Here is a 144179-nt window from a genome sequence, read left to right as displayed (position 1 = left end):
TCTAAAGAACGTATCAACCTCAAGGATCATTAAAGGCCAAAACATATTAAATGTTCTTAACGTGAGCTCGGAGAATTACTTATGGGATTGTTGCAAAGCAAAAGCACCACTGTATAGCAAACATGCAAACTCCACGCAGATGGTGGAGTCGAACTCAGGACCTCTTTGCTGTGAGGCAACAGTGCTAACCGCCAAAGCTGACAGACTTGCACTTATTGATCTGTGGGCATCTGAGTGCCATTTAACAGCCTCACAGGGATCAGCTGCACTTTGATCAAGGATTTTTGGAGAAACACAAAATCTATCTCTCTCCTCCTCCTTTAACCACATTTTTAAAAGTAGAAACAAACACAAATAACGACCGCAGCTCTGGAGAGCGCCCTGTTAGGGCACTCAAGGTTTTTAAACCAGGTGGATATGAGTTATGGTTTGGATTTTATAAACCAATGTCTACGAGTCATTTTGCTAGTTGGTAACTTGCTGCCACATCACAGGTGAAAGCAACTGACAATCTGATTGGCTGATTTGAGTGGTTCGCTCTCTGTCAGGAGATATTTGATGCTATAGCTGCTTGTTTTTTTACCCTAAACTTTTTAGCAGCAGGCTGCAGACCAAGAAATAACAACAATCCCACCACAATTGCCCCAGAAACTGCATAGTTTAGTTTTAAATTATTTTACAATTATTTTAGTTGTCAGTTGTCATTTTAATAATTTAATAATAAGAATTTTTTCCGTTACTTACAGATAAGGCATTATATCTTGCATGGTACTAACTTTAGAAAGAGTCATGAAGTTTCTCCTGTTGAAAAATTATTATTTCTAACAGATAAAGAGGTACCTGTGAAGATATTTTATAAGGCTTTATATTCTGTACCTTCAGTGATGTCACAGAGGCTTAAAGGCACATGGGAAAAGGAGTTAGGTATAGCAATTGATGATGAAGAGTGGAAAGATCTCTGGAGTTATGCCAAATCAATCTCAGTTTGTAATCTTACCAAAGCAATGCAGTTAAAAATCATACACAGAATGCATATATCTATATTTCGCAGACATCAGTATAATCCTACCCTTTCACCCATGTGCCTCAAATGTAAGATAGAAATTGGTACCCTAACTCACAGCTTCATGTTTGAAATTGCAAGAATATTGGTCCAATGTGTTATCTGAAATGGAGAAGATTTTCGGTTGTGAATTGGAGATGGACCCTCTGTCTCTCATACTGGGCCTCCCCAGCCGAAAAAGCACCAACTATTAAAGGTTGGCACAGAGTAGCGTTGGATCTAGTGCCATTGGAATATCTTACATGTGTACTGCACTCAAAAACAGACCAATTCTTTAAGGTGTGGGAACCATACTTGAATTATGTGGAACCTGACGTCTCTAATATTATGTTACAAGGATTCTCTTGAGTGTTCAAACTGCAACGTAGTACTGGGACCACAGGTATTGTACTGTATTGTATTCTCTCTTTATTTATTTATTTTTTTAGATGGACCTGAGCTGGTGTTTTGTGCTTAGTTATCAGTCTGTTTGTTTGTTTGTTTGTTTGTTTTTTGTTTGTTTTTGTTTTTTATTTATTTATTTTTGTTTCTGAATTGTACACTTTATTATGTTATGTAATTATGTACTATTTGTGAAAACAGAAAAACTAATAAAAAAACATTTAAAAAAATCTTGATATCAAAGGAAAACAAAGGAAAACGATGAAGTTGGTGGTATTTGTGAGAGTGCTGCAAAAAAAGAACCAACAGCCTTGTTTCTTATTTTTATTTCACATTTTATCTTCATCTTGTTTCAAATATGACAAATAAAGTTGAGCATGTTTTCTCCTTACACGCAGCTCTAAGTTACCTTTGTGCTTATCTTTACTTTTCCAGGGCTGAAGAAGGAAATGAGGCACCTCAGCCTGGCCATATGTAGTTTAGTTACACAGGTGATAAGGATGAATTTCCAGATATTGCAGTCTAGGACAGCAAATATTTACTTCTCCCTGCTAACCTGCTTTACTTCTCCCTGCTAACCTGCTTGCCAAAGTGCAATTACTCCCCATAACATGCTCCTAACACCATCTAATGACGCTCCCAAGAAGATGAGATTGAAATCAAAACCAAATTCCTCAATTCATATGCAAACAAACCATAACATTTTCTTTTGCTTAGAGTTATTAATAGGTTAATATTTTCTTATCAGGCCGTTATATATTTATTTAGAACTGCTAATATTTTTGCATTTAAAAGGAAAATTGAAAAAACTCCAACATGACATCACAGGTTAAATTGTCCTCATAGAAATAGGGGCTGAAATCTTTTTCAGCTGAACAATAAAGTCATTTTAACTGTGCACAGTAAGGTGTAGTATCATCCGTCCCTTTAGTGAGTGAGCAGACTTAGAAATGCCTCAGGTCGCACTCTCTGGGCCAAGTTGTTTCCCCTCCACTTAACTGTTAAAACAGAGTAGGCCTACATAAATACACAACATATTACATAAAGTGTCTTCATTGTAGGCTGAGATGTTTTTAATTAGCACATCAGGATTCACGATCAGTGAAGCATTCCTGTCAGATTTGTTGGGGCCTGCAACATTTAGAGTTTTTATCCCAGCTCATTGAACCTGTAAGACAGAATATGCCCATCAGGGCCTCCAAACACACCACTGACTGTGTATGTTTTTATAAAGAGACGGTATGAAAAACCTGCTACTATTCAATGTAAAAAATTAGGATACTTGTCTTGAATTTTTATTATAAAGTAAATAAATAATCAGACATCACAAATTTGTCATAACTGCTTTCATAGCACCTGTATTATCTCCAAAAGGGAGATACTTTTGGTTAATACAAACAAAGAAAAACATGCATTTTTTTCCCTTTAGGCCTCGGAAAGTAAAGAAAAGTGTGTAATTTATTTGCTGCAAATTCAAAATATCCTTTTGGATTAATTGTGGGGCCTGGTAGTGTTATGATCAGCCCTCAGCTATTTGCTTCTCTGATAAAAAGACAGTACTGCTCATATCAGTTTGTGAATGTTACTTTAGACCAGTCAGTGCAGGTGAGGTTATGCTTTAGTTGACACCTGTCCACTTGTTTTCACAGAAGTGGAAAGTGACTTAATTGGAAAAATAAAAGCTCCCTATTTAGCATGTGACTACAACAAAATCTAACCCTAACCATGCAGATGTTAAGAGGTCAAAGTTTCTGGATAACATCATTTTTAATACACCGTATCAACTTTAGCCATTTCATCATGGCTCTTAGAAGGTGCTTCTATTGCCTGTGCTTAACCAGCTCCTCAGCATCTTATTCCACATAATCTTTTGAGGTGTGGGTACAGCGAAGGGCTGCAGAATAAAAGCAAAGTTGCTCGAGAAAGGCTTCATTGTGTTGAAGTATGAGAACAGTGTAACCTGTGCGGCACGTCTGCAACTCCTAAGTGTGTCCAGACATAGCCTTCTGCACATCACCGTTCCCCTAAGCTGCTATTGTCTTCAGACTCATCATCAGTGAGTGTAATCCAGGGATGTGCCACTAACTGGATGTTTATTGAGCCAAAATTGGCCAAGTGGAATCTCTGTACTTAAAAATCTTACGGCTGCTGAAGCTGACGCATCTCATATCAGCAATCATATCATGTTCAAAGTTGCCTAAATCACATGTTTTGCCCATTCTAACATTTAGTAGAAAAGAAACTAAATGCTGACTCACTGTCTGCAGGATCAAGCTGTGTGTGCAAACAGGAAGATGTCCCCAATGAAGTGTCCACAATGTATATAGACAGGGAGTATCTTTCATCCACCCAGTATTTTCCCATGGAGCAAATTTCATAACTGTATTGCTGTGACGCATATACTTCCTTATATAACATAGGCATAACATAGGCGTAAATGTATTACAGCTTTTGTAAGCAGTGAGAGTCCTTGTTGTCTCTCACAATTACGTGTGAGTGTCATCACTACTTAGCTGAATACCCTGTAATACTATTTCTTCTCACTGTGAATTAGGGACTACGAAAATTACAGGCTGGAGGGCTGCCTCACAGTTTTATGAACTTTAAGTGCTGATATTGATGGAAGGGTAATGGTAGTCCTCGGCCCTGAGTGTAAATAGTATCTAAGGTGATTACTCTTTTATCACGTGTGGAAAAAAAAAAGGTGGAGGGGGAAAGATGTGAGACATGGCACATAACAGAGAGAGCCACAGTCTGAGAAACTGAGCACTGGTGTAGTTACATTGTAATGTTTACATGTTTTAGTTGACGGAGATGGTCTACAATTGAAAATCACTGCTTTAATACTGACAATAGTTAATATTGCTCATTTCTTTAGAAAAATTAGGTAAAATAAAAATCATTATTAGTGTAAGGATGCTTACCATACCTACCATTAAGCATAAATACACCTAATCAAGGTAGACTAGAGCCTAAGTTGGGAAAATGTATCCCTGTGTAAGTACGCCTAAATATAAATTTAGTTGTAAAAGTTGGGATGCTGTCTAAAATGTAAGTAATGCATCCATTTGTGCATCATTGAACATATTTATTTAAAATAGCACAAAGACAAAAAAAGAAAACAGGAAAAGTTCTGTGATGTTTCAATAAAAACTAGTCACATGTTAATTAGTAACACGACTAGTTTAAAAAAAGGCACCTGTGAAAAACCTCGTGAGCAAACAGCTCAACAATGTCGATTAACCAAATAACTAAGAATTTAAGGATTTCTTCATGTATGGTGCGTGATGTCATTAAAAGAGTAACAGACTCTGGATAAATCACAGTACACAAGGGAGACACTAAGCTTTTGTTTAAATTAAAATATTGTCTGTGATCTTCGGGCCATCAGCACGGCATCAAAGTTCAAACTGACTGGGGTTAGGAACATGTCTTCAAAGCCCAGTCTATGAAAACAACTGTAAACTATTATGCAAAAAAGAAAATGTACACTGTGGATAAAATTACTAGGCCACATTAGTTGTTTGGCCATGGAGAGCCATGCAGCGAAGCTCCCGGTGCACAGTTTTTGTGCCGATGTTAATGCCAGAGGAGATGTATACCTCCATAGTTACTCAGTCAGCAGACTGTGGGCGAATTTTGTACTATGTGCAGCGTTCTACAACCCTGCAATGCTAGCAGTACAATCATGGAATATAAAGGAGAGACAAAATTATGGAGACTTGATGCATTATATTCACTGAGCTCCTTAGATCAACCCATTCTTTCACAATACATACACCTGATGACCCTGAAAACGCAGAGATTCAGATGTGTGGCCCAATAGTTTTGTTAATATACTGTATACAAACAACATCCAGAGACGCAGTTACCTTCTCTTGATCTTTGCTCATTTAACATGGACAGAAGCAAACTGCAAATCCGGGAAGGTTAGGAAGCTACCCTTAATGCTGGACGATGTACTGTAAATGCAGGTTTTGGAGCAACATATGCTGCCACGCAGATGTCAAAGCACATTCTCAGTGCATTACAACGAAGTGGGCTGCCTGCAATCCAGACCTTACACATATTAATAAATGATGTTAAAAGAAGAGCTAATGCAACACAGTGGGAAACATGACCTGGTGACCAGATTTTATGATACTTGCAAATTCCCCCGTGTGTTTGCTTTGTTGTTAGGTAAGTAAACAATTACTGTTGGGAAAATCATAATCTACATAGCAATATAGCAATATATATATAGCAAATTTAATACTCAATGGATTGCTTCACAATGCAATATCATGATGATGCGCACCAAAACTTCATCATTTATCACCATTTTGCTCTGTTGCTCTGTTTTCTAAAATGTAAGCATTTTTATGGAGATTTATGTCGATAACTTGATCAGTAATCTTCACACCTGCACCGGAAAGATTAAAAAATTTGTGCTAACCGTTAAAATACGTGTTGTGACAAACGTAAAAAAAACAAACACTAAATGTCAACAACTGTGCGTACGTAAATGCTGTCGCAGTTTGGTGCTCAACTGAACTATGAAATTTAAAATATTACTGATTATTAAATTCATATTCCACCAACTGATATAGCACCAAATCACAACAGCAGTTGCCTCAAATTATTTTGTACTGTGAGGTAATGATCTTACAATAATAGAGAGAAAGCCCCAACAACCAAACAACACCCTGTGGAAGCACCTAGTGACAGTGGGAAGGAAAAACTCCATTTTAACAGGAAGAAACCTGAGGCTCAGGAAAGGGCAGCCGTTTGGGGGTATATTGTGGGATTTATATAAATATTTCTATAAACCATGTAGATGCTGACACTCACAGTATGTAAAGGTCAAGATTGGTTGACTTGTGTGTGAATAAAGAACATATAAGTACCATAACAACAGCAATGGCTGCAGTGACTCACAGATGCTCCCCAAAGTATGGGAAATGTGACTATGGTATGACTGTAAGCTTCCAGAGAACATTGTAAGTTTTATATGTAAAACTTTGTATTTAGCGATGTATTTTAAAACTTATATGGCAATTACTTAAAAAAAATAGCCATGTCAAATCGGCAGATTTTTAAAAATAATTCTTGTAGTATGATGAGTTTACGTTTAATCCGAAATAAGCTTAGATTATTTTTAGGTGCTTCACTTGTATTGTGTATTGTATTTACACCACATGTCTCCACTGTCTATGTGTCAGGCCATGTAAAGTAACTGAATTTTTGTCAGTATTTGTGTTGTTGAAATTGACATATTAGTTGTGTGTCTTATATATGATGTTTTTGTTAAATATTTTATGATTGTTTCCATTATTATTATACATGCAGTTTAAAGATAATACCTTGGAAAACACTATAAATGTAGACCAAAGTGCTTTACGTGCACAAAAGACACATATTACGTTGATTCATATGAATTCCACAGATACACCTAGTACTGAGAGAGCCAAGTCCAGGTCTGAAGAAGTCTGTGACAACTAAAAACATTCAAATATATAACATTTATAAAGAATAATATAAACACAAAATACAACAAGTAGTTTCTAAGACTCCAGGGAAACTAAATCATTACAAATTAAGTGTGCAGCATTTCTGCTGAATACGCTTCAGCTGATCTAAAGATCTGGCAGTGGTCCACAATCTGTTCAGCATCGCTCCACAGCTGAGGACTTACCGTTACAGAAAAGCAAAAGGCATTCTGAAAGATGCTCTCCTTTGCTACATTTCCAATCAATCTGCCTGGCAGCTCCTCTGTTCACAGTTAAGCAGCTGTTAAATTGTTTTGGTTAATTTATATCTGAAGGCTCTCGTTACGCAGCTCTCCCTAAAAAGCTCTCTTGACACCCATGTCGAAGGGTTAAGATTTTTGATTTTCATCAGCCAGTCGCGTTCCCTCCGTCCTGCCCCTCCACCCAGCTATTGCATTTGGCCCCCTTCTCTCTGCTGAACCTATAGCTGATATCTTTCAATCAAGCGCTCTCCTGTCTTTGCAATCACAGTGTCATTGTTCATGTCATGTTGTGGAAAGCTCTTTTGACAGAGCGCTGTGATGAATCACCTGGCTAAGGCTTTTGGAAAAGAGGCCTTCAGATCCCATCGCCCTCCTTTTTCATAGGTAAAAAAACATTCAATTCATTTCTCCTGCTCTTTCATGTCTCCTGCTGCTTTTTTCATTTCGTACACAGTGTTTTAAAAGTTATTCACTGCAAACCCACCTCTTTTCTTCTCACCGGGCTTCGCAAAGCAAATATCTGGCAGGTTTAGTTCATAAAAGAAGCGCTTTTACTTGCTTAAGGTGCTGACGGCAAGGCACACTCTGTTATGTTGAAGGCTTAAAAAAACAAAACTTTGCAGGGTAAGTCTCAGCCGCCAAATTAAGCGGCAGAGGCTTCTAATTCTTCTCTGCTCACCCCGCGGAAAAATGAATCCCCTTGCTCTTTTGTCCAGTAAGCCGTAGCAATGTAGAGGAACTCGTGCTCTTTTTTTTAAAAAGTTTGTCATGAAATTCTTGCTGGGTTTTTTTCCTCTTATATCAACTGCTAAAAGTGAAAAGAGGGACAAATATAAACTTGCAGGAGGAGCGTGTGAGCACACGATCACGTCCAGGGTGAGTGTTTTCAAAAGGTTGAACACATCACACAAGAAACCTGACTGCAGGAAAAGTGCAAATGACACTCCCTCCAAACGGGCAAGAAAAGTGAGCACGCTGTGCTTCGAAAGCCTGTAACAGGTTGAAAATGAAAACAGCTACACATGTGCAACATATATCAGTATTTTAATGGTGTCAAGCAGCGGATTAGCAAAAGGCATTTTCCTGTGATTACAAAATATGTATTTAGGATTGTTACCTGTTGAAGATCTAACAGGATGGGTTGGGTAAAGGTGAGGGATGTCATGCATGGCTGCCAAGGAAAATTTATAGATCCAGACACTGTACCTCCCAGCTGTGCAGTGCTTACTCCGCCCAGCCCACTAAATCCAGACATCTCTGAATGACAGGAGGCAAAGTTTGAACTGGCATCCAAAACTTTACCCTTAACCAAACACTTCAAACTCCATTGACACAGAGATCAAATCTTATTAATACTTGCCCATATTTTTATATACACACATATATATATATATGTGTGTATGTATTTATACATCAAGCAATTCATGCATTTGGTGATCTGCCAAATGCTTCCGGGCATGACTATTTATACACAGCTGAGCAATTAAAACATATTATTGCAGTATTATACAATGCACAGTAATTATAATACAGTCTTGATTAATGTTGTTTGGAAAGAGTGTAAGTACAGTTCTTAAAAGCACTGCATACACAACACAAAGCTGGATATTAAACAAATGTTAGTTCGTGAGACTTTAAAGGTTGGAAGTTTTTGTGTAAACACTTTTTAAAACACTACTTTGAAAAGTGTTTTGAAAAAGTCTTTTCCTGTTTTTTCGCAGCCTGAAACGTCTTGAATGCAGGGCATGTTTCAACCTTTCAACGAGTCACACTGGTATTTTGTCACAATTATTTTAGGAGTTTCTTTCATGACTATGCTGAATGAGGCGATTTGTACAATTAAGGCACAGAAGCTTCAGCAATGCAAAGTTCGGAGACCTGGACAAACCCTCTGCTGTCTGCAGCGGGAGGCCTGACACCTGGGCAAACACTGCAGCCCAGTGATCTGTCATCAGCTATGGAAACCAGCACCAACTTGGTCGCTTTTGTCAGTGCACAAAAGAAAATGCCTCAAATTAATTTAGCACTCTGCATTCATCTTCTGTTGAGGCTTAAGACCTCATCTAAGCTTGTGAAACAGCGAGGAGCTCATGGGGCTTCATGTAAGAATTTTGGCTCATAGGTGAAGCCAAACGCTGTTAAGACGTGACATGTTGACTGTCTAGTGAAGTATGTGTATCCTGTTAATTCAGACAGTTGGTAATACCTGGGATCTACAAAGCCCTCAGATGTACTTCTGTGTGTACTTCTCTGATCTCTTTTACTCAGCCTTTCTCTACAATACCAGACCTCTTGAGGACATACAAGATAATTGTCCTTCTCCCACAGACAACCTCAAATAAACCGCTGCCAATTCCAGCCTGTCTTGAGCACAGCAGTGATGACTTCTCAGAAGATTGGCGAGGCTTTGCTGAGTCCTGATGATGCACTGAAATAAATATTCACATGGTCTGGAATGCAAATATTCAATGATGCCGTAACCTTAACTCGTCATTTGACAGATTGAAGTCAATAAGTTATTAAAGTTGGTTCCCTCTGGATAAAAAGTCAAGCAAATGATTATACTCATGCCTTAAATGTGCCGTAACAAGGTGAGTATGCATGCACAGTGTTTTTCTTTGAGCTGGGACACCAAAGCAAATACATAAAGAATTATACATACTCCAATATGTCAGTGGCTTACTAGGGAATTGTGTTTTAGGCCGTCCAAACAATAAGATTAAATGGGATGTAGAACAAGATTTTTGAACATGTATAAAATGAACCAGGCTCTCATCAGGTAACACCTATTTTAATAACATCATAAGGTAATATTTTAAAAGCACATCTGCTAAATATGATAAATTAATCCAGAATGTGTCTGCAGAGCATTCGTCTTTAAAGTGCATCTCATTTGTATTCCACGCAATATCTGCACATAGCATATCATAGCATCATAGTGTAGTATATCAGAGGGACAGCGCAGGTTCAGCAGTTTGAAGTTAGAGAGGCTTGCTGAGAGGTTGAGGTGATTTGCAATGTGCAGAGGATGTGTTGGACAAAGGATGTTGAAGAAGAGAGCTGCCAGAGGACACTTGCAGAGGGTTGGTGTGACAGAGGAGGATGCAAGGGATAGGGTGAGATGGAGGAAGAAGATCTGCTGTGGCGACCCCTAAAGGGAAAATCTGCACAGTTACACTTATTTTAGTTCATTGGCCTCATACAGCGCAGTATGATTGCAACTGATTCACACCAACAAAATGCTGCATATGAGCCTACTGAAAAACACCTTCTTTTTTTTTCTACCTGGCTTTTATTGCAAAGAAGTACAATCTGTAGAGGTTCCTGTCCTTTTAGAAAACAGACGACGAATAGCCTGAGATGTCCTCTTGGATCTGCATGATGTCACTGAGTATGGAGATTGATAGGTCATGTTAGGCATACAGCCCACAGTAACAACTGTAGCAGTAGTTTGTTACAGATAGTGGATGAACCAAGGGACTACACCAGGCCCACTTTAGGATAAATAAAGACCATTTTGGAACTGAATCAGCTGGATATTGGAAAGTAAAGGAAAAGGTCTCCTTAAAAACATGTATTGGAGTTTTTTCAGCCCAGTGACAGACTGGTGAGACCTGTCAGCAGGTATACTCTGGGCTCCAACCTCACCGCATCCCTGAACTGGATAAACAAAAGAAAATGGATGAATAGATGGATGTTTTTAAACTGTGAAAAATAACTAGTTGCCCCATGAAGAAGGTGTATTTTGTGGTTTAACCCAGACAACATGGCTACAAGGTAGAAAAAAAATGTTAATTTGAACACTTTAACTGTAATAATCACAGTATCACCACTGCTTTTCTCAAATCCTGAATAAATTAAGCCCAAACCGTCCACATCATTAGAACTAGCTAAGAGTAAGTAAAAAAATGTGCATTTTTGTAATCTGAGTGCACTGACCTTTTCCTTTGAATAGCATGGCCATTTTCTATTAAACCTGCAGCTATGAATGCATGCATTTATTGCAGGTATAAGTGTAGCACAAATGGTGTAACCTGATTGCCATTTCCATGGTAACATCATGTGACTTGGCTGCAATCAGCGCTGCGTAGCTGTCACACAAAGCCATTTAGACAGCCAATTGAGGAGAGGCCTTAAGAGTAAGACGGCCAGAGAGCCAGTGCAACAGGACCTTTTTTTTGTCTCGGTGGAGCATTATAGGGCACACTGCTCAGACGTGATCACACACCAGAGGAACTCATCTTAAGCTCTTTAAACTAGCCAGTAATCCGCCAATATCTGCAATGTGACATGAATCTTTTGGCTGGAAAGGAGGGCATGCTACTGCATCACATTCAGGTCACCTAATTCCTTGTCAGTGTTATCCATCCCACATCCATGTTATTATTCTTAACAATACTTGCCTTCAGATCAAGCACTTAAAAGGGCATTAGTGTATCATCTGGATTTACTTGAATGGCAGGAGAATTTGGCAAACGCGCCAGATACAACTGAAGAAATCATTTTATCTTAAAGTCTTTCTCTTAATTTTGGCGTCCGTTACATCATATATGCTCCGATAAAAAGCAAGTTGATCCATAATCACTTAGGCTCTGTGTGACTCACTTATACCTAAATGCACTTATGCAGGGAACAGACTTTATCCACAGCTAAGCATGGCATCTTAGAGGATTGTGAACAGGAAATATGCGGATACTATATAACCAAGTCCTTGGTGACAAAAAGACTTATGCAAGAACAGCACCTCTTTATGACTGTTTATTCTTTCAAGGTATAGTCCACCTTAGGATGAACTTTATAGTGGCGTTGAAGGGTCAAATGGACTGAAACTTAAAAAGAAAAACATGAACAAACAGAAAAATGCCACAAAATCAGACAAAACACATCAGAAATAGAAAAAAAAATGCCACAAAAAGTTAAAGAAACAAATCAAAGAAAATGAAAGTGTTTTTTGGTTGTTTGTCTTTTTTAGCTTTTGCAGCATTTTTCTATTTGTTGGTGTCCTCTTAAGTTGCAGACCATTTCACCTTTCAGGGCCACCATAGACTTTCACCCAAGAGACTGGAGTTTAAATCCCACATAGGACCATAGTTTAGATCCCCCCCCCTGTAAAGCAAAAAAGAAAAGAAAATTTGGGGCTTAAAAATTAAATCACTGCAGGATTGAAAATATCTGCAGTTTCTTGTGAGGTCACTTGAGGTGAGGCCCAAACACGAGCCAATCCCCACAGACTCACGTGGACATGGGATGATATTTTTTTTAACACACCCTTTTAGGGCTTAAAGTGAAGGGTGTGTACACTTTGACCAACAGCCACATGCCAACACGAGCAGCTTCGAGTCATCAAACTGGATTTCTTGACCTTGGAGGGTTTTCTTTTGTTTTCTTTTGTTGAAAGAAGTCATTTGACAAGAATTTTGTCTCACCGTGCAGTTACCTGTAAGAACAGACCAAGAAGAATGGGCTTTGTTTGCAGTTTTTTGTTGTTGTTGTTGTTGTTGTTGTTTTGGGAGGTTTTTTGCACAAAAACTGCTAATGTTGAAGCACCATACAAACCAGTGAATGCCATCACAATGGCCGTGTCCATCTTTTATATAGTTTGTGATCCATGTAAATGAACAACCAGAAGAATGTAGACAAAGCCTTGAAAGAAAAGTGGGTTGTTGGTGATTCAACACCCAACTTTTAACAAAAAGTAATTTGAATAATGCAATCAACGTTAACTTCAGCCCCCATGTTTATCATTTATAACTAATATATGAATATTTAATGATGAATATTTACTGTAATCTAATTTTACGTTTTCTTAAATAGTGACATTTTCAAAAGTTGTCTTTGGACAACAAGGTCCTATCTGGAATGATCCAACAGTATGCAAGATTATGTATCTGTCAGGTATCCAAAATGTTTACGGAGAGAACACAGGAAGATCTGATCGGTCACCAATACTTATATGAATATTATCCAGATATCCATTCTCCTCCACTTATCCTTGTCAGGGATGCAGGGGGGCTGGAGGCTATCCCAGCTGTCTTAAGGCAAGAGGCACGGTACACCTTGGTCCCTGACAGGTTGCCAGGGCTAACACATAGAGACAGACAACCATTCACATTCACACCTATGGGCAATTTAGAGTTACAGTTAATCTATCCCCACTAACTGCATGTCTTCGGGAGGTGGGAGGAAGACATGCAAGATATGAATATGAATAAATTGTAGAATTCAAGAGCCGTGTATCACAAAGATTGAAGATGTGGCAAAATGTCATCAAAGACCTTTCGGGAAACTGAGTATATCGTTAAAGGTATTGTGATTACATTATTTTTACTTATATTCTTTCTTTGGTTGCAAACTACTGGTTGCTATCCTACTGCCACATAAGCATGAAATTGCTTTATTTGGAAAGTTAAGGAAAACTGTGTATTGTCACAGATGATTCGGCTAATTTTACATTAATATAATTATTACATTTTTCAATACTTCTTACATGCTAGAGAAGGTTAAAATAATGTATTATGTAATGCTAATAGCTTTAAGTAACATGTGAGAAAAGATCTGCTAAAGCATGCAGTGTTTGCCCAAGACAAATAAATACAGTCATACTGGCTGTGTCCTTTAGCATGTAAAATGAAAAGAATGCAAAGTATGTTAATTGTTTACTGGGATTTAAAGCTGGGAATCACCATGACTGCCTTCTTGCAGGTGCATCATTTTTTGTGAGAAGCTTAACATATGAATAAAAACATTTCAAAAGCAATTGGGGTGATTGATAAGATATCAACTTTAACATCTCTATCCTTCAGTCCCCGGCTTACAAATCCTTCCTAGATTTCCTTCAATTCAGCCAGAAGATGAACAATATTCTTTGTCTGCAAATCCAGTCTCATGGCTGCCTTCCCCGCAGGTTTCTTTTCAGCAACAGGTTAGCCACAAGGGCAGATTAAGCCTTTTCCCCTCCCCAACCATCCAGTAACGCCAGCAGGCTGTATAGAGCCCATGTTGGGTTTTGCCTGTTGAATAGTGGCTTATGGCAGCTAAAGACCTCTAGAGGGGGAATCCTGAGGGGATTACTCTCACGTCCTCCATGAAGTGGGAAATCAAAAAACGTCTTGAGCGTCTGGGGGTGATCTAAAGCATTCAGCATTCCCCCGCATGCACGCACACACACACACACAAACGCAAGCGAACACGTCTACGCTCATTTGTCAACATGCACAGTTGCACAGCCTCACAGACACATGCATACACAAGTAAACTTTGGGGATATTGGATGCTCCTGTCCCTTTTACCCATTGACACCCAGAGTTTTTTTGATACCCACGTATAGACATCTAACAAGGGACAACTCCACTCTGAGAGGATTAGTGTAAGTCGGACTGATAATGAAATCATGGACTGAGTAGCTCTTGGGAGGATTTTATACAAAAGAGACCTGAATTACTTTGTCTTTTCTTTTTTCACATCCTTTATTTTCTATGGTGAGAACATTAAGAACAGTATGAATTCTGCAGCACATGTCATCCTGTGACCCCTCCCCATCCCTCCAAGCAGGGAACCCCAACATTTCCACCATCCATACAGAAACTGCTTAGCCTTCTCTCATCAGCAGCGGAACACATCATCATGGCATTAAGCTGCTGTAAGGCCCGCATCTTCTTTCACCGCAAGAGTTCAGCTGGGATTACACAGACTATCAGCATTCTCCTGCATAAATAGATTAAAAACTAGGCTGTGCCATGGTGAATTGTCAAGCGTCATCATGAATTTCTAAATTATCGTAGAAATGCAGCGAGTTATGTCTTCATTTTCTCCTCCATTCGTCTAGTGGCTCTGCGAGCGGTGCAAGGTTATATGTAAATTTGCATACATAAACTGTACGTGGAGAAACTGCAAAATCATTTCTTAGACAAGAAGAAATATTATTACTATATAAACAATATAATTACCTTGTTGGAATATTCAAAATCTGAAAGGTAGATGTGATTTATGAGCGTTGTTTTAATAAATATTATGTAATTTAAATTGAATTAACTTGATATATTATTAGTTTTCCTGAATTCCTGCTCTATTTTAAAACGTTACTACAGTTTTCCTGATCTGGCGGCGGCTCCTACATCAAAGTTAATTATAATAATATCATTTGTTTGTTTAAATGAATGAAACCCATCAGTGAACTAAGTAGAACAACACATATTGTTAAAGCTGAGCCCCTGATGAGCTTTCAATACAGGCGAGTAAAAAAGGAGATACGCCCTTTTACACTTTTAAGGTTCACATATCAGGATATAATAAAAATCATATTATCCTTATCAGGACTTAATGTTAGGTAAATATAACCTCAGATAAACCTTAGCACATGATTTATTATATCATGCCCTCATTTATTTAACAGAAAATTACCCAAAATGCAGAAGAATTTTCCACTGGCATTAAAAGTAGCCAGGTGCTGCTAATCAAATGCACCTGATTAATTAATTGATCGTCACAAAGTGTGAGCACCTGTATGAAAGCAGATGGTTTGTCAGTTTGCTGTTCTGAGGTGTGTGTTAACACAATGCCAAGAAGGAAAGGCATAAGCAAAGATCTTAGAGAAGCAACTGTTGCTGCTCTGAGATCTGGAAAAATGTTACGACACCATTTTCGATTGCAAAATTACATGTGAAAAAAGTTGAGATGTTCGGCCATGAAACAGCAAGCACGGTGGTGGAGGGGTGAAGATTTATGCTTGTTTTGGCAGCCACACGTGGACACCTTGCAGTCACTGATCAATCATAAACTTCTCTGTATACTAAAGTATTCTAGAGTTAAATATGAGGCCGTCTGTCTGACAGATAAAGCTTGGCCCAAACTGGGTCAACAACAAATCTACAACAGAGTTGCCTGAAAAGAGAAGAATCGAGGAGTTAGGGTTATGGCGCAGTCACGGTCCAGACCTCAACCTGATTGAAATGTTGTGCCTACAACCTCAATAAACTGAAGCAACGCCATAAAGAAGAGTGGGCCAGAATCTCTCCACAATGAAGTGAGAGACTGATAAAGCTACACAAAAAATGATCACTTCAAGTGATAAAAGTAATAAAAGTGGTTCGACAAGCTACTAAATGATTGGATGCGCTTAGTTTTTCTTTTAGTGCTTCTGCTTCTTCGACTCAATGTCACCACGATGTATTATGCCATGTGTTGTTCATTTAAGGTTGTATTCACCTAATTCTAAGACCTAATAATGATGAGATCATTTTTCATTGTAAAACCTTAGAACTGACAGAGGGTGTTCTTTCTTCTTCCATGGCTGCACATACTGTTTTGAGGCTCCAGTATTTATGTGATTTCTGTCATGTAATTACGCCATTAAATGTCATTTTACATTATGCCATGCCATGTCACGTTAGACGGTTTTATGTTACCGCTATGCCTTGTCTGTGTTCTGCACAGCATCAGAAGGAACATATTAATGCAGACACTTTATTAGAAACTACATACAGTAGAACGCCATTCAAGGACCTGTCCACCCACATCATCACATCATCAAAAGGAGGATTTTCAATCTTAGGAACTTATCTTTTAGCATTTACAATTGCAGTGAGTCATGCACAAACGCCCTTTTAACTTGCTGTGAGGGAACACGAGCATAAACAGCTGTTACTTGTGAAAAGAAGGCTACACTTCTGTTTGGCAAACATTTAGAAATAGCTTGCCCTCCATTCAAGTTGGTCAGACTCGAACGATTTGCTTGAAGTGTCGAGTCACAGCTCCAGTGAAACTGACCTGTAGCTTATGCACAAAGAGCTTGGGGAGAAATGTAGGTCAAAAGCTAATTATGTGGTCTGGCAAGTGGGGCTTATATCAAGAAATTTCTCAAGGGCTACAACAGATCTGCCTGCACATGCTTGCTCAAGACACGTACCATGTGATCCATTAGGCTATTATTTGTTTAGGTACAAGACACAGTCACACCTTCACCTCATGAACTTAATGGTCTTCGAGAGCCAAAGTCCAAATGTCAGTGGCGGCTGTCACCATGCATTGTTGACTTAAATTAAAGGTAGAATTCAGCGAGTGCAATCATATTTGTCAAAACCATCCCTCGTGGAGGGTCTCACGTTAGAGCAGTAATTTAGGGATCAGGAAGGGAGAGCCACCTGTTGAGAGACAGAGGGTAAAAAGAATCCGCAGGCCTTCCCAGAATACCTGCGCTCGCAGCCAGGAAATACAGTTTCGGGGCTTAATGTTGCATTCCACACGTTGCCTCTCGCAAGAATGCTGCTTCCAAAGTGTGTGAGATTAATATTTAACACAACATTGGCTGGAAATGCTGCTGCTGCTCAGAGTCTGTGGTTTACCTGGCTGTGTTTTCCTAAAAGCTCTGCTGCCACCGTTATCAAGCTTTCTTCATAACAAAGTCTCAAGTGACTGATGCACTGGGAACTGTATAGTCTTGCTCTACAGGATTTTTATTAAGGGACAGACAATATTTTCCACTGGACATCATAAAGTATGATAAATATTATTTAAATTAGTAGATTACCAAATTAAAATGGATATATGCATTCACAAATAGCAATGCTGTTCATGTCTAAATATATAATTTTTTTCACATTTTGAGATACCTCACCAAAGAAAGAAATACACATTTCTGTATTAGTCAATGCCATGTAATTTGTCCCCCCTTGTCTTCCTATTATAACACATTGCTAAGACTGTTTAAAACATCTACTATAAGGTGCCATATACTTGAATTAGGAGCAACCTGGGCCCTTTGACAGATCCACATATTGCTATAGCAACAACAGCCTAGCCATTGAGATATGAACAATGTGGTGGGGCAAATAGAGCAGGCTGAGATTGGAAACACAGGAGAGATTGGAAACTTCAGCTATAATGATGATGTATTGGATGCCGCCTCGGTTTCAGCTGCAGATCATTCAAACTGGCATTCCTCTGGCCTTGTCAACGTGGTATGTTCCTCAAATTTAGAAGGAACTGAATTGTCGTAGAGCTTTAGTTATAGCAATTTAGATGCAAATGATAAAAATGGAGCAACACAATAAGGCTTCTGATCCATTATTTTTATGTATCACAATGACGTTGTCACTATAAAATCAACCGCGTGCATAAAAAGGCTCTGGCAGACTCTTATTTTTATTTTCGTGCAATTCTGAATCTGTATTTTGATGCGTTCATTGTCGGCGTTACGTACTCTGCTTGATTGCTCCTCAATATTTATGAGTTACAAAGCACATCAAGCGGTGCAGGAGGCAGTTCTAGCTGCACAATGAAAAACATCCTCCTGTTATTAGTTTGATTCATTACTGTGCCATTTTAGTTCTACGTGCAAAGGGGACCGCTCACCTGCAAATCAAATATCCCCGTTTTTCATCAGGTCTGCTGTACTGTTTATCCAGCTAGATTGTTTTACTGTGAGCTGCCCGGTTTTGGAGATACTGGGATGTTCCCTTTGTGGATTTGATAGAGTAACCAGGGCCTGATTTCTCAAAGGATAACTCTTTGGGTTTTCCTTTTTAGCTATTATTTTGTTGCATTACATACAAGAGAGGGCAGACATCAACCAAAATGACCAACTCACACCGAATCAGTCTTTTAATCTGAACTGTTTCTGTAAGCGACATAAAACTATAATCAAAAAGAGCTCAAATATTACCTTTCAATGGGGAAATAGTTTGTAGGTAAAGAATGTGAAGAGTGTTAAGGGGGGAAAAAACGTGCTGGTCAAACATAACTCCCTTGGAGCGATCATTGCACTGATTGGGTGACAAAGATGAAAAAGGCCTTTCAATATCTCAGACTAATGTTGTGCCTTTGCTCAGACCGGCTGTTGCCCTGGGTGCGTGTGAAATGCTTGGCGTGGACAAAGTAAACCATGGCCGGTGCCCATGCTCCATTGTCCTCAAAGCCTCCTAAAGAGGTCTCTTCACAGGTCCAGCAAACACACTCTCCAGACTCTTGGCATATCTCTGAAGATCCTCCTTTTGTGTGAGGAAACACATTACTCTCTCAAGGAGAGTAACAGGGGAAACAAGGCAGCACTAGTGAAAAGGCTTAAGTATGTCACCCCCCACCCCTGTCAGACCGCCTCTCTTCCTTGCCAGATGATAATTGGGACTGAAACACTTTTTTGGTCGAAGCCTAATTCAGTGAGTAAATTGCAACATGGGAAAAACATGAATGGGGCCCAAGCTGTGTGGTGACTCAGCCACAGAGACGCTAGAGTCGCTCTTTGTGGCGGTCTACAAAAGGGAAATGTTCTGTTAATCAGCATTGTTATATAAGTAAGTGTGCTTTCCTTTAAAACTTCGAGTGAATGCTCATGCCAGACGAAAAATATCGATACCGAAGGACACTGAGTTTGAGCACCGCGCACAATCTGTGAACATCTTTGCAACGTGTTTCTACCTGCTTCATCTGTTTGCTTCTCAGCAGAAGCCTTTCTGGTTTTAGCCCTTTGTTTTCTGTTTTAACAAGTACAACTGGATCACTTCTCATTCATTTCTCACAGCGGTTTAAGTCCTGGAAGTGGGCATGGAAAACAAACCACAATGCTGACCTGACCAGCTTATACTGATTTGTTTCCCTGTGCTTGTATGAAAGAAGAAGAAAAAAACGCAAAGCAGATTAAAATTTAACAAGGAATGCCAAAAATTCCTCTCTGCACAGATCAGTAAAGGTTTAAACTATGCTACACAAAGACACTATGTTTCTCCATAACAGCAAAAATGAAGGTGTATTAACGAACTAATGCACCTTAGAATAAGGGACTGTTACTTTACAAAGCAGCTACATGCTGTAGTTAGGGTGGATGCCAAGCAGCAGTTTCAGCAGTAGAGATCGTTTTAGCAGCGCTTTGCAACTTTATATGTGTGTTTTCATATCAGGAAAAAGGTAACATGGGATTTCCAAAGAAGCCATGTTGCAGTTCTATAAGTCACAGAAAAAAAACACCAAAATTTGTCTCCATTACAGTACTGTTGTCATAGAGACAGCACACGCAGCAGAGTAGCATCACCGCTAAGTAGACGATAGTTTCATGGTAACTTGATAACTACTCTGTAAAAAAAAGGTCCTTCAAAGTTAAGAAAATGACTTAATCATTTTCTCCTTTCAATTTTATTAAAATATACATATTTCTATATTATATAAAAACAAAACATAAACTGTTTTCATCACCAACTCCCAAAACACGCGATGTGGCTTTGGATTGTATCTAAAGCCATAAAACAAAAGATCATATTTGTATATATCCACCGAGTATTTTCAGTTATTGTCCTAAAATGTTGTGAGGAAAAATTATCATCACTAATATAAGTGAAGATATGATTTTGTCATAAAATTATGAACATCAGCGAACCTTTAGGGAAGGTTTACTGTATCTACTCGTCCCCCTTCCATCAGATCAGGGAAAGAACTGAAGATTTTCCTCTTTGACAAATAAAATTCATCATTAACCTCAGCTCAAGGGGTAGAAAACATAAAAAGAAAAGAAATTTAAACTTTAGTTAAGATCAGAAAAATACTACTAAGCTAAAAGCAATATGTAGTATGGGCTATGCAGCCTACAGGACTGCATAGCAGATGCTGTGCACAACTACAAACAGCAGCTCTGCAAAAGTAGAATCATCTGCTAACACAAACACTAAGAAAGACAGTTACCTGTAAGTGAAAAATATAGTGTGCATGTGTGTGTGTGTGTGTTTGTGCACACAGGGTGCCACTTTAAAATAAAGCCCAAATAATACTATGCAGAGGAAATTATGAATGAAACTGCCTCTTTACATCCTGCAGCAGCTACTAACTCCTTAAACCCTGGGCAGGCTCTGCTTATACCAGGAAATAGGTTGAAAATAAGAACAAGAATATACAAAAGTATAGCTTCAGGCAATCTGAAGTGATAATTTTCCAAATTGCTAGTCTCTTCTTTCTTGTGTCTCACCGTGCAAGTTCAAATCCTTCACTCAGACAGACGACTCTCTCATTATCTCTCTCTATAGATATGATGCGAACAGGTAAACAGTAGCTGAACTTGCACCCAAAATACGTTTTACTATATAAGGAAAGCACGGTATTTGTTTAAACTACAAAGCCTCATTTTAAATTAGCAGCTCAGCAAACCCCCACTTGTCATGTCTCACCTTAGAGTCATACCTATAGCTCATAAAAACACATTAGATATTATACATTATTTCCTCTTTATGTTTGTCACTTTCACGAGTTTTAGCAAGATGTAGCCTTATCGCTACTCCAGGATCCTGGGAATGTGCTTTCCTTGTGTATTCTGTATACGCACCACCCGCAATCGGCAGCAAACCCGAGGACATAAAGGATGATAATCTCCTTGGAATTCCTCTGCGTTTTCTTGTAGAGATGAGGGGAGTGCTGGACAGTGGGGTTAAAGGGTCAACGGGACCAGTTTGCTGAGGCCCATCTGTCGGCCCCTGCTCTGTTTACGCACCATCTCAGGAGTGAAAGGCAAGCGTCTTGAGAGCTATCCTGTTCTCATAACATCTCAGCAGTTCATATCTGTGGAGGAGACTCAGAGGGGAGCTCGTGGTGGTCCGCGCCCAGTGACCAATGTTCTCCCTCCTATTCATCATCTGCTCGTCCGATGAGACCTGCAGACAAAACTTAATAAGCAGCAGAAAAGGGTTTGACTCAAGAGGGCTTTCAGCTTTCAGCTTTAAAGCTTAAAATTTTAAGGCTTTTTTTTAAGCAGATGAAGGCTTGAAATACATGAAAGCATGAAAGCTTCTCTTTATAAAAGGTTATTTTGAGAAACTTCCTGTCAAAACATTCACATTTATAGACTTTAAGAAACACACCGGGCTAGAAACACAACAGAGAGTTAAAACAAAAATGATGATGATAAAACAACTGACACCGACTGTATAGAACAAATTACAGGAAATTGTCCTCATCTGCATTAGTTTTAATTTAAATTTAATTTCTCCAGAAAAGGAGTTTTCATCATCTTCTTGTTTATCAGTGTGTTTCTGTTTTCTTATAAAACTACACTTGTGTTTGTGTTCAACCTTCCTTCTACAATGACACATTTCAATTTGGGGGCTTGCCAAGTATGAAATAAAATAAAAAAACTCTAACAACTCTAAGTAAATGTTCCATACCTGCCATTTTGAGCCGTTTCATTCACAAAATCTATGATTATACATTTTAATAACACCAGAGATAAGAGAAAGCGTGGCTGACTGAATATCAAATGGTGATATATATACAAAATGAGATGGTTATCCCAACCATTTGAAACTATGATACTGTATTTAGAGTGCATTTTGCCTTAACTTGTAAAAATTACAGCCCTGGCTATATATTTAAGAAGAGCTGACTACAGTCGGAAGGCAAAATGTGAAGTCTATGACCACATTAAAAAGCACTTTAATATCTGACTTCAAAGTGGCAAAGTAAGAGCACCAGGAGAAAGCACTAAAAACAAAAACAATAATTTTACAGGTCATTATAAATATTAGTTAAAATTAAAATCTGCTTTTGGGTGGATTTTTTTTTCATGTTTACTTCACCTATATAAGATTGCTGGATGATGAATGAATCAGGTAAGGATGACATGATCAATTAAAATAGTAGAAAAAAAGGTTTCTTGTTGGCTTAAACACAGTAAAAAATAATTAAAAACATCCCCTTACCATTGTTACTAAAGACCACTGTCAGAGGTCTTTAGTTAAAATGTGTTTAAATATGTTAAATTTGTATTTTTTTAACATTTGTCATGTGGTCCTGTAGAAGCCTGCTGGCAATAAATGAATAAATGAATAAATAAACTTATTTTTGTTTCCACACTTTATGTTTTAAGAACAGGTTTAAAGAAACCACATACAGCATGTTAAGCCATCCATCCATCCATCCATCCATCCATCCATTCGCTTCCGCTTATCGTTTTCAGGGTCGCGGGGGGCGCTGAAAACGCTGGAGCCTATCCCAGCTGTCATAGGGCGAGAGGCGGGGTACACCCTGGACAGGTCGCCAGTCTGTTGCAGGGCTAACACATGGGTCAGACAACCATTTGCACTCACATTCACTCCCACATTCACACCTATGGGCAACTTAGATTAATCAATTAACCCATACCCACTAACTGGAGAGAGAGAGAGCCCACGCAAACACTGGGAGAAGATGCAAACTCCACACAGAAAGATCCCGGCCTGATGATGGAATTGAACTCAGGACCTTCTTGCTGTGCGGCAACAGTGCACAAACATGTTAAGCGTTGATTATATTCTGCTTGTTGACACAGCTTGAAACACCATGGCTAAATAGCCATTGTAGTTATATTTCTTGTAAGTGTGCTTAGCCCACCACCGGAGGCACACTTCCACGCATGCATGCAATCACAAAAAAAAGTGGTCAGACATTACAATGGGTGGACATAGCTACACTGGCGTCATCCATTGGTTGGGTCCCGCATTGAAACCTCCAGATAAGTGTTTCCGATGCTTCCGTTGATTAAAAAAAACTGGAAAGGATGGTCTCATTGGCTAGGGACTTGTGATTGACTGGTCCTTAGCCAATGAGGAGACCCTAGATAACCCTCATTTTTGAAATGTATGACCAAGATTTGCTAAAAAGACTTAATTTATTATGTGACTGAGCTCCTACACTCAGTGTTAAAGTATTTACAGACAAAACGTCAGAAGTCTGTTATTTTATGCAGTTAGATTTGATTGGAAGTCTTTTTGCAACCACAGCTGTCGCCCTCTGGTGGCATTCAGATAGAATGCAGGTTTAAGGTATGTCTGCGTTAGCTTAGTTTTTCCAGCCCGTAAGCTAGGTCCATGTTTTTTTGTCTCTGTGATCCACATGTACTCTTAAGCTTACTGTCTGGTATTTTTTAATAATTTACATCTCTGTAACTCAAGCGGATAATCAAGGCTTTAGCAAGCACATTTGGTTGCATTTGGGCACATTTCCTGCCTTTATGCTAAGCTAACCTACTCTATAGGTGCAACCTCTATTGTTTAATTGAATGCCATATTTCTCACAAAGAGTCACGAATTTGAAAATTTATGAACTTGTGTGTTTGTGAGGTAGAAAGCATGACTCTGGAGCTTGATGATCTTCTCTTGCAATATTATATAGATTTATTTTCAGTTTATCACTAAATTTTACTATTCTGCCTCTTGACTCTAACTCTGTGTGTGAGGCATGTTGAACAAATCAAAGTGCCTCGCTTTGTTTGCAATAACTGCATTGAAAGAGGTGATTTTTTTTCCTAGGAAAACTGCAAGGTTCACAAACTCCAGCATTTTCAAAGGCTTATATCAGCCATACCACCAGTTTACAGTAATATATTTTAACGGGAAAAAGGGATGCAATTATAAAACAGCTCTGTGAGCAATGCTCCTTACAATAATTGCATTAAGATTAAGTCGGCTCAGTTAAAAGATGCTGAGGTAACAACCCTCAAAATCTTTACTGGCAGGAATCCTCAAAAAAGGAAACAATGAGGCTAAATCTTTACAGATAACTGATTTGGAGTTGTGTAAACTGGGGAAATCCCTATTGTTGGCAGATGTACCAACAGGTCTTGAAAGTCCTAAAGGCATCTACAGTGCAAGTCTTGGCTTTATGAGCAACAGCCTGAGGAGCTCAGACGAAATATTCAAACTCCAGGCAAAAGAAAAATCACACAGGTGAGTAAAGAAACAAATTATGTCATTATGTCCACATGTGGAAAATAAGCCTAATTATGTCACCTTAATTTTAAACCATTCAGTAAGTAGCTTGTATGAAATAATAATGGAGATCGTGACAAATAGGAACATCAAAGTACTTGTGAAACATTTAGACTTGCTTTGTGTAGCCAGACTGTGAGCATGCCTGAACACGCCTGCATGAACTTTTAATAAATCTTACATTGCAGGAGGAAAACCCTTAACAGATTGATTAACTGCTGACAGCTTTATGACAAAATTACTATTGTTGCACTCGGAGCACTCATCATTAGTTAAATCAATGGTAAGACATCACCATTTATACTATACCACACTTTATAGCGTCTCTGTCAGCCCTCTCATTTGGTCCAAGTCTATCACCAGTCCACAGCAATACAACACACCAGCTCTCCTAATAGACAGTAGTTATGACAGTAGCTGTCATGTGACACCAAATAGCATTTGATATGCACATTATATCTCAGAACAATTTAAGCTACGCTTGTATAGAGCTTACACGTGTAATTTTTAAACAGGAATAGTTTACTTTAGACAGTTAAACTGGCATTAGCCAAACCGTAAAGGCAACCCTTGTAGAAACTGAGTCAATTTACCAAAGAGTACTTTTTGCAGAATCGTGTTCTGTCTCACTAGCAATATTAATGCAATTGGCAATTAATCTGCAACACAAAGTACAGTATTTTCCATAATTTGCACATGTAGATGTCATATTGGTACAGGAGCACAGGTATTTTGTTGTTTGGTGGTGGATGTGTAGTGTACACGGGTTTATCTGGTTTTTTGTATTTTTAAAATAAATAAAGCTGCCTACTGTGGCTAAACAATGGGTCATTGGGAGCTTTGATACTAATCCAAGACATAATTATGCCAACTATAAACTCAAAATAATGAGCTGAAAGATGATTAAATACTTTTCAGTCTTTTAGGGACCTGCGGAGTGTGGTAATACTTCATATTTCTCAAGCCTCGCTCTTCAAATCATTTCATCCATTGTTTATACAAAACAAAAAGGTTACTGTAGCTTTAAAATGTTGCTTTTAAGTGAAGTCAGGACATTGTAGGATTCTTCATGGGCGCAGTTTTTTTTTTTTTCTTTAAACCCGAAACTTAAAAACAAGTCGGCCTTAAGAAGGTGAATATCAACAGTCTTTGAGGCAGATAAAACAAAATGGTCAGTGGAAAAACCCGCCGAACAATCCCAACTTGTCTGAGTGAAATGATTAGGCTAAATCACATTTGTTTGGCTAAAGCAGCTTAAAAGACGCATGCATCGCCAAGAGTGTAATAACACAGTGACTGGAGGGGGGCTTTAGAAATACCAGAAGTCTGACAACATAACAAACAGTTGGGTCCAATGTCCTCATTCAGTCTGTGTTCATGGTTACTGTTCATTCATATCAATTTAAAGTTTACATTAAAAAGTTAAACCGAAACCATCGCGTTCCGTCGGTGTTGCCACTGTTATTGTAATCTGCACTTGTTGTTTCTAGATCACACCTGTACAGATGTGATCAGAGGAGATCTTAGAAATATCACAAACCGTGATTTATGTTGTTCTGTACTGAAAAGAAGCTGCGTGACTCAAGATAAATGAGCATGATAAATATTTTTGCACACTTCTTATTGTCTCATTGGTGGTGTTTTCTGATTTTTGGCTGTGCACTCACTGCGCTCACAGCGACTTTGGATCCCAGTGGATGGGTATCCCTTTCCTTTCAAACCGGTGCAATCTAATATGCCCTCAGCCCCTTCCTTCAGCAGCAGCCGCAGAGTTCCAGCAGTTAGTAACTTCATCTCATTCACATCATCTTCCACAAAAGGTGTGTCTGTTTACAAAACCCCAGCAAATGTGACACTTACAATGTCGGCAGGTACAAAGCCTCCGGCCGAGTGATCTGGGACTAGCAATGAAAGATGAAAGCGTGGACTGACACCGCTGCTGTGGAGCGCGTGTCTGGATGATGCTCTCGTCAGCCGTCAGACAGACAGGTGAACTGGGAAAGATGACCAGGAGAGCAGAACAGGGAGTATAAGGGTTGATTCTTGGCCAAGGCTGGGCTAACCGTTTGATATACTTTGATATGTGCACTCCACCTGAGCCCAGACTGTGAGTGCGAGGGGTGATAAGCAGGGACTTGTCAGGCACTTTATGGGATGCGGCGTTTGTTTATTAATCACTAGGTTCTGTGATGTGTCTCTCATCACCCCAACAGGTATAATTAAGCTTTAAAGGGCATGGGAGGCTTGATGTGTCTGCAATTCATTTTGTTTTATCTCCACGTTCCTTTTGAAGTCTCTGCTGCACGAGTAAGATGTGAGTGTACAGTGGAGGGTGTGTGCACGGAGGTGAGTAAATCTCTGCATGGTCACACAGGTTCTTGATAAAGATGTAGTCTGTGGTTCCCATGTTGCATGACCTGAACTGTCTGCTTACACGCCAGCTTGTTTAGCCTGACACGTCTTGTTTAGCCTCAGCGGATTCAGTCATTTCAAGGCTGACAGTTCAAAGGTTGTCAGTCTGTGATGGCCAGGTATTGCGGCGCTTGTATGACATCTTGGGTTCCCAGCGGGGCAGCTGCGGCAGCCTGTTTTTCAGCACAAGTATGTGACAAATGTTGAGGGGAAAATAAACAAAAAGCCATCTAGCTGTGAGCGACGTAGCCCTATTGACCGTATCAAAAGGTTAAGCAAATTGCAATATACATCAGAGGAATGTTTGAATTTCACGGGCCCTTCTCCACTTCATCTCTCCTAAAATTGATTTGTGGTGTCAAATGAGATACTTGGAGTGGGACATCATACAGGAATGTAAACACGTTCGCACTACGCCTTTCTAGCCTTAATCTTCTGGCACTTCTAAAGCATTTTGAAATCTAGCCGTTCTTTTATTCCATACAAAAATGGCTTATTTTAAATAGCCAGCTTGAGTCAGGGGAGTCTATCAAAACACCTTTGCGACTTGTAAGTAGGCCAAAGCATCGTCCGTATTGTCTGGTGTGCTTCTTCTTGATTCTCTTCCATGTGATTCCCTGTCAGGAGCAGGCAGAGGTGCGAAAAGATGAGAAGCTCACCTGTTTACTTTGGCAGTGAAGACCGAGCAGGCAAACAGCCAGTAGCTTGTCACTCTTCCCACTGGATCCTCCCGTTCTGTCCCCACGCATGTGAGTGAATCGATGCAAGCCATGCAGAAACGTTACCCGGCGTCGCACTTAACATGACGAGCACGGGTCAGGGGAACATTTCAGTACGAGCCCCTCCTGCAGGAGCTTATGTAAATTAACAGCAGTATATAAATTACATTCCAGCGGAATAAATGTGGCACTGAGAGAATGCATATCTTGGTAGATAGAGTAGATGAATATCACTGCATTTTGTTTTCCTTTCTATATCACTCGGATCCTTAACTTTACTCAAGTTCTAACTTTCTGATCACGCAACAGTTTACAAGGTGTCTATCAAAGGCTCCTGTGCACACAGTGTGCAATGGGAAATGGATTTAAGTGGTGACAATCAAAGATTTACAAGTTACTAATTCATTGTGCGCTGCAGGCAAAAAACAAAAAGACACACTCATTGTAACTTCTCATTAGTGGAAGGAAATCATGATTATAAATGTGCAGACTATTTATTATTGTAGGAATCGGGTTTATGTTGTAACCAGCGGCTTACTTTCAAATAGTAACCATCAAAGCTGAGGCTCACTTCATGAGACAGTTAATGGAAAGGAAAAACACCTGTGGCTGCACCTACCTTTGCCACAGCAGATGCAAATAAGTTTTGCTACTTTACTTTCATCCCACATGAAAATTACAACAAGAAACCAAGAGATGATGCATGTTTGGCAGTCTTTCTACATGCTTTGAAGTACATGAGTTATGGTAAGTGAGTTGCTTTCAGGAGATGTTATTTTCAGTAACTGAAATCAAATTGTTTGGTGTTGTTTGACTGGAGCTAATCACTGAACATTGTTGTGGAAAGGCAGTGTGAGCTTTGTCACGTGTGACCTGTTTTGGGGTTGCTTTTTTTTTTTTTTTTAATATGAGTGTATGTGTGGAGAGTAGAGGGTTAACATTTAATGAAGGGACAGAAAGATGGGGAATTACGTTAGACAAAGGTACATAGGTATACATAGTTGATGTGATGTCATGTGAACAGCCTAATCCTCTAACCCAACAGGACACTTTTGTAACCATTAATTTTCTGTCAGTAACACAACGCTAAGGTAAACATGCTCTGTAATGTTTATATTTAGCAGTTTCTGTGATTTCCTGGCTTTGGTTTTGAACATTCATGCAGGTGAGGATTTTTTTTACTTTATTGCCAGACCAGTGCACGTCAGTATTGGTCCCATTACGCTACTTTAGAAGTAGGTGAAGTTGTACCTAACACATACAATCTGCTTTTTGGGGGTTTGATCAGCTCACATCTATAATCAGCATGCATCCGTATACCTGCTTTGCATTGCTGATCTCTGTATGACTGATATGTGTATAAGTGTATTTATTTGTATGGAAATGCAATAAAATAAATATATGTGGCTGTCATTACGATAGCATTACGTCTCATGCCAATTAATGCCTCTTTTGTTTGCTACTAGAGGTGTTTCCATACAATTTAAGTGTGCTAACTCATTATTTGCAAATCTATAAATCAATCAAAGCCACACTGCTTTGTGTGAAAATTTTTATATGGTTTGTGTCAATGTAATGTTGGATCCCAGGTACCTGGTCCCAAGTCCGAATTCCAGACAAGCCCCCAAATTGTTAGACTCATCAAAAGGTCCTAGGGGATGGGGAGTAACAATTTAAAAAGTGTTTACAAATAAAACTGTATTTTTTAAAGGTTTCAATTAAAGAGAAAAGTAGACTGATGTGTCCATCAAAAACCTAAAACAAAAAGTTTGCAACAAATCCTCAAAGCTGAAAAAAGTCAAATGGTTAAAAAAGAAAAGACTGTTAGTTATTAAGTAAGTAATAATTAAAATGTATTCATGTAGTGCTTTTTAAGATGAGAGCCAGTCACATAGTGCTTTACAGAGGTAATACCCTTTCTACTACAATTCTTGTTCACCCAGCGCTTTTATGTATCATTGTCACTGCACTGGGGCAATTCAGGGCACAGTTGCCCCAGTGCCCAAGGGGCAACTATTTCCTGCACAAGGATACTTTGACACATGGACTAGAGGAGCTATGATTATAGCAAATAACCCACTGTTTCTCCTGAGCTATAGCCGCCCTCAAATAAGGAAGCACTTATAACAGTGCCAGAGCTGGCTGGTGGGGCTGGCCAGCTAGTCTTCAAAGCTTTTATACTCCAATGTTGATTGCTGAGTGGAGCCTTCTGTGCACTGTCGCGTCAGGAAGTTGCATACACAGCACTACTGCATGTACCAGAGCCAGACATCTTCTTTCTCATAAAAATAAATAAATAAAAATTGCATTTGTGACTATAATACACATAGCTAGACCACGCAATCTATGATATAGCTTGTTTATTGACACAAGAGCTGTGCAGATATTTAAAAACAACCAAATCAACGTGTCTGCCACTTAAAAACTGTTGTCACTGTCCACAGACTATATTTCCCTATCTTATATCACATGTATGCTATATTCTTTTCGTGGTGTGGCTATATTCAATTGTCCTTTTATTATATCAATATAAATGCAATAAAGATAGTCCTCTCTTTGTAGCTTACAAGAAAAAATAAATACCATAAAAATTTGCAGGCCTATGTGACCTTATAAAGTTGGAAACATCACAAAAGACAACTTGTATAACCACAAACCTTAGCAATAAACTGCTCTAAATCCCTACTATATGCCTTCTGTAAAGTCGGGGAAATGAGAAGAATTAAAAAAGATGTGAAAAAGATTAATCCACTTTATAACTTGGCCTGCAGCTTGAAACGTTCAGCATACTTCTGTTGCAAGATGGGGGAAAATTAATTGTTTTTCAACAAAATTACGACGATAGTACAGACTACTTAAAATTATTGTACACTGTACTGAATTTGAATTTACTTATATTGCAATTTCATTAAATTTTTACAAAAAATGTACAAATCTGACGATGAGCAAGCACTTGGTGACAGCGGGAAGAAAGAACTCCCTTTTAACTCACAATGAGACGTCCAGCAGAACTAAGTCAGGGAAGCATAGAAAAACAAGGGCAAGGGAAAAATGTAATGCACATTTAACATATATGGCCAATCTAGAATCACATGCAAGGACGTGCATGTGATTCTAGATTGGATACCCAGAGAAACCCCACAAAGGCACAGGAGAAGGCCTCCAGCAAGAGCTCTACTTCACCACCACATTTTCTACTGCATACTGATGTCTTTCAACTTTCAATTGTGACTGCAGCGTCTAATTGTACTAGAATACAAACTCTAGTTTGGGATGCAAGAGGATTCCTGAAATATTACATTCATCATGCATCTTGATCAATAGTTTATTTTACTTGTTATTGTCAATATTTTAAAGGAGTTTTTAATGATATGCATTGGCAGGTTTTATATGTGGCTCATCCTCTTATATTTCTACACCTCATCACCTTAAAGATGGATTCATTTGTAGTGGTACATGCAAGGTGGGAGGAGGATACAACGAGATCTTGTGCAGACGGGGAAAGTCCCCAATTATGTGGTAAATTTAGAGAGTGGTTGCGATATTTATTCTTAGTGCCCAAAGAACTTGGCATTTATGAGACTTGCCGCAAATGCATTCCCCGCAGCACAGGCAAACTTCAGACTCATTGCAGCAGCTCAATCAGATGAAATAGCTGCTGCTGATGATTTATGGTGGAGTTTGGAAGAAAGTCTCCAGTAGCTCGGCTTGTTTAATGCAGGTGCCCTTTCAAAAAATGAAACAAGTTAATTAGGTTTACAGTAGCTCCTCTTTTAGAAGGTCGATGAATATGTTTTAAAATTTCCAGAGCCATGAAAAAAATACTAGAAGTTCTAAGAGTCCAAGCAGTTTATAGTTTATGTAAAATTGATGTATCTTCTACAGATGGATAGGGATCAGGAACCATTGTATGTCATGCTTTCAATCAATAATGCTTTTCTTAGCAGAAATCCTGGATTACATTGTGCCACTAAAACTCTGCAAAGGTCATTTGAGTGTGCTCTGTGCTTAAAAGGTATGATTTGACGCCACTGGATGTTCATTGTACGTAATCAGCATGGAGTCAAAATGTAAGGACAAAAAGGGAATGTACAGAAGTTGCAATGCCTCTCTCACACAGCAGGGGTGATGGGATTTTTAAGTGCCTTTGCAGGGAACAATTTATGGCCATTACGGTGGACTATTTCTAGCCATAGAGATGGATTAGGGTCAATTATTGTCCATTATGGAGAAAGATGGCCGCGCAATTCTACGAGAAATTACTGGTTCTGGCTGCAGTACATTACAGAGAAATTATCTCTTGGGCCTAAACTAAAATCTGTTGTTTTGTGACTGATTCCTTTAGTTTTGCCTGATGTTTTTTCCTCATAATGTTTTCATACTTGTGGCCTATTAAATAATATTACATATTGTGGGGATGTGTGCACTTTAAATTAAACGTTGCCTTTTTTTTTTCCTTTTTCCTTTTCTCTTTATTTATTTATTTAATTTTTGCAGGTCAAAGGAGCCTACTCAGGTAGGCTATGATGATTATAAGATTATATGATATAAGATTATATGATGCTATGATGATATAAGATGCTCAGTTGGTACTAAGGGCCCCAAAGTGTGCCAAAAAATATCCCCCACTGTTACACCACCAGCAACAGCCTGAACTGTGGATACAAGGCAGGATGGATTGATGAATTTGGACCCTACCAAAGCTGAAATCAAATCAAACCAGGCACCATGTTTCCTATGTTCTGTTGTCCCTATTTTGGTGAGTGAATTGTTGTCTCAGTTTCCTGTTCTTAGTTGAACAGAGGGCCGTCAGATATGGTCTTCAGCTGCTTTAGCCCATCTGACCTGTCATTTAATCAGAGATGCTCGTCTGATCACCTGTAACTGAGTGTATGCAACACAAAAACACTTTCAATTTACCTTTTGTTGGATTAAATTGTAAAAAAAATCAGCTTTCAATTTACCTCTGAGTCCATAAAATCAGAGGTTGCTATCTAAATATAATGTTTTTATTGGTCTCTCACTGTCTGTTTGGTTGTTTTTTAAGAGGGTATTTTTAAATATAACACTTCCAATATTATTATTACAGTTATTTAATGCTTTTCCTATACTCCGTGGTCCTGACCCATACAGTAAACTTTTTCCAATAAGCAAACCCTTTACAGCCACCCCCCCCCTCCTGCTTTCAATATGTTTATGTCTAAATAATGGAGAAGAATCGGGAAATAGAGGGTGAGCTCCTATTATTCCTGGCATTAGAGCTCTGCAGTGGCTGTCATCTTGCCAGAGCTCAGGCTGGCAGTCAGCACAAACTGGAGGTTACTGAGAGAAGTCCCTGCCAGCTGCCAGGGTTGGGGGTGGGGGGGTTGAATGCCACCATACCCTCCAGCAAATATTAATCAAAATCCCCGATCAATAACTTCTCAAGTGCTAATAAGCACTGGCAAGTTTCATGATATGTGAGCCCCTTCATCATTTCAACTACCGGGAGATTTATTGGAAATCCATTGTTAGGTCCAAAGTATGAGGTAATGTAGCACTTAGTAAATGAAGTAAAACCCAAAGCCCGGGGTGATTTGTATTTCATTTACAAAGAACATGTCTAATCATTAGTAGCTCCATCTCTCTGAAAAGCAACCAAACTGCCGTAATGATGGCTGTGTTCTTTTATGGCTTACTTACTCAGCAATGTCACAGGAGATAACAGCAACCGGTAAAGCCTCGCTGTCCTCCACTCCAGGCTGGTTCACTCCAAAAGAGCCATGGGGGACTCCTACGCACCATGGAGTGATTAAAGTCATGTTAGGGAAGCATTATGGGTCAAGTCATAAAGTAATTTGATTTCTGTCCCCCTACACTGTCTCCTATCAAAGTGATTGGTCTCCTGGTCATCTCACTGGCTGACATAATTGTTAATTAACCATTATGGGCTGCCCTCTCTCATCTATATCTCACAGCAATTACTCATTTGACAACAATGCAGTATATCACAGTGCATGATGTTTGGACACAGACCAGTTTTATGAGTACGAATCAACCTGATATTTTGAAAATGCTGTGCATTTACTCACACGTATGGATTCTTATTTACCCAAATATTAACTAGCATCAAGCTCACGATTGTCTTGCTGCTTCACTTAACGCCAAGACATATGCACAAGCACTGCAGAGCTGACAGATTTAGTAGTGTTTTCAACCAGCTATTGGTGTAAATTTGCAAACTAGTCCTTGACACTGGTTTTCCCTTTTTTCAAACTAACCCCTGAAGTCATCAGCTCACTGCACGTCAAGGCGAGCTGTCTATTTAAAAATACCACAGATCAGGTAAAGAGGTCTAGGGGGAAGAAAGTTAAATAAAAAGCTCTTTAAAATGGTATTCATAGAGAAAAAGACAAACAATGCCGCGTTGAAAATAAAAGCATGCTCTAAAGTCCATTCTGATGACAGTTGGAAGAATGCGGGCTTTATGGGGGACTTGAGCCCCATCTATGCTGTATCTTTTAAGCGTGATTATTTACTTAAAACAACAAACCAAATCTCCAAGTCTGGCACTGTGGACGATGGCCCTTTGATTGAGCTCTGAGCTTGAATTCTTAACTAATAAATTGTTCCGTGCCTTTGTCTGGGGCATTAGCAGCAGTAGTCTACGTTTTTCTTGTCCTAATCTCAAGAATGTGGCAGCCTCTTGAGAAGCTCAGGGGTTTCCTCCTCTCCCAGAGCCAGTGTCTTCACTTTGTTTTCTTAGAGGACTCCCTGGATTGACAGGCCTCACCGTTAGCCCTCTCCTCGGCCATCTGTTTTCAACGATTCTGACTGAGCACATCAAAGTCAATCAGTGCTGCAAAGCATTTTAAAAGTCGTACCGCCCCCCCTCCTTGTATGTGAGAAATAAAGCAAACTTTTCATCAGTTTCACAAAAAGACAGACGGTTTGTACTGTGCGTGTTTGTGTGTATGGTTTCAGTGTAAGGGTGACCTGGGAGGGATCCGTGAGCTCACAGGACAGGTATGAGCAGCTTAGCTTTGTTCAGTGCCTACTCTGACGACAGCTCGGTGAGTCACCTAGACACACTCACCTAGGCTAACCTCCTTTGGTCAGGTTCCAACTAATGACAACTCTCTGACAATAAAATAATCATTAGTGAGACTGAGATGCACAGTCTTCAAAGAGAGAGACTTGTCTTTGTGTGGTGATGGAAGGACAATGACTTAGAAGACTTTGTGAGCAGTGGTGGAGGAAGTATCAAAAGCTTTTGTTTTGATTAAAAAAATATCCGGCATAAAATCTTGAAAAATTGTGTTCATCCTAAACATACAGACACCTTCACATGTGCGCTAAGGCCACAATAATACAGGTTTTCCTCATTAAAACTAATTCTTACACTTTGTTTGCACATGCTAATGCAGTGTTGTTGAAATGTCACTATTGTATGTAATCTATCATAGTTTGTGTCTTGCCCTGTTTATGGTCTTTCTATGCTTTTTTTTTTTTTTGCTAGACCCCCAAGCAGTCACAGCTGATGGCTACCCCTCCATAGAGGTCTCTTCCTTTTAAAAGGAAGTTTTTCCTCCCCACTCTCGCTAGGTGGTTCTTTTGCCTATTGCTGTGAATTGGTTGTATATAAATAAAAAATATATAATAATACAAATAATAAATGATATAAATATATTTTTTAATCAATCTATATTTGTTTTCTGATAATGGCAATAAAAATGTTCAAAAGACACCAACATCACAATCACAGATGAGAAGTCAGTAATAACTGATATAGATATAGTACATGATATTCACTGCAATATAAAAAAATTACCCATTTACAGTTGTTGTTGCGCAGTTGTTGTACTTGGATGTAAATGTGTTCATTTCATAGGCGGTGGGGGATTATGAGGATTGGTTTTAGAGCCAGCTGTATTTGAATCTGCAGTTTCCAGCACTTCCACAGCCCCAGAGGGACTTGAGAAGATATCAACTAAAAACCAAAAGGGTAAAAATGATCACTTACTATAGCTGTCGTACTTTATTCTTTAAGGAAATAAGGTAGGAAGGTTAAAGCGAAGGTGGAGTGAATTGTTGGATTCGATTCTGGTTTCTGGTTGCTCAGTAGATTATATAACTTGCTCATTAGTTTTCTCAGTGGCTCAAGTGAGAACATGTAAATTCAATAAGCTTAGATTAAATCACCGGAGGAAAAAAAAATCACAGAAGTCTGGACTGCAAATAATACAGTACTTACAGTAATACCGTAAATGTAAGCTGCTCAGATTCCACTGCTATTTATGTGATAAAATATTCATCACAAATCCTAAAACACGAATAGCGTTAGAGGTACTTGCGATATTGAACATATTCCTGTATTGTGCAGTTATTAATTAACCACACAAAGTTGAATCCGTGCCGTTTTAGTTTAGAAACTATCGACAGCCAATCAGAGGCACTGATGGGGCTGAGTCTTTGGTTTGATCTGGCGATGCGGAGGGCGGGGACTGGTAACCCGGTAACCACCGAAACACTGCTGATAGGATGGCATTGCGGAAGGTTTGGGTTTTAATTTCAGCTCCTTTTCACCCAGATTTGTGATATTATTTAAACAAAACATTGTAGTTTGCTAATCTGAAAATGTAGTTTTCTTCTACTTCTTTGGTCCTTAGACTTTGACAGACTTCATTAGCTGAAGACTTGAAACTGGGCACAGTGGTTGACAAAATTTCTCCTTTCTGTGGCTTTCTGTAGCTCCATACGGGATAAATAAATAAATAAATATATATATATATATATATATATATATATATATATATATATATATATATATATATGATGTCTATGTAATTTCTGGATTACCTAATAATCATTTCCTCATGCATTTTGCTGTTATTGTAGACAGTATAGCTCACAGTGTATTCATTTTTGTTTATAGCTTTGTGCTCATCCTCACTGAGATAAATAATTCTGCATTCGCTGCTTTTGCCCAGCTATGCATTTACTGAATGTAACTGCAGCAGTTCACATATTTTACAGAACTTAAAATCCAATGCAAGCAGCAAATTGGTAATCACCTCAGCTGCTTTCCAAGACCACATAATGCGAAGCCTGCTGCATCCAGATTTCTCACTTTCTGACCCTTTGCGGAGACACAGTAGAGGCAAACATCCCCAGGTGAGAGAAGGAGTGGAAGAAAGGGATCTGCAAAGGCGACATGAGCAAGAAGAGAGAGAATACGTGCTTGACCCTGCTCCACCGCCGTTAACTTTAGGTAGAACAAACAGTTGGGGATTTTAGGAAGACTAGGATATGAATTATAACTATTACTTCAAGTAATTTTTATTTTATTTTTTTATAGCTCAAAAGTTAGGTTTGGTGGCCTCCCCTAGAGAAAGACTGACAGAGGATGAGTGGACCCGGGTCAAAGAAAGGTCCGTTCAGCAGGAGGAATCAGCTCAGCCCTGTGCAATATGCAGGGAGGAGTTTCAACTCCAGCCTCAGGTACTCCCCAACACAGTGGCTCCTCTTAATTCCCTGTGTGGGAGCTCTTTTTCCCCCCTTTTCTTCTTACTTTTTTTTTTTTTTTACTGTATTCTGTGTCTGGCCTCAGGGAAGCCTGTGTTTCCCTACACACACACACAGACAAACACACGCACAACCACACACACACACACATGGAAACACAAAGCATCCCCCTCGCCCCCTCCTTCTCCCCTGCAGTTCCTGTATGTTCTAATCTGTGTAGACAACTGTACAAATTTACCCATACTGCCTTGGAACTCAACTGTGACGTGATGATGTAGCAATCAGTGTGTTACTGTGAGGGTCATTCGGTCTTTTACACCTTTCCGATCCCCTTTTAAGATGCCAATCTCCTCAAGAATGCGGGACCAGAATAGACGCCTTCACAAAGAACAGTTGCCATAGATGCGCGTGTAAATATTAGTTTGACTCAGGGGGAGGAAAAAAAAAGTTAATTAGAGCCTGCTAACAAGGGAAAGTGACAAGAGGGAATCTTTGTTGATCTGGCATTTTCTTGAAAGCCTTCATATTGTAACGATTGCAATTGTGCTGCAAATCTTATGTTGCATTCCAGCGTTAATGTGACACTTGAAAATGCTTACGACAGCAGTTGTTGTGAATCGTTCGTGTGGATTGAAGCATTTGCTCCTCTCTGCAGCTGATAATGTTTTGATACTTACCGCGAATTGTTTGCAACACTGCAGGAATAAAATAGCAAGAGCTCTTCTGCTTCCCAAATGTTTTATTTCACTTCTATATTGTGTGTCTGATGGCAAAGTGCAGCCTGAAGCTTTAGAGCGTAGAGAGAGAGAGATGTGAAATCTCTCTCTCTCTCTGGTCTAATGGCTTGTCGAGCTCCTGGAAATTGTACACTGCAGGGGGCCCTTTCACTGGTGATGGAGTGTGTTGGTCAGGCCAAAAACAATGGGAAATCAATACGCCTCCCCCCTTGCCCTCTAGAGACCTGAGTAAACTGGTTTGTGTGCCCAGCCCCATAGCTTCAGTGCTCTACTTTCAGGCAATAAAGGAGTCCCTCTTACAGGTAGAAGAAGGCTATAGTCCAGGTCCCAGTTGGCCCACTGGGGGTCATGCTGACTCCTTCTATCCTCTTGGTAAATAACAGTGAAAGGCAGATACAGGTGATCACATATGTGCTTGAATACACACAGATTTAGCATGGCTTAAACCTCACAGCCACACACTGTATGTGTTCATAATGCAATCAAGCTTTCCTTAAAACCAATGTGCATTCAGCATCCTTCAGGCTGGAGACAAGTCAGCACCATATATTCAGTCCAACCGGGGAATCTGAGCTGAACATTTTAGGTCAAGATTTTTGATCTTTTTTTCTTTTTCTTTGCATGTTTTCCTTACTGTTCTTTTCAGGTTTTGCTATCCTGCTCTCACGTTTTCCACCGAGCGTGTCTGCAGGCCTTTGAGAGGTTTTCTGGGCGGAAGCGCTGCCCGCTGTGCAGAAGGGAGCCATATGAAACACGTGTCATCAGCGATGCAGCTCGCCTTTTCCAACATCGGTGTGCCACCAGGTAGGGGCGATAAGCTAGTAATATATCTTTAGAGAAATATATATATATCGGCAACACTCGCTGGAATTTGGATGTGTTGTTACATGGGTGTCTTGTCATGTGATGTGTATGTTCAGGATACAAGCTTACTGGCGAGGTTACATGGCTCGTAAATGGTACAGAACTATCAAGAAAACCATCTGCCCAAAAGACAAAAGGCTGAGACGTCAGTTTTTCGAATCAAGGGTGAGATAAACACGGCAGGGATGACATCACAATGATCCCAGCAAACAAACATAAGATCACATCGCAGGGCGTCAAGCCTCCATTTTTTATTTATTTCTTTCCACATTTAACTCGGACATTCTTTGACTGTGTAGCTGGTCAAATAATGGCCGTGATGACTATCACATATTGAGGGTTCAGACGTGGGTTTCAGGGACTCGCTGACCCCAGTGCTAGCACACACACACACGCACACTTCTTCACCTGCTCTCACCCTCTTGAGCTCCTTTGATCTTTTGTGAATCATACACTGTTTGTCCACGAATGTGAAGAGAGTTTTGTGTTTTAGTCAAACAGTCTGGACATTCCTGGGTCAACACAACTGCACCAGGTCTCGTGTGTATGCTTGGGTTGCTTTTTCTTTATGTCTGGTGTGTGTATGTGTGTGTTCAGTCCTGTCACTGGGTAATATGGAAGAAGGGGAAGAGGAGAGGGAGGTGAAAATGTCTTTGGATGCTTGATGCAGTTTGTGATATGTTGAAAGCTAAGGCGGACTCGATAAGAGGTCATTTTTACAAACCCCTGACCACTGATCTCGTAATCTGTCAGGGAATGGGGTCGTTTGACTCTGAAGCTGTGTCGCTTTCATGACGGCTCTCAGGAAAAGGGAACATTGCCACCTAGTGAACCTCCCCCAGCTAAGGCCTTGAATGACCAAAGGCTAAACGGGTCACCATTTTTCTTTACCAAACATCTGTTTGCAGAGTAACCCCTCGTGAAAATTCATCCAGCGGCCATTGTTTGTAATAGATAAAGCTCCAATGCACGTATGTTTTTATGTCTCTATGGAGTGTTGCAATCATGCAAAGTGCTCCTTTCCTTCCAAGAGGCTGATTAAGCACAAGTGACAAATGCGTGAGGGCCACACTTACAATGTGTCGTAAGGGTCACAGTGTCCCACCCATCCCCCTGTCCGTCTCCATCTTCTCGCCTATAAAGCGTCCCTACAGCTGTCACATAAACAAAGACACAGCCTTTACTGAGGCAATTAACTCTGTTCTAACACATTAGACCACATCCATGTGCACATTCTCAGGATGGAGTCAGCTGTATCAGCTACTCTACATTCAAGTTGTGTGATTCAGTGGTTGTGGGTGGTCATGAGATTGTCTCATATCTTTTGTCACACCGAGGATGATCTTCAAGAGCCGCGCACCGCAGCGCTGACAGGTCTGATTGACTTGATTTTCAAGAGGGAGACTTATTTGCTTAGCTGACTGTAATGCAAACAGGCGTGTTAGCGCTGAGCCGGGACCTGTATGAGTGGGAGAAACCTATTCTTTCGGTTTTTCCTTATGATAACACACGGCAATAAAGCATCTTTGTATCATGAAGCTACAGGTGTTCCCGAAGGTGTTCCTCAGAAAAAAACACTGACAACAACAGGCCAGTTTCAGAACTCTTATCAGCTTATCCAGATGTCCAGCTTTCAATTTTCGTCCTGTTTCGGAGGTCCGACCCTGAGTCAACACATTACCTCGAGACAGTTCCGACAACTACGTGGATTGCTGTGAGATAACGTAGCGTGCCCCCCTCCCCACTCTCTTGTCTGCATCGACTGTGGAGCAAGGCAAAGTTCATCAGAGGCTGAGCTGTTTGCATTGACTGTCGAAAAAAAGTCCGCCAGCCACATAAAACCCTCCATCCGAATGCTTAACAGTTGTTTAATTAGTGATAAAAGCCTAGCTGTAAAGCAATTCTGATGTCACTGTGGCAGGCTAAGGGATAAGGTTTGTATTTGTGCATGTATGAAAGCAGGTGCTGGGCCAAACGCTCCTCTGCTGTTAACGCACTTACAAATTATTCTTACTTTTGCGAGGTGCACAGACCAATAGTGTGACTGTCTTATGTGATTAAGTGAATCGCTGGAGGTTTAAGACTATTGATCAAACAAGACGAGATTTTAAACACATCACCCCGAGCTTGAGGAAGGTCTGATAAAAATTTCTGCAGAACATCAAATCGCTTGTAGCCTGCACGAAGACACGATAGTTGTTGAACTAGTTAAAATATTCAAATCAGAAGGCTTTAAATGAATGTACAGCCTCTTCATATTTTCATTGAGTATGTTTTAATTGTTGCCTAGCAACAGCTGCTGTAAATGGGAGAAGACAGATGAATTCTGTGTAGATAGACATCAAAATAATAATTTAAAAAAGACTTTAAAATGGTCAAACTGACAATTGAATAGCTGACTAAATGCTTCAGAGAGAGGAGTGAAGACGCTGTATTTAAAGTCCACATCCCTCTTTGGAAAATGTTGCCCACACACCAAATAATATCCAAAATAGAAGAATTTGTGGGGCATGCGGGTAGGCTATGTTTTACTTGGTTTAAATGCTGCTTCTTCACAGTAGTATTCTTGTGAAGTGATACTGAATTTTTAAGTAGTTAAATTTAAAGTAGTTAAATCACACCGGACTCAGTCTGTGTTGTCTATGTATCGAAAAGGAAAGCTCAATTTCACCTGAATAGACAGAAAACCGACCATGACATGTGATATATTCCATCTAGCTGAGAAAGATAAAGTCATGCTGGTTAAGCTGATCCAGAAATATGGCTTTGGAACAAATATCAAGAAATCAGAAGTTGCTTTAGAAAAGAGGAGTTCGTATTCAGTCGTTTAGATTGAACAATTACTATGCAATTGGTTTGACTGAGTGTCTGCCCAGACGGTGTGTAGCAGTTTGCGTGTGCGTCTGGTGTATGAAGCAGAAAAAAGTGTAAGTGATATGTGTGTTTCCATGTTTCCCAGCACCCTCTTCCTTTTTTTTTACTGGTTTCCATTAATTCTCCATGCTAGTGGGAGATGTGACTGTATCGATCTGGCTGTTTAACAACTGCACCCTGTCAGCGTGCCTCAGCCATTACAATACACGCACACATACACACACAAACACAATTAGCCTTCGCCGAAAACACGACTCTATTGTGCGGCTGAATGAAAACGTTCGCATCCTTTGTGCCGCTAAAATGGTTTTTCTAATTAGTTGCAGGAGTTGAATGACAGCTTTGTCCGATACTGTCACACCGACACGGAGGCTTTTCTGAGTGATATCGACCGCTCGCTGTCATCAAGCAGACGAGTGTTCCAGCAGCTGGAGAGAAAGAGCGTCTCCGAACCTCAGGAGAACGATTGGGACCGAATAAAGAGCCAGGTCAGGGGGCGAGATACACTAGAAGCCGCTTGTATCATTAAACAAGGCTCCATAAAAATATCTAATCCGGGTCTGATTCTTCTTCCAGCCTTGCCTTTCCCTTGACAAGTCAATGCTTGCAAGGGGACCACAGCATCACAGCTGCAATACAGAAAGTACATATCTCTCAGAGGTGATCATTCATTTTTACCAAATGAATGTGAGTGAGTAGGCTAATAATCCTCTGTGTTTATCAAAAAACACGAGCAAGTCTGATGATGCACGGCAGGCTTTTCATCACCTGGCCTACTGCGGAGGAACTGAAAAGACATTAAGATTTGCTGTTCCTTAAGGCCCCATTGTTGGCTTTCATTGCAGTCAGTGCCATTTTTCCATAGAGGGAGTGGGGTGTGTGCAAAGAAGATGTCTGTTTTTTTTCTTTATCTGGTGTGAAAAGGTTGAGCACAAGGCAGGAGTGGCTCAGCCTTGACATGAAGCATCAAACGCTGAATGCGCTTTCAACACATGCCTTGCACCTTTTTCACGGATACAAACTCTATAAACTGGCGTGCAGCTCGTTATGAAACATTAAACAGCGGGCGCATGCTGGCCCTTAAATACAGGAAGCTTGCCTTTGGTTAATCATTGGTGAATCCATGCATGTGATGCTTTGTTTTGTATAAGGATCGCTGATAAACGCGTTATTGCTTCGTGTCCGATCAAACCTGTCAGGTTCTGCCAACAGAACCTCAGTGTCCTCTTATTGTGCAGGTACATATTAAGGCAAGTTCAAGAGAATTCATGTGATTTACTTCAAACTCTTACAGGTTATCCAGAGAGGTGTGTGGGACTGCCCCATTTGCCTGACTGCACTAAGCAACCTCAGCCTCCCGACAGTATCGGCGAGATCCAACCATCAACAGCGGAGACCAACCGTGCTCCTGTCCTGTTCCCACCTTTTCCACCAGCTCTGTCTTGAGGCCTTTGAGGCCTTCTCTGCAGATAGTAGACCTTTGTGTCCACTGTGCAGATCTGCGTATCACAAAAAACCTATCTAATAGGGTGGAGAAGGCAATCTGGATGACTCCATGTGGGTCGCTTAATATAAAATCAGAATTAGCTGTATAAAATACTAAAATAAAATAAGCATTTTTGCTGAAGCTGTGCAGAATTATGCTATCGTACAATGAATATTCTCTGGGTTACAGCCTCTACATAGAGGTGGGTCACAAACTGTTTAAAAAACACATTTTCAGTTTTGTTAGAAACCTCAACCAAATCAGTTTTTCTCTGGGAAACTTCTTGAATTTGTTCCAATTTTTGTTTTCCTTCAACCAACTTTGAACCAGTATCACAATTTTGATAGTTGCACAACTGCACCAATTTAATGTCTGTGACACAGGGTAGCAGAGTGGTAGCCTGGATATTTTATCTGTTTTCTGATCACTCGAGAAGACTTCAAATGTCAATATCCCTTTCCACCACATCACAAAGCTATTCGATTGAGATCTGGTAACTCTGAAGGACTACAGTGAATTTTTTTTATCATGTTCAAGAAACCAGTTTGAGATGTTTTGAGCTTTGTGACATGGTGTGTTATCCTGCTGGAAGCTCCCATCAGTAGATGGCCACACTGTGGTCACAAATGGATGGACATGGTCAGCAACAATACTCAGGTAGGCTGTGGTATTTTATCAAAGCTCAGTCGGTAACAAGGGGCTCAAAGTGTAGCAAGAAAATAGCTCCTGAACCACTACACAACTAGCAGCCTGTACTGTTGATGCAAGACAGCAGGGATCCTGACTCTATTATCTCCTAATTACGGCCTAAGTTTGGTGAACCCTTGTGAATTGTAGCCTCAGTTCTTAGCTGACAGGAGTGGCATCCAGTATGGTCTTCTGCTGCTGTAAATATCTGCTTCGAGGTTCAAAATGTTGCGCATACAGAGATGCTCTTTTGCATACCTTATTTGTAATGAGTGCTTATTTCTTATCAGCTCGAAGTAGTCTGGCCATTCTCATCTGACCTCTGACATCAAAGCATTTTCATCCAAAGACCTGCTGCTTACAGGATGATTTCTTTTTAAGACCGTTCTCTGTAAACCCTAGAGATGGTTGTATGGGGAAAGTCAAAGCAATCAGCGTTTTCTAAAATACTCAGGCCAGCCCATTAACAACCAACAACCAGTCAGTCACTTAGATCACCTTCTTTCCACATTCTCATCCTTAGTTTGAACTAAGACCACCTTAACTAAGTCTACAAGCCTTAAAGCAATACATTTCTGCAGTTTGATTGGCTGATATTTGTATTACTAAGCACCTGTACCAAATGAAGTGACCAGCAAGTGTACATATTACACTGACTTTGACTTCATATTGTGACACTTTGAGTGGGTGTAAAATTGCTTTGGCTGCAGTTTTAACAGAGCATAGAGATGATTTTGAGCCCCGGAAATCTCATGAGGTTTTCACCTATAATTAAGATGTTATGAGGGATAAAAAAAAAAAAAAAAAAAAAAAAAAAAAGACGGAATACATAAGGCAAATTGAAAAGTGTCCATATTAGACCCACCCTATTATAGTATGCAAGAAAAATGTCGCAAAGCTTCATTAAAATGCTACGGTTTATGTACAATAAATAAATAAAACCAGCTGATCCTGAGGGTTTCAGGTAGGGATAACCTAATCATCTATCACAGTTAAACATTAAATATGAAGCTGGAACCGACAGGCCGTGATCTCGGCATAATCATGCAGGGTGAAGAAGTGAAGCAGACTAAAACCACAACTAAAGCGTACATAAAACTCTGCATCGCTCGCGTTTACTTTGTGCATTAAAAAGAAACACGAGAGACGTTATTGACCAAACAGCAGCTAGCCCTTGTGTAGTTGTGCCACCGTGAGAGTTAACAGGCAACCAGCAGCTGTTGTTTGACAAGACATAATTATAGCGCATAGCTCCCCATTAAACCACAAGCTATCTTTTCATTGCTTATTTATGGATTAAACAAGTGAGATATTATGTTGGTGAGCTTTATAGGTGCCATTTTTCTTTATATCTGAGGACGGAGCTAGGATGGCTTCCCAGTCTTACCCTGAGCAAAGCTAATAACATCCTGCCATCATACCCACAACACAAATATTACAATGGTGTCATTCTTCTGATCCAACACATCCACATTTTCACCTTTTATTATGGGAAGGAAAGAAACTGATTACTGGACAAGTAATAGGTAAACATTGAAGTCACAATTAGCCAACGACCGCTGATGACCTGATTGCCACAGTGACAAATGAAAATAAGTTGAAGCATTTTCTTTTATTTGCAAACACACAAACATCGAAAAGAACAAAACATTACATTTAGCAGACTGAAGAATTGTTTAAAAAAAAAAAATACATTCACACAAAACATGTACCAAAATTACATGCAGGGGTCGAGTGTCAGATGGAAAGAAATGAAAGCCTGCTCACTGACATTTCAGAGCAATTTTCAAGTTTTTTGAACCCCCCCCCTTACAAAAACCCCATTAAACAGATTTATTGTAAATGCAGTATGCAGAGTTTGATTGTGATGCTTTATTAGGGGTGTGACACTTTCCTGCAGTGTGTAGCTGAGTGGATGGACGCACGGGTTTAACCTTTTCACCCAGATGAAGAATTATTAATTTTAATCTCTAATCCATCAGTGTCACCCTTTGACCTACCACATTAATTTGTGCCACAATGGTATTTTTCACAGTATGCAGACATCAGCGTGCTTTTACTGGAAACAAATAAAATGACAAGAAACATACCAGGACATGTACCTCAAGTTTCTGCCACTACACAACTTGCTCTCTTGATATGGCCTTGATCACAAATCAGACACATGGCTGTACTTTGGATTTGGGATGAAAAGCCGACATAATCACCATTTACAAAACATTCTCAGGTCTGATTGGAGAAGTTGGTGTCAGTGAGTTTTTTCCTTAATTCCAGTCTTTGTAACAACATCAAATTGCAGTCAGTTTTTGGTGCAAAAAAATTCTCCTTCCCATTTCGATTGCATATACAAATTCAGCTTTTTTTCCTCCTTCTTTTCATCACTCTATCACTTAAACGACCATGAAAATACAAAGCGCGCACGCACACACACACACACACACACACACACACACACACAATCATCATGAGATCACTCTAATCTAGTCTCAATGGAGCTGATGTGACATAAACATTCATGGCAAAAAGAAATGGCTTCAGACTAGAAACTCTGGCATACAGGAGATCACAGTGGAACTGTCTACACGCTCACAATGCCCACGCACACACGCACGGACAAAAACTCCACAGAACCTTAACATTAAGCCTGCTTTTTCGTATAAGGCATTTAAGGTGGTTCTGGAGACAAAGAACATCACAGTTCAGAAGATTATGCAGCAATACAACATGTAAAAGGGGCCTGAGTCACCTAGTCTTTCTCACAGCAACAAAGCTGGATGTTTTCTTACTCATGCATTCTGTGTGAAGACCTACAGATTTGCATTAGATGAAGCTGTTTATAAAAAAAATATATATATAGGTATATGTACAAGAAAATACAGAATGCTTAGTGATTCAGACCCTGGGTGCGAGCCCAATGTTTACATCCAAAATAGGTATGAAACAATGAAATATGTACATGTGTATACAACATTTACAAAGAAACGTGACCATTTCTGTGCCCTGTATAAAAAAAAAAAGTTTCTTTCCTTCTTTATTTACTTATTTTTGAGGATTTTGGGGTGTGGAATAAGCAATATTGCGGTGACATTTTCCTCCGATGTGCATAAAAGAATACAACCTCGTCCTCACTTTCAAACCTGCTCATTGGAAGCGAAGTGAAATAAAACTCCCACATAGTTTCCCATTTGTGGAGCCGCTCAAGTCAAATCTGGAGCACCCAAAAAAAAGTTCTCATCCTACTTCATACAAACTAATGACATCATCAATAAAGTTAAAGCGCACTTGGAGTAAAGCCAGATAAAATGACTGATGACAGTCCCGAGTGCTAAAAATTTGAGGCCCTTTTATTAAGAATGACAGTGCCTAATTCACAATATGTGAGCCGTATTGATGCTGTGCAGTTTTACAGACCAGCCGTGATGAGTGGGAATAAATGACTCGTCCTCACGCTTCACAAAGCTCTTGGTTGTTTTTCCCATTTTTTGACAAACTGACACCTCATTACGCCTGTATCAGTTAACATTAGAACAACAACAGCAAAAACCCTCTCTCTAAGACCCTTAACTGTGAGTGCACCCTGCCTCACTGTCACAGACACATTAACAATAAAAACAAAAAACAAAAAACTGTCTAATTGAATTGTGTAGGTGAAATTTATGTTAGTGAACACAGAGGTAAATGTAAGACTCTGGTTGCTTCTGTGTAGTGCGGTGGTGTAAAGGTTGTAAGAGAATGGGCAGAGGGAGGGAGAGAATGCCCCTGAAGCAAAAGATGGGTGGTTTGAAGTCACAGTCGTGGTTGAGGTCAACTTCAAGGTCACTGCAGTGATGCCAGTCTATTTCAATCCTCAGTCTCAGCCCTGCCCCTGTCCCAGCTTCCATCCGAGACGCAGAGGATGGAATGTCACGAAGCTAAATTGCTCTCAGCCTCCATTTGCAGCATCCGTCAGACACTGCCTGGGTTTATTAAGTTCCTTCCAATCCTTTTCACCTTTCAGCAGTCAGGCAGTACTGTCGAAATATCCCTTTGGCTGCATTTACGTGTGTAGGTGTCTGTGCATGTGTGTATGCGTGTGTTGATCTATCGTCCCTTTCACAGAGTTTTCTGATGCCCATTGGCCGAGAGCTTCCCAGATTCAGGGTCTGTGGGGCTGTTTGACAGTTGCAATTTATCCAGACCTGGGCAGTGGGAGATAAGGCAGAAAAATCTAATTAAAAAGCCTCAGACTTTCACTTAGACAGAAGTATTGATGTCCTTTTTCCTCCCTCGGTTCTTCTGTCTGGCATTTTCTAGCCCTATCCCACCCTGTGTATCAAACATGCAGGGCCCGTCACCACAAGCCTTGGGGACTAGTCTCATCTTCTGTCACATGTCAGTTCAGCGACACGCTGGACGTGTCGCTCTATCAGAGAGAAATAAACACCATTTCTCTCCAAAGCTACCAACTAGGTTGGATTTGTCAGCGTCTCAAAATTAGGATTAAATTGAGCAGTCACATACTATCAGACAGACGTAGAACCAACATAGCTGTACTGAGGCACGTGAAAGACTACGCACTGTCCTGTACTATATACTGAAAGCTGCTGGTTAGAAACTTTTAGGATATGTACAGACCCTGTTGATGAATTTACCTAACGCCTTCAGGAGCTCTTCCCGGACCGCTGAGGTGAATTTCCTCACGAGACAAAGTGTTGTCACAACTGCAAACAGCAGGTTGTACGAAAGGACGATGTAAAAGTTTCCCAGCCAATTAAATCTGCCAAAGTCTCCCAAAAGATCAAACCTGGTGATGCCTGTGAAGGACAGAGACACACACACACACACACACACGCACACACAACTGGGTTACAAATGAGGTTGACATTCATTCAAAAATGTGCAATTTCTTACTCAGAACCGTGACCTTTAATAACTCTTCACACAAAGCTGTGATAACCAAGAGTCGAAATGTTTTCTCCTCAGCTGAATTCCACAAAATAAACAAAACCCTGAGAAAAATGAAGTTCATCTTTCCAAGGCTCCTTCTGACAAGACAAGTATTGTTCATAAGAATTCTTCCTAACAAAAGCAGAAGGCTGCAGCAAACTTATGAGCCTCTTTGAAAATGTCATTCTCCTCAGGCCCATCTTTTTCAAAAAGTAAAAAAAGAAAGAAAAAAAGAAAATAAAAATCTGAAAAGGGGGCTTATATACAAAAACAATTTAATATGGATTACAGGAATTAATACATTTCTGACTTGTAATAAAAAAAACTACTTGTAATAGCGTTGGTGCACTTTGGGTCTGAGACCAGCCATGTGTTGTAAGGTGGTACAAAAACAACTACTTCAAGAACTCCACAGATTCACACCACTAGTCTTCACGCATGCAATTCTAATTTCTGTTGACAAATCTGCACATTTCCAAGCAGATTTACGCCCAAATCTGAAAAAAATCAATCAATCAAACAAAAACTAACCTACATTAGGTATTTCCACCCTCTTCAATAACCTATTGCGAAGACAGAGTGTGCCCACTGAAATCTCAAACACTATGGACAATTCATATTTGTCCAATCTCCCCTGTAAGGTCAACTCGTGAACCTCTAGACCACTTTTAGCACTGCTGCCACACTGCTGTGAATATGTCATCATGACCTTTGTGCATCGTTCGTCTTCAATTTGTCTCCATCGACGGCCACATTAACACAGTTTACGTTAATGAACTGATATTTCAGCTGTGTTTTACCAGTTTGCCACACTGACGGGAATCCAGTGTCCAGTGCAGAGGTATAGTGGTCACATCACGACTTCAGGGAGTGATCTTAAAATCGACCACGCTAAAAGCGATCCGGAGACGGCCTTGAAGGGAGGTCATCCAAATGTACAGCGTGTAAGAATTCTGATTTGGTTTGGACCAAAGCAATTTCACTCAGGCTTGGGTAAACATCCACTGACCCACTGCATGGCAGAGTTGCTGCTTATTTTTATCACTTGGCTGCATCTTGGTTAATGTGAGCACAATTCTCTGAGGAACATAAAAGGATGGCGAGCTAATTATAGCAGCTAAGGTGGCTTGCAGGTGGACTTCATCTCTCCTTCAGACAAAGATAAAGGAGCTCCCTCTTAGCTCTACACTGCCAGACCAATTTCAAACCATCTGTCACAGCTGATCACATGCAGCTTGGAAAGCCATCAACACCCTTTTGTTTTCCTGCTTATCCATCCATGCGTTCATGCACTCTAGCTGCGCCATCCCACAGAGTACTGTGGGGAGATAATTAAGCTTTCAATAACCTGTGTGCACAGATCTGTTTAATGTTATTAAATCATCTTCTCCTATGTTAATTTTGCATGCAACATTGATGAAGGAAATTACTGCATCAATATTTAAAGTCCAAGTACCATAACGGTATCCTGTCCTGCTATCTGTAAGCAGAAATCACATTCTCATGCATCAGACTGAGGAAGCCCTAGTCCCTGGACATTCAACTTCTCCTGTAACATCTTCACAACCTCTGTCATCAATTAGATTGGGCAATCGATTCAGCGTCTGGAGAGATGTATTTACAGCCGCAGTAAGCGGTTTGGCAAGCATCAAGGACCTTTAACAAAATTGCTTGAGAAAAGATGGGGAGAGCGATGATGGAGACCCCAGTCAATACAGCTAGCCACTGTGGTCGGGCTAAATTCATTTCTAATGCCAAAGGTTTTAAACTTGGGTTAGTAATGTGAGAAAATCTAATTGAGGGTTTCAAAAAAAAAAAACATTTCAGTCTCTGAAATGTCGGTAGGGAGACGGAGACATTATCATGCTGCTGTTCAGAGCCGTCAGGACGTTACACTGTGTTTCCATCTTCACTCTGACCCTGCCTCAACTCAGCAGAGACCAACATGTCATGCAGAATTTGTCAAAGTTTTAAATATGAATTGGTGCAAAGTAAAACCAAGCCATAACGTCTGGTGATATTACCATTAATCAAGCTGGATTTGATGGTGATGCAGCTTAAAGTGCACAGAGAGAGACATTAAAGTTCACCCAAACATGTGTAACCTGCAGAGGTGGAAGGGAAGGGTGGAGCTGATTGTGATGTGCATTTGGTGTAACTAAACATTTGTTACTACACTATTAAACATGCTGCGTGCTCTAGCACAATTCCCTTATCTCTTACACAGTGCATATTTACCACCCACCGACATAAAAACGCCTCACGTCAACACACGAAACCCTTTCTTGTCTCTTAACATCTCACTTCGTCACACTCAACTCTTTGCACGTCTTTTTTTATCTTGTGCTGAGCAGCCTTTTCTCTTCAACTCTGTCTCATGCATTTATTCCTTTTCATCCATTCAGTGTCACAAAGCAGAACCTGTTGATATTTTGTAAAGCTCCCAGTGAGTCACTGTATGCTCACTCCATCCTATTTTCCCACTCTGTTGCTCTCACACATACTTGCGCACACACACACACACACACACACGCACACACACACACACACACACACACACACACACACAAAAGTAGTGCTATTTAAACAGCTGTGCTCTGCACTCTGCATGTTTATTAGTGCCATTGTGATGGTGCTACTCCTGTCATTTTTATTCTGCCTGCACTCTTTTCTAACATCACCATGAGAGACTGTAGGAGAATTCAACTCCTGTGACCTGGTGTTGGTGGTAACAATGAAAATTGTTGTGGGAGAGGAAGATTTAATCTTTCTTCTTGTTTGTGCCAAGGACACAATGACAGCTCTGATAAGTCTGTAACCTACATTTCAATCATTCAGTCGTAACACAGCAAAAATACCAGCTTCTGTAAAGCTCACTAATGAGCATGCTGTATCTTGTTTCTTTCATTAACAAAGTCTGTTTTTGGGCAGGAATATTTCTTGTCTGTTCTGCATGTTCAGATTATAAAAGGAGATACAGTATGCTGGTCTCAGCCAGGATAACCCTGAAAGAGAGGTTTTGATCTTTTTCAGGTTTTCCTTGATAAACCAGCAGTTGGAACTTTTGCATCGTTCATTTGGTAGTGAGAGTGGACATGCTTATAGCGAGGACAAGCCATAGACCAAAGTTAGTCTGGGAACCCATCAGCTTGCCAATAACTTTGTTCTTTACACACCAGAAACACCAACTGGAATAGAGGATAACTGATACCATGACCAAACGCTGTTCTGTCCACCAGAATGGATCTGGATAATTTAAAAAAAATTTAAAAAAAAGAAGCTAACAGAAAACAAACTGATCTGTAAATGATAGCGGTTTATAGAGATTACACCAATGGGCCTTACTGTCGACCGCTTTCTTTTTTAGACCATTATCCTTTCTCTGAATGCAGAGTTTCTTTTTCCCCCCCTTCCAATCTGTATTTCTATCAGTGCAGTTTACGCTGTCCCTGGTGCTACCTTTTCTGCCCTCTTCAAATCTGGAAAACCAATTGCTGCTGGTTGCACATTGCAAAAGGGTTGGCCTGTTCACAATATTTAAAACTCTGGTATAAATCAAGTTGGATTTTCCCAGCCTTGCATGTCCTCCCAAATTCCAGCTTTGAATCACATAAACTGTAGTGTTGGTTGGTGGATTCTCACTTCTTTCAGACAGAGCAAGGCTAGCCGTTTTGTCCCTTTAACCCTCGATTATACTTTCCACATCCAGGAGTCCGCTTTGGTTCGCTCAGGTCAGAGTGGCAAATTTCATCAGACAGTGAGCGCAAGGGTCCATGCAGATATCCATGTGTCACCACAAACATTGGTCAAGGGAAAATTTATATTACAATGCATCAACTACACATGCACCCTAGGTAGTGGACTTCAAGTACAACAGGAAGAACTACCCAGCTGTCAGTGTCCACAATGGACAATAATCAGGGACTTACATTTTCAAGCTATCAAACTAACAAGCTACAGCTTCATATTTAGTGGGTGGACTTGATCACCCACTATTAATGTTTTCATCTAACTCTAAAAAATGTCCTTTCTTTTTGAAAGTTGTCAAACTGCTGCTATTTAATCATTTAATGTGTCTACAAAAAATTGTCTCTGAATGAAAAAAGAAAAAGCAAGCTGCACTCACTCTCCTTACCGCAGGCAAAAGAAAATACAAAAACACTCACATGAAAAAGCATACTCACCTAGTGTTCTGGACATCACTGGCAAGGCTGAGCTCAGCACCAGGATGGAGACACAGCAACCAATGATCTGCAAATAAGACCAAATAATCAAACCTCCGAGTTTAGCCCTCAACAAATTACATGCAATTTATAGCGAGTGTGAAGCAGAAAAAGCACCCATTGCACCAGCAGTTTTAGCCGTGATGTGCCCACACACATACACGCCACTTGATGATAAATTGGTTCCACATATTATACAATTAGTACCTCTGAAGATGCTCATTATGAGGTTCCTTCTATTGTCCTTTCAAGTCCTTTCACTGAAGCATCATGCTAGTTAACAAGCCTCACCACTCCCAAACTCATTACCAAGTGAATAGTTGCCACCCAGCCCCCTTCTCCCCCTAAGAAAAAAAAAAAAAAAAAAAACCTCACTCTCCCTCTGATGTACAAGAAAAGAGCTTGCACTTTGCTGGTGTTTACGCAACTTACAAACAAATATTGAACAGATCAACTAAGGCCATTGAGGGGCCCGGAGGAAAACATTAGTGAGCAGCAGGGACAGAGAAGACAGGAAGGCGAGAGCAATGAAGACAGAAAAAAAAGACAGGGGAAATAGATGAAACACAGGAGGGGGCAAACACATCAGCACCTTAGGAGCAATTTCAGCACCCTTGCCCCCACTTCACCCCACTCCCTGCCTTTCTATCCCATCTTTACCGTTGTCATGGTTGTGTCATCCTTCCTGGGAGTGAGTCCCTCAAAGACACGCAGACTGTAGAAGCCAACGACAGAAGACACCATCAAGTAGCTGTTCAGCAAATCAATCAAGGAGCAAAAACACCTTGCTGCAAGTAGAAAGCAGCTTTTCTTTGAGTCAACTTTTTATGTGTCAAGGCTCAACCTTTTCAGGTATCATAAAGGGTGATGAAACAACGCAACATGTTTTCCGGAAGGTGTTCAGCTCAACTATGTCCTGGGTAAACAAAGCTGCCTTGGCAATGTTGCTGTTGGCCATGGAGCATGTTACTCAGGCCACAGACAAAGGGGAGGTCACTGAAAGGATACAATATGAGGACAATCTCCAGCACTGCCTGAGCCACACCAAATGTGGACAAAGAGGTGTTCCCAATGGCTCGATCCTAGAAGAGAGAGACAAATAGGAAAACAGGGATATTAAACATCCTACACTACCCTTCAGACTAAAACAGATCACAAAAATGACAACACTTGGTGTTGTGTACGACTGCAGACATGAGCAATTACAGAAGACCTGCAAAAGTAAGTACGTGGTGCACGAAGAATTTCCCTACTTGAGAAAGACAGAATCAAATTGGCTAAGTAATGAATGGAACAAGATGAAAGAGGCTCTTTGCAAATCACTGTCGACCATACAATATGTGAACAGGTGTTCAAACAAAAACGGCACATTGCTTACGGTAAGAAGAGTGTACAGGCTGAAAGCATGCCAAAAACATAAAAACAACTAAACAAATCCTTTAGCAAATACACTACGCAAACCCCCTCACCCATCCTCACCCCTCCAACCCCTAAGGCCTTTTGAAAGTGGAGCAGGAAAAAGACATACATCCACATATACAGCACATACCAAGCATCTGAGTTGTCAAATGCCAAATATTTGCTTTTTTCAGACTTGGCACCCAAGACGATCCTCCAGAGGATTTGTACATTTAATGGGGGTATATACACAGTACTTCACACAAAGTTACCTAAAACTCCCCTAAAAGTGTTTGCTGCAAATTCAGATTCTTGCTGATACAATAAACCTATCTTAACAGAGCTGTGCAGCACTAATCCAGTCATTTTATTTATTTATTTTTACTCTAAATCATAGAGTACTGCATGTACAGTTAGAGTACAGAAGTGCAAGGCAAATGTGCTGTTACTCGTCATGCAATATGCACCTACAGCATATTAAACTGCACAGCATATATTTGGTGTGCTGCCGTGGTTTCTGTTTGAGATTTGCATTTGTATTCTTTTTCCCTTTCCCACTTTAAGTGTCTTTATCTTGATTTGTTTTGTAAAACGGGCTGCAGGGGAAAAAAGGAAAGCCTGACAGGTTGTTTCATGCCTTTTTATGCAACTGTCATCCCTGGGAGCTTACTGCAGAGCCATGGTGCAGTGCCCTCTCTCTCTTACACAGAGAATTAGCAGCATTAGCAGACAGAATCTGATGTCATTTATTAATGGAGGGAGGGCATGCATTAAGATGGCGTGTGCACTCGCAATAAGCATGCACGTGCGTACACAGGACACCTAGCTTGTGCTGTGCACCTCCTTTCCATTCGTCTTTACATTCCGGTAGCAGAAAGAGTGACGGATCGTGTGTTACTGTGTGTGAAAGAGCGGGATAGGGGTCCATAGAGGGAAGGGTCTATGTTCCAGTCAACTCACACTGCACATTAAGACTGCTGGTGTCCTTCTACAGAGCCACCATTGAGAGTGTTCTAACTTACTGCATATGCATCTGGTACACTAGCTGCACAGGGGCTCAGAGGAAAGCACTCCAAGGGATCATTAACACCGCCCAAAAGATCACTGGCTGCCCTCTCCCCACACTGGAAGTTCTACACAACGCCCACTGTTTTAAAAAGGCCCAAAACATCATAAAAGACACCTCACATCCTGGCCACTCCCTGTTCGAACTGTTGCCCTCAGGCAGACGGTACAGGGCAATCAGAGCAAGGACTAATAGACTCAAACACAGCTGTTATCCAACTGCAATAACACATCTGAATACTACAAAAAAAAATGTCCATCACGCCACTCTTGTGTTAATCTATGCACGGTCTGAAGCATGTGTGTGGGAATGTATGTGAATGTTTTACTGTTATATCTTATTAGTATTTTAAGTATTCTATCTATTTTATTTATTGAATTTTATTGTTTTATTTATATTTTGATATTGCTAGGGATGATGCAATGATCGGGGACCATTCTTAATTTCGTTGTTCTCATGACAATGACAATAAAGTTTCTGATGATTCTGATGATTCTGATGATATTGAGGCTGATGAGGCCGTCAATGCCATACATACATCTATACTTCACATTCTTACTTTGTACTAAGTTGTTGTTGTTTTTTAAATTGTATTTAATTTGATTTTATTAACACAGCTACACATGCACCCTATGATTAACATATTTCAAGGCAGTCCCGTAAAATATTCTCATATTTTTCATCTTTCGTATAGTCAAAGCCATGTCCTACTCATGTATCCAGTTGCCAACAACCTAATTCCAACCTATAAAAAATCTAAACAAGTGGGAGAAGAAACTGTTCAGATCTCTGAAGTTGCTTGTGCCCATGTAACAACCTTGAAACAGCAACTGCGTTTCAAAGTTTACTTTTACAGTCATACTCATTTAATTTTATTTTATTTACATGGTGCCAAATTTAATAACAGTTGCCTTATAGCACTTTAAATTGTAAGGTAAAGACACTACAGTAATTCAAAGAAATCCTGCCTCCACCCACCCACCCCACTAAGTAGGCACTTTGCAAAAGTGGGAAGGAAAATCTCCCTTTTAACAGGAAGAAGCAGGCTCAGGGAGGGGTGACCATCTGCCGCAACCAGTTGGAGTCTGAGGGGGTTTAAGTGACAGACATTTGCAATCCATACATTTCACCGAACTATGAGAGGCTGCTGTCATTTAATCTTACAGAATTTCTGAAATGTAAATATTAAATATACATATAATAAGCAACAAGCAAAGACTTAATATTCACATACATTTCCAGATTTTTAGATAATCTTAAAGCCAGTTATAAAGTGAAAAGGGTGTCTGGAGATGGGAGGTCAAGTTGTTAAATACATGCAAGGATAAATGCGTTTGTATGTCCTCTCTGTGCCTATGTGGACTCTCTCCAGGTACTCTGGCTTCCTCCCACAGTCCAAACACATGCATGTTGGGCTAACTGATAATTCTAAACTGGCTGCAGGTATTCATGTAAGCGTGAACTGTTGTCTCTCTCTACGCAGTCGCACCGCGACAGACTGGTGACTAGTTTTGGGTGTATTCTGCCTTTTGCCCCACAACAGCTGGGACTAGCATGACCCGGATCTGGACAGGCAGAAGATGGGTGGATGGATGCAAGCCTTTGTGCATTTGGACAAGGGCAACTTTAGTTGGGTGAAAATTACTGTCCAGCCACAGTAATTGCCTGTTTTGCAAAATAGAGTGTCAAGTGCAGTGGCCACCAAAAAGAAGGGCCTGTAGTAACAGTTTTATTGGTGTCTCTAAGTGCTTGTTCATAAAGCTGTAAATCCCTCTGTCCTATGACAGAGGCAGTGCCAACTTCTCATCTATAGCCACCTGCGTTTCCTCTCTGCTCGTCATCCTTTTCTTTCCCTACTCCTTGTTATCCTTCTCTATACCCATCCACTGCCCTGTAAAGCTGAGCGGTACACTGCTCAGTATTCTAAAGACTACAGCAGGATGCTTAGCTGGAAGGGAAGACAAACACTGACAGGGCACTTCTATTGTGCTCTACTCCCATAACAATCAGGGCCTCATTTGACTTTCCCACAGTCTGAGTCTCTCTTGCTCTGGCAGTACCTTGCCGAGATGTCAAACCTCTCTCTCCCCTCTTATATCACATTCTCTCCCCTGTCGTTATCTTTTTCCAGACAGAGGGCAGAGGGAATTTCTGTGCCAGAGGGGCACAGTCTGAGAGTTAGAGGATAAGGTTAAAGAAGCATGATAGATGATCTCATATCAGTATTGATTGTTTTAGGAAGATGAGATGGCCCCTCCTGCTCGTAGATTTGTGAGATCAGAGGTGTGGCATCCATCCAGCTCAACATAAAGCATAAACCATTTAGTGAGGCCATACTGTCAGGGAGGACAGCTTCAAGCTACATGACAAGTGTAATTTGGGGGATTTTCTGCAATGTGTCATGCCAAAGAAAACATCCAGCTCAATAAAATAATTGGAATGTCGAGGGCAGCTCTGTCAGATGCCCGCGAGATGCAAAATGAAATGAGGGAGAAATAGGATACATTATGTTGCCCCTTTTCAGACAAGAATGCAACCACAACTGCACACACATGCAAGCACACACATGCACGCATCTCTGTCACTGCAGATGAGATGAGATACAAGGAGCTTAAAACACATTGCATGTTAGGCAGAGATGAGAATCTCAGAGCCATTCCACACTTGGTGGAATGGCTGTTTCACAGTAAGAGCCCTTCACTTGCCCCCGTCTGCATTTGCACAAGGGAGGAAAAGCAGCTTATTCACCCACTGAGGGCAGGAGACACATAGCAACCTCATTGAATTTGCACACTGCTGTGAAATGACTTTGAATGAGCTTCCAAAACAAAACCAGAGCCACAACGTTGAAGCCTGATTAACATCTGGTCCAGTCTTTTCTTCCAACGTGCACCTGAGCATATCTGGAATTTGATTTATGTCTCCGCCAGGGACAGGGCAGGCCCGATAGGCAAGCCCTACTGCAGTTTACATTCTAGGTGTGTGATGGTGTGAACGCAAAAGCCTAGTTAGACAGAAGGCTTACTGTGGATCCCTTGGGCATGGCAGTCTCATCTACTAGAAGATAGAGGATGTTCAGTGCCACCAGAAGAACAGAGATTGTCTGCAGACATAGAGGAAGACAAAAATTTGTTCACACATGGTATAATTATAAAAAGATTGATCAAATCCTCCAAGTATCCGGCATCATGATATAATTGAATGCATAATAACAATCTTGTAACTGTAAACTGTGCCAAAATTGAGCTTCTCAAAACTTAAACAATTTGGGGGTTGTGCGATGCACGTGCCCTGCCTTGCACATGGCCTTTCTACCTTATCTAACAGTATCAGACGACAAACAGTATTCACACACTGTAATTTATTTAAAATCACTGTTGTTGTAGGTTGGTATTCAGCATTGTCTTAAAACATCCATTAAACAAAAGTAGTTTCCCCACCCAGACTCTGTGGGAAAAGATGGATTTTGAGGTACCGTGTTACTCCCAGTGGATACCAGCCAGGCTGTAAACGTCATGAGCAAACAGTGTGGGCCTAATGATAGGTCCATCTTAACACTCACCGTTCCTGTGAGCAGGATCAGCATCACTATGGGATACAACAAGTTCTTCTCCCATCCCGATGCCTTCTTTCTTCTCTCTGTGAGGACATGAAAGTGCAACAAAGAGTGAGTTTATTTATTTTAAGAAATGTATGTACGATGAACTAAACTCCTCCATTACACTTTCCACTACTTGTTAATTAATCAGCTCATCAAAGAACCTACTGCAACCACAAGCCCTCTGGCTTTATTTACAGGGTTTGTACCGCTTTGTTTAGTAAAACATATCGCGAGTGTGTGGGCTGAGCACAATCTCAGCTCTCATCGCAACCGCCCCACCTGCAGGTAATATACATTTCATAACCTTCAAAAATTACACTCTTCCTCTGTAATTAGCCACACTCATCATTGCCTTAATTAATGGAAAAAAATAATAACTCCTGGATGAAAAGAAATGCTACAAAATTAATTTTATGATTTATATTTAGGAGAAAATACGTATGCATGTGCTGGGCGACTTATGCCTCTCATTCTTCTAAGCCAGATGAAACATTTCAGCTTTATATGTACCTCGTATTTCAACGCCTCATTCATCATGTTTATAGACTTTGCTGACAGCCCATGGACCACAGGCACTATGTCTTACAGACATCAACTGTCCTCTTACAATGTGTATTTGACTGCCCTTTAGTATTTGCTATTTTGACTTCTTTCTCCATTTCCAACCTTGTTACTCCTCCTTATTCTCAAAGTGCATCCACCCAGCCTGCCCAAGAAGTTTGCCAAGTGCACTTTATATGCACCATCCTTCTAAATTAATGACATCACTAAAAGGCTTGGTACAATATAAAGTTTGCATCTTGTCCAATATCCTAAGTGCCTTTGTGCTCTCCTACCCCTCCTACCCTGCTCCCCAAAAGGCTCAGGCTTCATTTATAATATCCTAAAATGGATGGGAAATTATCAGGCAGTTCTGGTCCAAGTCCAAATTAAGAAATTAAGGCAGATGAAGAGAAAGCGGCTGCCTGTCAGCAATATGCAAAAAGCTAAGCTAACGTCTGTGGCATATATCTCCGAGATGCAAAACAGAAAATGAAGAGAAATGATGCATATCATTTAAGGAATAAAACCAAGGGAACAGAAATAATAATAATTAAAAAAAAAAAACAACTCAAATGAAAGGCAGCGAGAGAGACAGCGAGAGAGTATAAAAACTACCACACACATACTTACCCAATTTATTCCTCTGATTTCTAATATTGTCCAGTTCTTTGTTGAGCTGGTGAGCAAAGCTCCCTCTGGTATAAGCGTGTGTGGAAGACCCTGTGAAAATAAAAATATTCAAAATGTCTGAAACGTGCTGTATGAGCACATGTTGTGTAGGGATAATATAGAGCTATGTTTCTTCTCTTAAAATTTTTTATTTCACAGAAGACAAAGAAAAAAAACGATGCCCCTTTTGAAAGGTTTGGCTTTTTTGCTTTGTTAAAACAACCTAAATGACTATCAACAGCAAAAATAACCCACTGTTTTTGTTGCAGTTATAATGTTGTTTAAACAGAAACAAAGCTCCTCTTTTGGACACCATAACTTGGAAAAAAAAAAACTTCTTTTTTTTTTTAAACTTCCCTTAAATACTTAAATAGACGGAGAGGATGTTAACCTCTCCCTGTATTCATCCTACCTCAGCATATGGTATTTGACTTGTCTTTATTAAGCAATCCCATCAAAACAAGTAATCCTGCACAGAAAATAACAACGTGATCTCAAACAAGTAAAAATAATCTCTTGTGTCAGGAGCTGTCTAGCACATGCCACAACTGGTTGAGTGGGCTGGATAAGACAGCAAGGGATTCTCCAGGAAAACCACAAGGCCAGCTCATTTAAGTCTAATTTATCTATTTTACTCTGTTTTCCTTCCAGCTTGACGCACTATCACAGAGGCCCCTCGAAGCCAAAGTGGAAGAGTATCCATTTGCATCCCTCGGGTGATTGGCAGATCAAGACCAATTAGTTCAGTGTTACACCGTTACTAACGTGCAATAAAAATACCATCTTTCATCTTTGTTACAGGAGTGAAGGACCAATCACTTTGATCAGACCTTCTTCTTCCCTCTGTTATTATGTCACGCCCTGTCTGGATGGGTTTAAGTAGGTAAAAGAGGGTGAGATAGACGCAGAGGTGGAGAGTTAGCAGTCTATGCCCGTCTAAGGATCTGAGCAAGGGAAAGTTTGAACCCTCCAAGCAAATACGCTCAGAACACAACAGGAAATGTCATAGATAGTTCATAAATAGTTTTCTTTTTTCCAGAGACAAACTGAACACTTTGCCTCGGGGGAGCCAAATCTGTTCAGCTGCAAGTGAACTTATCCTTTACCTACGTGCACTGCGTATTTGAACAAGGCCTGACGCATCACTGGCACATATAAATCCTTGCTGAAATTAAAAAAAAAAAAAAAAGAAGTTTGTGTGGGTTTTTTTTTTCTTTTTTAAAACCATCCATCCAAAACAATACTTTACACTGAAAACAAAGGACAATAAAATCGATTGTTCAAAGCAGAGAAAGGGAAATGCTTAGATTTTCAACTGCAGTATCTTCAATGACATCACAGCAAACCGAAGTTAAATATATCCTTCTACTCCTTCTGCTGGCAGCGTCAAGTATAAGACTGAGTTACAGCAAGGCAGAGATGCTGAGTGGGGCTTCTGGCAGTCAGGAAGGCCTGGAGTAATTCAACATATCCTCTCCAACCTTCTCCACAGTCAAAAAATTACGTCATTCACAAATATGCTAAACACCATGCTGAGACAACAGAGGCACTGGCAAGGTCATTGTGCCGCATAGCATCTGGACGAGTGCTCTGTTTTCAGCACATCAGGGTGGTGAGAGGGCAGTCTGTACAAGTGTGTGCATCGCTTTGCCTGTATTGCAGTATATTTATGTGTGCCTGGTGCTGTTTTAATATATTCTGTTCTTCACTATGAAACTACTGAAACAGTATATAAACTGGTCCTTGTAAACTTTGACAAGCACAAATACAAGTTTTTTTAGCCTCTCACACATCTACCATGTGTATGGAGACCTGCAACATCTGGCAGTACAAAGGACAGTTTAGGATTATGAAGCAACAGAAGTGAAAGGCTTGTTATGGAACTAAAAACTGAATCAAGTTACTTTCTGTAACTGAGGCAATGCAATCAATAGTGTCAACAGGACGTTTTATATTTGCTGTGTCTCTCTGACATCATAAAAAACCCCAAACATTTATTTCTGATACAATGCACCATTATTCTTGAACCTTAGTTCACATTGGCTGCACATAGCAGCCATCACTAGGTGCTCCTTTTGAAGCAATGTTGATGGATCTACAGCTTTGACTTCTATATCTGGAATCTGAGAAAACTATTGTGAAAACACAGTGTACAGGAATTAAGATATAAAGACCACTGTAATTTCTGCTTTAGCACAACAGTAGCAACAGTGATGATAGAGACGAACAAGGACTTTGTTAGGAATTCAACTTTTTGAATGTCAACTTCTTGAAACCCATCTATTAGTTTTTGGGGCTTTTTTTTTTTGGTTATAAATGGAATAGTTAAAAAGCCCATCAAAGAAAACACAGATTACTGGTGACAACATTGGATCTGCCACTCCCACAGACTTTATCATTGGGGTTTGCATACAGAGATAAACGAGTGGAGTATTAAAGTCAGTATCTCTTGCTTTGCTCTGACCTTTTTTTCTTTAAAGTTTGAACATAGAGAAAGTTGAAGAGCAGCGAGAGGAATCGCAGGCTGACTCCATCCTGACTTCTGTGTCACCAGACTACTTGTGCAGTTGGGATAAATTCATCACCCTGTATATACATTTAAAAGCAAAATAGTAGGGGTGCCACAATGCGTTATTACTTGTAACAATTGCCAAGCACCATCCATCTTTTATCTGGACATTCTCCTTTTAGGTTCATTACGCTTGTTACAAGAAAAGCAGACACACATTGCTAATGAGCCGGTTTAAACCACAATGTCGTGATCAGCAACACATAAACTACCAACATGTCATTACAAATGGGCAATTTCATGCCACAGGAGGACAACAAAGGACCAGACATGTAAATAAACATGAATGCATCAACTGATTAGGCTCAACAGTCCACATCTACAAACACAAACTTTCTAAGATGATAATTTATTAGAGAGGCCTGATGCAAAGCGGACACCGGTGAAGCAAGAAGACAACATTGCTCGTCTTTGGAGTGTGTCCCGTGAACTGTTCCTGACCTGCTCTCTACTTAATGCCCTGAGCAGATCAAAGGAACCACGCTTAGACGTTCAGTTGCACCTAACTATGACCATGAACAATGAGTATTTGCATGTGCACATACTTGCATGCATATTGTATCTGCATAAAAACATTATGTCTGATAAGCAACGCTTTAAGCTTCACTGAACCTTGCTTCTCTCTCCAATTCCCACCTCTCTAACAGACAAAAATGAACTTCAGCTTGTCCTTGGTACACATACTGGGATGTTGACCACTGTTGTTTGGTTTTTTTTTTTTGCCCCACCGTGACGTGTAAAGATCAAACAGTCCTGGAGATGATAAGGAACAGATTACAATTATTCTATCAGGTAGTTCAAAGCAGGGCACTGAGGAATGAGCCCTAAGAAACTGTACGCATTGGTGGCACTCTATGGAGGTGGCCGGCAAAGCGTTCAAAAACATGTGTTATCTAGGAGTGATCTCGCTTACCTCCCGGGTTTAAAAGGACACTCCTTTCTGTTCATTTACTCACATCTGTACACTTGGTTGCGTGCTTGAGTTAATATTAAAGTAGGTTTTGGAAACTGGCCGAACTACTTCCTGCTTTTTTTAAGATTATTTAACGTCAAACAAGGAATTTGGGAACACAGAGAACTGGACGTGAAAAGGAAATGCAGGCTAAAAAAATATAACATCTTCAACATTCTTCAACACTTCAAACTTTCCCTAAAAAAGCAGCACAAGGCTCCCGGTGTCCTCTCAGAAGAGTTATGGCTCTTTAATGTCTACAGCACCAAACCCTTTCGTGAAAAATTTCATTTCCATCCTATTAAACAGGCTGCCATTCGAGGCCTGACATTAAATGTGGCAATCATTTCACCAATAATGGCAGCGGCAGTGGATTTTCTTAAGTGGATTCTTAAGAAAAACTTCCTAAACAAAATATGGTCCTTGCCATAGTGGCTGCTTTGACCTTAAGCAGAAAGTTATGAGAGTGTGACGGTGTCAGGGAAAAGCCAGTGACAAGTGTGTGTGAATTTTGTGAATGTCTGTGTGTGTCTGTGTGCCTAGCTGAATTTTCAATGCTAATTGATTCCAGCGTGGCCTACTCCATCACACCCAATAGGGCAGTCAACCCCTCCCCTCCCCTATAATGTGCCAACACGTCTCCCACAGACATACCGTTTAATCTCCTCTGAAGGGTTTCCTCCTGCAAATGGATGCAGTAAATCTGCTCATCCAGGTCCTCAAGGATCTAAAGGGGAGAGAGCAGAGTAGGAAGAGATGAAATGGGTTATAATTAGGCCCGAAGTGGGACTGGAGCAGTGGCAGATGGGAAGATGAGTTGGTGATGTATTTGTAGTCCTCTGTTGTGATTTTAAATGGCTAAATGAGACATCTTTCAGACAAGAAGAGCAGACTCAAGTCTGTCTGTAGAGACATTTTTTTAAAGAAATCTGAACAACAACTGTTTAATAAACTCTTTTCCATCGACTCAACTTTTAGAAATGCAGTAAATACTTCATCCAAGTGATTACTTACTGTCGGCTTCACTAGCAACTGGCCCATGACGGTAAACATCCTGGACAACCCCACAGGAGTGCACACTACACAGGAGACAGGACAATACGGTCAATTTGTTTAAATATAATAAAGGCATGTTTCCACATATAGGGTCTGGAACTTTTAGTTCAAACTTTTCAGAGGAAGTATAAGAAGTATCCTTTAGACAGTTGATTGTCCACAGTGGACACCAGGCGGCGACTCCTATGGTTACAAAAACACTTTCAGTTGTGCACAAGTGTAAAAGAACAAAGCCCTCAGCTTTCCCTTCAGTAACACTTCACTAATGCTCCTCTCTGAGGAGTTCATGTCAATAGATTTGGTTCATACTGAGTGAAGCACATTCTAAGTTCTAAATTATCCAGGGTATGCTCAACTTGGCCATCAGAAGAGGGCCACCCCCATGCCTATCACATTCAAAACACCAAGCGGGCGATAGTGAAAATCCTCAACTCGAGGCTTTGAGTTATAAACCTGTGAACCAAGTTAACAGGAGTTTATACCCAAAAATAACATAAAACCTGCCTAGCCTATAAGGGTGCTGAAACCATGGTGGAAAGACAGAGCTTTGAGGTTTTCTTGTTTGTTCAGAAAGGTTTCTCGGACTCAAAGTTTTAGGTACTTTGAGGGAAAACACTGCTCATAGAGATACATTTTCTATTTGCATCATTTTGTAAAATTATAAACACACTTACTTAGTAAAAGGAGTCCTCCCATCAGAGAAATACAGGAATAGAGGTATGGCAGGTAGAACTCCCAAAGATCTACAAAATATGTAGACTTTTAGTAAAAATGAAACTTAGGAACAGCTCAACACTTTGGAACAAGCCAAGATGTGTGTTCATTGGAGTTTTAGAGCTGCTAGAAATCTGATTTCCTTCCTAAACAAACTCTCAGCCTAGATTCATAGTTAATGCACAGTCAGATTGTTAAATCCTAAAACTATTCCTTTATTTAAAAAACAAAAACAATGGGTTTAAAATGACCAATCATGTAGAATATTACAAAAATCATACCATAGAGTGACTCCATACTGGCTGCATCATTATCAATGAGGGCTGATGCCACCCACACAATTCCAAGAATGAGCAATGCCAGGAGAAAGAGCATCACAAAGGTCTCCAAAATGCGTGCTTTAATGCCCTGACAGGAAAAAAAGCAGGAATAAGAGAGAAAATTATTTCAATTAAAATAATGCATATAAAATCATAATGATGATACACAAAAGTTATATTATCAACCATGTCAAATTTTTACGTTTACATATACTGGCCATTACAAAACAACAAAATTCACACAGGACCCAAATTCCCAGAGTTTTAGAAATATTAAATTTAGATTTAGTCAGTCTTTTAACTAAAACATTATTTAGTTTTAGTCATGGTTTAGGCCTCAAAATTCTTATATTTTAGTGAACTAAATATCTTAAGATTATACTTTAGATTTAGTCTAAAATAAAGTGCAAAAGTTTGTTTTATTTTTATTGGTGAGAGTTGCTCTATGTGGTTTACAAAGTGTCTTATTTTCCTCAACATCAAATGTGAAATGTGTCCATATGTCTACTATTCTCTTCCTCCCATGCACGGGACCATGCATGTTGGCGACTGATCAAATTGTGCACATTTAACCTGACTGCACGATTACTTCTGATTACTTCCAAACTCGTCCCGCCTTTCTAAACACATTGATTAAATCTGATTGGACCTTGTCTCTCCATTTTCATCTCGTTTTCAATTCGTCAACTTAAGTGTGAATACATTTCATCATAGTTTGTCCTAGAGCATTACTTTTTTTTATGTAGTTGTTTTCGTTAAAAGAAGAAAAAAAAAGTTGTTGACAGAAACTATACAAAAATTTATAAGTCAACAAAACAAACACTGGTGCTTACAAAATATTTTCGTGGGATGTGCGTTTTTGAGCACACAAAAGGGCACAAACATGTCTCAAAGCTGACAGAGTGCTTCCACTTAGTGAAAAGGTGAAAGACAGAAGATGTGTCAGAAAAACATCAGAAGGTAATTTGCCAGAACGAGTTGGTAAAAAAAAAAATGTTGGAGAGAGATGACAAATCTGTCAAATATGGTCTTGGTTCCGTTATGGCTATGACTGCTAACTGAACTGGCACGTTGGCATTTGATGACTTTATTCTTCTCTGGAGAAACAGGATTGATGCAGGGGTATGAAGAAACCTTCTGTGTGCTCTGATTCAGCCAAAAGCACCAATCAATCAATGGACAACATTTCAATATCAGCAGCATAACACAGCTAAACATGCAACCAAAACATCAGCATGAGCTACACCTGCTGAGGACCACACTAAAACCGGGGAGCTCAGAAAACTACAAGATAATATTCAACATGATGCTTTGTTTGACCTTATATGTACCATGTAGTACTGTCTCCCACATATTTCTATTTTGCTATAACCCACCTCTAAATGAAGCACTAATATGGTTCTCGTTAATTCAAGCAGAACATCTGTAAAACAAATCTGTATAAGTGTTCAAATACTTTGTATAGTCAGGAATGAACTTTAAAGGAGCTAGAAGTGCTGTTTCCTACATTTCATATTGAACTGAACATGATTACTTTTACAGGAAACCTCACTTCCACCCCTTCTCCTTCACTTAAACTAAACAGCATCATTTCCATTCACTCCACACAAACATAACATAAACGCTCTCATCCACTCCTCTGTAAAACAGCTCGTTTATATACACATATTGTGGTCTATAAAAATGGGTCCAACCAGGGATGGTGGTAGTAGAGGTAAAATTAAAAAGAGGAGGGAGGAGGGGAGGGGTTCCTGGGGTGTTGCAAGGAGCATGAAGCCTGGCTGGGTCAGCTACTGTCTGCGATCAAGAGCAGACCTCCCATCTGGAGCCGATTAGGAGCTCCCTTAGCACCACAGTCATGTCTCAGGCCGTGCAGAAGAGAGGGTTTGGGGTAATTTGGGTTTTCCGGGTCACAAACTGCTGAGTGGTTAATAAAGTCCTCCTGTACCTGTTCACACACAGTTTCCATAACCTCCCACCCCCGAGAGCTGAACTGTCTAGCACTGTAAGACAGATTGGTACTCTCAAACGTCAGCTTAGGCTACCGTGCATGGGATAACAAGGGCTCTCTGCTTTTGAGCATTGTTTAAATTAGGTACATACGAGTAATTTGTTACCAGCTAACATAATGGCTGTGTGGGTGCTGTTCAGTATTTGCCAACAGGTACACTCGCTGTGTGGCTGCTGTTCAGTATTTGTCAACAGCTACATGGAAGTCCATGAATAATAACGAAGCCTATTTAAAGAGTGGAAATGGCTTTAATTCTTGAGATTAATTTTGGTTTTTTTAAATGGGGGGCAGAGTTATTAGTTCCTCACAGTTCCACACACCTGACCTTCAGCATCTGCATTTTAAAGTGGAAACACTTTAACATTCCCTTACTACCCACTCTACAGCTCAATGTGCAAATATGCATTAGTCAGATAGTCAATATTCGTATTTAATATTTAATAAATGTGATCCCTACACTTTGCTACCAACCTACTCAGTATATATTTACTATAGTAATGTAAGTAAGGAAGTTTCTTTCTAAGATTTCATTAATTTTCTGTAGTAAAAATCCCCTGTAGCATCCCTTTGCAATTACTGAGAAATGACTCCCGCTTCTCGCCTTCTCTTGCGGTGTTATTCTGGAAAAGCCTCTGGGGTCAGTGTAGAATTTTCTAGCATGGCAGAGAGTGAAATGGGCAGGGTCTGGAGTGCCTCAGTGTGGCCGAAGTGGACACTGCAGCCACAGGTAACGTTAGAGGGGGTGGGACCTTTAGTCAGCACGAAATAAGTGCTATGGAAAAATACAGAGCCTTAATAGAGACATCATGGTGGTGACATATAAGTGAACTACGCATGCCTTTCTGTTGTGATATTTAGCAATGAATTTATCAGTCAATTGAAATTAATAGGCTACAATTACAGTAACAAGCTGACATAAGCACACATTTTGCTGACCTTCTAATGCTCAGTGTCTGCACGTTATATCGATGTTGCAATCAAGCACATCACAGATCAGCTCAACTGTGCAGTCGGGAGCACGCTAAACACAGCTGAATAGAAAAGATGGAGGAGATGGAAGAGAGAGAGAGACTGGTGGAGGAGAGGAGTCAACGTCTGAGCATATCGCGTTCCCTAGAGGTAAGAGAGGTGAGAGAGGAATGCTTTCAGGGACTTCAGCCACGTCCCTCACGTGGTCTCTTAAGGATGCATAAGAACAAGCAGAAACCACAGGCAGGACGTGTGTCCGCTCAAGCGCACCAGTCCACCTTAACAAGATGTCCAGGCCATGCTGAAGGTGTATTCCCTTTAGATATGTCTCTCAATCATTTATAAGACTCAAATCATTACCCATTCAGATCATTTAGGGCAAAGGCAATGCTTGTCACCTCGCTTACTATCACCCCTGGTTCTTGCTTCGCAGGAAGAACGATCCACTGTGTCAAAACCGATTTGGGGGGTCAAGAGAACGGGGGACACTGAAAGTGACTGATTTGAATGGTTTTATTGATCCATTTACATGCATGATATAGCACAGTGAAAGTTCTGCTTATGATCACACATTCTTGCAAGGAAAAATGTAGCCCTTTGCACCTCATCGCAAAATATGTGGTTTAAAAATAGGAAAATCCAAGTCAGTCATCATCAGTGATCAAAGAAAACTGTCAACTGGTGAAGGAAGGGTGGAAAAAAAAGAAAAAGACTGCGCCTTGGCATCTAGAGTGCCCGTTGAAAGTTTCTATTCTTGCCTTTCTAAATGTGTAACTACCTCTAAATATAGCAGCTCTGAAATATTCAACATCCCCCGATCCTCACACTGACATCGAGTGAGGGGCTGCAACTTTGCTTGTACAAGACAAGGGAGATTTTCTAAGAAATGTGCGTAGTGGCCAGAGAGGAAAGTAATCACTTCATATGCGGCAGCAAACAAACATGCATGGATTGATCTACCCACACACACAGAAACACACAATCAGACAAGTTCATCTTTCTCCCAATCCACCCAGTCACACAAAGCTACAGAGGGCTTTGGAAATAGTTCACAAGCTTGTTGCCTGGTGTATTCTGCAGACAAACTAAAGCCAATCTTTCATGACCCGTTTCCACTTCCAAGTAAAATCAAGTTGCAATCAAACACAGGACGAAACTAAGTTGGCACAGGCGTTTCCTAGTCGCTGTGATCATTCCATAACAGGTCAGCAGGTGATGGCAGAGATCATCCAACGGACCATCCTTCTGCTCACTGTCAGGGACGTGTGCAACAAGGGCCAAGAGTGTAATAAGTGAGGAAGGGGGCAGGGTCCTTTTCACTTCCAAGCAAAAAGACCTGCCCTCTTTGCTAAAGACATGCCAGATGCTCAGGGACCTTATTAGCGTATCCTTCAACCAGTCGGTAGCAGCGCAATGACCGTGTCAAAGACAGAAAGCAGAGGAGAGGGACACTGCCCTGTAAAGCTGCGCAATCAACTTCTAAGGACTCCTAAGACTTCTTAATAAACAGGGCAGAAGGGAAATGGCTGGTGTCAAGTCATATCATTCAAACCACAGTGAAGCAGCTTATCTGTTTGAGTACAGATGCTTAAGAAAACAATCATTTTAATGAATAACATAGCTTTCAGTTGTTTGTCAAGTCTCCCTCTCCCTTTTGTTTTTTTGGGTTTTTTTTTTTTTTAATCATCCTATTGTGGCAGCACCTTGTGATTATATAAAATCCTTATATTAATAAGAATTCAAATAGATGGCTGCTTCCTGGGTTTTGTTAAGCGGAAAGTAGGGACCAAGCACACCTAATAACACATAATACTCTACCTAACTTAACCCACAGTGCAAATAAAGCTGTGTAACCAAGTCAACGTGAGTTACAGATTACTTTAAAATCTTCAAAAACAGCTACAAAATCAGCAGAGACTCAGTTTTGTTTCAGAACTTTGCATTTAGATTTGAAAAACTGAGTCACGAGAGGAGGGGAAAATCTCGCTTGCTCGTTTTTACAATTCCTAGCTCAAGCTAATATGTCGCCATGGTAACGAACATTGTAACAGGCAGCTTTCGGGAGACATTGTGACCTTAAAGGAAGGTATGTAAACACCACTTTATATTCCCCGGCTGGCCCTACCCAAAAGAAGGCCTGGGAAAAATGTCTGCATGTGCAGGAGATTTGAAATAAATATCCAGGCCCCTATTGTGGAGCTCCAACAAAGACGAGTATCTTAGTAACACCACACGGGTTTACTCGGCGAGACGTTTTCTCTTTCCCCTCCTCCTCCTCCTCCACAATAAACACACTTCTCATCATCGGCGGGTTAGGGCTTAGGATGAGATTGATGAGGAGTTTCTTTAACTACCAGATGAAACCTGTTGGCCCTTTGCTGGGTCAGTCAGGGGGTCAGACTCGTTCCAACTCGTTTGAGGATCAAACACATTTCAATACTGTGGGGAAGACCAAAAGACTATTCTCTGCAAAGCACGAGTTCCTGTACAAATCCTGTTTCACAGACTTTATGCATGCTTTAATAATTGTCACTTATTTTGGTTGAAATAGAACAGGAAGTTGTCACCATCAAAACCCTTACCCTTGATTTCACTGTTTTTGAGTAAATATAGCGCTGAGATATCACACTCATCAATTCTATCTATTAATGTGATTACATTTCCTTGATATAAATAGAAGACTGACTAAAGGTTTATGTTGATATCTTCAGTCTTTGTTACAGCATACTGATCATCTCAATAAGGATGACATGTATGGTTCTCATCATTACAATGCCACCTATTGGTGGTGTGGAGACAAGTAACAGAGAGACAATAATGGCAATTTTCTTTTTTTATTTATCTAAATTCCTTTGCTAATGCTGCAAAAAAGAAAAAGTGGACAATATTTGATAAGTACATCACCAACAATGTAGTATCTCAATTTCTAAATATGATCAGAACCTAAAAACAAACTAAACAACAACCTTTACTTGCCTCAGTGATGCAGCTCTTCTGCAAAGATTTGAGAACACAGCAGTAAAGCGGTAGACATTTTACAGCAGCAAATAAAGCTAAATCATAACATCTGACATCAAAACCTTAAGTCGCTCTTGATTCATCCACAATTTGGACAATTTGTTAAACTATCAATCATTCAGGTGACAGAGCCTCTAAAGAGTTGAACATTAAAAAACAACAACATTTAAAAAAAAAAAAAAAAACATCTTTAATCTGTTGGCGTCTTTTAGTACATCGTCAAAAGTAAACACAGCCACATGAAAAGGCTGACTTACGACGTTAGAAGTGAAATTCATCATTCACTTCATTTCCGCACTCAAAGGGAACTCACAGTGCTATAACATTAGCCCAGTGGGTTAAAATGCCACATAAAACCTTATGGCATAGCAGTCTAATGCTGTTATTGGATAAAGGGATAATATCACATTATAAAAACACAGATCTGCTTTTACATTTATCTTGCCGTCGGCTGTATAATTCACTCTGCAGGCAGCTCGGGCTTTTTGTTTTGTTTTTTTGGAGGGCGATTAAATGGAGGAGTGGGTATATCATTTCCACCCTTGCCTTAGCACAGAACCAACAAAATATATACCTGGAAGTGCAGCTCAACACTGAACAGTACTTCCTCTAGGCACATTTATGGAAGCTGTATTGCAAGAAACAGTCTTGCTGAAATGAAAAAGAACAAAAGGGAGAAATGTGAAAGAGGCCCTCATCCTGCTTCCTACACATCAGGGCTTGCCCTCTACTGAAGAAATCCAACCGAAACAAATTAGTGGGCTGAGGAAGAAAAGAACTCGCTATACACTACAGTACAAACTAATTTTTATGTGCTTTTGCCAGGAGGGACATAAACCAGAGAGGTTTCAAACTGTGACACAGGATAGAGGCGTATTAAAAGTAAATCTTTGGCCCTCCATTTTGCAAGGCTCTATTGTGCTGTCATGTTGCTGCGACTTTATGGACGTTTGGAACACGAGCCCCCAGCCCATTTTTTGGGGGGGGTAATCAATTAAACAAGGAAGTTCGCTGAGCCTTACAACTCGATTATTAGCTTGTCCTTTTGAAGTTTTATTTTAGGGGGCTGGGGAGGAGGTGACAAGGAATCAGGCTTTAAATCAGTGGGGCCGATGCAGCAGTGTTGAAGCGTTTGCAGCCTATGGCCATATTGAAAGGGTTTGTCAGGATGTGGCACTGGGTGAAGACCAGATTCAGACTTTCATGGTTAATGAGCTTTTTGCGGTGGCAGTTACGGTCAGTGGCATGAGTCAGGGAGAGGGCAAGCACTAAGCACCTGCTGCTGCTCTGGTTGCTAAGAGAAAACCTCTTGCATAGGTATTAGAGCATTCAAATACATAACAGCCTAGAGTACAGCACCACACAAAATTTTACTATGAACTGTTTTTAATGACTTCCAAGTTTGTTTGTTTTTTTTAAACCAAAAAAAATTGTCCAAATAATTTTTTGTAATGAAATTCTACCTTGTCCATAATTTTTTAAAGGCATCAATAAACATGTATTACAAAAAAAAAAAATTGATATGCTGCTAACAGAGATTTAGAACAGTTGGATAGGTTGGCAACTTTTTTCTCATTTTTAGATAAAGACCCATAGTTTGTACCTTTTTCGATCCTGCAAATCCCTCAGACTCCAAAAAGAAATAGGCAAATGGCATCAGGACGAAGAGGCAAAGATTGGAGAACAGTGACACCAGGTTCCACAGACCTGCAGTAACCAAACAGACATATACAGAGACAATATATTATTAAAAAAATGTTTCATTATGAAGGGGACATGTGCCAAAGATTCATTCACAGAGTTTCCTAAATTGCAATTTAAGTTAAGACAGTTTTGTCTGTTGAGTGCCCTTTTGGCAGTTTCTAAGTCATGGACTCTACTGCCACCTGGTGGATACTTGAACATCAAACAGCCTTAACAAATTCAAATTCAAATTCAAATTTTATTTGTCACGTACACAGTCATACACAGTACGATATGTAGTGAAGTGCTTGGACAACTGCTCGTGACCTAAAGAAAACAAAAAAAGGAAAAGGCTATGAATAAGATAGGAAATAAATATGAAAAATTAAAAAGGGTAAATTTAACTAGGAAGGAATAGAATATAAATTAAGGTTAAAAATGAAATAACTGTACAACACAAATTAGAATGAAGGGTAAAGCACTGGCAGTGCAAATAAATAATTCTCAATCTCAAATGGTTTAAGGGGAAAAACAAACTGGCTTCTTTCATTTGTTAGCACCCCATCTGGTGACACATCTATTCTTTTTTTTTGTATAGCAAAGTCATGTTTCAACAAATACAAAGTTTCTCAACAGTCATAGGAAGCAAACTGTGTCAGTGTTTGTACAAAGAGACCACATTTCTTATTATCTAATGCATTATTTGGCTGAATCAAAGCTTTAACTTACTCTACAAAATTCTAGCACATAAGATATTTTTAATAGGTTTCACCTTTTTTCTCCCTTTATAAACATCTAAAAATTCTCAAAGTCAGCATGTTTTCTTTTAGTTTTAGTGCAAACACAATGGAACTGATTCATGTTTAGACTTTGTGCACCAAAGGACACTTAATGTTATCTTTTCTACACAAACATAACCCAGATAATTAACATCATTGGTGTTTAAATCTTCATAATAAGATGTGTAAGGTGAGTGAATAACATACACTGTCACGTAGTTACTCTGAGATAAATGAATGTGTCACCATAAACGCGCATTAATGTGTCCACAAATTGAAACTAGATACACTGTATGATAGAGGACTTTATAGACTACAGGTGTCAAAACTTACAGCTGTGGATCTTCATACTACACCAAAGTAATTTATCTACTATAGAAAACATTTTATGTGCATTAACAAAAACTTTGTTTATTAATTACCGTATTTTCACGACCATAAGGCGCACTTAAAAGTCTTAGATTTTCTTCAAAAAGTGCGGCGCGCCCTATAGCGCGGTGCGCCCTATGTGTTGTAAGGACGACGTAGTAGAGAACACCATGAGAACGTTAAAGGGTGAAGTGTGGGCGTTGATCGTATATACCGGGACAATCGCACATACCTGTATAAAAGAACAGGTATGTGCATTATGCAGGACATCGTTGTTTTAACAACCCTGAAAATGGCAAAGAGACACGCTTACGAAGCACAGTTTAAACTGAAGGCCATCAGCTACGCGGAGGAACATGGAAATCGAGCAGCGGCGAGAGAATTTAAGATTAACGAATCGATGGTTCGCAAACGGAGGAAGCTGGAAAACAAGCTCCGGCAGGTCAAGAAAACGCAGCTGAGTTTCCGCGGACATAAGGCGAGGTGGCTCGAGTTGGAGGAAAGACTCGAGCGGTGGATCATCGAGCAAAGAGCGAGCGGGAGAAGCGTTTCGACGGTCACCATTCGGCTAAAAGCAGTTTCACTAGCTGAAGAGATGAACATTGAACATTTCCAAGGAGGTCCGTCTTGGTGCTTTCGTTTTATGAAACGGTGCCATTTTTCCATCCGGACCAGGACTACGGTAGCGCAGCAACTTCCAGCGGATTATAAGGAAAAGCTGGCCATCTTCCGCTCCTACTGCAGCAAACACATCGGCGACAAAAACATCCAGCCCAGCCACATCACAAACATGGACGAGGTCCCGCTCACTTTTGACATCCCGGTGAGTCACACTGTGGAGAAGCAGGGGACCAGCACGGTAGCGATACGCACAACGGGGTATGAAAAGTCTTCTTTTACTGTTGTGCTTGGCTGCCATGCTAATGGACAGAAACTCAAACTATGGTGATTTTTAAGCGAAAGACTTTGCCTAAAGAGAAGTTTCCAGCAGAAATCATCATTAAGGCAAATGAAAAGGGCTGGATGGATGAGGAAATGATGAAAGACTGGCTGAGGGAGGTGTATGTAAGGAGACCAGGTGGTTTTTTCCACGCATCACCATCGCTGTTGATCTGTGACTCTATGCGTGCCCATCTCACAGCCGATGTGAAAAAACTTGTGAAGCAAATGAACTGTGAGCTTGCTGTCATTCCGGGAGGCCTGACAAAGGAACTCCAACCGCTGGACATCGGTGTGAACCGCCCGTTCAAAGTAAGGCTGCGAGCGGCCTGGGAGCGATGGATGACCGGTGGAGACCACAGTTTCACTAAGAGTGGAAGGCAGCACCGGGCGAGTTACGCCACAATTTGCCAATGGATTGTAGATGCTTGGGCTAACATGTCTGCTGGCACTGTTGTTCGAGCTTTCGCAAAAGCCGGCATCGTTTCCGAGGAGCCGCACGGCACGGAAAGTGACTCTGACAGTGAAGACAGTGAACCTGGCATGTTTGATGGAGATTTAGCGCAGCTGTTCAATTCAGACACAGAGGATGAGGACTTCGATGGGTTTGATTGATGATAAAAATGTGAGTACCAAACTTTGTTTTGCTCCTGCTTTATTTTTAAATACGCACACTTGTATGCTTGTGTGTTGTTGATGATGACGATTACCGGCAATAGAAATGTGAGTAAGGTACCGAATTCAGGTTTGCTCCCGCTTTATTTTTAAATACGCATACGGTACTTGTATGCGCCCTATGGTCCAGTGCGCCTTATGTGTGTGTTAAATACAGTAAGGGCACACATAACAGACTGCGCCTTTTAGCACAGTGCGCCTTATGGTCGTGAAAATACGGTACTGGGCATTCTTGGCATTCTTTTTTGTGGTATTACACATTTAATCCTACAATTTAAACCCCCAAAGTTGTGCTGACAACTTTGTGATACTGTTTGAACTGCATATTTGTCTCTTATATTAAGATATCTCGGAGTATAACTTTAACACTGACAGAAAGGCAAGTTTCACTGATCCAGGTTGACATTCCTTCTATAGACAGATCCCGTTCGGATGCTATTAATGTTGATGAGTCACCAAATAATTACTTAGTGAGAATTACTATAATTAGTTTTAGAAAACTCTATTGTCTGGATTTATATTAATCTCTACTAGGAACTCCACAAAAACACAATAAGTACACTCTTAGGGTATTTTCACACCTACAGTTCATTTATGTTGGTCCGAATTAGTTGGCGATTCGTAATTTGTTTTTTTTTTTCCAAAAAGAAGAATCCAAGCAAACCAAATTTCATCACTACAAACCATGTGAAAATGTTCAGTCTACTTAATGGCCAGATGTGTGTGGAGTGGGAGCAACAAAGACAAATGGAAGATAGAAGATGCTGTGTTCTGGATGACTGGTGAACACGGAGAAATGCTAGCCTGTACAGACCACATCTATAGTACATTGCTGCATCACAGAATTTTTTTTTTTTAAACCTCAGACTTGCAATGTACAACTAGTAGCTGATCCAGACTGAGGTTGGATCACATTCACACCACATCTGTGGTTAGTAGTCCAATGTAATGTACACAGAATGTTAATGAGCACAACTTTTTTATCCTGACATTAATGTGAAAAGCTGAACTGACTGTTATTATGATCAAATACGCTGGAAGACAAATTTTCTTTACAGTGAAGTATTTCATAAACAAAAAGAGAAAATGAAAACTGGGATAAACTGTGTGAACTACTGACCGTGAATGAGGGAGCCATTGAGCCACTGAATGTAGTAGTTTTGGGGGAAGGAGAGCAGGATCTCATTACTAATGATTGAGAAAGGCAATAAGGAGACGGCACCACCCGACACTGCCAGAGTGAAGGTGCACAAGTACAATCTGTAAATGTAATCAACACACAGACATAGACACACGTACAGACTCATGTTAGGGCAATTCCACATAACAACACCAAAAGGAAAAATCGTTTACTTACTGAAAGATTAGATTAGTTTAGATTATTGCATATTCTAAAAAAATAAAAATAAAAATAAAAAAAGGCCACTTGCATCAAGTGGGAGTGTGTCACACGGATAAACATTTCCAGCAAGCAACATATTAGCTTATTTAGAATCAGTAGCCACTTAAATAAAACTAAACCTTCACCACCTTTGCCTTAGTCCACGAACAACAAAAGGCATAAACTGGGTATTTTTTCACAATATAGTGTCCAGACTCTGCCCAAGGCAGTGACCAGCTGCTCAGTGGGCCCGACACCCGTTTGCTAAAAAAGCATGTTAATCAGGCATGCTATCTATTGTGTGCGCAGGACCCTAAGGTACCATGTCCTCCAGCTGGAAATAAGCAGGCAGGACGAATGCGATGACAGCAGTCATACAATGAAGGGTGGATGTAAGATCCTAGCTGGAGTGATGTGATACCTTCATCACTGGTCTAGAAAATGAAACCATTTTTGAAACATACAGATTGTTGGGGAGCAAATTTATGAAAACATTTTTCTGGTTATTAGTAATTAATGATTATTTTGCTTAAGCTCGTCTTCTTCTTACTTTCTACATTAAATGAATTAACTGATTTGGACGCAGTAAATTCTGAATTGCAGAAAATTCATTTAATTTAATTAAGAAAATTAATGGTTAGCATCTACAAATAAAGAATTTTTTTTTAATTTTTGTACGGAACAAAATCCCACACTCACGATATTCTGTTGACAACAGCATCTTCATCCTCGTGGTCATCTAAAGAGGGAAACAAAAGTCCTTCAGTTTCAAGGAGAAATCCTGAGTCAGACTATAGACTCTGCAAAGACTACACTGTATATGTAAGTACAGCAGAACATAATCTAACACAGGTCATTTCAGCTTTGTAATACAACAGTTTCCTCAAAGCACTTTATGGTACATTATGATGTAAAGACCCCACAATGTCAGGAAATCCCAGCAACCATATAATTCCCTTACAAGAGAGCAATTGGTGATGGTGAGAAAAAAGAACTTAATTTTAATTTAGATTCAGAGAGGCAGCTACAGTGGGGCAAAAAAGTATTTAGTCAGCCACCGATTGTGCAAGTTCCCCCACCTAAAATGATGACAGAGGTCAGTAATTTGCACCAGAGGTACACTTCAACTGTGAGAGACAGAATGTGAAAAAAAAATCCATGAATCCACATGGTAGGATTTGTAAAGAATTTATTCGTAAATCAGGGTGGAAAATAAGTATTTGGTCAATAACAAAAATACAACTCAATACTTTGTAACATAACCTTTGTTGGCAATAACAGAGGTCAAACGTTTACTATAGGTCTTTACCAGGTTTGCACACACAGTAGCTGGTATTTTGGCCCATTCCTCCATGCAGATCTTCTCGAGAGCAGTGATGTTTTGGGGCTGTCGCCGAGCAACACGGACTTTCAACTCCCGCCACAGATTTTCTATGGGGTTGAGGTCTGGAGACTGGCTAGGCCACTCCAGGACTTTCAAATGCTTCTTACGGAGCCACTCCTTTGTTGCCCGGGCGGTGTGTTTTGGATCATTGTCATGTTGGAAGACCCAGCCTCGTTTCATCTTCAAAGTTCTCACTGATGGAAGGAGGTTTTGGCTCAAAATCTCACGATACATGGCCCCATTCATTCTGTCCTTAACACGGATCAGTCGTCCTGTCCCCTTGGCAGAAAAACAGCCCCATAGCATGATGTTTCCACCCCCATGCTTCACAGTAGGTATGGTGTTCTTGGGATGCCACTCAGTATTCTTCTTCCTCCAAACATGACGAGTTGAGTTTATACCAAAAAGTTCTACTTTGGTTTCATCTGACCACATGACATTCTCCCAATCCTCTGCTGTATCATCCATGTGCTCTCTGGCAAACTTCAGACGGGCCTGGACATGCACTGGCTTCAGCAGCGGAACACGTCTGGCACTGCGGGATTTGATTCCCTGCCGTTGTAGTGTGTTACTGATGGTGACCTTTGTTACTTTGGTCCCAGCTCTCTGCAGGTCATTCACCAGGTCCCCCCGTGTGGTTCTGGGATCTTTGCTCACCGTTCTCATGATCATTTTGACCCCACGGGATGAGATCTTGCGTGGAGCCCCAGATCGAGGGAGATTATCAGTGGTCTTGTATGTCTTCCATTTTCTGATGATTGCTCCCACAGTTGATTTTTTCACACCAAGCTGCTTGCCTATTGTAGATTCACTCTTCCCAGTCTGGTGCAGGTCTACAATACTTTTCCTGGTGTCCTTCGAAAGCTCTTTGGTCTTGGCCATGGCGGCGTTTGGAGTCTGACTGTTTGAGGCTGTGGACAGGTGTCTTTTATACAGATGATGAGTTCAAACAGGTGCCATTCATACAGGTAACGAGTGGGGGACAGAAAAGCTTCTTACAGGAGACGTTACAGGTCTGTGAGAGCCAGAGATTTTCCTTGTTTGAGGTGACCAAATACTTATTTTCCACCCTGATTTACGAATAAATTCTTTACAAATCCTACCATGTGAATTCATGGATTTTTTTTTCACATTCTGTCTCTCACAGTTGAAGTGTACCTCTGGTGCAAATTACTGACCTCTGTCATCATTTTAAGTGGGGGAACTTGCACAATCGGTGGCTGACTAAATACTTTTTTGCCCCACTGTATCTGCCACCCCTGGTTGGGGAGTGTGGGGGAAAAGAGAAGAGACAGGAGAGCACAGGAAGACTACGAAAAACAAACAAGACAAAAAACAAACTCTGGGCAAACATAGAAGAGAAAAAAAAAAAACAGCAACATGGATATAATAACATAATGAACGCTTTCATACAGATAGCTCAAAGTATCTGATATTCTCTACTCACCATACAAAACCAAAATGTATGATTAACTATCAGTACAAATACAGAACAAATTTCAGACAGCTGAAAAAAAAATGGATGCGTCCAGGTCTGAAAACTAAAGCCAACAGCCTTCACTTTTTGCAAAAAACCAAACGTCGGCCAATGAGCTTCCACCTTCAGTCAGACCCATACCTCACTTGGCACATTGAGTGTCAAAACACTAAGAGTCAGCGAAAACATTTCACAAACCAACAAGTAAACAAGAGGCTGCATCGATTTTATATACGTCATCAGGGGAAAAACGTCAAACAGCAGGCTAAGAATGTTGTACCCTTAAATATTATGTACCAGTTTTGTTACCTTGGGATTCAGTTAATTGTGGATAGTGGAAATTTCTATGTCACAAATGGTTAAGCGTAACAAGGCAATCCAAAGAAGTCCCACCCAGAACCAGAATAACCCTTGGACCTGTACCGTACTAATAATGCTTTTTACAACCATACAAGTGTTGATATTCTCCACTGACAGTAAACAGCTGGATGCACATGATCACACATCCTATCTGAGCCTTCTTCCTGTTTTAAAAGAGCTTTTCCTCTACACTGTTGCAAGTGCTTACCTTATCATGTTAAGTACCTTGAGAAGACTTGTGCTAATGCTTTGGCACTATATAAAGAAAATTCAATTGAATCAAATCTCTGATTCTATTATCTAAAGCAAAAAAATAAAAAAAATAAAAAAATTTGATGATGGAAGCTAAAATACTCACACATTATTTGCTCTATAACCCAAAACCCAAACCACTGGGTGCAGCCTAGTTTTCTACAGTTTAAATCTCCAGAAGGGATTTCTGATGTGAAGTGGTCTACTTTTAAAATAAGACAAGGTAAGGCTGGGTGACCTGGACAAACTATATTAGCCTTGGGAAAATGGGAAAGAGTTCACATTATCTACATGACTATTTTTGTGCTACATGTTTGTATTTTTCTTTTCTTCTTGTTCTTATCTCCTTGTTTGTCACACAGGTTACAATCAATGTTTTAGGTGACGTAGCTGAAGTTATCAACCTCACAGGACAAGTTATGTCAGCATTAACCTAACAGCTTTTGTGACCAAGTGGATTAATGTGGCCACAGCCCTTCCAACACAAAGCAGGCTGTGTTCAGGCGTGGGTGTGACCCAAAGCAAACAACTATAGTATCCTTGGCTGTAAAAATCATGGGTTCTGAGTGTGAGCAAACACAGCATAAATGACAAAATAAGCAAACCTCTGTTATGCTTGGTGTGAGAATCGTTTCACCGCAGACACAGCGCTACTTTTTACGTGTTACAGACAGGAGAGAATTTTAGTCTGAACTCACATTTTGCACAGCACTTACCACTCTTCCTCTTGTATCTGGTTATGATGAAGTAGGACACGATGTAGAGGACGGCAAACAGGAGGAAGCAAATCTGAAACAACATCACAAGAATTTTAATGCAGGATTTATTATGACAAGGGATGAATCAGCACATTGGAGACACCATATGCACCATCCACCCAGCAGATTTTAAACCCCAAAATATCCCACATTAAGACTATGACACACTTAGGTATTAAAAGGATTGTCAAAGTATTTCTTACACCATATGCTGTATATACAATGCTAATACCATTGTGTGCAGCTCAAAATCAGTAATACGTGGTCTTAGGTACAGAGTAGTTATTGTGTTTTTATATGATGAAGTTGAAAGATCAAAACCTTCTTCTCAGAGCTTTACTGCGATACCACTGTTAAATGTACAAGCTGTGCTCCCCCACTCTGAGGAACACACTGGGAATTCATTTATATCCAAGGCATTATCAGGCTTGACCATCTCTCCCAATACTGTAAAATAATAGGATCAACAGAAGTAAATACAGGAAGAAATTGATGTGTTCTGAACTAGTAGATAACAAAGGAGACTTCAATCCCAACATTTGTATTTATCTGAATAATATTTTAGGCAAAACTCGACTGTCTATGGTGTCTGTCGCAAAGAATAGCTGGCTATAAGAAGGCATTTAGCTCAAACTTGTAGCCTACACGTCACTCTGGAGTTTCTTTGGAACTGAGACTGAGACCACCTCGGGAGACCAGTTGTTTTGGTCCACACCCAAAAGCGATTACCGTGTTCACAAATGAACTGCACCAAAAGGAAAAACAAACCAGAGTCTGATATGAATGGACTAAACGGTGTGGATGTTAAAAGATCAAGACTGCCGTTTAACAGCAATGGCAGATTTCTTACAATGACCAACATATTCTGAGCTCACACAAGGTAACTTTTAGTTGTAATGGTGTAACCTCTAATTATTTGCATAAAAGCAATTTTGCATTTTGCATTAAAGCAAGTCAATAACTTCTCATGCTCTAATATTGAGCAATTTACTTTTTTTGTGTACCAGTAAATGATTACTGCAACTCAATTGTGCATGTCCCTTATGTCAGTTGCAAAGTTTATGCAGAAACCTTAATTGCAACCACATGATGGCACATTAACAGTGGCAACTAAGATGTTTAATATGACCCATTTATTCGATTAAAGTAGGAAAGTGAGAATTGCATTGTTGCTCTTATTTGTCTGATGACACTAATTAGGTCGAAGCTACATGCAAAGTGGTCCACAAATTAGATAACCACAGCCTCAAAACAAGCCACAGAAAGATCACTTTCCACATTCCCTTCTTCTCCTGTGACAGTGACCAGGACGCAACTAATCTTAGAAGCTCCCACTTCAGCACTTTGCACCTTGTCAACACCACATAGCTCACTGCGGCCGAGCTGGGGTTATGAGAGGATTCAACCAGATGCCAGGCGGACATACACAACACAGACAGGCAAACTGGCATAATAAGAAATGCCAAATGTCATAATGTGACAGCAGCAATAAAAACATTTTTCCTATCATATGCAGTCCCCTATCAAATGAAAGACTGCTCATATGTTTCTAGCTATAAATTCTGTAGTGATGCTGGTGCAAGCCGAATGATGTCCACAAAGTGGCAAACCCTGAACAAGACATCATCAGGTGCACAGAGCTGATAAAGCAGCACAGACACAAAGACACAGCAGTCTCTGAGGAGATAACAGCAACTTTCAGGCACAGCAGTGAACGCCAGTGCTACTACCCTTCTTATCAATCCATTTTCCCTCAAAAAAATTTTTTAAATTTGCATTCTATGTAAAGGAAAAATCAGCGAGTGTTGACAAGGGGACGTCATTTAACCAGGTTGCAAACCATTTCCAAAAACTTATTTTATACATTCACTCACTGGGGCAAAATCCATAACGTCAATTATTTTTGGCCAATTCAACAGAATTTAGGGGCCATAAAACAAGGGAAAATGCCTTTTCATGTGAGGTGAAAGAAACCTCCCACAGGCTTGCCGGAAGTGAATTTTGACCTTTAAGGAGGGCAAAAGTAAAGGAAAAAGATGTGCTGAGAGGGAAAAATAAGCTTTTTTGAAAAACAGAATTTGGCACAACAATCGTTTCAGCATTACAATCCTATGTTACCAAATTGGTGGAAATTGGCTTGAACGGAAGAACAGCAATACCTTTTTCCCCGCTAAAAGGGGCTTAACATAAATAATCAACTTGTTTTCATGTACTGTGGCAATAAAACTCATTCAGGAGTAGTTTGATTTCAGAGACAAAAACCTGAAATATCCATCTATTTTGCAGATTAAGTTATTAAAAACAATATTATTAACAGAGGTACATTCTGGGCAGTACTGTATACCATTAGCTTGAGTGTGTTTTTGATGTGTGCATTACCTTAAATAGCGTTATCTTCAGACTTCTCTAACACATTTCCAAACTTTAATTATTGCCAGATTATCAGAAAGATGCTTATTAGACAAGGGAAGGATCTTTCCTAATGCTGTGATGACCACCACAAGGCAAAAACATTAGCAATAAACCAGAATAAACTGGTGAAATTAATAATTTGTCCCTCCTTTTGGTTAAAGTGTCACTAGTCTGGGTATTTAATAATGGAAGAATATGATTTTGGTTTAGCATCACAGATGAATATACTGAAAAAGACCAGCCTTTTCAGAAACTTAAGTAGTAAAAAGTACTTTCTCATAATGGTAACAATCTCATAAAATAATAATAATAATAATAATAATAATAATAATAATAATTATTATTATTATTATTATTATTATTATAACTACTACTAAACAATGGCTGATTGTGACATCAATTATAATAAAACTTTTTATTTTGTAAAATACAATGGTTAATAGTCTACAAAAAAATGTGAAAGCCTGATAATGACCTACAAGCTTTGTGATGAGATGACAAAAGAAATATGATTACTGTCCAAAACATGTGTGAACTGTGGTCAAAATTATTCAACTCTAACCTGATTTTTCTCAGTAACCTAATTTTCTACATTCTTGCTAAACATGGGCACAGAATTTTTGCATTATTATTTACAAGTGGTTTCATTGTGGAAGAAAAATGATTCCCAGTTAGGGCCTGATGAGAACATGAGATCCTGTCACTGAGAGATGTTTACTGACTTTAAGCCTAACCTACAGTAACCCCAACTGCAAAACAAGTACACACAATAACTGGAAAATATCAGTCGCCTGGCACCTGTATAAAAAATTAAAATTAAAAAAATCCATCCATAAGCTGACTCACCACAGACATCAAGATGAAATGATACACTGATGTTAATCCATCACACAGAACGATTTGCAGTTAGAAATGTTGATATAAGATACTGACATCCAGGCGTACAGGCTCAGGACAAAATGTGCAAGCTAAAGCTCAGATGTTGGCCTTGCTTAGTGCTGAGATATCTGATAGTCTCTATATTACACAAGATTCTGACAGGAATAATTAAGGAGACTTACTCTAAACCTCTGAAAACTGAAACCTTTTTTACTCTTTTAGTTTTCTTTTATTTGTTTTTTTTCTCCCACCTAGAGCTATGGAGACATCAAGACACCACAATTCAATGAGAAAAGACAGGAAACTGTATACCCAAAGGCTAATTTTGGAAAAACACTGATAGACAGTATATTAAAGTTGTTTTTAAAAAAAGAAATGGAGTTTCTAGCAAAGCATTTCACAAATAGGTAAGTCTAGAGCCACTCTGCTGGACAAACTTTGTATTGATACATCTAAATGAAATTAAACAGCTTCTACCGTATGCTGTGTAAAAAAGAACAGGTGACACACTGCTGATAAGATAACTGCCACATGAATAAATTAGGTGGTTGTGTTACTTAGCAATGCTATATTTTTTGTATTGTGAGCTTAAAAGTTACTATGGACAGTCTCTAACACACAGAAAGAGAGACTTAACGAGAGAGATATGACATTCAAGGAAATCCAAATTTGAAATCTATGGAAGAAATCTGCAACAGCAAATACAGTGGTAGAACGTTTATAAAAACCTTATTTTGGATGAAAAGTCAGTAGACAGTCTTGACTGGTAACTATTCAAGCAGCCTTTAGGTCCCAGGGACCACTGAACTCTAATTTAATTTAGATGGCTGGTGATTGCATTAGATAGTTTCTTGAAAGACAGAATGTACCGTTGCAGTGGGGAAACATCTCTCCGATAAGAACCTAACATACATGCATATTGCATTGTCACAAATCACCTTTATATTATTTGCCAAATTCAACAGACTGTAACATGTCAACAAAATGGTCTTCTACATAAAATGCATAGATATAACTATCAAAACATTAACAATGTTAATTCTACTAAAGCAGGAAGGCTTTAAATGATCATATAATGGGATTTAATCACCCCTAATTACACAGTGAATGACATATGAGACAAACTGGTTACATTTCCAGGGTGTACCCCGCCCCTTGTACTGGATAATCAGAAGAAAATGGATGGACGGTCTACACTGGGATGTGGCATTACACCGATATTGACTGATGATCGTTTTTAGAAATACTGGTGGACGCCAGTGCTACCCCTCAGCCTCCTAGTAGATACATGTATGGTGTCAATTAGAAAATCCTACGCCACCTTCTTCTCAAGTTATCGCTTTCACAAGATTTTCAAAAAACAACTTAACCTCTGACCTTGAGGTTGAGGTCACTGACATTCAAACTTGTCTGAGATTTTTAGCTACACCTGTAGTATTAATTTCAAACTCCTATGCCGCCTTGAGTTATCGCAGTCACACACTTGCTTGTCAACAACATCTACCCACTCAGGTGATAATACCCCATCAGCCTTTTACAGCTGGGAGGTAAAAAGGACATAATGGTACTGTGTTTAAAAATAAAAACATATTAAACAGAGGTTTTATGCTCAAAATGGAGCTATGACGAGTGACTATGAATGTAATCATGATTAGTCCTCATGCCTCACTTAACAAAAGCAGGTGCATTTTTCCTGTTATTTCTATCTTTTAAAAAAACTACAATAAACCACTGTATAATATAACTTATATTAATAAACACATCATGAGTGAAGATGGATTTTTCCACAAAGATATCACTATAATTATCAATATCATCTGGTGAGCAGGATAAACCTGCAGTCAAAATCTGATACGGTTACTCTGTACTAAATTTTAATTTATTTAATTTAAACTAGTTTGTACAGATTACGTGTCATATGGTGGCTTCTGTAACACAAAGATTACCCAACTTTAAAGATAAAGTATAGCTTATCTTTGCAGCCAAACTCTACGATAAAATGTAAAGACCAGGTATTACGACAATATCATGCGATAAAAATCTGATATGGTGACTGCGAAAAAGTGTACGGTTTTTAAACGGAGCATCAAGCAGCGAGAACATAAACACTTCATCCTGATTTGAAACATATGCGACACACAAAGCTTGAATTAGACAGGACCCTGACATTTTGTCAATGCCACAGTTACAGATACCTCTACTTAACCGTGGGGATGTTTACATGCCAAATAACATCATATAGTGGGTTAGCCAAGTTCTCCTGTGATTAACTTGGTGGCAGCTAGCGTTAACGGAAGCTCGTGTTAATTAGCGGGTTCACGCGCTTTTTTATATTTAAACCCAACTTGGTGTGTGACATAACCGGGCATCAAATTTCATTGTTTCTTTTTACATTTTTTAAGTGGGTCTTAAAATACAATATCAAGCTTAAACGAATACTGCCGAGTCAAACTGACAGGCAAAGCTAACGCTAGCAACCGTTAGCGAGCTAGGCTCGACTAGCCGCTCCGCTACTTACGATGTACTCCCGAACTTGGCTGTGGAAATTCTGCTCTCTAATAGTCACATCGTCTTCTTCCATTCTTCATATTGCAAGAACAATTAAAGCTACTGAGTCCCTACATTCTCGCCTGTACAACTGACAGCAACCAGGGTAGCAACTCCTCCTGCTTCGTCTATACTGTTCTGCATAGACTGCTCTGACTGGTTAAAGACAGTTTACATCGGAGCGACGTAAACCACCCCCGAAAAACCGCCCCAAAATAAAATACGTCATCAGCTGCCCTGGAAGGGAAAGGTCACGTGTTTCTGGGTCATCCTCATGGAGGCCCATGTGCATTGTAAGGTATTTATATGATCAGAATAGTTCAGTTTCTTTTATTTTGTGTGCTTGTAGCAGTTTACAGGCTAAGCTATCTCTAAGCTAGCTACCGTTGAATTCGTAGAAATGAAAGGGAACTGGAAGTATAAAGGTAAGACGAAGAATAAGAAGAAAGGCAATGCCGTGTTACAGAAGTACAGGGAGGCAGTGGATGTTTTCCTTAAAAGCAAAGGTGGCTCGGAAGAAGCGGAGAGTGACCAGAGGTTGAGATTTGTGAAAAAGAAGAGTCGAAAGGAACTACGCAAGGAAAAGCGGAAAATGAAAAAAGCCAAAATGAAAAGTCACTACGAGGGCAAAAACACCGTCTCTCTGCCCCCAAGTGATGAAGGAAACCCGAAAAAAGGGGCTGACAAGCATCAACAACCACACACGCAGAAAAAGAAAATGGAGAAAACAAAGAAGGAAGGGTCGAAGTCGCATCCAAGCGAGCCTAAAGACAAGTCAGACAAGTCTGAGACACCACCTCCTTCCAAGAAAGGCAAGCGAGTCAATAAGCTTCAGGAAACAAGAAAATTGGCACTTATGGAGGCAAATGAACAAGAGGACAGAGAAATAAAGAAGCTGGAGCGATGTCTTGGATTAAATAAAAGGAAAAACAAAAAAAGTCTCCCTCAGTCTTTTGTGGCTGATGGACTTGATTACATCCTTGGGGTGCTTGACTCTGGATCATCAGCTGTGGGCTTGTATGAAGATGATGATGTTGACATGGAAACAGCCAAAGAGAACTTTAAAAAGCTAGATGACTCTCAGGGGTCAGGCGAGGACCCGGAATCTGAAGGAGAGATGGCGAGTGAAGGCAGCGATGATGACATTGATGATGACGGTGAAGATGAAGATGATGACATGTCTAATGAAGAGGAAGCGGATGAAGATGAGGAAATGGAGGATGACCAGGAGGGGCTTAATGATAGTGGCGGGCCTGATTCAGAAGATGAAAAAGAAGGTGAAACAGAGGAAGAAACAGACGCTCCCGATACAAAAACGGAGACTGTGAGTGCAGATATATGTAATATCTGGTTGTTTCTATCACTTCATTAGATAATCTTGCTTACTGATCTATTAATCTAATAATAAACTAATTCTTACAATGTCAAGGTCACCTCCACAAGTGGCAAGTACGTGCCACCTCATTTGCGTAACATGGGAGATGATAAACGCAAAGCTGAGCTAGAAAAACTGAAGAGGAACGTGAAAGGTCTGATGAACAGGTAACACAATGAAGTCGATCCCCCAATGGGAATTTTATTTATATAGCACATTTCATTATATGAATCAATTGATTTTGGGTCTTTTTTTTTTAAATACATGGCTGTAAATGTCTGGTAGAACAGGTCACCTACTAATCAGATGGTTGGTGATTCAATCACTGGCTGCTTCAGTCTGCATTGTTGGTCAAGATGTAAACCTCTAGTTGCTCTCAGATGAATTCATCAGAGGGTCAATGTTAGATAGAAATAATTTAAAGTGGTGAATGAGGCATATATAAAGTGCTCAGGTAGAGTAGAAAAGTGCTATATAAGAACCAAATCTATGAAAGCTAGCAGCTTGTTCCAAAGAACAGGACCACAGTACCTATAAGCAGCTTCACCACACCTTCTAACTCTGGGAAGGCTTAAAAGATCTGCAGCTGATGACATGAGAGGTCTGACTGGGTTGCAAACACTGAGCAAATCTGGGGGCCCGAACCTATTGATATGATAAAACTGCAATCACTGTCCAAAATAATGAGACCTAGATCATAAATAAGAACGAATTTTCTGTCGCTGACTTCTTGGACCAACAACATATAACAGCTAAAATAGTTAAATAATAACTGATGTGCGACGTTATAGCTCCACTGGTTGAGCAGGTGACCCGTATATCGAAAGGCTGCAGGGACTTCGTTCAATTTGGACCTGGTCCATTTCCTGAGGGTCATTCCCCCCTGCTCTCCCTACTTTCCTGTGTATTCTTGACTGTTATGTCCAATAAAGGCTGAAAACACCCCTCCCCCTTTTAAAAACAAAATGTAAAACTTGGCTACAGCTAACTGAGAATATTGATAGAAGCCTACAAAGCTCATCTTAGGCATAGGTAGGACAGGTACTCGTATAGCTCTAACCCTTTACTACAACCCACGTTCAGTCGTTTACACACATTCATACAGCACTTTATTTGCTTTTAAGTGTTTTCTAACTATCACCTACAGACTCCAGTGTAGAATATGAGCCATAGGTGGTTTGTCTTAGTTTAGTAATACTTACTCATGGTTTTAAATTTATAAATGGGTCATTTTGATGGATTTTAATCCAGGTTTTATACAGAGACTTTTCTGCAACCAACTATTAGAAGCAAACAAACATTTTATAAAATATTAATTAATCACTTCAGGAATTATTCAGTGGAAGCCTCTTGCTTGTTACCTGGTTAGTTAGATGCAGGTACTGAAAGAAGTAGGTAGTTTAAATTCCCACACATAGGAAAAACTAATGTAAGTTATTTAAATTCTGCACAGTTCATTGTTGTTTTGTCATCCTCAGGTTGAGCGAGCCCAACATGTCATCCATCTGCGGTCAGCTAGAGGAGCTGTATATGAGCTCCAGCAGGAAGGACATGAACGACACCCTGACAGAGTTGCTGCTAGCAGCCTGCGTCACCCCGACCCTGATGCCAGACAGATTACTGATGGAGCACATCCTGCTTGTCAGCATCCTCCATCATGCTGTGGGCTTGGAGGTAAGACCCCCTCCTTTGAGCCCTCAATTTGAGGTTTATGGTCTGCCAGAAATTTTCAAATAGACACAGAGGTATTTAAAATATGGCTTGTAGGCTGGTTTTACTTCCTGTAAACTTGTGGAGATGCTCAGATCTGGTACATAGATAGAAGCGTTAACACGGTTGCTGGTGTGTGTGAGAAATAAAAACCACTGACCTGATTCACATCAGCTCTTAGATTATTTACAGGAGGCTGTTTTTCTAACTGGCTAGCTTCTTTTGCACATCTCAGTTGAAAAGTAATACCCTTTAAATAAATTGGAAGGGGATCTGTAACACTGATTGTTATCTGTCAGTTTGATTGGTCTACGTCATTCTCTAAATGACATAAAACATAAATATTAAACTCAGGCCTACCAGGCAAATTTAAGGTCTGGCTATTCCAGCATGGCATGCTACAAAGACTCTTGTTTATCATCCATAGTGGAGGAATTCAGTGTGGCAATGTGCAGGGTTGTAATGCTCCTTAGAGACTTGACTGATAACAAGGTGACTGACACAGGAGTCACTACAATAGCTGGATGCAAAAGCAGGCACATCAGTGGCACAAGCAGAAAGTATGCTGAAATTGAGAGAAGTTACTGGCAACCCCTGCTTGGGGCGTCAGGGATTCGGATCCACTCACTTCCAGTAATGGGTAAAATCTGATCCAAGACAGAGGAGAGACATGGTTCAAGCTGAGATCCGGGAGTTCGAGGAGGAAGGTAGAGTGTCCTGGGCAAAAGCACTGGGTTCACAAGGAACCTGGATGAAGTGAGATTACTTGGGCTGAACTTTGGAGATTGGAGCCTTGCTCCGCTCAGTTTATTACGCCCTTCCATCACCAACAAGCTACAGAGGGAACAGAGGGTGGTAGGCCTGGCTATTCCCAGTCCAAGTAGGATGCATGGGGTTCCCTGCACAGTCTGAGTGGAACACACTCACGGCTTTTGGAATAACAGGAAGAGATAAAAAGGCAGCCATCCATAGGTTAGAGGAGGCCGCCGAGAGAGCTTCTTGTTGGCTCTAGAATAAGAGGGAGGAGGGTAACTGGGGACCAGGAGGAGGGTAACTGGGGACCAGGAGGAGGGTAACTGGGGACCAGGAGGAGGGTAACTGGGGACCAGGAGGAGATGGGCACTGACTGGCCATCACTGCTGATCCAACGACCTGAGGCTGTTGTTTTTCAGAAACACCCGATAATAGTTGAACACCACCTGACGACATCTTCTCCTGGTCGAAGTCGCTGTAGCACTATATATAGTTTTATAAACATTAGGCTGATATTTTAAGCCATGTGCTATTGGCTTAAACATTTGGGTTTGTTTATAAACCTTGTCATATATTAAATTTTTGGCACTTTTTTATTATTTGGCATATTTTTCCACACTTAAATGTTTCAGATCATCAAACAAATGTTAATATTGAACAAAGATAACCCGAGTAAAATACAAAATGCAGTTTTTAAATGATGATTTTATTTGTTAAGGGAAATAATGCTATCTAAACTAAATGTGGTGAAAAAGTATTTGCAGCCTCTTATTAAATCATTAATCTGCTGAGATTAAACACACTGGCCATAATCAGTTCATGCCTTTATACTCAAGCACACTTGGGTTCTGCAGCAGGACAATAATCCAAAACAGACCAGCAAAAACCTAGTGATGGTTTTGGAGTGGCCTAGTCAGAGTCTGGACTTCAATCTGATCGAGGTGTTTTGTCATATTAAATTTTCTTTCACATGAAAAATGCATGTGTAAAGAAATAAGAATTCAGGAAAGCAGAAAAAAAGCAGATACTTTTTCATAGTGCTGTATATTGCTCTCATGTTGATCACATATCTTATATATCCTCTCCTTTTGCAGGTAGGAGCCCATTTTCTGGAGACAGTTGTGCGAAAGTTTGACGAGCACTACAAGAACCCGAGTGGAGGCAAAGAGTGCGACAACCTGATCGCCATCGTTGCTCACCTGTATAACTTCCAGGTGGTACATTCCGTCCTCATCTTCGACATCCTAAAACTGCTGGTGGGAACATTTACAGAAAAGGACATCGAGCTGGTCCTGTTTGTGCTGAGGAATGTCGGCTTCGCCCTGAGGAAGGACGATCCTCTAGCTCTGAAGGAGCTCATCTCTGAAGCCCAACGCAAGGCCAGCGATATGGGGTCGAAGTTTCAGGATCAAACCAGGGTAGGGAGATGAGATCAGATTTTGTTTTTTTTAAACCAAGATTACGTTTTATTTCCTAACTGATCACAATGCTGTGTCATGATTTCTCAACCAAGTTTAGAAGCATTTCTGACTTGTGAAAACCCGTCCTCAGGTGCGTTTCATGCTGGAAACAATGATGGCATTGAAAAACAATGACATGAGGAAGATCCCTGGCTATGATCCCGAGCCTGTGGAGAGACTGAGGAAGCTGCAGCGGAGTCTGGTGGGTGAAAGCCATATTTTATTTGATTTTATTACCTGCATTATTAAAAATAAGTCTAAGCCTGAACTTAATCCTATTAAACATAATAATCATTCTTTTAGCCTCCACTTGTACCACCAGGTGGCCCCAGAGTGCCACTTTTATAGACTTAAACTTCTACTTTAATAGTTCACACCTTCAGGAATCCTGTCACAATATTACCAACTAATATACCTGGTGTTAACCAGCTGAGTCTTCTCATGGCTAACACCTTGCGATGCTCAGATCCACAGAAGCGCAGGGGGCAGTGACATGAAGCTGAGGGTCTCTCTTGATAGTCTCCTGGCAGCAGAGCAGGTGGGCCGCTGGTGGATTGTCGGCTCATCGTGGAGCGGCGCTCCCATGATCAGCAAGCAAGAGGACACAACCACAAAACAAAGCCCTGCTCAAGGACAGGTAGAGTACCGGAGCTGCAGAAGACATTAAATTATTATAGCAGCACTCATGTTTAAATTAGGCAGCCTGGAGCACATCTGGATTAGTGTGAGACATCTGCTTCAGATGTGTGTATATCCATGAAAATTCAACGTGGCTGTCTGCTGTGTTCAAAAATGGTAGAAAAACATGTGGGAGGCACTGATTGATTTTCAAAGAATGACTGTTTGTCTTAATGCCTTAGAAGAATTATTGTATTGGTTAGCAAAAACTGATCAATATGAGGGGTGGATATTGATTTTTTATTTTTTTTTTTCATGACAAAAAAATGAAAGACAACAAGTTGGACAGAAGCATTATTAAATTAGAAATTAAACGTATTCCTATAAGGATCATCATTTTGAAGCAGATCTGACGTCTAAGAGGGCCGCAGATCCTTTCAAAGGTGACATTTTCCATCTTCCGTGTGTGGCCTTGGCGTGTTCTTCACCGATGAAGCAATGGATCGCTTCACCTAGAGTAAACACACATCCAAGGATATAACCAGTTTTACAGGTAGCTTCACATCCAGTAGTTTGGATATTATTTGTAAGATCTGGGGTGTGCGTTCAGTTAAGACAATGAACAGAATAAGACAATATTTACCTAGAATAATTACTTGGTAACTGTCAATTTTGTCCTTGCAGAAGCAAAGGAGACAGCGTTTATCATGAATTTTAACCGCTCCACCACTTCATTCTGGCTCCTTCGATCATGAGAACAGTTAATAAAGAAGCAGTAAAGCCTCCCTGTGCAAACCCAAGGTTTTTCTTGGACACCCCGATGTTCGGAGTGAACGGCCTCCTCATGAGCACAGCTGAGGAGATTCTAGCAATGATGACGCTACCACAATAAACCCTTTAAATTACTCGCTTCCAAGAAGAAAACTAATAGATTTTTTTTTTCAGTTCCAACAGTTCCTGGATTTAAAATTTTCCTTCTGCAGCTAATATGTAATGTGTACATTTTGACACTGTAATTCTGACCACCTGATGGTTGCCACCATTTTTTTTTTTCCATTTTCCTCGCCATGTGCTTAAAAAAACGTTAGTGCACTTCTAGGCAGATCAAATTAAGATAACATTTTTTCCTCCTTTCACTTAAGCATATTTGGACACTGTAAACGTGAATAAGTTGCTAGTAATCAAAAAATTAGTACCCAAACTCGTTGCCTTAGTTGACTTGAGATAGCCAAGTTAGGGGAACTTGTTCTCTGTGATCGCACAGTGCTTAGAATAACTTGATTTTTCTGAGTGAGCAATACTAAATGAATTAGTTCAACTGAGATATATGTCAATATATATCAGTTACAATACTAAATGAATTATTTCAAGTTACACATTGGCCATATGTCAGCTGACATATATGTTAGTTGGCATGTGTCATGTATGTCAGCTGATCTATATTGACATATGTCAGTTGAACTAATTCGTTTAGTATTGCTCACTCAGAAAAATCAAGTTATTCTAAGCACCGTGCACTCAAAATAAGTAAGTTGCACTAAGTTGGCTGGACTTAGTTCTTATTAATGCTTTTCTGCAGCAGTATCTCTGTTGGCCCCAAGGAGGCAGCAAGTTTCTTTCCACTCTGCGTCTATGCTGTTCATCAACATTCCCATGAGTCCGACATTTAGCCGGTTTATCTTTTTTATAGAATATTTTCAGGAACTGTACTATGATCACAGCCCTCCATTTGAATCCTTTTATATATTTTCCGCTTTGCATCAAAGTCTTAACCTGCAGCTATGTTGGGACAATGATTAACAAATAAATAAGGTACGAGGAAAGCATGGCTTCATCAGTAATGGCAGCATTTATCGTTCTATAACTGTTGTCATTGTTTTATTTTTTTTTAGTTTAGTGCCAAAGTGTTAGAGCTGGCCAGGAAACAGAGGATGAACACCGATGTCAGAAGGAACATCTTCTGTGTGCTTATGACCAGTGAAGATTACCTGGATGCATTTGAGAAGCTGTTGAGGTTTGTTTCGTCTCACATCTCTGTTTCTTTCTTCAGTTTTTGGAGTAGTTTAGCCCATTTGAAATTTTTATTTATTTTTAATTTGCTATGTTTAAAGGATGGGTCTGAAGGACAAGCAGGAGAGAGAGATTGTTCATGTTCTGATGGACTGCTGTCTCCAAGAGAAAAACTTCAACGCCTTTTACGTCATACTGGGAGAGAAATTTTGCTCACATGACCGTCGCTTCCAGGTAGCCTTATTAGCAAAACCATGTAAGACATGTGCTGCTTGTTCAATCAATGGTTATGGTAGATTATACTGTAAATCCTTCTTATATTTTAGTTTAAAAGTCTCGTAAGTTTGCATAATCAGTTTAAAAGGGTTTATTATGGGATTTAATTACCTGGCACGGGCATATGACCACCCGGTCTCTCAAACTGTGTGTGATCTGTGTGTGGCCTGCAGTTCACCTCTGCAGTGTGGGAGCCTCTGACACCTCTGGCTTCTGATTTGACTCAAACTGTGATTACAAACAATGGCGTTGAGACCACACTTCCTACTTTGCTGTCATGTAGGCCAGCAGCTCATATCGGAAACTGGTGACCATTGTCCTCATCAAAGAGCTCCAGAACGGAGCTGGTGGGAATGTTTGCTTTTCACATGTAAACTGGGTCTCGATGAGAGGGTTATCTCTTTAGAGGAGTCGGTTATTTAAGGTGCTTAATTTGGTAATCACTGATGACAGTATTGCGGATATAGTGTTGCATCAATGAGCCAGACTTGTCTTTTATTTTAAAGTGATCTTGAGCAATAGTTCTCCGAGCTTTCTGGGGAATCTTTTGTCATTGGCTGCTTTTTCACTCATTTTCAGTCAAGTTCTTGTAAGTGTTTTTAACCCACTTAAAACTTGCTTATGAATCATTCAAGCATAAAAAAAGCAGAAACGCATCATTTGTTCCCATTTCTTTGTCATTAGTAGAATTTACAGAAATGCCAAAGGTAACAGTTTTACAGGATTATAATAGTTTTCTTTTCGCACCGATGGGGTGAATCACAAAACGCTATTGGCCAAAAACTTAGGCATCATGTGCAGTGTGTCCTAAAAATTTAAGTAAACTGGACACGTGAATGACAAAAGAAGAAATGGCATTAAGAAAAAAACTATATACTGCAGATGAACAGTGTCTAAAAGGCGTCTTCTTAAGAAAAAAAATGGTTTGGAGCTGGTTTTCAGTGGTGTTAGGGGTCATGTTAGATTTTGCTCCACTATACAGTACTATCTGGAAAGCATCTGATTGCTACCAGCTTCATTTCTCAGCATAAAAATGATCCCAAACACACTGTCAATGCAGAAAACGCATACCTAGATAACGTCCCACTGTGTGTTTTTCTATCGGTCGTAGATTGGCCTCCACAGCAGCAGCGTGGGTTCATCTTGACAGAAAAATAAAATAAAAGCCAGCTAATATCCAAAGAAGGGCTTTGAATGTTCTTCAAGAAGCCTGAAGGACTATTCCTGTTCTTTTACACAATACTATATGATATGTGTGTTTCTGGATTTAATTGTTCCTTCAAACCCTCTCTCCTTTCTCATAGATGACTTTCCAGTTCAGCCTCTGGGACAAGTTCAGGGAGCTGCCCAACCTTTCCAGCAGCACCTTTAACAATCTGGTCCAGCTGGTCACCTGCTTCCTTCAGAGGAAATGCCTCTCACTCTCCATTCTCAAAGTAATTAATATTATGTATATATTACATGTATTTAGTTGATTTTACAGATTAAATCTTTAAACCTATTCTTTGCATTAACCTCTGCTGTTTGTGCCTTTAGGTAATAGAGTTTGGGGAACTAGATAAGCCCACAGTGCGCTTCTTGCGTCAGGTGCTGACCAAACTGCTGAAAGAAACTGAGCCCGAGGAGCTGGCCAGCATATTTGGAAGGTGAGCTGCACAACATCAGGAGAGTGATGTCACACATAGCAGGGGATAGTTTAGGGTTTTCTCCATTTGATTTAGAAAGGTTGTCTCTGTAGAGTGCATGGAACTCTTTCTTCCTGTAAAGTCACCAGAGCTATGGTTTTCACATCGGTGCAGTCGGACATCACACAGAGTTTGTTGCCAGGAACTGCTGGTGCACCTCTGTTAAGAAAAACAAAATTAAGAACTGCAGCCATGACTAAAGCCCTGTGAGGCTGCACTGGGGCATAGATGTGTTAGAGCTATACCACATGGCTGTACCATCCACCTTCTATAAACTGCTATTAGCTCACACCTTGAAAGTCAACTGTGACTCTTTTTGTTTCCCTTCTGCCAGGATTTCAGGAATTCCCAAGCTAGGAATGCTGAGGGAGGGCTTGAAGCTTTTCATTGACCACTTCCTCCTGAAGAGCATCCTGTCCCAGGGAGCACCAGAGAAAGCAGCATTGCTGTCAGAGCGTGCCCAACTCGCCACCAAAGCCATGGAGGCAAAAGAGACAAAGCTAAAACTGTAAAACACAGAAACGCACACAGCAAAAACTCAAAATATGGACTGTGATGAAAAAACAAAAAGAACTGGAACAACAGAAGACCTTTTAATACAAAAACGCAAACCTACTGTGTTACTTATAAAGGAAACAAGGAAATGAAGAAGATGTGGTTAAATCTAGCAGTTTGCCTTGGTGTGTCTGTGTACAATAAAGAAAGATTTTTACATTTGAAAGTTATTGATTCCCTCAGGCACACACCAGCGTTTAAAGGGTAATCCACTGTAATAAATAATTACATAATGTTCATGCTCTTGTATATTTGTTATGAAAGAAAATGTCCTGTACCTTCATGTCAAAGAAAACCTCAATAAATTAACTTTCAACTCCTTTATGTGGAAAAAGAACTGTTTTGTGTTGGCGTAAGTCTGTCTACGTTTTCTTCAGAGACTGCCCTCGGGGAGGCAGTGTGCATCAAGAGTTAATATTGCACAGTTTGGTCACCTGGGTCTATTCTTCTGGGCTTTGCTGAGTCTATTTACACCTTCCACATGATAAAGCAACTTTTAATCTGGTCTTTTTCAGCCTTAAACGTGGCTGATTGCTGCATATTTGTGTATGTCTATCCTTTTGTGGATATTTGCTGTAGGAGCAGAGAGAACCGAGAGGTGTTTACACGCCTTAATGAAATGACCTGGAGCCATGAATCTGTCCTATACTGTTCGCTAGCTGACACCAGTGCCTCTCCGCATTGTAAGCATAGCAGCATCAATCTGCTAGATTTGATACTTGCTCCTATTAATTAGCTCCGCTGGTGTGGCCTGAATCAATCCAAGACTTCGGAGCAGTACCCTGAGGTCAGGAATAGGACACTAAGGTCACCCGGGGGAAATGTTGCGAGCTGTCTCAGGTAATTTTAGAGAGCGCAATTACTTCATCAATTCAGTCAGTTGAGAATTTTGGTGGAAAAGCTTGAGAATTTGGCTGCTGAGGTGGAGATAATGGGATCAATAGGCTCACTGTGCACTCCATACACTGGCTATTGTCTGCAACCATGAGCCTGAGAGTTTCCTTCAGCCTCACCTGGTGTGTGGGTCTGACCCTCAGCTGAACTTTGATTTAGTCTGCTAAAGCAAACAGCAGAAGATAACTAACAGATCCTTCAGTAATCCCTATACAAATGGCACATAATCAGTGAGACCCTGCTATAGATTAACGCTGATGACTGCGGAGGAAATGATAACGCGTCAAATCACCGCTAGCCCTGCTTTCTGGAAATAGAGCCATGCGTAAAAGCGCGCACACGAGGATTATTAAACTGCCTCAGAGGCCAAGTCGGATTAATTGAGATATACATAATATAATAAAATACGTGGTTTGTCTGAAAGAGGGTCAGGCTAGATATCAACACATTAGCAGTCGGTGAGATTTGAGGGTGTCCACTCATTTTCACCAAAAACTAGGCGCTAGATTATTTGGCCTGCACACACACACACACACACATATATATATATATGATCTATGATTACAATTTATAGCTGTTAGCTCATGGAATTTAGATGTTACACGGATTAGAATATATTCTTATTATTAAATTATTATTGCTCAAAATATTTGCACCAATACTGCCCATTTTCCACAAACGCGCATCCTGTGAGGTCAATAGTCAATTATTTATATTTTGTTAAGCTGAGTTTATGAGTTTGAATGATTTCAGTACTGAAAATAGTGCCTGAGCAGCCAAGTTTGTCGCTTAACACGCCTTTAAAACGCTTTATTAATACGAGCCCATTGCTAGTGTGGTGTGAAATGTTTCCTCCGTCTGACTGCCTCCTTGCTGTTTGCTCACACTGCACGTTTGCACAGATCTGACAGCGCTATTAACAGTAATTCCCATGACCCGACCTGTCAGAGCAAGGAGGAAAACACAAGCCTCTGTCCGGAAACACACTGCGAGCAAAATCATAAATCAGAGGGAGTGCGTTTGCAAGAAAGAAAATAGTTTTATATAGGAAAAAAAACCCAAAACACTTTATTTCACATTGTTTGCCAAGACGCTAAACAATAATTTAGCATGCAGATGTATTATAAGTAAGATGTATTATATGTACGTTTTATAAATACAGATAGAAAAATAAACATAACATTTTTCCAGTGTGATATGGCACCGAGGAAGTAAAACATCACAAAGAACAAAAATAAAAGAGCCACTATTAAGTGTAAGGGATATAGGATAGGATATAATTGAAAGATTATTGCTGATAAACTAACCATCACAGCAGGTGGATATTGCAAAATCCTGAGCCAGTTTACAGCGTTTGCATATAACCATGCAATAGGCTACGTCACAGTTTTACCTATAGCCGGGTGCTGCACGATATAAACCGCAAATCTTCTGCTTTATTGCTTGTTTATGACACGAGGGTCTAATCTTGACCTACATTTTATTATTTTCATAACAAAAACAAAAATCTCCACAATTCCAAGTAGGTGATTAGAGGTTGGATTACATGCATCTAACTGCATTTTACAGCGAAAGCCCCCCCAGAGTCACTAGAAATGGAAAACGCTGCCTTCGCCCTTTTGCTCCAAGCTTCAAGGCTGCGGACTTATGTCACTGTTGTGATTCCTCTCGTCGTCCGAAGAGCAGTCTGACGAGTTGTACAGGAAATTTTCGCCTTCGTCGTCGTCACTGTCCCTGAAATCTCTTATTCTGCCATTTTTTGAGTCCGTCTTGCTGTGATAATCCGACTGTTCGAGTCCGTCTGATTTCTCTTGGCCGCCCTTGGAACCTTTCTGCTTCTCGGCCTCCTGGGCGGCCTGCTCTTTTGCCTTCTTGCTTCTCTTCCACTTCATGCGTCTGTTCTGGAACCAGATTTTAACCTGGAAAAGGGCAGAATAAATAATTTAAACTGGTGTGAAGGAAACTTGGGCAACAAATCGTCAACTTCTCCCTATCCTTTAATTTTCTACCACACTCAATGTGCAATATTAGCCTATGCATGAACTCATAAAATTCTCCAAAAATACTAAAAATAGCACAGGAATGAAGGTGCTATCGGCGCGTAAAAGTCACCCGTGCGCCTGACATTGACCTTTTGGGTATTGCAGTCATCCTTCCGCCTGAAATGTAATGCAGTGTTTCAAAATATCTGTAGAATATAGTAAAATCAGCTTTAATCGATATATATATATAAAAAAAATTTAAGTTAAAAGATTTTTTTAAAGCCGAATTTCCATTCTGAGAGTTTAGAAACACCAGTTGAAAAATTAAGTTATCATAACTTAAAGTTATCATTCATATACATGCTAGAAAATATTTTTTCATATCAAATACTAAACACAAACTCTTTCAATCATTCTGCAAAATTCTAGTTTATATATATATATATATATATATATATATATATATATATATATATATATATATATATATATATATGTGTGTGTGTGTGTGTGTGTGTGTGTGTGTGTGTGTGTGTGTGTGTGTGTGTGTGTGTGTGTGTGTGTGCTGTCGTGCAGTCATGTTTTACCTGAGTTTCTGTCAGCATGAGGGAGGTGGCCACTTCAAAGCGCTTTGGTCTTGACAGGTACTTATTCAATTTGAACTGATGCTCCAGTTCCAGCAGCTGCTGACTCGTGAATGCAGTTCTTGGTCTTCGGCACTTTCCAAGTAAGTTGGACTGCGCCTGAGCTGCATGAATATATATATTAAAAAGAAGAAGAAGTCAGCTTTCACACATTCAGCAATTTCTGTCATGCATTTTATGTAAAGAAAGCCATCATATTCAAATATTCACAATCATCGCATTAAAACTGCTTGTGTTGTAGAGGATACTTTGAAAAGAAAAAGAGGAGTCGGCAGTATAGGCTATTTATTATGCGTCCTTGTTCTCTCAAACAGCAAGCTTGTCTCGCCATCAATACATCCACAGACAAGCTATTTGCCACCCAGTTTTGAGCAAATCTGTTAAAACGAGCAGAAACAAAAAGGCAGTATCTGGTGAGCAAATAGCATGTCGACTGTGGGTTTCACACTCCTCTGCCACTTTCCCACTGTCCATTATCTGTCCATTTTAGTTCCTCTATGAAAAAGCATCAGTGTGTCACGCACAGTTCCCTTCAGACGATAATATCTGATAGAAATTGTGCACCAGAAATTCCCAAATCGAACTTTTTTTCCAAGTTAAATCACAGTTTATGGGCATCTAGGCCAGCATTATTTTTACTCTTCAAGATATTCTGTTAAACAAGATATAAAGCAGACTACACCACAACCAAGGGCTGAATAATATTTTGGGGTTTTACTCAAAGTGAGGGATTTGAAATTGCCAAAATATTGTGTCATGAAACTGCTACTCACAATTAAAGTCAGACATTTTGGGGAGCATCATCCCGGCCGTGGAGACCCGGAGCCAGTGGTCCAGCTGGAAGGTGCTGGCTGTCAGTTTAATGGGATCGCTGGTGTGGTGGTGATGAGAGCCGTGTGGATAGGAGTAGGACAGGGCAGGGTGTTGGCCTGTAAGCGCAGCAGCCGAGTAGGTGTACATGGGATGACCGTAGAGAGCCTGTGCTGGAATCCCTGCCGTGCTCTGCGGATGTAATCCAACCATGCTGTGCGGGCTGTTGAGGAAACCCGGTTTGGGAATCAACCCGCAGGTGGGAATCCTCGGCGGAGACGGCGTGTCGGCGCGTAAAGAATCGGCACTGGTGGTCAGCTCCGCGGCTGCCACACTTCCAGACGATGGGATGGAGGAGGAGGAAGACAGGGAAGTGACAAGCGCCAGCGGCGAGGTCTGCGCCTTGGGTGTATCGACTGCTAAAAGCGCGTCAATGCGAAAGTTTTTGGATTTCTCCATCGGTGACCCGGTGCGCGTCCTTTTCGCCACTGCTGCTCAGACTGAAGGAGAAGCCACAGCCGTTTCCCCACCTCTCTAAAGTTATGATGGGATCCGGAGTGTGTGAGAGGAACTCCGTGTCACACTTAATTCCTGTCAGAAGGAGGCGATTGGTGCAGCCCTCTGGCAGGGGGCTGTCCGAAGCGTCACTGCGCACCCAACAAAGCCTCCCTGCTGTAAGCACGGCGCTGGCAGAGTTACTGTTTCCATAAAATATTGCCATTACTGAGGGAAAAAACGATGCAGACAGAAATATTTTTCTGTTTTTGGTCAGCTGGATGCTAATTTTGCTTATATGCGCAATTCTTCAGCAGCAGGTTTAGGCTGGCATGTTTCCAGTGTGACTATTTATAAAATACAGGACCTTCTTCGATTAGAAGTGAGCTGGTAGTATTGGTTTAACTTTGAAAGACAGCAAATATATATTTATATTTAAATATATTATTTCATTAGAAACCACGTATTAAAATCCCTGTTTTCTTAGAATTGAGCGAATACACGCATTACTACTGCAAGAGCAGATAAAAATAGAACAATTCCGTTTCCAGAGGTGAGCTCTGTCTTTGGGCCTGCATGCTTCATGGTTCATTTGAGGACGGGACATGGTTTAGCCGAAGCAGAACAAAACAAAGCATACTTACGATAGCCGTGATAATAAGGGGGGATATTACGAAGCGCATAGGTCGAGTTGGATTATGACGCCAACTCAATTTTCAGACCTTACACGTGAAGTGATTTGTGGCTGTCTTGACAACAGTGACCCATTAAATTCAGGGGGAAAAAACTGCATAGGCAAAAGTGAGCCACATAGGCCAACAGGGAAATTTAAGTAAAAGCCCTCCTTCTGTCGCTCCAAAACCTGAAGGTGACTGACGCACAGCGACACGTTACAATGGCGCTATGCATCTGAATTAATTAGGTCCATGCGTCTCTGCTTGTAGCGTTTACGTTGTTGGTTTTTATAACTTATTATTAATTGTAACCTTAAAAAATAGAATCCCTGAACTGTGACGAATAATACGGATGGTTTGATGTTTTTTAAAAAATCAACAAGGAGGCATCGACAAATTTTGCATTTGAAAGCCTTAAAATGTGATGAGGAGAGAGATGTAATCGGCCCGTGGCTCCGGGTGACGTGGGTCTAATAAGCCACTTAAAGTTAATGGAAGAGGAGGTCAAAATGAGAATTATTGACACCCCGTTGCCCTTAACTGGTCTACCAATAAAGCTGATTAGTTTTTGTCAATTCATCAGCTAACCGCACTCCGGGGACGTTTATTTGCTCGGGGGAAATCAACAAGTCACCGGGTAGTTTTGAAGTAAAGGATCGCCATTTAATTGTGGACCTTGATGATCACGAGCAATTACAGAATGATAAGGGGGAGATTGATGTGGGTGTGTGGGACGCGGGCCTGCGTGGAAACGTGGAGGAGAGAGGAGGTATGACAGAGAGGAGACGATCAAATGCGCTTCGAGCATTTCTGCGAGAAAATGCGCAGATGTTGACGATGTGAAGATGTTGTACTAGAGTCTCGAATGTATTGACTTGTGAATATTTTACCAAAATGTTTCTGAAAACAGCGCATTAAAAAAATCAATCCAAATATCCGGTCCAGATGCCCACAGCAACTCTCGTTCAATCTGAGCGGGCATTAAAGAGGGTGGTTTAAAATTATTATGATATTGCCATGGGTTTAATTAACATCTCCACCTCGGAATATTTAGCAGATGCGAGTTGCCGAAACACAAGTTTTCTTTTGCATATTCCTCAACGATTAAACGCACTTTATCAGCCTTCTGTCTGATTTTTTACAACAGCCGGACTCTTATTCTGCGCCTTGTCCCTCACCACGGGTTTAATTTCATTAAGGAGCCCACATGAATATTTCTATTAAAGCAGCGGTGAAATATGGAGCCATTTAGTATTGGCCTTCGCCGATCACGCAGATTTATAGCTCCTTTTCATCACATCCAGGAGAGAGAAAATTAATAAGGAGCCCAATGGAAACTGACCCTAAAACCCTTTTCTTTCCTGAAAGCTGTTAATTTGCTCCGTAATTACTTTCACAATTAACTAAAATACAAATCAAAGTGACAAATCGAGATAGTTTATATATTAATTACCTTTGGTAAATGTGTTCATTATGAAAAGGCGGTTTAAAGGAACCCGCCCTGTCTCTTTTAACGCAATAAATGCAGAATTCGCTCAAACTGGCAAAACCGGGAATTTTATACTGATTTTGTACAATTTCCACGACATTTGTTTTCTATTTAAGGGAAATCTTTGATGTCGGTGTCAGATATATCAGTGCAATTACGAGTGAGCGACTTAAAATAACACCAAGGATCCAACCCCTTTACTAAATTCGATATCGAGGTTTTCGTCTCAGACAAAAGTGTTACACGGTGAGCCTGAAGGCGCAGGCAATTTGTTGACATGTGCCAAAAGGGTAGTACTTCTATTATACACTACTATGCATTAGCGGTCATATAGATATATTTTAGTACAATTATATCCATATCCGACAATTATTGTCAGTGTTCACACTCATTATCCAGTCTAATGACGACAGGAAGCTTCTTATGACCTTTAATTCGTGATTGTTATTTTAACACAAACATCATAAATGATAATAATAAATATTAAAAAATAATAATAACAATAAAATATTCATTATTCGAGCATTTTACACGTTATTTCTTTAACTTAAATCTAATTTATTTAATTTCGGATTTGGCGTCTCCCTGCACAATTTTAATACAACATCATCTTTTTAAGTCAATTCATGCGACCTATATAGTTTGTCTTTAACGGCTCTCATAAATACCTCAATCTCAGACTGCATGTGCACTTTTCAAAACCACCACAAAGCTACTGTGCCGTTTTATGAAATGTTCAGAGTGGGGAGGTTTTTGCTCTTTGTTTATTAAAACAATGATGACATTCAGAGACTTGCGTGTCCCTTTTACACGTTCTGTTGGCTCTGTTAGGGGAATTGAATCATATGGTATTATTATCATTAACAATCATCGACAGTGACCTTTTGTGTATTAAAGTTATCTTTCACCTTCCACACGAAATTTGCCAGAGTTTCAAAGAAATCAGCTGAATCAAAAAGTTTGTCTAAATATATGAAAGGTCCTCAAAGCAGAATTTCCATTCTAAATGGAAAAATGAGGTTTCACTACAATTTTTAATTTAAATGCTTAAAATATTTTTTTTCCTCATATCAAATGTGCAACACTTGGTTTTTAATATCAAAAAATTTGTGCATTTCAACAGTTTGACCAAAAAATAAACAAAAAACAAATCTGATCTGTGTGCCATGTGCGCAGATTTTTTTTTATCTGTTGACTCTACTAAAAGAATTTAATCTTATTATTCTTATTATGAATGTTAGTCTGACATTTTCAGTAATGTTAGCCTTTCTGATTATTAAAAGCACTGATATTGGGAAAAAACAGGTGTGAGATCACAGAGGTACAGAGTGTAGAAGCAACACGACCTCTGAACCGCATTCACAAAAATCATGTTTGTGTAAAACTAATTTCAGTATTTTTGAGAACAAAAGGTATTTCTTCAAAAATAAACATAAGATTAAAAAAGGTGCATGCCAAATTACTGGAAATTGTTGTCAACATTGTTATTTAAATGTACTTTTCCTGTAGAAAATCTACTTTTCCGGGAGTTCGTTTGAGCTCAGATAAAAATAAGCACAGTACAGTTTCAATGACCAATCATGCAGTAACACTATTACTAGAATAGCAGCAGGGCTGAGGTCATCAGAAGCCTATATATGGACCAAAAATAAAATTCAAAGCAGAACTCTCCTCTGGTTTTAATTTTGCTTTCTCTATATCAATGGTAAGGATAACTTAAGGATAAAAAGTATATATTTATTAACATTGAACTATTAATTTCCTCTTTAATGATAAAATTCCTGAAAAGTCCAGAGAGTTCACAGAAAAACTGAAATGTAAGTATCTTTATTTTTATCACATTTTCCATGTGTTTCCAAAAGTCTTTTTTCCCCTCCCCTCTTCATGTATGTACAAGTCCCGGAGAAAAAAACAAAACAAAACAGGATAAAGTCAACAAATGTATAAATATCTAACAAAAAAACCAAAAAACAAACATTTATTTTGGTGTTTCTGAAGCCCATTGAGCCAAACTGGCGATCGACACAGGACCACTTACAGGCAACTAATACAAACAGTCTTTTAATATATGCAGACATCCTGAGGTCTAACAGGAACAAAACACACCTAAACTAAATCAGGATAACGACGCAAGAGAAGTAAGCTTAAAAAAATACACAACAGACAAAGAATGACCAAAATAAAACAGGAAATAAACAAATATGAAGACAAATAATTTATAATAAGGAGAAAGGAGGCAGGATAACTGAAATAAAAAAATATAAACAAACTAAAACCATGAAAATCATGCAGAACTATTAAAACAAAAGCTCAAGAATAACACATGGAAAGCAAGTCCACAGCTTTAAAACACTGTCAAAAAAAAATCCAAGGACCATGACAGCCTCACTGTTAGTACTGTGTCAGGGTATACCACACCTTTCACCCAGCGACAGCTGGGATAGACTCCAACACCTCTTGAATGAGATAAGTGGATGATTTATGTAGTTCAGAGCAGGTATTACAATATAAACACAACACCTGATGAAATCAGTTGACTCACAGACATCCCAGATATAAATAAACATGTGCATCAATGCCTCATCAGGCTGGTTTTGTTAACAGATATGACCAAACTCACAAAGACTAACACTCAGGATATTTCCTCTTTGATCTTTTTGCCCTCAGGGTTCCTCAGGCTTCAGTGACCTGCTTCATGAAGCTAGTCTGAAGTCAGTTAATTCACTCCTTAAATTTTTTTCTTCACTTTTTAAAATTAACTTTTTTCAGCTATTATTCTATTGCACGTGATATCATTTACCATATAGTTGTCTGCTTTCAGTTGTTTTGGTTGCCATTAGAGGTCACCCCAACATCTCACCCCATCCCTAGTATCTTTCGTCACACTGACCCTCTGCATGCCTTCCTCTTTTCCTCCTACCTGGCAACTCAAAATTCAGCATCTTTTATCCAGTATCTCTTGTCCACATATCCCGTCTCTTCTCTGCACATGTCCAAACCATCTTGGCCTCTCCTCTCTTTGTGTCCAAACTGCTCAACCTGAGCTGTCCCTTCAACATATTAATTTCTAATCCTGTCCATCCTTGTCACTCCCAAGGTAAATCTAGTATTTTCAGTTCTAAACAGCTGCAGCTCAGTGTCTTGTGTTTTCATCAGTGCAACTATCTCCAAACATTAAACCCCAGGAGGTCTCATGTTCCCTTTAACTCTTGGTGCTATCATTCTGTCACAAATCACCTCTGACACTCATCTCCACCTGCCACACTGCCTTTCACTCTGCCCAATGCTTTAAAAAAATTCAGTGTTGTCCAATCATATTTTTTTTCTAATAATCTGTATTTGTTTTGGCCCTTACCTTAGTCTAAGTTTTATTGTTTATTTTAATTACCTAAAATGGTTAGCTTTAGTTAACTTTAATGACCTTGGTTCATGTTTCCCTTACTTTAGAGGACACTAACCATAATCTAAACATCTATCCCAGACTCATCAGGTTAAAAGTTAATGGTGTTTTTTTCGTGTTTTTTCCCTAAAAAATACACGAAGGTCCTCGCAAAATGACAAATTCAACCCAAACACACACTCATGCTGTAGCCCGAGAACCTTCTCAATGGCTCTAGTAGAAGGGCGGGTCTTAGAGACGGTATTGACAGACATTCTGTCCAATCAGCTGCCTCGCTTTGCAGGAAGCGGATGCAGGCTGCTCTCCGGTGTTGTGTTGATTTCTAGAGAGAGCAGGAAAAGAAGACTTGACGTTTGGAGAAACGTAAACATCCTTCTCAGTGTTGTAGTGTCTGTCTCACTTCTTAGCTCAAAAGTCGAAGGTAAACGATTCATACATTGCTGCTTATTTTTCTCAGATGTGTGTCCTTCAAAAGAAATGATGTCAAAAGGACATGCGGGTAGGGTAGGAAGACACCCCCCCGGAAAGTTAGCCTGCCTCAGCGTTTAGCTGCCCAGCTAGTTAGCTGCATTGCTAACGTCAGCAAAATCATGCTGCTTGCACATACGTTGTCCTTGCTACGAAATGTCACGAATAAATGAGCTTTAATATGGTGTCTCATTGTTGGGGTCGTTTAGAGGAAGCAGGCTTGTTAAAGCCCCTAGCAGCTGCTGAGTCATTAGCTAACCGGCTAAGTTAACCGGTTAGCTAACTATTGTTGCATTCAAACTGAAGGTCTGGCTGAACTTGACCTCCTGTGATGTTGTTCAACTGTTGTCCGCTTTGACTGTTCATAATCGTTTAATTTTGCTACTAAAAATATGGCCTGCAAACGTAGCTTTATAGTGTCGTGGTCGGAGAAACTGTTAGCCGAAGTTAATTGTTTATAAGTTGGCAGTCAAGTCATCACGACTGGTCTGTTTCATTTTCTCTTTCAGAAATTAGAGTAAGCCTTCGAGTCAGTCAGTCCATGGAAAAAATCTAACGATGTTCAGCTTTGAGGGAGATTTCAAGACAAGACCCAAGGTGTCCCTTGGAGGAGCGAGTAAAAAGGTAAGTGGCATCTCAAAACTGGGAATACATCTGCTGCCATTAACAAACCACACATAGCTCTATGCTTAACAGATGTGGTTAAAACGTGTTGTTGTGTTGCATTTTTATAATAATCTTTGTTGCTTTTCAGGAGGAGAAGGCATCACTGTTGCACCGCACTCAAGAAGAGAGACGGAAAAGAGAAGTAATGTCTCTTCTGAAGTCTTTTGTTGGTGCCCTTTAAAATTTTGCAGCTCATACTATTTGCAATTTTGAAAAGTCAGTTCTTTCATTGTTTCACCCAGCTTGGTCTTGCAAAGAAACATGAAATATTAATGAAAAAGGAGTATATTTGTTTGCGTTCATAAATATAAACGTCACATTTCTTTGTGACAGTCAGCATGACGTTGAAACTAGTGTAGTGCTGCAAAGCTTTTTTCTCCTTGATTTCTTTTTCTGTATATCACACTTACATGCTTCAGATTAATATTAAACAAAGGCCCAAGAAAATACAGAATGCAGTTTTTTTTAAAGTAGTTATTTCATTTATTAAGGGAAGAAAGTTATCCAAATCTGTCCATATAGTATGTCAAAAAGCAATTGCCCCCTAAACTTAATAACTGGTTGTGCTACCATTGGCAGCAAGTAGCACAATCAAGCATTTGTAAATTTTGCTTTAATTTGCTCAGGATGAAAGAAGACGACTGAAGAACGCCATTATCATTCAGTCCTATGTACGCGGTTACCAAGACTTGAAAAAACAGGTATGTCTGCAAGCACATTTCATACATTACATAATTCTAGTGACATTGCATGCGATGACATGTGAAACCCTCTAACATACAGCTGGCTAATGAATGACACTGCCTATTTGATGGTGTGGGAAATAGCAAGTTTTTTCGCAACCTTAACTTCGTCCTTGTGATGAGTGTTTTTGGCTTCAAAGATCAGAAATAAACATGTGGCTTTAGGCAAAATTGTGAACTTCTGCATCTCATCAGGAAGTCGGTTGGTCCACAGACAGTTACAGCAATGATATTGTGTTACCTTACTTAAAAGAAGTTGATGCTGCATCTTGTTGTTTCTGTTAAAATGCAAATGTGGTGATCACATTTTCTTTCTTGTTTTGGGAACCGTATTGATTTGTGGTAGCAGCATTTCAGTTTTTGTACCAAGTCTGCTCAAACAGAGTGTTTACAGTGTGTGACCTGTGACTTTCTTTCTCCAGTATGCCATACAGCGGGCAAAGTTTGACGAGCGTGTCAGCCAGACGCAGTCGGGAGGAGCTCAACACGCCCTGGATGGCGTTGGTCTCTGCCTCTTATCAAGACAATTAATATTTTTCTACAGACAGAGTGTGGATGCCCATAGATTGGTGAGAAGACAAAAAAAACCCCGAGCCTTAGGCCCTTTGGTTGTATCAATAGATTTAATAGATGCTAATATATTAAAAAGTTGTGTTTGCCAAAGACCAAAACTGTGTCTACCTGTGTGTTGATAAAGATATGGCTGTGCCAGAACCTGGTGAAGCACAACGGCCAGTTTGTGAAGCTGTTGGTTGGCCCACAGAAGAAGACATGCGTGTTTCAGATCAAGAGGATCTTAGGCTTCTGCTGCAGGTATTGGAAATAAATAATTTTCTTACAGATGCATAAATGCAAAAGCTGATGGGATATCTGTAACAGAAGTTGCCATTATCACTCTTGTCGCTCTCTCCTGTCTTTTAGACTCTTGCAGAGCTGCACGGATGACAGTTTAAATGTTGCAGTTCCCATGCGAATGCTAGAAATCTTTTCTACAGAGAGAACCTATCTTCCCGTTATTCCAGATGCTAATAATGTAGCTTCATTACTCGAGCAGATTTTGCACTACATGGTACAGAAAGGTAAGCTCACTGGCTTAACTTTTATCTCTGTTGTGAGTCTGCGGTCAGGATTTTTTTTTTTCTTCTTTTTATAGAAAGAAAAGAAATGTCAGTGACACACAGATTCCTGCAGCATAGGTGCAAATAAACCTGTTGAGACCAAATTATTAAACAATAAGGGGTGTGCAGAGATCTTGAATGTGTGTCAATATAATTTTGTCAGTGTTTTTTATCAGTACAGGGCAGTTCATGTTGTGACTGGTACAGGATTACATTCAAGTCAAGTGTATTTCAAGTACTGACGATTTCCCAGAAGCATGAGTCATTTCAAAAGCACGGTTTAAAGTTAGTCATTGTTGTCTGCACGAAACATTTTTTAGCATTACATCTGAAAAAAATCCTACTTTTTAGCCTGAATGTTAGGTTTAAGGGACTCATTTTTACAACATTTCAGTTACTGCAAACAGGAAGATTTCTTTTTTTAATATGTTTATATTAAATACGTAATTACATTAGCGTTTTCTCAGATAATTATTTTGAGTGTTAATTCTTCTCTCTGTCCTCTCATCAGGATACTACAGGTCGCTGTATATTCTTGTGAATCACAGGCTCCCTTCCAGTCTGGAGTACAGCGACGCTCCCACTATCCCCCTGGCAAGCACACTGTTGGAGCACATCCTCAAACCTCTGCACTTTACCTACTCCTCCTGCACAACAGGCGCAAGGTACAGTGAGCAAAGCAGGAGAACAGGAACATTTGCACAGGATGCGACAAGAAAGACGCCCCTAAAAGATTACCTGCTAGTATTTGTCGTACAATGATGATTGTCTGAAGGACAGTTTTAGAGAAATTAGTGCATGCATCTCCAAAAAAAGAAGACAGCGCTGCTATTTTCACTTTTTGGGAAAGTAAGCTAAAACAATAAGCAGTGGCATTCAAAAAACTTAGTTTGCCCTGTATTGTTTAACTATTTACTGAAGGAATTGTCTCAAAAGTTACACAATTCTGCAGAACGCCCGGCACATACAGTAAACAGTGGAGACGATAGCGGCATAATAGCAGGAACAGAAGGTGTTTGTCTCTGTTGAATTCTTTTAAAATCATCCATTAAGCCAATCAGACAAACTACACCAGTTTTTGTCCCTCTTGTCAATAGTGAAGCAGTAATTGCTTCACAGACCAATTTACAACAAGCCATAAAAGTTTCCCAGACTTGCTTGCTCGCTGGAGTGCAGAATACCAGCCTGTTTGTCTCTTGGTTTGAGACATTCTTAATAACAAACGACGAGAGGACTTCTTTTCTTCTTTGAAGAAAAGCAAGACGGGAGTGAGAGGAACTTGTGTACATACTGGCTCTAACAGCTAATTATCTGACTTGGCTCGCCAGATGTGTGTGACCAGGCTACACAAAGCAGCACTGTTTGGAGAGACAATATTGGAGAAGTCACACAGTAGAAAGAGCAGGGAGATGTTAAATCAACCCATACTTTAGTGAATTTATCGATGAGCAAACAGTATTTTGATATTATTTTTATTTTGTTAGGATTTCACACAGTGTACTAATATCTGCTTTGTCTGTCATGTTACAGGCAGTTTGTATTTGCGGCTTTTACCGAGGAGTTCATCTCTGCTCCGTTTACTGAGCAGATCTTTCACTTCTTTATCCCGGCACTATCAGACTTCCGTCACTCATTCCCTTTCGAGGCTTTCCTGAGCTCCCTTAAGGCCACGATCGACTCCTCTTCAGCAGCACAGAGCCAAGCACCATGGCTGTTTTATTTTGTCCTCTCTGCAGGGGAGAACCGCCTAGGTCAGTGGGAGTTTAGAGCTGAACACACAGGCTCATGCTTGTGCTGTACTTGTTTCTCCTGTACATTCCTCTGTGTGGTAATGAGACTGATTTATAGAGTGGGAGATGGGTTAATGTGCGCGGTAATGATGAATGATGCGCGTTGGCAGGCTCACTATCAGAGGAGGGTCTCCTGTTGTACCTCCGGGCCCTGCAGACGCTGCTGCCGCTGCTGCCAGTGTCAGAAAGCAGCACCAGGCCAGAAGTGAGCAGCGACTCGGAGGATGACGATAACGCTGGCATCCAGCCGCTACCCATGCAGGTAAAATCCCCGCATATATGTCCAAATATCTCAGCGCACAGCATGCCTCGGTGAGGGATGTCAGTGTTGATAAGGCCCCTCTACACATTTCTAGCATTCACACAATTCAGTTAATTTTTACTTTTATTTCTACATTCAAAACATGTGCAAAGCCCCATTTTTTTAATTTTTTTTTTTTTTTTGTCATGAGTTTTGCTTTGTAGATGTGAAACTGTTCCGCAAGACATTTACCTTTACATAGCATAAACAATATGGCTAACTATAACAAAACAAAAGTTTCTTACAGTCAAAGCAGTTTTGATTTAAGCAAAACTTGAATATCTCAAAAAGGTCATTCTCGTGTCTGTTAACAGTTTTCACTAGAAATGTGACTTAGCCTGTTGGCTGATACCAGCACAAGGTTCATGTTGTACTCAGGTAGGGCTGCTCAATTAATCGAATTTTAATCACGATTACGATCTGGGCTTTCAACGATCATTAAAAATGACTGAGCCGATTATTGGCCCCTCCCTCATTTATCCGCGACACCTTAAAGGCCGGCCCGTGGGGCATAAACCGGTCCGTGGCGCAAAAAAGGGTGGAGACCGCTGATTAAGAGGACCCGAGGGAAGCTCGGAAAGCTAAGCAGAAGTTATTTGGAGAGGAGAGTGACTGCCGCTGGTTGAAAAGAGAGGTAAAAAAAACTTCAGTGGTGTTGCACACTATTTTATATTATTTTTTAAAGTCATTATTCAATACGTTGTCATCGTTAACCCTTTAAAGCCGGTCAGAGCAGCACGCTCCGTTTTGTGTAACAATTTTTAAATCCCTGTAGAACCTGAACAGTGTAAGCTAGCGCAATAATTTGTTTTGCATATGAAACCGGAGGAGTTGTACTTACATCTGATGCCATCAGCTTGTCCTCGGTCACGGTTTCCTTCCACATAAAGCTTTGCAAAAATTGCATAAAAAGCGCTTGCAGGAACAAAAACATAATATTCCAGAAACACGCTTTGTGATCCGATCAGCTGTTCATAACACTTCCCACAGTGAAACGGAGTCAGCAGTGTTGCCAACTCCTCAGTAAGGAAAATCGCTATTGGTTGTCCTAAAAGTCGCTAGAAGTCGCTAAATGACGTCATCGCCAAATTTGCATAATAGGTCATGCTAATCTAATTGTAACCTATGTTGTTGGAGAGAGAAATAACATCGTGGAAGAGACAAAGTGAGTAAAAAACGTCCTAAATGCATTTAGAATTTATTTAGAACTACAAATTAAATTTCTTTTAGCAATTATTGTTTTTTTTAATGTCACAATTCCAACCCTGCTCCTTTACCCGGGCTTGGACCGGCAAAAGTGACCCGAAATAGGCGCTCTGGTGGAGTTACTTTGTGTGTGTGTGTTTATAAGTAGTTTTAAACCTTGTGATCCACAAAACAGCATAAGAGTAAAAGAAGAACTGACTGCGTCACAGCACCCGCTACTTGTTGAGAGTAAAAGCAATAAGGGCTTTCACGTTTTTTTTTTTAGCGGGTCTGAAAACTTGCTAAATATAGCGACAAAGTTGGCAACACTGGAAGTCGCGAACTATCGCATGTGCGCCATTTCCTGCCCGAAACCGGAAGTGACGTCATTTTCGCGGAAATGTAGTTTTTTACTTGTAGGCCTTAATTGCCTATACTGGTGTTTTTATAAGTCATGTTTGACTCTATACTTTTCTGAATAGTTTCTGTGATGCTTAGAACTCGAATTGTACTGCTGGAAATGGTTTATTTTGATGCACCTGCTGTTTTCTTTGCAAATTTGCATCATAGGATTGTTTTTTCGTTTTTCCTGCAGTATATAAAAATTGGTGTATCTCCAAAATAAAACTATGAAGACACTCAAAATAAATTTCCTGTTGTTGTAAACTATTTTTTGCAACTTTTTTTGTATTTCAAGTTTTGAGGGATAAACCTCTTAAATTTCTCCAAGTAGAAATATATGTAAAAACAAAAAACAAAAACGATTTTCTATTTTTTTGTAGTTTATTGTACTTTTTTGCAATTAATGTAATTACTATGGACTTAATGCATACATATTATTACAATATGGGCTATAACAGTTGTATTGATGTATAGCAACTTGAAATGCTCCCACAAATGGCACTACAACATGTAAAAAAATAATAATAATAATAATATAAGCTCTGGCGGACTTGGTTCTATAGTAGGTCGTAAGGGTTAAATAAATATCGTCAAATAATCGAGATCTCAATTTCAGTGAAAATAATCGTGATTATCATTTTTGCCATAATCGAGCAGCCCTATACTCAGGTAATGTCAGCCTCTCTAATGTAAGCTGTGTGGCAGCGATGGAGAAGCCACACTTTTCATTGTGTGAACAACTGGGAGTTTGTTTCCCAAACTCAGGAATAAAAGGAATTAACAGACTATTCCTTATGTGCTTATGATGCTGAATGAGTTTAAAGTGATAAGTTAACATAAAGGATGACAATCAGCTGAATAACTGAAGGTAAAATGGCATTAAATCACAACATTTGCCAAATTATTTCTTATTAGCTTTGCTATGGCGGTTGTGGTTGGTTTAGTTTGTTTCTGTGTTTTTGTGTTTGAAGCAGGATTACTCATTACTTATCGATGGATTTAGAGTAAATATTTACCACCAGTTGGTGGTTGGCCCACTGTAAACATGATTAACTTACGAAACTGAATAAATGAATATTTGGAAGGATTCTGCACCGCTGTGGCTTAAAACATTTTGCCTCAGACCTTCAAAAATGCGTACATTCAGACACCTCGTCTAGCGATAATAAAGCGATAATATACGATACAATATATTTTATTGTCCTAGTTGGGAAATTCGTTGTGCACTCTTGTGTGGTCACAGAAGATGCTTTCACCAAGAGCCAATAAACATTTCTTTAAAAGAGAAGTAAATAGATAACTGTTATCACAAGCACAAACCAGGCAGATTAGTAGCAACAAACACTCCACAATACTCTCATATGACACCGACAAGTTTAAAAACTGATATTTAAACGCTTGGTTTTATTAACAGTAACCTAAAAATTGCAGATTGCATCTCGAAAATAAACTATAAAAAACTAAAATAACATTTTTATTTTTTTTTACCCTCGTACACATACTTCTCAATCACATAATCACAGTCCTTTAAATAACACTCATCTCTTTCTTCACTAGGATGACAGCCGGATTTCAGTTCAGCTGATAACAGAAGAGTGTGTCCACAAACTGGACACCAAACACCAGACTAACGCCCTGCTCAACCTGGTGTGGAGGGATTCAGCCAGCGAGGAGGTCTTCACCATGATGGCGTCCATCTGTCACACGCTGATGGTGCAGCATCGTCTCATGGTGCCAAAAGTCAGGTACAAAGACGCACATTTTTGGGGGGTCTTTCATTCTTCCTGTGTCATGTAATGAAGTTAATGTAAGTAGCCTTACGCCAGGAGGCGTGTCTGAATCAAAAACACAACCTCAAAGTAAATGTAAAAGCTTTTCGTTTTTTAAATGGCATATCATAACACTTTGCACATCTCGACGGGATCAGCCTTGCATCCCAGGAGCCACCTGATTGAGAGGAAAACTGTGTGTTTATGTGTTTCCGCGCTGTAAGCAGTAATGTAAGTAACGATAAAACCAGGCAGGCAGGCAGTTATCAGTGGTCCGCACCCGCTGGCATTTACAACCGGCAGAGGAAGCCGGGATGTCAGGGAGGCTGTCAGTTCTGGATGAGGGCAATTACCCCTTTTCAGGTTGATTGCATTAGGGCCAGGATGTCAGAGGTAGCGTGGGGGTCTAGATGGTGCATTGACTGACAGGAGGTGATCAGGCTGAGCTTCATGGACGGGCAACCAGCTCTAGTTAATTATTATTGAAGCCAGTTGCTGTCAGTTCATTTATATGTGAGGATGCATTTCGGGATCACATTAGCAGCTCTGCTTTACTAGACAGATATTTTGCTATTATTTGAATCCATAACATTCCCCAAATCCTTTCAAGTAATTATATAAACTGGGCATGTGCAGCTGGACTCTAGTGGTCAGCTAGTAATTTTGCATTGTTGTTTACAAGCGGTTGACAAGAATTTAGAAGAATTTCAGCCCTTATTTTTAAATTTATTTATTTATTTTTACAGCTTCCTCTTTCTCTCGGCTTTTACCATAAATCCTGTCCTTCCTCTTCCATCATTATTGGATATCTGTACAAAATAATTAGCTCACTGAGAAAGATTAATCACTGCAGGAGTGGATGGGATAGCTTTACAAGAGGCTAAGGGGAGCAAATTGCATTCTGGTCTTGATTTACGAGTCTTAAAGCAAAAAAAAGAAAGGAAAAAAAAAAAGAAGCCGGCCAGTCGTGCAGCCAGCCCAGCACACTGCCTTTTTAATAAATATGTAAAATGTCTCATTAAACTGCACTCCACACTTTTTTCTATAGGGTAACTTTAAAAGCAGGACAATCAACTGGGACCAAAATAGATTTTTGATTGATTTGCTAATTATACTTAGCTCAGGTTTGTTCTGGAGACCACGCAGTAATTCACTTTAACTGTTAGGGTTGGATATTTGGTGTAATTTCACTTTGATTGTTTGGTTTCTTCCAGTGTAGCACTCTGCTGCTAACAGGGTCACTCTGATTAAGTGACCTCCATTTACTTTTGAACCGTTACCGCGATCTTTGTGGTGGTGTGATTAAAAAAAAAGAAAATGCTGTTGGTTCATGCGGACACAGAAGCCAGCAAAACAAATTTGTCTGTAGGCTGAGGCGCGTTCAAGGCTCACGGTATCAGATCTGACCTGAGCACGGCTGATGTTTCGGGGGTTTGTTGTTTGTTTGTTTTTTCTGCTGAACTGAGATTCTTTCATTAGTGCAAAATGAAATGATCCAGACATTATTCATCAACCTGCTTTTTACACACACACTCACACATATGTACACACAACCCCTTCTGATGTCTTGACTTTGTTTATTAGTGGTTCATTCCATGATTGAAATGGGGGTTTGGGTTCTCTCAGGCTGTAAATCAGCATGTCAGCTGGCATTTAGTGTTTTGTTTCCCATTTCAATCAAACACCCACATCACTTGTTATGGGCCCACAGCACTGCTCCTTGCTTCCCTCCAGTGTCTTGTTGCACTGACAGATGGCCTGTGATCAACACAAACCACTTTTCAAGCCATATTGAGGTTTGTCTGCTCCTAATGTTAATCTCCATTTTGGCAGATTGGATGGTGGAATGGGAATTTGAACATTGATACTGAGATGAGACTATCTAGCAGACATGGAATTGCCCCTTTCCCACTCAACCAACTTTTATGTTTTTCCTCTGCTGACCTTTATTCCTCTGTGTTACTGTGAACACATGATGCTGCCCTGTTAACGGCAATCATCCTCATACAGTAGGTGTCAGTAGACAGAGGCCTATTATATGCAGGGCTACTTCATGTTGCTTTTCAGCTTACTTACCACATTATTGTCACCTGTTCTTATCCTCCGTGTGAAAAGCCATGCAATTTAGGAGCATACACAAAAAAAACACACACTTGAACAAAGAGCGCCTTCACACCTTGGTGCCACAGCCCGTTGAGTGCAGAGAGACTAAAGCAAAGTATGTGGGCCTTCCTCTGCGTTATCATGTAATTCACTGTGAGTGTGGAAGCATGCCAGTACTGCAGGGTCACAGCGAGGACCAGGTTTCCCCTCCTCCTACGTCCTGCATTGTCTTGTCGCCCCGTCCCCTGGTCATTAAGTTAAATGGGGCTCCAGCAGGAAGCCAGAGGGCTGTTTATGGGCACCCTCACCACCAACTAGTTTACTAATGGAAGGTGCCTCACCTAAATAAAGCTTAATGGCTAATTTAATCTCCTTTTGCCCCTCGCAAGGTATGAAAGGACAGAAAGAAAAAATACTAAGAAAATTGTGTGAGGGAAATATTGGTTAACAGTGTCTTTTTCTGGGTGTTCCCTGATTAACGGGACAAAGTTGACAATCTCAGCAGGGTAAACAGGTTGGCCAAGGGTAAATGTATTGTTCTTCACACTGATTGTGCCATTTGATTGAAATATCTCACTCAAGTCTTTTCAGTTCCATTTAATATACTTAAATATTTCTGTTTTATGTGCTTGTCTTTGTTCTCTGCAGACTTCTGTACAGCTTGGCTTTCAATGCACGCTTCCTGAGACATCTCTGGCACCTCATCACCTCCATGACAACCAAGATGATCACTGGGTGAGCTACTCTAACATTGACTATACGATTTTTATCTTTTGAAGCATTGTTATAGATATGCAGTGAATCCAGAAAGTATTCACAGTGCTTCATTTGTTGCACAGTTTGTCATGTTACAGTTTTACTCCAAGATGGATTCAGATACATTCAGATAGATCTGGAACATTTCTGCAGCATTGAAGGTCCCAATGAGAACAATGGCCTCCATCATCTGTAGATGGAAAAAGTCCACTAGGACTCTCAATAGAGTTGGTAACCCGGCCAATCTGAGAGATTATAGTAGAAGGGATTTAGATAAAGACGTGACCAAGAACTGCGATGGTCACTCCGGCAGAGCATCAGCATTGCTCTTTTGGAAAGAGGAGAATTTCATTGTCCTTCCAGAAGGACAGCCACTTCTCCCACACTCCACCAATCAGGCCTGTGTGATAGAGTGGCCAAACAGAAACCACTCCTCAATGAAAAGGCAGCTGAAGGAATCTCAGACCATGAAAACTAAATTCTCTGGTCTGATGAAACAAAGATTGAACTCTTTGGCCTGAATGCCCAGTGTCATATCTGGAGGAAACCAGATATTCCTCATCAGCTGTACAAGACCATCCCTACAGTGAAGCATGGTGGTGACAGCATCATGCTGTGTGGATGATTTTTCAGTAGCATAAATGAGAAGACTAGTCAGGGTCGATAGAAAGATGAATGCGGCAATGTACGGTGACATCTTTGATGATGGCCTGCACTGAAGTGCTCTGGATCTCGAACTAGGACAACGACCCTAAGCACACAACCAAGATAACAAATATATGTAAATATTATTATGGGGTATTTTGTGTAGAATTTTGAGGTGAGAAATTAATTTAATCCATTTTGCAGTATGAGTGTAATTTGATAAAGTGTGGAACAAGCGCTGTGAATACTTTCCAGACGCACCACGTTTGTATCGTAGATGGTATAGAAGATGGGCATTTGGATGAAAGGGGAACACACAAACATCCATACAGTAAGAGATGAAAAAATACCAGAATATCACCCACCAAAACCTCAAAGAAGCAGACTTTTTGGACAGTCTTTACCACACTACAAGCCATAAGATTAGTCCGATATTAAAAATGCTCCAGAACAGGCAAACAGCACACGCACAGTAAAGATGTCCAGTTTAATGACTTGAACTAGTGGATGAGGCCTAGCAGACACCAACCGGCTCCACCTGCCATTCAGTGTGATTCAGTTAACCAGAAGCAGTCTGTAAATATGTTTTTTAATGCTGTAAAGTTGAGCTTTTAACATGGGACTTTTGCAGTAGGCCTCAGTTGGCCAGTAGACAAACTGCAGGTTTTTAAGCTCCCATTAGCTTGTATCCATGTGCAGTATATTTCTGCCTGCTCACACAACCTTATACTTATTTTTTCAAATGTTTATGTGTCTGTGTTTCCTTTAGGTCTATGGTGCCACTCTTACAGCTGATCTCCCGAGGGTCTCCCATGTCCTTTGAGGACTCCAACCGCATCATTCCTGTCTTCTATCTCTTCAGCTCTCTCTTCAGCCACTCTCTTATCTCCGTGCATGACAGCGAGTTTTTTGGACATGCAATGGAAGGTAATAGACATAAACATCTGTTTAACTTGATATAATGGCGTATCTATGGTTCTCTGGTAGTCCTCTAGGTGCCCTGTTTTATATCTACGTTACATATTTTATTTGACAAATATTTTGTACAGAGGTCGTTGGACAGGCGAATGTACGACAGATTGGGATACATATCCATCCCATATCGCTCATTTCCCGCTTGTAACACAATAGTATATCGCTGTTGTCCTTTGTTTTTAGCAGTCACAGGTGGTGCAGATCGATATCTGTAAATGTATTTTCCCTCTCAACAGGTCAGACGCAGTCCTCCATGATGCCCTTCACGCTGTTAGAGCTTGTGACTTTGTCTCGCTGTCTGAGAGATGCATGTCTGGGTATCATCAAGCTGGCCTACCCTAAGACCAAAGCAGAGCACAGAGAGGAGTACATGGCTGCCTTCCGTAGTGTGGGGGTGAAGACGAACACCGAGGTTCAGCAGCATATCCAGGCCGAACAGAAGCGCTGGGTGCAACTCTTCAAGGTAAGATGTGTAGTCCTATATATATATTATAGCATTTTTGTTTGTCTGTTTTGTATTTCTCATTATGTCCAGGTAAAATTATTATCTTCTTCATTTTCAGAGCATAAAAACGTATGACATTGAGGGTTTTGCCAAACACAAAGTGCACATTCAAAAAAAAGCTAAGAGTTAAATTGATGGAAAACAAAAGTGTATCAAGTAATGGGAAAAAATATCAGAGTTTCTAAAAAGCAGAACGTTCAAACTTTGCAGTTCCTACAGTTCTCTAAGTGCATCATGGGAAATAAAGTCAGAAACCTGCTTTCTCACTGTGTGGCAAAGCCAGTAATTGAAAACTGAAGTTTTGAGCAGTAAAATGTCAGAAAAAGCCCCACAGTCTCATTGTTGCGAAAATATTTTTCCTTTAACCTGCTTACACGTGTGTTTAACCCTAAAACATGAGGCAGGAAGTGAGCGCACAATGTATCTCAGTAGATATACCAGCGAGAGAAATTTAGCTAGTGTTTTAAGATGAAGTTTTTCTTTATATTGAGTAGAAAATTTTAAATTTAGCATAAAATTGGAAACTTTTGAATCTTTTCTGGCCTCAGGTGTGGGCATATTTTCTGTCATCGATAAGAAAAATCCAGAGCAGTCATGTGCAAGTAGGAGTTAAGATCACAAAGCACAATAAGGATTCGTGCAGTATCTCAGTAATTAGCTTTCAGTGCACACATGTATTTAGTGAGCATTACATATTCTTCATGAGTCTTTCCTATGATCATGCTAAATCTGTTTTATTGAAGTCTGTTCATCAGCATGTTAACCGTGAAGCATGGCACATTAGCGATGGGCCTAATTGTTGTGTAGTCCCTCTGTGCGTTGAGGCAAGATTGGCCTAATGCTTGTCCATACCAGTGGAAGTTAAGCATGTAAGCATGAACAGGCAAAGATGAGACGGAGCACCAGAGAGGTCATACGCTGATTATTTACCCAGAGGAAATGAGGCAGAAAACATCCTCAACTTAATCCTAGTCTCGATTCCACATCTTCCTTCCACTTCTCCTCTTTGCTTTTCTCCACGAGAAACTGTGTTTAAGCAACTTTGTTCTTGGCCCTTAGACAAAGGATTTAAAAGTGAACGCTTGTGTTCTCTGAAAGGTGGTGAATACGTGAAGCGCATGTCTGGGATTTTCATAAAAGATCAGCTCAAAGGCCTCTTGTCAGCTAAAACGACCCATTAAAGAAGTGGGGAGCAGGGGAAATGCATTTTCCAAATTGAACGTTGGGATTTACAGTCGGTTTAACGCTGCTGACCCCTAACACGCTAATGTTTGGTTCGTGTCATCAGCTGTCCCTCCCCATCTTTTATCACCTCCATTGTCGAGCTATCTATTTAATTGAAAGAAGTTAATTGAATGAAAATGATCAACTAAGCTTGTATTAATATTGCTAATGGAACTTTCTTCTTGGCTATGTTTGGAGAACGATGTCTCGCTGGAGTTTGGGAAAGGCCCATTAAGGTTTGCACTTAACCCGATGGGCTAATTAAGGAATGCTTATTCATTCCCAGAGTCAGGGGGTAGGTCTGCTCCAAACCCATCGTCACGTGCCTCTTACAGCTTTTTGCACTTGCCATTATTGCGGGCTCTGGTTGCCTCCCGGTGATTGGCCAAGATTGATTGTTGCTCTATGTAAATGACATGCTTTAGAAATGAACATGTCGATTGGAATAATCTAGCTGAGGTACTATACGGAAATTGACTGGCTGCGAGCGTTACATCTTCATGCAAAGACGTGCATGTGATTGTTCAGTAGGTGTCTAACTCGGACTTGCCATAGCAACAGGGGAGCCTCTTATTAACATTTGAGTCATTAGCAGACTGAAAAAGCTCTAAAGCCTTTCCAGACATGGGATATGTAACATTTTAGGCCTCATTAGTTTGCTAAAGTGAGGGCATGCTGTCATTCAGACATAGGTCACTTTGTATGTTCACAGAGATAGACTCGCAACGGTTTCCAAATGTGCAAAAGACTTGTTGCATAAGTGAAATGTAAAGGCACCATTTAGTTAAGTTATTTTCTACTCTGTCTGCTGCAGCGAGAGATAACGGGCCACGCCCCTCTCGCACTGGCTCAGAGAATCACAAATGATGGCACCAGAATCAAAAGTCTGAATTTATTGGAAATTAGCAACTGAGTAGGGATATGTTATTGCTGTTTAGGTTCAAAGAGGAAAAAATGCTGTTGCAACTTTTACTGAAAGAGGCCCCGTTGAAACATGAAACATTCACATGGCGTCAGAATAATTCAGGTTAATGATACAAGTCTCAATCCTTTAAAGCATTATGCATTCGGACAAAGGTTCAGTAATATCAGTGTAACCAAATGGAAATATCATTGCAACCCTTCGCCCTTCTGCTACAGCTCTGTGATCCAGTGCTGCTCGGCCTTTTGCTTCCTCTGTCCGATGGCTGATGTCAGCAGACCTCGCCAGTAATTAACAGGGCTGGACGTTGAGGGATGGCGCAGGTCGTTTTTCTTTTATACTCCCCATAAATGGCGCACTAATGGCTAAATTCTCAAATTGCTTTTTCTTTTTCCTCCAAGAGGAGGCACCTCATCCTACTGAACAGCCTATACGTGAAAGAAAAAAACAGCTGCTCTCCTCTGAAAATAGACTTTAGCCGCGGTTTTTAAGAATTCTTGTAGGGATGCTGATGTCAGACTTAAAGATGTTAATGTGGTATGTGTATGGATGGATGTGTGTGTGTGTGTGTGTGTGTCTTTGTGTTTGATTTCCACTTTAGGTCATCACTAACTTGGTGAAGATGGTGAAAGCTCGTGACATCCGCCGACCCTTCTGTCCGGCAGGTCACTGGCTCTCGGAGGAGGTCAACATCCGGGCCGATAAGGTATTTACCTGTCATCACAGCTGTTTGGTTCATTGTTACATTGCGTGTTCTGCATTGGTTTAATTTTAATAGACAGAATTATAAAATGAATTTACCCTCTTAAGGGTAAAATGATCATCACAACACATTTTATCCCTTCTAACAAGGTGAAGACATGTTTAGAGCAAGTGAGAGGAGTTTCATAAACTTCAGCTTATTTTCTTTTCTTTTTTCGTTGCACAGAAGAGCATAATTTCAAGAGGTGGTAACAGAGTCAGCATATTCTACTGTTTGTAGCTGAAAAGTTAATGAAAATTATTCTAAATTAAAAAAAAAAAAAAAAAAAATAGTTATGTGTACACCACTGCTGTAAAAGTAAGAAAAACTTTACAAAGACTTCTTATTTTAAAGATGTTTTGGGCTTGTAAAGTCACCTGTAACCCTTATTCTGGCTCGAAGGCACAGGCAAGAGCTTCAGGTTCATCATTATCTTCCTCTCTTTTCTCTCCAGGTCACCCAGCTGTACGTCCCATCTGCAAGACACGTATGGAGAACACGGAGGATGGGCCGCATTGGGCCACTTCAGTCTACACTGGATGGTACTGTAATTTCTGCTGTTAGGTGTTTTTTTTTCCCCTTATAAAAAGATGGGTGTCAAATTGAGCCCCTTTACCTTTTTCTATGTCATCTAATTGACCTTCATATTTATCCTGCTCTGAAATCGCAGAATAGTTGATGTTTATTTGTCATCAACTGGAATGACTAGACTCTTAAGCCTATTATCATCAGCGCTGTTTAATGTACACCACACAGCTACTCCTTTGGCATTTGGCAAAGTTTAGAAGCACATAATGTTTGTGTCAGCTTGATAAGTAGTCCAAGAAATCACAGTAATTGCTGTCCAAAGTCACCTTCTCTGTGTTTGCTTTTCATATATTATGGAATTGTGCATTGATAATGTATCTGATAAGAGAAGTTTGAGTGTAAAATCATGTTTGTGTAAAGGAAGTGTTATTGCTGATAGCCAGTAGATTCTTCCTCAATGAGTGAGATAAAGAGATAGAAGTACATTTCCAGTACCATAATGTTTCATTCACAGGCCTCCCAGGGATGTGAAAAGAAGCTGCAGAAAAGTCATTAACCTTCCCCATTCCTACCAAGATATATTAACCACATTTTCTCTTCATTGACTCAATTAGGCACTCAGGAAAATACACTGACGTCGACACGGGGCTTCATCAGGCTCACTTTGGGTTTCTGTGAAGTACGGTGTGAAAACAAGCTGATAAAAATGTGTGTATGATCTACCCAGTGCCACTCAGAGGCCGTGTGGGATAAATTCAATTAGCGTGAAAGTACCTGATGAAGTCAGCCACATCTGGTCCACGTGTTTGTCTGGCCTTTTCTCATTTCCTTAAATGGACAGCCCCATGGCTGATGAATGAGCAATGTATTGACCACTCAGAGGCCATATTTCTCCTCAAAGATGGAAACCTGATGGGAAAATGCAGATCAGATTGACTAATTGGGCAGAATAATTGAGCTGCAGTGGACACGGAGGAGGGTGAAGAGCGGTTTAGCTATTGTAGCGTTTTTTTTCTTCTGTGGGCTAAACAGTCTAAATGCCAAGTTTAATACAAAACAAACAGCAGCCTAATGGATAAAGCCCAGCAGGTGGATGGACAGGTCACAGCTGGGTTAATTAAAAGGCTGTAGGGTGGAAAGGGTATTTAATGGTTGGCCTGTGGACCGATTGAAGTTTTAATCGTAATGCTTAACAGTGAGGAGCGATTATGTTAGATGAGTGTTACAGAGTGATGTTGGAGAGTGTGCTTCCAGCTCAAAAACCACTTGGCTGTTAAATTACAAATATTGTGTATTAATGAACAATTATATTGCACATACTGAGGGTTAAATTCATCGGCGTAACTTTGTGCTGAACATTGGGGGGGTCAAGATCTGTGTCTAAATAAATAAATAAATCCCCAGATGAATAAACATGCAACTATTTTGCTGGTATTTATGCAAGATAATTCATAATTTTATTGGGGGGATTATATTGGTTGGGTCATAACCCCCCTGGGAATTACGCCCCTGGTTAAATCTGAGACTCATGAAGTTACTTTTTTTTTTTTATAAAAGCACAAAGTATTTAGATCATGAGTTTTTTTTACTGTGATTTGGACAAAAATCACTAAATAACTATATTGTATAAAAACAAGAAGAAAATGACTGATTCCCTGCATTAAAGCAATCGCTAAAATATCGAACACTGTGGGTTTGTTTTTTGTTTTTTTAGTTGGTTTAGAGCCTCCACAGCTGTCTGTGTCCGAGGAAAGACATCTGGCCATCCTCACCGAGCTCCCATTTGTGGTGCCCTTCGAGGAGCGAGTGAAGGTACTGCACCGCTGCTCCATACTCAGCTGCACCATAAGGCTTTGAGTGTTGTATTATAGTGATTGCCTTTATATAGTATACATATAATGCTATTAAATTTGCTGGTTATTTTGAGAATATTAAAGCTTGCCAGTAAGTATTTAACACTGTGGTAACAACTCGAGTGCAGCGCTTTACGTCTTTGTAGCTACATTCATATTTTTTTATTGATTGGAGGTAAAAGTAGAGAAGCAAAAATCCATTTGTTTCAGTTATCCAGTTACATATTTGGATTTTACCCATCATTGGTTAGCAGCGCTTTGCTTTTAGGAATTGTTCGTGTTTGTATGTTCAAAATCTAAAGCTCAAAATAATTCGCAGGATTAAACATTTTATAACTCCCAGGATTTGTCACTGACCCTGTCACCGGGTTCATGTCTGTCTTGTAGATCTTCCAGAGGTTAATCTTCGCCGACAAGCGAGATGTGCAGGGGGACGGCCCGTTCCCCGACGGCATCAATGTCACCATCAGGCGCAACTACATATATGAGGACGCCTACGACAAACTCTCTCCAGAAAACGGTACTGCATGCGCGTTACAGTTTCAATAAAAGAAAACTGTAATACGTGCATTATTTTGTGGGTAAACAATGTGAAGCGAGTACATCATAGCACATTACACCATAGAAAACGTGCAGCTGCGTCATTCCGAGCACAAGAAATGAGGCGGCATTCTGTAGTAAATGCCGATAATGTTCCCGAAACTCTTGTTATGCTCCATTAAAATCTTAATATCAAGGATCAAGGTTTTGGTTAGCAGCAAAGATGAAGGTTGGCTCTCCTCCTGTGCAGAGTATTGAATTTCAGTAAAGCTGTAATTGTGGTCGCGATTATTATAATGGAGCGCATAAAAGCAGAATCAATTATTTTAAGTCACCTCTTTTGTGTTTGAATTTGAAAGGGTGCTCGAGAGGGAGCAATCTGATTAAAAAGAGTAGTAGGAGACCTGGGCTAAAGACATGATCTATATCATTCATGTGTGTATATACGTTATAGCTGTCTTGATTTATTGCCATACATTAATTATTCTGAAAGATGACCTTTTACAGAATTTGATTATAATATTTTGCAGGTCAAGAAAGTGCTTTAGTGCAAAATATGTTTGTTGGATTAAAACGCACAGCACTTCAGACTTGTGGGAATATATACACCTAATGTCCACTTCATTAGGTACACCTTGCTTGTATTGGGTTGCCTTCAGAAATGCTTTAATTCTTTGTGGCACTGATTCAAAAAGATGCTGGAAACATTCCTCTGAGATTTTGGTCCATGTTGACTTGTTTCTATATCACACAGTGGCTGTAGATTTGTCGGCTTCATATCCACGATACTAAACCCATGCAAATTGTAGCCTCAGTTTCTCTTTCTTAGTGGACAGAAAACAGCTGCAGTGGCACCTGGTGTGATCTTCTGCTGCTGGAGCCCACCTACTGCAAATTTCAGTGTGTTGTGTGTTCAGAGATGCTCTTCTTCTACCGTGGCTGTAATGAGTGGTTATTTGTGTCTGCCTTAAGCAGCATGACCATTCTCCTTTGAACTTTGACCTCATCAAGGCATTTTCATGCAGACAATTACTGCTCACTGGATATTGTCTCTTTTTTGGATCATTCTCTTTAAAATCTACAGATGACTGTGTGTGGAAAATCCCAGCAGATCAGCAGTTTTTAAAATACTCAGAAAAGCCCGTCTGGCACCAGCCACCATGCTAAAAATTACTTAAATTATCTTTCCTCCTCATTCTGACGATCAGTTTGAACATCAGCTGGTTGTCTCGACCATGCCTATACGCCTAAACATATTGATTTTCTGCCTTGTGATTGGCTGATTACATATTTGGATTAATGAGCAGTTTCCCTAACAGTGGGTGGCAAGTGTATACATTAATACTGTTTTTACATTTTCTGATGGTAAATAAGTTCAACCCTCTAAAGGAACCTTTTAATATTTAATAGATCGATAATAATAACAAGTCAAAATAATTGCAATTTTATTAATTATTTAAAAAAGGAACCAGTCAGCTCGATAAAATGTTCAAGTTTTAGTTTTAATATAAAGGTGACATCAAAATGGAACAGGAATATTTCCTGTCGGCTGCACTGAATATGAAATAATTTAGTCACTGTGTAAATGGTTTCACAGGGTTACTCAGGTCACTGAGGGCAAAAGTTAGGAAGAAGGTAGAGGAAGTTATGTAAGTGAATGTTTGCAAACCTCCACTAATGTGATTCTGTCAAAATGGCCTAAAAATCTGGACTTTGATCTTAACTTTTACAAGTTGTTGGGCCTCTCCGCTCATTTCTTCTCCTTTGCTGTGAGGCATAGATTACTTTGATGTGTTAATCACTGTTTTTTTTTATATGCATTTAATTGTTTCTATTCACAACAGTTTATATTTTTACTTGCAAAACTGATTTCCTGCTTAGAACAAAATAAAACTACATAAATATAGGGGTATTTTAAACAATGGGGGTCATCCAGCTGATTACCAGGAAGGGCATGTTTGGTAAACACAGTCACATTTCATTTGTTAGCTCATAAAAGCACTTAGAAAATAAGTCAGCAAGGTTTGTTTAATCGGGGGGAAAAATCAGACAACAGATGATTTTAAGCTTTAAAAAACATATGAAAGTGTATTTTTTATGATTAGAAATACTGAATGCAGTGTACACGTGATGTAAAAAGCAGCATGTTGTGACTGCTGATCCACAGGGCTGCCAAAGAGTTACAAGAAACTCAGTCTCCTAACTTCCAAGAGTAACCAAGGTCAAACCGAACTTTAAAGTAATGATGCAAGAGTTCAGTTTTGTCCTGAATTATAACAATCTCACTCCACTTATATCACAGGAAATGGTTTGTTTCCTTATATGCCTTTAAGCTAAAACTATTGTTTTAAAGCTAGCAGCTAGCTTTGTTGTGAAAACCTCCGTTTATATGCTGTTCTCTCAATTTCATGGCAGGAAATAGGTTTGTGATCATAAAAACTGACAACATGACCATTAACTGTTAGACTGAAGATACTGGCAGTGTGTCTCAATTAATTTCCCTGCTGGAAATTACTATAAAAAGTAATGTGAAGTGAAGAATAAAAAATCTCTGAGATCTTCAGGAGGCTGTTGGTGACATTTATGGAGGGAAAATAAATTCAGTTTACTGTGACCATGAATGTTATCAGAGAGTGTCTTTAATATTTATTCTTGTTGTACCTTGATGAAATCTTCCTGATGTCCCGTGTCTTTTTTTCTTTCTTTTTTTTAAGAACCGGACCTAAAGAAGAGGATCAGAGTGCACCTGCTGAACGCTCACGGTCTGGATGAGGCGGGAATCGACGGAGGTGGGATCTTTCGCGAGTTCCTCAATGAGCTCCTCAAATCGGGCTTCAACCCCAACCAGGGCTTCTTCAAGACGACCAACGAGGGCCTGCTGTACCCCAGCCCCGCTGCAGAGATGCTGGTGGGAGACTCGTTCACCAGACACTACTACTTCTTAGGCAGGATCCTCGGAAAGGTGAGCCTCCAAAGTAAAACACTAAGAAATATTAACCTATATAATGGAGGAGTTTGTCAAGAACTTAAATCTGGCACTTGCGTGGGCTTTATTTTCATTAATGAGCAGTTTGCGTAATCTGTTGATAGCATTGTTTTTCTGCCCCTTTCCTTGCCTGATGGCACTATTTATTAGAGCCTAATGTCTCTAAATCATCCTTAATGCATGTGGTGGTGATTGTTTATCAAGATGCCTCCTTCAGGGGTGTGCGTTGTTGGGAGGGGGAAGGGGGGGGTACCATCTCAGTCTGGAGAAGAATTACCTCATGACAAGCGGTCGCCTCTCAATTAGATCTTCCATTAGCCGATGATTCCTACCTCTTGTTTGTGTAGTGATCACATTTGGTTGGCACTAAATCAGCAGCTCGTCAGAGACAGGACATAAATAAGCGTTCAAAGCATGTGGTAATAGCATTTTGATCTCTTTTACAGTCAGGAACATCCAGGTCTCTTCTCTCTTGCTCGGCCCTGGGTGGTCCAGTCCACTTATCAGAGCTCTGAGCCCCCCCCCTCCTCTCCTCTCCTTTCCTTTCTTCTTCTTCTCTGCATTCTGTGGAAGTGAGACATGATCAATCAGCAGTTACAAGCTCCCCACCCCTACGTCTTGCAACATTGTGCTCCCCAGAGCTAATGGTTCAGGCAATTAGGCGGTGGGAAATTAATTTGAATTTGACTTTCAATTAACCTTACCTTAAGTTCCTCTTTCTCCATAAAAATGGACGTTTGAGTGGCCACTTGAGAGGTGTATTGATATTTGTTTAGTGCTGTTATTGCCTGGATAAAAGGCAACCGTTTATATAGATTGGGATTGCATCACCGCTGCTGCAGTGTGCACAGTTCACGGCGCGGCTCAAAGGACACAGGAGATTAATATTGTTAATTAATGTCCGAGGCGTGCCATTGTTGTGGAGGTGATGTATTACAGGCAGGAGTGGCTTGTCTGGGGGTACTCACTGAAAGTGGATTGAACATCAGAATAGAGGCCGGCCATCATCCTTCTTCCTCACTTGTCCACCCAGCTGACAAGCTGAAAGATTTAAGACACAAATGGGAAAACATGAAAACAGGTTACTTTGCTGCTGCGGTGGCATCGCTTCAACCTAAAGATTAAAAAGTTGCGTTTAATCTAGATGGGAGCATGCGTTTGTCCAAATATCAAGATTCTCTTCCAGCCTCTTCGGCAGTGGCCTTTTCTCTTTGTGAACTGCTTTGATCCGACCCAAACACCAGCTCTCTGCACAGTCTGCTCTCTGACTGATAGTTCTGCACTGCTGATTGATAGAGATGCGTTTGGAAGGCATTATAATTTTATTGATTTTTAATGTTGTAAATTAAGGAGTTTATTTGGCAGCTAACAGAATGCACCTGCAATGTTGTTGGCATTTATTCCACCTGATGGTGCCGCGATCTGCTTTAATTGCGTTGCCACTGCACTCACTTATATTAAAAGGGCCTGGGCCATAATAATTAATTCTTTCCAGCCCAAGTCATTTTGGCACAATTTCTGGCAATAAACACTCATAAATAAAGTAAATGGCATTGAAAAAAATAAGGCTACAGGTTTTTTCCATATACTTAATGCTGCCTCTTCCCAGCACAAGTGTTATTGATAGGTTTCAAGGGGCCACGCCGCGCATATGGTCTGAAATGAGTCGCGGCCACGAGAGAAATGCTAAGTGGATTATTTTGCATAAAAAATAGACAATGTTTGGAGTTGCACAATTAACCTGTGTTTAGAAAATAGCCGTGATTTATGCTTGCGTGTGTGTGTGTTTAAGATGCATGCATTATGGAAATCCTCTAGATTTATAATCCATTTAGCTGATGCGGTCAGGGTTTTTAGCGCAATCATTTATAAAGACCTGTATATTTTAATGTCTCCAATGGGCTCTTTTTCGGACTATTCAAGTACATTAGCTTTTCGTTTTATGAGTCACCTGCCCGGCTGTGGTACTTAATGGCATTTAAGGTCAAGGTGAGAATTGGCATTTATAAAGTTTGAGTCCGGTGAAGCAGAAGCGTGTGTGTTTGCGGTAGGTTGTTTTGTGTATTTTCAGATGTGATCAGATGAAGTCTCTATCACTTCGTTCATTGTTAGGAGTTTCAGGCAAATGTGATATTTTGTTATTATTTTTTTTCTTTAATTTGTGCTTGCTAGCATTTTGGTTGCTGCTGGAAGCAGGCTCTTAGTTATTTAATTGTGGTGTTTGATGCAATGAAACTAAAAAACAAAAGGGCAGAAAAAATGGCCACTTGAGGTTGCCTCTAAAAGTGAGTAAATCTCTGAAGACGCTGAATAATTTAGGAAGCGACGTATTTGGTTTTCCAAACGGTACAGTGTTCCCGTTCACCTGGACTGTAGTTTGAATATATTTGGCTTCTCTGGTTGGACAAATACAAACTCTGAGGGAGGGCACGATTGATACAGAGAAATACATTTTAATTGGAATCGAATTTAGAATCAACTCCCTGTATTAAAAGTTGCCTTAATGAGATGTTGCTTACTGCTAAACTTGAATGGATTTGGTGCGGTAAAGGTAGATTTTATGCTGAATGCAGAAAATATTATACAAATCAATTTTGAGTTTTTGTCAGAAGGTTTAAACCCTCAATTAAAAAACCCCCAAAACAAAACAGAATTTCGTGGCAAATTATTTCTTGATGCAGGCTTTAAGGGATTAACATCAACATTTTCCCGCAGGCGCTTTATGAAAACATGCTGGTGGAATTGCCCTTTGCGAGTTTCTTCCTGTCCAAGCTTCTTGGAACCAGCGCAGATGTGGACATTCACCACCTGGCCTCCCTGGACCCAGAGATGTATCGCAACCTGCTTTTCCTCAAGAGCTACGAGGGTGACGTGGAAGAGCTGGGCCTTAACTTCACCGTGGTCAACAACGATCTGGGAGAAGCTCAGGTGACCGGGGTTGGGGACAGGGTGGGATTTAGTTGGATAAATGATTCACGTGTACTTTTTTTTTCCCATCTCTTTGTATCCTGGTCATGCTTAGCCGTCTGTCCTTCCTCCTGTTTGGTTTCTCTTTGTGGCGTTAATAATTCATTTCCCTCATAATGTACCACTTTTCAGCTCTGAGAGAGATAAAGCACGTCACCGCTGTCACCCTAAGCCCTGCTGCGGTGCAGCGAACACAGCAGCTCTGTTGACCGTTCCACCTGCCTTTCCCCGAGAAATTACCTCACAACACGCCTGACAGAAGCAGCTAGCTGCTCTTAAGCACGCCCCCTCCAAAGCTCAAGGCTCCGGAGGTGAACAACCACCATCACTCTGAGTCACCTAAGCCCAGACCTGCACTCTGCACGGAGCTCCTGTTTACTCAGGGTCTTAACGCGTCGTATTAGCTCTTCTCAAACACCTGAAATGGTTGAGTCACGGTACAGCCCTCCTGGTCGCAAACACGACAGGGAAAACAATTTGTGAAAGATTAGGCACACACCCGGGAGCAGTCTGCCCTGCATTTGCCCTCGTGAGATAGCCAAAGCAAGCAAGATAACAATAGTAATTCTCTTACATTAGCACATAATCAGAATCCACTGTGAGTGAGAAAAAGACAGAAAATTATTAACTTTAAGTTAGACCACAAGCAGTGCAAAGGTAGAAGCTGAAAAATAACACAAAAAACCACAAGAAAAACCGCTTACATTATAGTGCGGTCTGGCTGAGTATTGCGGCACTGAACGCCTTTGTGAAGCTTATCGATCAGTTTTTGTTAAGAATGCGTGAGAGGTGCTGATTCATCACCGCTGCAGTTTCAGACAATAGTTTTTATTTTAGTTAAACAAATATCCTGTAAAGTGTTTATCGGTCAGTTTTTGTGACCGTCTGCATGCGACCATTGTTAAAAGCGGCGTTCCTGTTTGCCACGTGTTGGAGGTTTATGAGAAAAATAACAAACAGAAAGGGAACTGGTTCCAGCATGACAACCTGATCCAACGTGGCAGCTGAAAGTTGTTCACTGCAAAACGATGATGTTGAGCTCATTTTAGTCGAGCTATCTGTGACAGTGATGCTGAAAATCAGTGCAAGTTCATATTTTTCTTCATCCGGAAGAGTTTGAGCTGATAACTGGCACTTTAGGTAGAAAGACACAGAATGGTAAATGGTAAATGGCCTGCATTTGTATAGCGCTTTTCTAGTCCCTAAGGACCCCAAAGCGCTTCACACTACATTCAGTCATTCACCCATTCACACACACATTCACACACTGGCGATGGCAAGCTACATTGTAGCCACAGCTGCCCTGGGGCGCACTGACAGAGGCGAGGCTGCCGGACACTGGCGCCACCGGGCCCTCTGACCACCACCAGTGGTGAAAGGTGGTTATCCATATTTTGGCCAGCTGCAAATAACACACTGACTAAAATTAGGAAAATTAATGCAAACCCAGTCCTGCAGCACCTTGAGATGAGATTTAATCCGCCGTGTGGATCGTCCTGATTAAAACTTTTCACATTGCCACGTGGTGCAGTGTTGCAGTATTTGCAGGAAATGCAGCAGCAACAAAGGCAGTGAGTATTTTTTAAACCCCTGTAATCAATTTATTGGAGTAAAAGAAAGAGGAAATAAAGTTTCTGAAGTCACGTTTATACATGTGAGTAATTTAATTGTCTAAACACTAGATCTCATATCCCAAGACAGCGTTGGAAAAAGATGAACATTACTTTTTTTTTCTTTTCTTACTCCTGCGGATGCTATGATGTCATCGCACTGCCAGCTTTATGAACTGAGACGAGCACATCTTATCAAGTGCTAACTGCTCTAAAGCTAATGAAAAGAGAACACTGGGCCAAATTGTATTGGACCAGATGTTCAGTAGTCGGGCTATATTTGGAAACACTGAAGTGCACTTCTCCTCACACTTGCATGGAGAGAGCTTTACCTTTAATCAAAGTGCTGCTGAAACTATTTTAATGACCTTTGTGTTATTGAATTAAATCCTGCACGCTGCAAATAAATACTCGAACGGTCACCTCGCAACTGAAGAACTTTAAAGAGAAAATGAAGAACTGTGAAAGAACCGTGTAAATGCCTCGTGTGCCTTCTGATGCAGGTGGTTGAGCTGAAGCTTGGAGGCAAAGATATTCCTGTGACCACGGCAAACCGAATAGCCTACATCCATCTGGTGGCTGACTACAGGCTCAACAAGCAGATCAGGCCTCATTGCCTGGCCTTCAGACAGGGTCTGGCCAATGTGGTCAACCTGGAGTGGCTGCGCATGTTTGACCAGCAGGAGATTCAGGTATTCTACACGTGACATAAATAACTGAACCTGAAGAAACATAAAATGTGTTAAAGAAGCTAAAAATATGCTTTATACATCTTAAAGGTTCTGATATCTGGGGCTCATGTGCCAATTTGTCTCGACGACCTAAAAAACTTTACAAACTACTCAGGTAGGTACAAAGTGCTTTATTTTCTTGTGTATGTTTTTTCTGCAAATTCTCATTTATAGAACTGAGAAATTTCATTCTAACTTTACACCCTCATCGTCATCTTCAGGCGGGTATTCAGCCACTCATCCCGTCATCCAGATCTTCTGGGAGGTGGTCGAAGGATTCACAGATGACGAAAAGCGCAAGTTGCTGAAGTTTGTCACCAGCTGCTCCAGACCACCGCTGCTGGGCTTCAAGGTGATGTGGACTCCCCCCCCCTTCTTCTCTCTGCACTTGCCTTGCCCACCATTATCCTCTGGTTCTCCTTCCTCAACAGAAGGGAGTGTTCCCTCTTTAATAGGCTTGTAATGAAAATGCCCAGACTGATAACAGCTTAGAAAATGATCGTTTTCAAATTAGCTGGCGATAAGACCCGAGTCTTATCACCACGTCCACTGTTGTTTTATAGTTCATGACCTTCCTCTGCAGAAGAAGTCTGTCTGCAGCTTCGCATGCGTGGGCTTGGCTGGAAAAACCTTGGCTGGTCAAATATTGCCGCTCAGAACTTGGTAGCCTCTTGAACTTTTCAACTTTGCGCGACGGGGCAGAAAGCAGCAGTTTTCTGCGAGATTAATATGCAAGGAAACTCCATCCATCTACTTCTGAAGACCGTTTGCTGAATCATTACCGCTAACCTCCTATTTCTGAAATGATTTCCTAATTGGAAGCTGTTTCGCTTTCTCACTGACTTGATTTGTGGGACACTTAAGTAGTTTGAGATAGGAGAAAAAAGGAGAAAGTGTTACTCTGAGCCATTAAACAATTTTTATGTCATACTTTGTCAAACCAGAAGGTGTAATCATGATATGATTGGTTTTAGTACTCCTTGTTATTGTCATCGGTTAAGAAAACTTGATTTTTGCGCTGTGGGGAGCAACGCTCTCCTCCTCTCTGTGTTTGAGTGTTGCCTTCACTCCACCATTGATAAATATGACTCCGCTCCTCCCGCCTCCGCTCGTCTCTGGGCTGCAGAAGGCGGTAATTCGTAGGGAAGCGGCCCCTGACCCGGCCCTCAGCTCAAGCCAGCTAAGCTTTAATTAGCTGTCGTGATTCGGCCCAGGATTCATTAGAGGAGAAATGGCTCTGTCAGGAGAAGCCGTTTAAAAAAGATGATGGAAACTCTCCATTTTTCCCCCCCAAAATGATGCCTGCGGTAATGACACTTTCTCAATAAGCAACGATAGTTTAATACGGTAATTGTCAGAAAAATGGGGTCATTATGGCCAAACCCCTAAAGAGCCATTTAATCGGGCAAGTGTGGCCGCTGAGCCATCTATGCTAACTTTAAAAAGCAGGATGAAATCAGGGCGGAGTACCTGGTGCGTTGGCCCGGCCAGTGATGGAAACGGTCCGTGTCACCGCCTGCGGATGAGGTGGCCTCATCGGCGAGAGGCTTGATTTAAAAAAATGCCAGCTAGACAACATGAAATGACCATTCCTCCAGCGTCTCATCCAAGGGTCAAACCGTGGGCTGATTTCCCCACTCGGTGCCTTTCAAGCACTAAGATTATTTCCTCAATTTATACTTCCACTGTATTAGCTTAGCACTTAATGTCTCTCTTTTAACATTTATCCCCTTGTGGAAGTTGACAGTTATTGCTTAATCTGAATTGGTTTTGAAATTGGGATCATTACGGACACGTGTTGCCTGTCGCCTCATTTTTTTTTTTCTTTTTAATTTCCATGGTTCTTAAACGCCTCGGGGATGTAGAGATTTCTCTCTATCAGTTTCTAATTGAAGCCCTTCACTCATAAACAGGAGCTTTACCCGGCCTTCTGCATCCACAACGGAGGGACTGACCTGGATCGCCTGCCCACCGCCAGCACCTGCATGAACCTGCTCAAGCTCCCCGAGTTCTGCGACCAGCACCTGATGAGGAACAAGCTGCTGTATGCCATCGAGTCATCCTCCGGGTTCGAGCTGAGCTGAGCTGTGCCTCCAGACATGGACGCCACAGAAGTGGCTTTGGGGTGAAAGACTGAAAATAGACGAGGGAAAGCAAACCATGCACTGACTGATTTTACTGTTTGTGTGTGTGCGTGCGTGCGTGCCAAGCCGATGGTGAGGAAATGCTCCCCCACAGACTGAAAGAAGGGTGCTTTTAAATCATTTGAAATGTTGAATCCCTTCTTATTCTTCAGACAGATCAGCAGCTTAGTTAAATTTTGCAGAAGGTATTTTGTGCATACATTTAAAAAAAAACAAACAAATGTGTAACTGAATGGAGAAATGTTTTCACCAAAGATTAAGCGGCATCATGTTGAAACAAAAAAAGGCAATATAACAACAGACTGGGGGGGACAGAGTGGGCAGGACTGTAAAGCCAAGGGCTGTGGAGGCAGGAGGAGCTTTTGTGTACAGCCGTCATGAATTTTCACGTAGAGGTCGGTGAACCTGCAGGTTTTTGTGATTTCTCGAATTGTTATTATTCCTAGTATTAACCGTCGTGTCTGATAACGATACAGTAAGTGTGCACACGCCATCTGAAGAATAGAAATGACTTGTCTTGCTGGATGTTTGGGGAGGGGAGCACTGAAGGTTGGTTTTTTTTTTTTTGTGAATATGTATATGTTTACAGCTGCTCTTGTATTATTCATCTATTCAGTATTTGTACAGGTTTGTTTTTCCTCTCTCCTTTTCACGTGACGAGTTTCTGTTTTCACACACGTCTGCTTTAAGGTGAACGACCCCCCCCCTCTCCTTCCTCCTGCAAGTTTGCTTTTTAGTAGGGGGAAGCAGCAACTGTGTCATGTTTGATGAGGCTTACAGATGATCAGTGTACCAACAGGCTGAAAAAAAATAAGAGTGTATGGAAACAAATAAACCCACTTTTCTTTTTGATTTTTTCCCTCCATATTTTCTTGTTACTTGTAATTTACAGTAATGACCGAGACATAAAACAGTGCTTTGTGGGAAAATCTCCTCTTGAGTTTTATGGCCTCTGACATATAATTAAAGAAACATCCAGTTAAGAAACACTGAGCAGAACTATTCTGGCCTTGAGATGCATTATCGGGCTGAGCACAAATTAAGATTGTGTGCGTTTGTCATAAATCTACCTGGCCTCTAATGCAGTGCAGCCCTTGAGGAAGATATCCATCCCTATTTGGACCGAGTCCATCTCTCCATCCTCGCTTCTCCGCCAAAGCAGCCAGCTCGCTGCCCCCCTCTTCTCATACGCCGCACATCCTCTGGGCCAGAGAACTCAAAGTGGTAATTGGGTCTTAAAAACCAGACTTGTCATTGAAATGAGGGATTCATCTCAATTACTATAAGATTTATTTAAGACTATTACCAAGTGATGGATTATAACTGACAAAGTTAATGCAGGATGTTGTGAATCATCTTCACTGCGTATGCTACTTGAGCTTGCTCATAGGATTTTTAAGGGCTAATTGAAGCTTTTAGGCTTGTTTATCTTGCAGCGTAGCGAGGAAGCATCAAAAAAATCACTTGAGGGTGTTTTGAGGGGGGTGGGATTGTAGCCTGCTTTCCAAAACAAGATACCAAAGTGAGTGTCCCTGCGAAGCTGGCATGAAAACATGGATTTTAATTAACATGGAAGCAAACCTGAGGTTTAAACTGGCCATTTACTGAGCGCACTGACCAAAAAAACTGGGACATAGCTCCAGGTTGTGGATTAAAAGATCTTAGTTAAGTCTCTGCTAACATATTTCTTGTAGCAGATTGCCACCTGGTGGTCAACCTTTAGTGCTGCATGGAAACGACTTTGAAAACACCTGAAGACCCTCTGGAAGCCTTTCAAGGTCACGAACCAATAACAGAAATATCAAAGCAATGAATTCATTTGTTTTTATGAATATGGCTCTCCTGGCACTGAAGCCTGTGAAGGAAATGTGGGTTCAGTGGCTTTGGCATAGCAGTACATCAGGACAGGGAGTGCCTGTGCTGCCTTTCTGCCTGTCTAGACATGAAGACTGATCAGCCCAAGCTTATTTGAGTTGTGGTTGCCGTTTAAATTAAATCTGATCGATTTTTAAGTCTCATTCTTGTTGTCGCCCTACTTTGTTACCACGTCAAATTCAGCCACAGCGATCACAGAAAGGCGAGAAAATAAAGAGTCTTAAGTGAAGACTTTCAAAGTATGGAAAAGCACTGACCTATGCATGATATCTATTTTTGCTGTGATTCCTCCCGCTCAATGGGTCTAATTAAATCCAGACTGCCCTTAATGCCCAGTATAATTAATAGCTATCTGTCATTTTCATTGGGTCTTCTTTTGCTGGCAAGAGCTCCGGCCAGCTTTTACTGCAAAAACGACCTTCATCTTCCATTTAAAATCAATGCAGGCCTGTAATTTCAGCCTCACTTCGGTTTGAAACTGCAATAACCTGCCCTGCTTTATTTGACTTCTTTGGGTTAGGATGAGTTCACCTCACTGCTTATCAGTTCCTCAGATATGTCTTCTGTGCGTATCCTACATTTCTAGAGTGTGACCCAAGGGGAGATCATCTTTTAAAAAATAAATAAATAAATATTGAAAGCCAGTATGCAAATGTGAGAACTTTACCTTCTTATTTCATAGTTGAGATTTAGTGTTGAAAATAAGCTCAAAATTGAGTCTGAGCCTTTTCTTCTGGTTACATTTGACAGTTTTGATCAAACAGTTTTATAATATCTTATAAACAGTCTTATAATATCGTATAATATAAACTAGGCCCTGGCTCACTAAGCCTTTTTCAGTATATCAAATTCAGCCCAACTCTTACACCTGTGCAGAGGCGTGATACTGAGAATTATTTACAATTAAAAGTCCCACTATCACACTGCTAGTGTAGTGGGTATCCTCTTATAGCAGGGAAAACGGGTGAGCTTACATGGAAACCTGTCCCTCCCCTCTCAATGGTTTTGGATCAGGCTTATAATTACAACAGACACAGGTCGTATGTTTCTCGTGCGCTCGACAGGTGGCGCAAAAAGCCGTTTGTCTGATTCTTTTGCTCCCTGAATGCCGCGTGAAAGCGCTTCTTATGATCCGGCACGTTTCTAGGTTTGTTAGGGGATATGCGAGGCACGTGACAGCCTCGTTTCATCCACTGTGCGCGCGTGAACAGCAAAGTCTGGTGTTGGGTGTCATCGCGGATGTGTGAGCAGGACACCGCAACGACGCTGCTGTCCACGCTCAATGACGTGCTGCTTTCAGGTGTCCCTCGGTGAAACGCGTACCATCAAAATTACCATAAAACGGGAAATAAAAACAAACGACAGACTTTGCAAATTTCTGCGTTTCAATGATTAAAACATTAATATAAAAACTAAATTGAATAAAAATAAAATGAGTTTTAATGATAGTTTTAGTTTTTGTCAGATCCCAGATCTAGATCTCCACAACGTCCTCCTCCCCATCACCCCAACCGCTCGCGGCACATGACGACCCTCCCTGCTGCAGGTTTCTTCCTGTTGAAATATTATGGAAAATGTTTTCCTTGCCACTGTCGCCAAAACGATTGCTCACAGGGCTTATATGATTGTTGGGGTTTTCTTTGTATTAAGGAAAGTGTTGTTGTGATTTGGTGCCATATAACTAACATTAAATTGAATTGAACTGAACAGAAGAAAGGTATTCATTTCAACCAAGGTATGCAGAAGAGCATCTTTGAATGCACAACATGTCAAGGCTTAAAGCAGATGGGCTTCAGCAGCACCAAGACCACACCGTGGGCTGAAGCTGTCAAGAACAGGACAGTTCACAGCTACAGTTCACACAGGCTCACCAAAAGTGGACGATATATGAAATGAAAAAATGTCGCCTCAAGCTTATGGAGTCTCAGTTTCTGCTGTGACATTCAGATGGTAGGGTCATTTTTGGGGGGTAAAGATAAGAGCGTGGCTCCATCCTGCTTTGTATCAACAATTCAGGCCACTGGTGGCTTAATTGTGCCATTAAGTTATTTTATTACATGTAAGTTTTGAAATATTTTTGTTATTTATGTACAGTATAAAATGTTAAATTTAATGGAATCTGGTCAAATTATTATTTGATTAGTGTGCATTTAGTTAATACCAGCGCATCTCCATTAATGATTGATTGTTTGAATAAATAAACCTTTAATTATATATCTTTTAGTTGCATTCATGTTTATTGAGGTTGAAAACTTGAGGGGGACATGTTCTTGGGACAGTTTGGGCCGCTTAGTAGCAATTGAGCGTCTTTTAAACTCCACAGCCTGCCTGGTACTGCTGATGACCATGTTTATCCTTTCATGACTGCAGTGTACCCATCTTCTTAATGGTTTCCAGCAGAATAACGAACCACGTCACAAAGCTCAAATCATCTCAAACTGGTTTCTTAAAGAAAACAGTAAGTTGACTGTACTCAAATTACCTCCACAGTTTAGATTGCAATCCAGCAGAGCACCTGTGGCACATGGGCTAACGAGAGATTCTCTTGAGGAATGTGCAGCGAATAATTCTGCAGCAACTGCCGATGCTATCATGTTGACATGGACCAAAAACTCTGAGGAATGTTTTCAGCACCTTGTTGAATCTGAGGCACAAACAATAATGTGTTGACAGCGAGTCAAGTGCTTGTGTTGTATTATCTCATCTGAACTTTCTAAATCTCAGTCTGTCAAATATTATCTATATTGCAACTGATCTAAAAGAAAACCAACAGTGACAGTGATGAAAACTACACTGAAATTAAACATTTTAAACAGTAAATGTTAATATTTTATTTTCTGTTCTTTAACATTGTCCTACATTTTATTTATTTATTTATTGTTTACTGCACTAAATCTCATATTAGCCCTGTGATAGACTGGTGTCCTGGTATAGACTTCAGCCACCCTGTGACTTTGAATTAGATGGGTGCTCAAAAAAATGGATATATAGATGTAGTTTTATATGAATTACACAGAGTTTTATATGAGAATGTGCATTTATCTGGGTGGTAGGAACTGGTCTGGAACATTCACAGTTTCAGACCAGGTAGATTGTTGACGTATGCTATCAGAGGGTCCCATGTTGTGTGGAATTTGCTGATGGATCAGTTGAGAGTACATCTGATTTTTTCCAGCTTGCCATTTTGCATAACATCCCTTATCCAGTGGTGGTGTGATGGAGCAGTAGTAGACTTCCGTTTAAATAAAATCAGGCGTCTTGCTAATAATGACGAAAAGGCAATGACCCTCTGTAAACGGGCAGGGGGAGCAGCAGTCATTATACCAGAAAAATTGAGACCAAGGGGGAAGGCAAGATGTTATAGGCATAGGCTTTAGAGATGACATCAAAAAATGATAACCAGAAGGGAGCAATTGTCAGACAGGACCAGAACATATAAAGGGAAGTAGCTGGAGTCTGTTTACATCTATCACACAATGGCTCTACGTTTGGAAATATTTTTGCTAGTTTAGCTTTTGAGAAATGTAACCTGTGTAACACTTTGAATTGTATTAAGGAATGTCTTGAACATATAGAAGACGAATGGACCCTGTTAAGAGCCATATCCCACTCTTCATAGAAAATGCTTGTTTTGCAGGAACTGAGCTAACAGGTGGCCGTGACCGATATCAGGCACCAGTTATTGTGTCTACAGCTGCC

General features: G+C 40.3%; 5 protein-coding genes across 5 annotated transcripts; 3 read left to right on the top strand and 2 right to left on the bottom strand.

Moving 5' to 3' along the window:
* The first annotated feature begins 36540 nt into the window (after window positions 1-36540).
* rnf32 (ring finger protein 32) lies at window positions 36541-43524 on the top strand. Its single transcript, XM_085362288.1, has 7 exons — window positions 36541-36555; window positions 37036-37270; window positions 37358-37500; window positions 38908-39065; window positions 39182-39290; window positions 42320-42487; window positions 43294-43524. The coding sequence occupies exons 1-7, from the start codon at window positions 36541-36543 to the stop codon at window positions 43522-43524; spliced, it is 1059 nt and encodes a 352-aa protein (XP_085218414.1).
* A 1912-nt stretch (window positions 43525-45436) lies between these two features.
* On the bottom strand, window positions 45437-88273 carry lmbr1 (limb development membrane protein 1). Its single transcript, XM_085362876.1, has 17 exons — window positions 88074-88273; window positions 82223-82295; window positions 78733-78772; window positions 77773-77912; window positions 73811-73914; window positions 66171-66297; window positions 65850-65918; window positions 65134-65198; window positions 64774-64846; window positions 60560-60649; window positions 59348-59424; window positions 58811-58888; window positions 54330-54403; window positions 53982-54072; window positions 53283-53349; window positions 48804-48965; window positions 45437-48350 (listed from the first exon to the last, which is right to left on the bottom strand). Exons 1-17 carry the CDS (start codon window positions 88134-88136, stop codon window positions 48265-48267), a joined length of 1479 nt encoding a protein of 492 aa, XP_085219002.1. The 5' UTR covers window positions 88137-88273; the 3' UTR covers window positions 45437-48264.
* Window positions 88274-88362: 89 nt separating this feature from the next.
* nom1 (nucleolar protein with MIF4G domain 1) lies at window positions 88363-98855 on the top strand. The gene is made up of 11 exons (XM_085362875.1): window positions 88363-89426; window positions 89532-89644; window positions 90956-91151; window positions 93035-93358; window positions 93492-93602; window positions 93867-94037; window positions 95911-96032; window positions 96130-96262; window positions 97609-97740; window positions 97841-97950; window positions 98324-98855. The coding sequence occupies exons 1-11, from the start codon at window positions 88503-88505 to the stop codon at window positions 98499-98501; spliced, it is 2514 nt and encodes an 837-aa protein (XP_085219001.1). The 5' UTR covers window positions 88363-88502; the 3' UTR covers window positions 98502-98855.
* A 2214-nt stretch (window positions 98856-101069) lies between these two features.
* On the bottom strand, window positions 101070-103333 carry mnx1 (motor neuron and pancreas homeobox 1). Its single transcript, XM_085362287.1, has 3 exons — window positions 102838-103333; window positions 102008-102168; window positions 101070-101357 (listed from the first exon to the last, which is right to left on the bottom strand). The coding sequence occupies exons 1-3, from the start codon at window positions 103331-103333 to the stop codon at window positions 101070-101072; spliced, it is 945 nt and encodes a 314-aa protein (XP_085218413.1).
* Window positions 103334-109252: 5919 nt separating this feature from the next.
* Window positions 109253-139458, top strand: ube3c (ubiquitin protein ligase E3C). The gene is made up of 24 exons (XM_085362874.1): window positions 109253-109353; window positions 109910-110024; window positions 110155-110208; window positions 110693-110767; window positions 111232-111378; window positions 111507-111622; window positions 111731-111888; window positions 112439-112592; window positions 113458-113678; window positions 113828-113979; window positions 117163-117350; window positions 120126-120212; window positions 121648-121805; window positions 122090-122316; window positions 125106-125210; window positions 125701-125788; window positions 127489-127586; window positions 128015-128147; window positions 130882-131129; window positions 133869-134081; window positions 136234-136422; window positions 136510-136576; window positions 136683-136813; window positions 138375-139458. The coding sequence occupies exons 2-24, from the start codon at window positions 109959-109961 to the stop codon at window positions 138543-138545; spliced, it is 3246 nt and encodes a 1081-aa protein (XP_085219000.1). The 5' UTR covers window positions 109253-109353; window positions 109910-109958; the 3' UTR covers window positions 138546-139458.
* The last annotated feature ends 4721 nt before the right edge of the window (window positions 139459-144179 follow it).

Source organism: Diplotaxodon limnothrissa, linkage group LG9, assembly GCF_057381915.1.
Source record: "Diplotaxodon limnothrissa isolate DT_005_m linkage group LG9, D_limnothrissa_male_GT1.1, whole genome shotgun sequence".
Lineage (NCBI taxonomy): Eukaryota > Metazoa > Chordata > Actinopteri > Cichliformes > Cichlidae > Diplotaxodon > Diplotaxodon limnothrissa.
This window is presented reverse-complemented; position numbering and strand designations above follow the sequence as displayed.

Coding starts and splice junctions, on each gene's coding strand:
- rnf32 (XM_085362288.1), top strand. Junction 37,271..37,357: donor TCCACCGCCGTTAACTTTAG/GTAGAACAAACA, acceptor ATTTTTTTATAG/CTCAAAAGTTAGGTTTGGTG. Junction 39,291..42,319: donor GTCAGTTTTTCGAATCAAGG/GTGAGATAAACA, acceptor TTTTCTAATTAG/TTGCAGGAGTTGAATGACAG.
- lmbr1 (XM_085362876.1), bottom strand. CDS start 88,136: ATGGAAGAAGACGATGTGACTATTAGAGAGCAGAATTTCCACAGCCAA. Junction 64,847..65,133: donor AGTTGCTAGTGAAGCCGACA/GTAAGTAATCAC, acceptor TCTCCCCTTTAG/ATCCTTGAGGACCTGGATGA. Junction 60,650..64,773: donor CCTTCAGAGGAGATTAAACG/GTATGTCTGTGG, acceptor TTATTTTCACAG/GGTCTTCCACACACGCTTAT.
- nom1 (XM_085362875.1), top strand. CDS start 88,503: ATGAAAGGGAACTGGAAGTATAAAGGTAAGACGAAGAATAAGAAGAAA. Junction 89,427..89,531: donor CCGATACAAAAACGGAGACT/GTGAGTGCAGAT, acceptor TACAATGTCAAG/GTCACCTCCACAAGTGGCAA. Junction 94,038..95,910: donor AAAGCCCTGCTCAAGGACAG/GTAGAGTACCGG, acceptor ATTTTTTTTTAG/TTTAGTGCCAAAGTGTTAGA.
- mnx1 (XM_085362287.1), bottom strand. CDS start 103,333: ATGGAGAAATCCAAAAACTTTCGCATTGACGCGCTTTTAGCAGTCGAT. Junction 102,169..102,837: donor CAAAATGTCTGACTTTAATT/GTGAGTAGCAGT, acceptor ATATTCATGCAG/CTCAGGCGCAGTCCAACTTA. Junction 101,358..102,007: donor TCATGCTGACAGAAACTCAG/GTAAAACATGAC, acceptor GCCCTTTTCCAG/GTTAAAATCTGGTTCCAGAA.
- ube3c (XM_085362874.1), top strand. CDS start 109,959: ATGTTCAGCTTTGAGGGAGATTTCAAGACAAGACCCAAGGTGTCCCTT. Junction 112,593..113,457: donor TCCTGCACAACAGGCGCAAG/GTACAGTGAGCA, acceptor GTCATGTTACAG/GCAGTTTGTATTTGCGGCTT. Junction 120,213..121,647: donor ACAACCAAGATGATCACTGG/GTGAGCTACTCT, acceptor TGTTTCCTTTAG/GTCTATGGTGCCACTCTTAC.